We start from the raw sequence: 132078 nt of genomic DNA, 5'->3' as shown, positions 1-132078 counted from the left end.
AAATCAAGGAGACCCCCAGCTTTCTGCTTAGGAAACTGGATGAAAATGGAAAATAAGGAGACTTATGAACATAGAGATAATGAATTTGTTTGGACACTGAACTGCAGTGTCTGAGGTTGAGAGATCTTATGGATCTGGAGCACTTGAGAGAAACCTGAGCTTGAGTTTATAGATTCAGGAGTCATCAGTGGGTCGATAGTAATGAAAGATACTTGAGTGGTTTCAGAAAGCTTGCTTATAAAATGAGAGAGCTAGGAGAGGGTTTGTCTTATGAAGGAGGTGAGAGACTTAAGCAGGAAAGGATCTAGGATACAAAAATAACATTCCCTTTTTCTGAAACTAGTAGATGCATCCTTCTGATGTTCTGTCTATGTGTCGTTATGTAACAAACCACGCCAAAACTTAGTGATGTACAACAATAACCATTTTATTATACTCACAGATTCTGTGCCATAGCAATTTGGATAGGTACTTCAGGGAGAGGTTGACTGTGCTACATGATATCCAGAGTATTTTTTTTTTTTTACTCACCTGTCTAGGCTACAGCGACAAAGGCTGGGTACCACTGGAACTGTAGATTGGAGTACTTACAGTGACTGCTCCGTGTGGTTTGAATATCGTCACATCACAGTGGCTTCAAGGAAATCCTACCTACTTAACATGGCATCTCAGGGTTTCAATAGTGACGGTTCCACAAACAAGGCAGAAGCTACGTGGACTTTTATTATGTAGCCTCAGAAATCACATAGTGTTACTTCCACCTTACTTAGTCACAAACCTGCCCAGTTTATGGAATGCAGACCTACCTCCTAATGAGAGGAATATCAAAGAATTTGTAGCCGTAATTTAAAACTGCCACAATATGTCCTCTGTTTTATATCATGTATAAATTCCTTAGTATAATCTTCCAATTCAATAATTCTTTTCTAATTAACTAGATGGGGGAATCCATTCACAATGTCTATATATATCAAATCATCACAATGTACACTTTAAATATCTTACATTTTTGTCCATTATACCTCTAATAAAGCTGAAAAAAATAGATCGGTAGTCAGATGTCTTCTAATACTGCCCCCCTTCCTATCCTTACCCCACTCCTTGCCAAAGAAACCAGGCCAGATGCTTTTACAGGTAAGTTTTACCAAATTAATGGAACAGACAATCCCATCTTACATAAATTGTTCCAGACAATAGAAAATGAGTAAAGGCATCTTATTTTATGAGATTACTGTAATCTCGATACCAGAATAACACAAGAACTCCACAAAGAAAATTATAGATGAATCTCATTTTTTGCCCTCTGATATGAAAATCCTAAATAAATTATGAAATCAAATTCAGCACAGTATACAGTATCATACATCAAGCACCAATAAAGTTTACCTCAAATATAAAAATGGTCCTACAACTGAAAATCTATCTATAACCTACCTTATTACCAGATTAAGGAGCACACCCGTGTACTCATCTCTATGAATACAAATAAAAAAATCAAGAACCATAATTAAAAACAAAATCTTTTAGCTAACAAAGAATATTAATGTGATGAGGGGTATACAAAGAGACTATAACAAACATTACATTTAATTATGAGATTATAGAAGCATTCTCATTAGAGTCAAGAGCATGATGAGCCTGCTTGGAACCTCTACAATTAAACATGCTGCACCTTCTAGTCGTTGTATTTAGAGAAAAAAGGTATTCAGGAATTAGCAAAGAAGAGTACAAAGTATTTGCAGACAACATCGTTTTTATAATCTCCAAGAGGCTCTTCAAGAAAAAAAAAATGAGACTAAGTGTTGAGCAGTGTTGCTAAATCATGATCATTGTGAAAAGTCAGTAGCAATCCTAATATACCTAAGTAATCAGAGGTCTATACACGTATGTAATGGGGGCGGGAAAGACCCCATTTATAATCACAACAGAAATAACAATACGAGTATGCCTAGGAATAAATCCACCGAAAATGTGCAAGACCTTTATGGCTAAAATACCAAAGGGCAAAAAATAAAGAAAAGAAAAAAGATTGTCATAAAAAGTACATAATTCTAAATTCACAGAACAGAAAATCATTGCCATAAGGATTACGATTCTTCACAATTAAATGCAATTTCAATCAAAATCCCAACAGGATTTTTTGTGTGAAATTTGGCACACCAATTCTAAAGTTAATTATAAAGAGAAAAGGTCTAAGAAGAGCCAAGATACTTCTAAAGAACCAAGGAAGTGTGATTTATCCTCCCAGACAGGAAGATTCCTTACAGACTATAGTAATTAGAGAGTAGAGTGTTGCAATATGAAAAAGCAATAAAGTAGACACACGTGAATATGGGACCTTGACATATGATAGAGGAAACATTGCAAACCTAGCGAATTTGGGGGCTACTGATTTTCTGTATTGAAAAAATGAAATTAGATCCCTATCGCCACTCTATGACAGCAGTTCTTAACATTGTTGGTCTCAGACTCCTTTACACTCTTAAAAATTGGAGATCCCACAGAGTTTTGTTTATGTAGGTTATAGCTATTAATATGTACCATATTGTATAGTTGTGAATGTTTGAGTCCCCCCTAAATGCACGTGTTGAAATCCTAACCCTCAAAGGTGATGACATTAGAAGGTGGGGCCTTTGGGAGGTGATTAGGCCATGAGGGTGGAACCTTCATGAATGAGATCAGTGTTCTCATAAAAGAGACCTTACAGCCTCCGGAACTATGAGCAATACATTTCTGCTGTTTACGTGTAAGTTAGTCAGAGTGATGACATCATCACAGATTATGTAGCCTCTGGAATATTCCACTGCTCCTAAAAGCATGAGAGTGAAAAAAAGCAAATAATGTCTTAGAATTATGACAAAAATAGATTTGACCTTGCAAACCTCCTGCGAGAGTGTTGGGACTCTTAGTTATTCCCAAACTACAGTCTGAGAACCACTGCTATAAATTAAACTCCAGATGAATTAAAGATCTAAACCTGGAACAAAATAAAACCTTTATAACTATTAAAGAAATGATAGGTGTACGCATGTATGATCACAGGGGAAGGAAGGATTATTTAAAGGTGACATCAAATGCACAAATTATAGAGGGAAAACATAATACATTTGCACCCTGCAAATTTAGTAATTCTGTTTCATAAAATATCCCATAAATAATATTTAAAGGAAAGAAAGCTACTGTCTGGGAGAAGGTAATTGTAAAATATCAAACAAAGGATTAATATTAAGGCAATATAAATTACTGTTATAAATAAGAGAAAGACGACCTAATAGAAAAATAGGTTTACAAAAATACACTCAACCTCCCTAGCAATCAGAAATGTAAATTTAAAGCATCCATCAGGTTGGGGAAAAAATTCTAAATCTGGTAATACCAAGTGTTGGCCATTAGCTATATGAAAGTGAGAAATCTTACCTATGCTGGCGAAAGTGCAAACTGGTACAAACAACCATTAGGAGAGCAATTTGGAAATACTTTGTCCAGTTGAAAACGCACACATTCTATGATCCAGAAACTCCACCTCTAGATACATAATTCAGAAGAAATGTTGAAAAATGCATAAAGAAACATTTATTCATTTATTGAATAAATATTTATCAAGTTCCTACCTGAACCATAATAGGACTATGGGAATAAAAGGTGAACAAGACTGTTCTCATGAAACAGAGACAGATTTATGGATATATGTGTATATGTACAATATACATATGTGTACATATATATACACTTTCTACTACATATTTATATCTATATACTATATATCTATACTATAACATATATCTATATAATTGGACAAATATATTTGGGTAAATATATTAGTTCTCAGTTCAGGGAGTGACAGGTATCTTGGAGAAAAGTTTAGCAAGGTAAAGAGATGGCAGCTGGAGGTGCTATTTTTTTTTCGGTGGGATGGACAGGAAAGACCTCCCTGAGAAGGTGAGTTTGAGGAGAGACTTAGAGAAATGAGGGAGCAAGCAAGATACGTGTTTTAAGTTCTGAGGAAAGTGCATTACTAGCAAGAAGATATAAAAAATGCAAATGTTTTCAGGCAAAAATGAGCTAGAAACATTGGAAGAAAGACAGGCTGTGAGGTAAAGTGGAGTTACTTAATAGCGTACAAGGGGTAGGAAGCCACTGAAGTAGTAGGGAAGAGATGCTGGTGGCTTGGATTGAAAGTGTTGAGAAGTGGTTGGATTCAGGATATAGAACAACTTGGTGTGAGGTCTGAGAGAAAAGGTTCAAGGACGACTTTGAAGTCTGGCCAAGCACCTAGGCCTGGTACCTGGTGACGCCATTTACTGACATTGGTAACTTAAGGAGTAGCGGAGGTGAATAGGGGTAGGAAAGGATAGTCATTACAATATTGTTCATATTAATAAAACGCTGGAAATGCGCCCAAAAATGAATGAATGAAGAGGGAACAGACAAACTATGGTATATTCATTCAATGAAATACTGGACAAAAGTTAAAATAACTACTTGACTTTATGTCAATACACGGATAAGTCAAAAGCATTCTGCAACATCAAACTGCAGCATATTCAGCATGACACTATTTGTAAACACTTTCAAAACAAATACCAGATTTTTGGGGCTAGAAATATATCACTTTTGTCTGTCATATACATATATAATATATAGCATTATCTATATGTTATATACGTTATGTTTTATATATTATGTTATATATCTTATGTTATAAATATATGTTATATATATGTTATGTATGTATGTTATATATATAATATATGTATGCTATGAGCCTCGTTATAATAGACCTTGCCTGTTATAGTCTGTCCTGTAAAATTGCTAGATTAATGTACCAATCAGGGATTTTCTTCTGATACTCCAATAATTAGTTCTGTTAAAAGTTCATGCCCTTTATCTAAGAAGTTTCTCCAAAGATTGTGTAATGTTGTGTGAGAAAAAAAAAACAGTTGTGTGAGATTAAAACAAATGGACAAAATATCAAGGTGTTAGTCCTTTATATGAATAACGCTGCTCACCTATCTTTCTTTCTCTGGTCAGAGGGTCTGAACTCATACAGAAAGACTCTTTTCTGTCTTACTTGAGCTAAGCAAGATAAGAAAACCATTGACTCGGAACTGGGTCAGCTGCCGTCCAATGTTTATCAGTCATCAAAGCAAATTTCTTCGGCTTAGAAATGTCATGCCTTTTAAATGTATTCTCTTCTCTTTTTCTTATTCGCTTTTCTCCTATACAAACCAGAAGGGCATTTGCTAATCATCCCATTTTCAAGCAAGTTTATATATCATAGTGTGTGTGTGTGCGTGTGTGTGTGTTTGTGTGTGTAGGTTTGTGTGACATTTCTCAACTTATTATTATTTTTTGACTTGCATATCTGATCACTTACCGGACAAATGCTTCATCCATAAATTATGCAAAAACATATATCCAGGCTGAGCACAAGATTTTAGAATCAAAAGTAAGAACTTTGGAGAGAAACTAAACATGAAAAAGAAGAGTGATCTTGGTCAGGGTGAAATCAAGATTCAGTGGTGAAGACCACATCCTGTTACCATGGAAATGATTGTACTGTCACGAATTTAGTGCTGTGACTTCATGGCGAGGAGGAACAGATGGCCTGGAAGAGAATAAAGACCTAGGGTTAGCACAGTTGTTTGGGGAACGAGCCATCCTAGATCTTTTTTAGGAGTAGGTAGGAACATAAATAATAGGCAAAAACTACTTCACTGCAGCTTTACAAAAGCCACTGAGGAAGAAAGAGCTTAGCCAGGGTAAAACCACAAAGCTCTTTTCCAATGAGAGAAAAACAAACATTATACTGTAGGAGGAAGCACAGGTAAGAATACGACATGGCTTCCAGTAAGTCCATATTCTAAAGCTGCCCTTCACCTTCACCAGCTTCTCACTTGACCCCTGTGGAAGTTAGTAATACCCAGAACCCTTAGGACCAGAGGTAAGGACCCACGTGCCACATTTTTTACGCTGTCCCATCTTAGGTATTTCTGGCTTCAGTGTTGGCTTAATGTCACCACCCTGTGTCATTTCCAAACAGCCTCAAGAACACAGGCTTGGATAGTTGGGCTGATGGGATTGGAGCCCGCTGTAGGGCTGTGTGTAGCCAACTCATTTTGCCTCTTGAGTGGCCACAGCCCAGACCCAATTCTCCAGCCACATTGGCGTCCGGAAACAAGTCTCCATTGATAGGACAATAAAACCAAAGCTTCCCCAGCAATTCAAAAATTGACCCAAAGCACTACTTTTTAGAAATGTCAGCCTGGTATCTTTCCATCATGATATTGTTCCTTTAAAGGGCAATGAAATTTCCCAAGCTTATAAAATGCCACTAAAGTCACTCATCCTTAGAAAGACACTTTTTTATTTGGAGTAGAAGCAACAAGAGATTTCTCAGCACATCACCCCCTGGGGATAATTATCAAATAAATTAACCAAGAGAAGCTAACAGCTGCTAGCAGCTAGTATGTGCCACCCTAAAAATTGTTTTTGTTTTGAAGTAACTTTACAGAAGAATTTCAAATATGGTACAGAGAGCTCATGGATAGTTTTTCTCCAGCTTCCCCTTACGTTAACATGTTATATAACCATGATACAATGATTGACACCGTGAAATTAACATTGGTACAATACCAGTAACTAAGCTACAGACTTCATTATGGAAGTGGTTTTTAGATTGGCTTTTGTGTGGTTTTTTTTTTTAATGCGCCCTGTATAGGAAAGAGTTAACATTGCAGGCTGATATCTTTAGAAGGGCCTGCTTGCAAGGTTGCCCCCTTAGCTGGCACCTGGGAACTTGGCTTGTGAAGCGTTCCCCACACCGATATGGAAAGTTCCCTACACTGGCAAGGTTGTTTTGCCCACGTGAAGCACTGATCACCTGCTTCCTTCTGAGATTCTGGGGTTTGGGGAATGCCTACATGACTAGCTCCCAATAAAAATCCTGAACTCTGAGTCTCAAATGGGCTTCCCTGAGAGAAACATTACATATGTGCCACTACGTTTTCACTTGTAGAAAAGGTAGCATACCTGGTGTTCCCATCCTAGGCTGGGAGGGAAAGTATACAAAGCCTACAGGGAGATTTCTCCAGACTCTGCCCAGTGTGTCTTTTCCCCTTATCGATGTGCTGTGTGACCTTATTGTATCATTGTAATAAATTTAAGGTATTATTGTAACTATATGCTGAGAGTCCCGTGAGTCCTAGCATAGCCCAGAACGTGTGAGTGGTCTCGGATATGCCCAAAACACGTCCTCTCCTCTATGTTTCAGCATTTCTTACTCTACGGCACTACAAGAAACTCCAGACATGTTTTAATTGTTCCAATCATCGACTCAGGCCATTTCTTAGGAAAAGGTGTGAGCAAGCTTTATTCTCCCCCCTCTGAATCCCATTGCCAAGATTGACGAATTAAATCTGACCTGGGCCATTCTCCTGTGAAAAGTACTTCCTTTTCTTTCCGTGTCCTGGATTTGCTGAAGAGCACAATGGCAAGAGAAGACAGAACAACGTGTCAGAACCAGCCACCAAACGGTTTCTTACCATCGTATTGTGAAATTGCCTCCTTTTAGGTAGTGTATTTAATTTTAATCCATATTATGGCTCCTGCACTTTCCCAGAGAGGCTGAGGGGACAAAAGACCCATCATTTCTAATAATGCAAAGTTTGATTACTTCAAAGTAGCCTTTCAGTGCCATTTATATGAGGACCTGAACCCCCATTACACATAAATGATACTTCCTCTACTGCAATGAATTTGCTCAAATCTTCTTGGAAACCACCTCAACTATCCTTTAGGTCCTAAAGGAAGATTTAAAACTTCCTTTCACTAAAACTGGACTGTGCTTACCTTCTGTCAGGAGGTCTTCCTTGTAAGAGACATGCCGTGAGGTGAAAGCATCATAAATCTAGAAGGAAGTTCAAAGACCAGCTGAGCCAGAGACCTTTCAGAGTCTCACCACTGAAGGCTAGGGAGGCCTCAGCAGAGGTGGGCAGGTGAGGGAGGAAACAGAGCAAAGGTGCCGGTGATCATAGGCAGTGCTTGCTGCTTTACCTACCCCACAGGGCACTGGAATGCCAACTGGTGGGACTCTGCCTGGCAGTCACTTCTGGAGAGGTTGGTGGGCTCAGCCGTTAGCTGGAAACGTCACTGGGCTGCAAAGTGGGCTGGCAGAGCAGTCTTTCTGTCCTCGTGAAGGCTAGTTATCATGTTTGAGAGCCCGAAGACCCTCCCTCACTTACTTCATCGCCTGTAATTGACAGAGGAAGGTGTGTACCGCCTTCCAGAAGTCTTCCTTTCAAAGGGCCACATGGGACCTTGTGATAGGACTGGGCCCCCGACTCCAACAGCCAGGGTTCGGTTCCTGCTCTGCCATGTGTCGTAGCTGAATGATCTTGGGAAAGTCATTTGACTCCCTGAACCTTTTCGCATTTGGAAAATTGTGATAACAATCCCTGCCAAGCTTCAACTCCCTCCACACACCCAGATTAAGAATAAAAAGTCGAAAAGAAAATAGAAGAAAAACCTGACTTTGAAGCCCACCTGACAGTTCCGCTTTCCTTCCTTCTTCTCTTAAAAATACATTTCCTGCACTGATAACGGAGAGTGAGAAGAGCTTCTATCCCGAGAGATGACAGGAGAAAAATGTGTGCCCTTTGCAGGCTGGTGGGTGTGTGCACAAGCCTAGTACAACATGAATCAAAAGCAGCCATAAAGTTGAGTCATATAAATGCATGCTCCCCACCTTTAGAAAAGATAACCTCAGAACTTCTAGAACTTGGGACCTCTAAGTGAATCTTTTCCCCTTCAGCTCAAATAGCTACATGGCCATCTGTCAGCTTTAAAACGGAGGGCGTGTTCACCAACTTGATTGTGGTCATCGTTTTACGATGTATTTGTATATCAAATCATGTTGTACACCTTAGATATAGACAGTTTTATTTATTGTGCTTCAATAAGGCTAGGGGAAAAGCCTGAGAGTGAATATTTATGGACTTGCAACGTTCTGTAGTGTCCCCTATACTTCTCTTTCTAGAATCCATCTACCAGTAATTTTTAAAATTCTACACAGACCGCATTTTCCTGGAAATGTCACTTTGCTGGAAATGACAGAGCCACAGCCACTCTCAGTTCTCAGACCTGCCTCTCCTTTGAGTCCCCTTTCGGTCCTCCTTCCGGACTGAGAGTTGCAGGCAGGTGAGCTACTCTCTTCTTTCTTCTTGCACAGTCTTTTCTACCCTGGATAGCTTGAAGCCCAGCTAACCCTAGAGGGACTGTCACCTGTATGTGCTGGACAGGGGCTAATCTGGGGAAAATGCCACCCGATCTGGCAAAAGTAGGGGAAGCTGTATAGTTTCCCTAAGTGTTTCCTCTTCCCCGCAATTCAGGGCCAGATGCATCTGTGTTTATCAGGGAGCCAGTCACCCAAGGGACAGAGGCGGGTCTTCCTTTCACCTGATACTGAAGTGTCCTCCAGGCAGAGGAAAGACATAGTAGAGCCAACTCCTTTGCTTCCCCAGGGGGCCTGCTTATCCATCTTTCCCTCTCCCAGGCCCCTTCTGAGCAGCTGTTTGTGGCCTGGGTGGAGACAGCAGGAGCCCTTGCCTCTCTGCTCCTTAAAGTTGGGTTGCCTGAGATGATAGGAACTGAGATCTGAGAGGGGGCTGTGTGGCAGGTGGACATGAGCACTGGGGGCCTCTGCACAGAAGTGACAACCGGAACACGCACACGGTGTCCTGTCTTTAACGTGACCTTAGAACCAAAACCAAGTCTCTCACTTTGCCCCAGTGCCTTTCTCTATGATGAATAATAAGAACTGAGCCAGACTTTTAAGGGCAAACAGGACTTTACTACAGTATGAAAGCATCAAGCCAAGATTATTTCCAAATGCCAAGTGGTACCCACCCCGTGTGGAGACGGGATCCGCTGTGCTCCTCAGCTGGACTGCCAGGCCACGCAGGTTCTGCCTCTCAGGATTCGTGGCTGAGGAAAAACAAAGAAAGGCACATCCTCCTCTTGAGAAAGGCCGACTCTTTATGCCTGGGCCCTACAGCCTTTGTGTTCAGATTTAAAATAGCATGCCTGTCATCCTTGGCGGTTAGAATTCTTCAGTTATCCCTTCTGTAAGTCAAAGTAATTTCTATAGCCAGCAGCCTGGAAAAGGACACTGGCATTTGGAATCAAGGTTCTGATCCAACCACTTACTAGCTGCAAGCTTGAGGAAGTCACTTAAACGTCCTGGGCCTTGTTTTCTTCCCTCATGAAAAATCCTTAATTTTTCACGAGGCCTGGAAATGCTTAGCTCCAGAATCATTTATTAAGGATCAAATCGAATAACATATATGAGAGCACCGTGGGCTTTCAATGGCTGTACTCATGCAAATAATTATTGGATCAAGTTCTTAATAATAATAATAGTAACTTACTATTAATTCCAACTCTGCTCTGCTGTTCCCTTGTAGAACCATAGGGTTCTCTGCTCACCTTTCTCTCTCTCTTTTCCTGGTAATCATCTATCATTTTGCTGGATTCATCCTTCCCACCATCTCCCTTCCCCAGCTCGTGCAACACACACAACCTATAATTCTTTCTGTAATTATTCTAATTCCTGTCAATCAGTTTCTTATTCACTGCATATTTACATTACCAAAATAACTGCATTTACATATAATTTGCTCTTGCCCGAACAAAAAGTGGGTGCAGCTAGATACAGCATTTAGGGAGGTGTGTCAGTTAGGTTTCAATTCAGGAAACAGAAACAAGTCTAGGTATTTCAAGCAGAAAGGGAATAAAAATGAGCGATCAAATGCTTAGAAAATTCACCGGAAGAGCTAAAGCAACTGAAGTGAGGGGCCACCAGTGGCCTCCAGAGCAGAGTCGAAGGGCACACCAGGACAGGTTTTCGCTGGGTAGGAAAGAGCATGTCCCATCTGATGACTAAAAGAAGTTTAGTACGGCCAGAGTAAAGGGAGTAGGGTGAGAGTGGGAAGCAATTAGGAACCAGATCATGAGGGGACTTGTAAGATTTTTTTTTTAAAGATTTTATTGGGGAAGGGGAACAGGACTTTATTGGGAAACAGTGTGTACTTCCAGGACTTTTTTCCAAATCAAGTTGTCCTTTCAATCTTAGTTGTGGAGGGTGCAGCTCAGCTCCAGGTCCAGTTGCCATTGCTAGTTGCAGGGGGTGCAGCCCACCATCCCTTGCGGGACTCGAGGAATTGAACCGGCAACCTTGTGGTTGAGAGCCCACTGGCCCATGTGGGAATGGAACCGGCAGCCTTCGGAGTTAGGAGCATGGAGCTCTAACTGCCTGAGCCACCGGGCCTGTCCGTAAGATTTTTTTAAGAATTTTAATTTTATTCTGAGAGCACTGGGAAGCCATTGAAGGATTCAAAGCTGGAATGATAAGATCTGATTTATATTTTAGGGGGGAAGAATCTCTTTGGCTGGAATATGGAAAATTCTCAATAATTAAAGATGGAGAAAAAGGTGACCTGGACTTGGGAAGTAGCAGAAGAATAAAGAAAAATGGAACAATTCCAGAGATATTTAGGAAATAATTGGCTGAAAAATAAGGTATCCCTTTAAAAAAAAAATTATCATCTTTCTTCCTTTGTCTGTCTTCATTCATTTCTTTTTTCACTATAATTAGAAAACAAATATCCTTTAACAAATATATCTTCATAGGTTAACAGATCAGTGCTATAATGGTGGCCTCTAGAAGCATATGCCTAATATTAATTATTTAACATAGTGGAGATATTAATATTGCAATTTAGAGCCATGTGGAAAAAAAGAGCAGTGGCTATATTTGGCTTTTGCTTTGGTGGGCCTAAAATTCTGCATTGTAGTTTAGGGGTCACCATTGGTTCCCTTGTTAGAATAATCTTTTGATTTGAGCTACTTCTCTAAGAGCCATCTTAGGGGTAATGAAAAGTACCATGCCACCACATCCTTACCATTCCACTTCTAATTCCTGGGCCTGTTTCTCATAATGTTTCCTTTTCGGGTGTGTTTGGGTAGAAAAGGGACAGTGCTCCCTTACAACCCGACTGAAGAGGTGGGCAGAGGCAGACCTATTTTTTTTGGCCCCTGGTGAGTGGACCAAGATAGTCACATGACTCAGCTGAGTTAATAGACTCCTCTGTCTACAGTTTGTACCCAGACATAGAAACCGAGATCAGTGGATGTCAGGTACTGGAGGACAGGTACAGAGGGTGCCAAAAATATGTATACACATTTTTAAGAAAGGAAAAAATTGTACTAAAATTGTCATACTCCATATATTCCGATAACAAAAAGTGAATACAAGTCACGTGTATACATTTTTTTGGCACCCCCGGTATAGGCTGTGCCATAATTTGGGCCATGAAAGTCCAAATCATTCTTATGGAGCAGGAAGCAAGAACATTTCAGAGAAGCTGGTATACAGAGAGAAGGGTGCTTCTGTTGCATGGCCCAGACAGTAGATCACGTGGAGGGAGGAGAAATAGAGGAAGGGAGAGGGGTGTGGAGAGAGGGAGAGAGGACAGAGGATGTGGATGGGTACGTGACCAGTGCAGGACGAAGTGGTCTTCCTGAGACTTCTGCTGTCATTCCTGGGGAAGACGTGCCCTCTTTCAGTGGGATTATGATCTGTAAGGAGAGTGTCATTTGAGGGACTGCCAGCAGCCATCTTGCTTTGATGTAGAGAACACCCATCTAAAAATAAGGCAATCACAAAGGAAACTAAACAGAGACGGGGAGAGAAAGAAATGGGGTCTTGATATTATTTGAACTCTTGGATACAGTTATGCCTAAAGCTAGATCTACCCTTAGGACTTCTGAAAAACAGCAACAACAAATACACACACACACACACACACACACACACACACATTTTCCCCCTGTATATATAATGATGTTTAGACACCTTAAAAAAACTTTCTGGTTGGGGAGAGACTGCCCTCCTGGGGTCAGCCAATTCTTAGAGCTAGCAAAAGGCCGAGCAAGTGACATACCCTTGATATGCAAATAAATCCAGGGCCAGACCTCCTCTATCTGGCCTATAAACTCTGGGAGGCATTATTCCTCTGCCCTGATCCTCCAAGGGCCAGGTCCCAGACAATTAAGAACCCAACCTTATAGACCAAGGCCTCCAAAATTATTCAAATTCGCCAGTCTTAACCTGTTTACCCGGCCCTGCCTTGCCTTGGCAGTGGAAGCCACATAAATGCCGTGACCGAAGCGCTCTCTTCACTCCAGTCTTCTGCCTCCTGACCACCCTGGTGCTCTTTCACATAGCCCTGCATGAAGTGGCACGCCTCCCATCTCTAGGACCTGTGAGGATGATAAACTGTGTTTTCCCGAGCCTCTGCTGGGTCTTCTTTTGTGGCCCCAGCTGCTGACCATGTCATAAAAGAACACAAAACAGCTTGCCAATCACATAGATCAGTCAGTTCTCTCTCTGGCTTACGCTAGTTTAAGTACCTGCTATGGATTTCTGAAATAGTCCTGAATAATACAAACGACTTATAAAATCTAAAAATGTACAGCTACCAACCTTGAGCCAACCTTGACTCCAGCTGAGCTAATAGACTCCTCTCTCTACAGTTTGTATCCAGACAGCAACAGAATGAATATGGGTTGTAAAGAGAACTTAGCAGGACCAACCAGTGCAAATTATTCTTATATTAATACCTCCATTTCCTCTGAAATTAGTTATGACTGGCAAGTTTTTAGAGTAGCTCAGCTGTACCCCTATTATTTTCTACATCTCATAAATTTGGGGAGTCAGGGGATTAAAATTCTAGGTTAGATTTGACTTAATCAAATTGGGAGGTATTGACGTAATGAAAAAAAAAATTGTATTTTAAGTTCCCTATCCTTTATTTAACACTCCCTTGAGCCAAATATGTTTTCCTTTTGGGTGACAGAGATATTCTCTGTCAAAGGAAGGAGGCAGAGATATGCTCAGGTGTCATTTCAGGGAATACTTTTACTTGTTATCAGTTATAATTCTAAGTCTGTTAGAACTGATTTTTCTCTTCTTTCTGCTCTTGGGAAAATGTGATAAGTAATGAGCCCTTCGGTCTCAAGATGAATGTAATGATTGGTACACACCCACCCGCCAACATCCGAAAGAAGACAGCAGGAATAAAGCAGCTCAAATCTGCATTAGCTGAAGAAATTTGTTATTTTTAATGGTATACCGTGCTTCTCGGTTATAAAGATCTGTGTCCTGTTTTCCTTTCACTGTGGTGCCAGCCGTATTGCCATGTTTATAACTGATAACCAGGTTTTAAATTTGGAAAACATCTTTCATTTGTGAAATGTGATTTGAATAATTCGAGAAATTATAAATCTCAGAGAGATTTGGGGCATTTAGAGCTGAAGGAAGGGGGACCTGGATCTAGGGACATTTTTCACTCTGTAGATGTAAAAATATTTATTTGTGGGAAGAGGGGGAGAGTACTGCCAATCATTTTAGATGGATCCCTAAAGATGTGTATTTTGAAAAGAAGTGGAGAAAGCAGAAGAGAAAGAACTAGGCAAATATAGAGAACTGCAGTGAATCCCAAAGAGTCATGGTTTTCTCAGAATAATATTTTTACCAAGAGAACATAACATACTCAATATCTGACTTAATCCCAGGAACTAAGGGAAATACATCTATGTTTGTACCTTTTTGCTCTTCCTATAAACAATGATCCTTAATATTTTTTGGAACCCTGCTTTATAAACATGGGATAGTTTCACCCTGATTCGTGATACAAATAGATGATGAATCTGGACTAGGTAAATAGTGAGATATGTGAGCATACATACCCACTACTGCTAGACTTCACATGTGCACATTTCAAATCAGACCCAGGGGGCACTTCAGCCCGCCCATCAGAACTGTTCTGGGGTAAATGGTCTGCATGGAGCCACGTAGAAACTGAACTGGCTGGAGCAGATTGCAAGATTTAGGCTGTGGAAGAACAACTCTGGTTCTGTTTCAGCCTAAACCAATTACCCAGCTGTTGGAAAGTTGAAATATTGGACCAAATTATATTACCTAAGTTAAAATAAGCACTCCTGAGAATAGCTCACTATATATTTTAGGGTAAATGTATTATGCAAGACTTGACATACCTATTTCTATGTCTTATGAATCAGGCTTAGAATCCTAACCAAAAATAAATTTCTTGTTAGTATGTTTTTGGCTGTTTGTTTTCATTTGTTAACATATACACTATTGGCACATCCCAAAGCCATTATTTGCTAAGATTGGAACTTCCAGAAACATTCTTGACAAAGTCATCAATAGAACCATCTAAACACTTAAAAAACAAACAAACATGTTTTGTATGTAACAACAGTGGGGTTTGACCTAAAGCTGACAACATGTGTTAAAAAAAAGTCATTTACTCACAGATGATCTGATTTGATCCATATAGCACACCTATAAGTGCCTGGGCACATAATATAATATCTCCAGTTGGCAACATACAGGCTTAGCCATAAGTGACTTGCCCAAAGCCATACAATTAGCAAGCAACACATTCCTTCACTTCCTTCTGCTCTGTTCAGATATCTCCTTATCAGAGGGGCCATCCTTGAGCACTTTAAATACAGGAGGATTTCCCTTTCCTTTTCTTCTTACCCTGCTTTCTTTCTCATTACGGTTACCTATTACCGTTAGGTTTATTCATTTTCTTTCACGGCCTGTTTTGTTTTCCCCTTTATCATATGAGCTGTATTAAAGCAGGGACTTTGTTTTATGCACAGCCCCTAAATCAAGTGCCTGCCACATGACAGGCCTCTATAAATATTTATTGCTTAACTATAATTATGTTAATTGCCTAGCTAGGTCAGAGTTTCATACCCAAGTCAGCCTTCCTTCAATCTCTGGCTCTTTCTACCCCATTCATCTGCATCCCATGTCAAAGAAGATGCAAACCCATTATCAATATACATCAATTCTTGGAACTCTTGTATTTAAACTAGAAATTTTAGAGTTGACTTGTTATTCATCCTAATTTAACAAATATTTACTGCACACCTACTATGTGCTTTTGGATAAGAAGCAATGACGAACCCACTAATATAGGGTAGCAATTTACCCAAGAATCTTGAAGTCCAGGAAATTTGTCCTTGTGGATCTCTATGTTCAGAATTATCATGTACACCTAAAACTAATACAACATTATATGTCAATTAAAACTCAATTTTTTAAAAGGCCATTGGAAACAAAAAGAATTATTAGGTCTATCTAGTGTGTCAGAATAGAACACTTGGTCATCCCGCAAACGTTTCCCCACCTTTCTTAATCTCAGTCCACTCATTTGCTTAAGCTAAATTTCTAGACATTTCCCTACATTTCTATTTTCCCCGTCCTCCAAATCCAGTCCATCTGCAAAGACCGCAAACTCTATTTACAAAACTTATTCTGAGACTATGGGCTTCTCATCAACTTCACCACTGGAAATTCTAGTCCAGGGAGCGCTCCACTTACCTTGGCTACCAGCAGAATTTCCTACATGCTTTACTTTGCCTTCCCATTTTCCACCTAGCAGCCAGATAAGTGTAAATTACTTAGCATTCCCCTGCTTAAAAACTTCAGTGAATTCCTTTTTTATTCCTCTGTAAATTATTCCATTTAGAAAACATCCAAACCCTACCCTCGCCTACGAGCACTACTTGGTTCAATCCTGATCACAGGTGCAATCTTCTCTCTTCGGATTTCCCCCTTTATTCATATACTCTACTCACACTGGCCTTCTTTCATTTCTATGAGTACAATAAACCCTTCCCTGTCCCAAAATATTTGTACCAGCAACTCCTTGCCATTTCCGTCTCAGTTTAAATTTTGCCTCCCAGAGAGGCCTTCTCTAACTATGCGATTTGAAGTGGTCCCCTTCCCTACTGCTCATCCTTTGTTATGTCAGAGAGTCAACTGCATTTAAGTATCGTGCTTTGCACAACTGCCATCTAATATTTGTGTTCTGTTTGTTTGTTGTCTGTCTCCTTCTGGTAGAATGTAAACTCACTGAAGACAGGACTTTGCTTTCTCAGCCGGTTTATAACAGAGTCTAACATGGTAAGCACTCAAGAAACCCTCCAATGGGCAAATCTTTGTCTCACCTTTGATAGCTTATGGAAGATCACAACCTTTTTCTAATACACTTTTAGTAAGTGTCCCATCCATGTTCTCCCAATCTGATAGCATTGCTTCGGTCCTCAAAAAGGACCAATATCAATATACCAGGGGAAGGATGGAGGTTTCCTTTATTTCTTGGCAACCACTAGGTCAAGATCTGGACTCAGTTCAGTAGTTCAATATCATCAGATAAGGGGGAAAAGAAAGGGAGAAATGAATACTCCTGTAACGAACAATTGTCGTTTCTCACTTAATCTGAGGAAGAGAGAAAAAAACAGGTCCTAAGATCAAACACTCCTGGAGTTGGAAATGTTAGAGAAAGTAGATGTGGACGGGGGAAAAAATGTTAGAATGAGGGTGGAAAACTAAATCAGAAAGAGGGAAGCGACAGAACTCACATCATTCTGTAAGTACTTATGGTTCTCGACTTGGGTACCACGTTTTGTCTTGTAGATAAAAACTAAGAAAGAGAGCTTGATGGAGTGAGGCGGCGGTGAGATGAAGGAAGGGTGGGGGACGAGGACGAGAGACGAAAAAGAAGCTAGAAAGAAAAGAGAAGGACCGAGCCGAGCACCACAAAAGCAGCCTCGGATCTTGCCGGAGCTCCAAGCGTTAAGGGGAGGCGGGGAGTGACGCGCTTTGCGTCTGGAGCGGCTTCTTGGAGTCCACAGCACTCAGCCCAGGAGGCTCGCCTTCCTTTCTCTCTCAGACACACCAGAAACAAAAAGAGGGGCGATCCCTGCACCAGCGCGAGGGACCCACCCGCACAATGACCGAGACCACCAAGACCCACGTTATCTTGCTTGCCTGCGGCAGCTTCAATCCTATCACCAAAGGGCACATTCAGATGTTCGGTGAGTCCTCCCGCCCACCCTCGGAGCTGCTTCCGCCTCTATCCTTTCCCCGGCACCTGTGTTTTCCAGGGCGATTGCACTGGAAGGCGTGTGGCCCATAGGAGGGGGGCTCTGCCTGATCCCGCTGGTGGGAGGTCAGCCCCTCTATTCCGGGCTCCCGGGAGAGCACGCAGATTGCGCTTTCGAGGCGTCAGTAGCTCGGGCCAGAGCCGGCTCGCTGGGGGCTAAGACGTGGGGGAGGGGCAGGGCGGGAGGGGAGTGTTGGTTTAGGCGGGGTGGGAGGTCGAGGTTCGAGAAGTGGGGTGCGGCTGTGCGGTGGTTCGGCTACTTGGCTGAGGAGGATCGGGATGGGGCAGAGGCTGGGGCGCAGAGAAGGGAGAGGAGGGGGTCGGACATAACGTGCTGTTTGTTTAGGATGGCGGAAAGCTCGAAGGAGTTAAATGATGTATATGCATCGGAGACACAAACACACACACACACAAACACACCGGTAACTGGGCTGGAGCTTCAAGGAGATTAATTTAGGTTTCGGCGGATGGTTGGGGCGGTCAAGGGGCGAAATGTTTGAAGGTGGTGGACCGTGTTTTGCCCACGGGAGGTGGACGGCTAAATGAATGGGGTGGGGGTGGGGGGCGGTTAGCCGGCTGGGGCTTGGCTGCCGGAGCCTGCTGCCCCGGAAAGGGGGGGGGGGGCGGGGCGACCGCTGCGGGCGGCCCTCCGCGAGCCGCTGTTGTTGGACCGGGACCCAAGTTGGCTAGGCTCTGCCCTGGGCGATGGTACCCGGGAGGCTTGCGGCGGTCCAGTGTCTGTACGAGTGTGCGTGTGCGCGCTCGCGCGTGCGCGCGATTTGGGGCGGTGGGAAAGCGCATCATCCAGCCGTTTGTTTCTTGGAGGCTTTAGGGCTTGGAGAGAGGGAGCCAGAGGGGACACCTGGCTGCTGGTTTGGGGTTTAGCAGAGGCAAGGGAAAGGTGATCCGTATCAGTCGGATATCTTGGGCCACTGCCGGGTAAACGACGCGGCTTTGCTGTTGCTCCGGTAGGACCCAGAGGCGCGGGGGCGTGCGCGTTTAGATCCTGAGGGAGGGACGCGGAGGTCACTTTGGAAGCAGGATTGAGGAGAGGTTAGAAGTTGGGGGAGCTTTTTTCAGGCCCTGAGGGAAACGAGAAGAGGAACGCGAACGGGCTGCGGAGGGGTGAGGTACGGTGGGAGGCCCTGGACCCGGCAGGCCCGCAAGTCGCTATCCAGAGGCGGCGGTGCTGAAACGCAGTGTGTGCCGGAGCTGGCTGCAGGCACACGTGTTTATCCGGAGCCTGAGGATTGCTGAGCCCTCCCATGGCTCTTTAACGAAAGCCACATCATATGGGCAAAGACTGGGAGAGGTATTTTGCACTAAAGATAATCCTCTTTTAAACCTACAAGGTGCGTTGAACCGGGCCCGTTTATTAAAAAACCTCATGAAAAGAACATAGGATTACTTTGGGCAGAGGGCCTATCAGGTAGGCACAATTATAGTATCCAAGGACGGAGACTGAGAGGTAGCCGTCCCTTCCTCGCCATCCCTTCAGCTTTTAAAGGTGCTTTATTAGGAGCTAATGCCAATTTACCTGTTAAATAAAGACCTTTGATGAAGCATCATGGTAGACCATGGTAGAGCATCTCGTCAGTCTTCTAAGGGAGTATCCGTGCCTTGGGAACACTGCTTTCACTTTCTTTTGATTCTGGTGTCTTCAGCCATGTCCTTTTGTTCTCTGTCCATCTTTCCTCCAGAGATTTTATGTTGATGCACTGTATTCCTTTCTGTTGCCCAGGCAGGGATGGACTTTCCTCTGGAACTCCTTGGCTCCAGGAATCTTGAGTGAGCCAGCAGGCACTCCTCCTTTCTTTCTGGGGCTAAGGATATAGTTAGTTAATTCTGCTTGCTTTGGATTGAATTGCAAGAGAGATAGCTTTAGTTTGAAAACAAAGTATTCTGCCTTGCAGCTGAAGAGAGTTTGGTAACAGAGAAAAAGGCTTTTGTTAAGTCAATGCCCACCTGCCAATTCTCCATGAGTTTAGAGGCTAGACTGTGAAAATAGGCATGGATTACAGCAGGGGGTTTAGACATAGAGTAGGTGAAAGGAGACTTTTGACTATAGTGACTTTCGACTAATCGTCCCTACAGTAATGACTGTTTTCGTGTTGTTGGAACTGAGGAAGAACAGAGAATATCTGTCAATAAAGGCTTTGGCGTGTCCATTCATCACCTGTAATCCACAGAACATGAGAAGATATGGTATACTCACTGTGGTTTTCAGGTGCTTATACCCTAATGAAGTATTTAGCACACATACATGTGAAAAGGAAATAAGAACACAAAATACATATTAAACTATTTTTTTATACAATATCTAATAGGAATCTTTGAGCTCATGATAAATATTGTAATTTATTTTTGTAGTTTCTGGTTTATAAAGGCTTCTCATATATATCATGTCACATTCCTAATAACAAGCTTACAAGAAAGACATCATTACCTCCATTTTAAAAATGGGAAACTGATGTTCAGAGCCTGAGGAACTTTCTTAAGTGGTTTAAATGACATGGAGAGTGGGTGGCAGACTTGGGACGTGAACTCCATACTCCTGATTCCACTTGCAGAGACCTTTGCCCTGTACCAAAGGCAGGAACCAGTGTTCACTGATCTTCTAACTGCATAATTCCATGAACTTTATTTCCTTCAAACGTATACCAACACAGATTAGAAGTAAATTGGCCATCAACTAAATGAGATTCCTAAATATGCATTTCCTTAAGAGCTCTTTCTCATCAGTAAGACAACAGTTATCTATGAGTTATTTTCTTCTTCTAAATGGCTTTTAACATTTTCTCCCTGGCAATACAGAAATAATTAATGCAATAAAGTTGTAGACCTTTCTTTAAGGCACCTGAAATTTGTAATAGAAAAAAAAATGTAAAGACCTAAACAGAACTTTGAAGTTTCAGACACTTTTAGTATTGAAACACAGTTGCTTACCAAAAAAAAAAAAAAAGTGAAAGACTATAAACAAAAAGAGAGGTGGCGTGCAGAACTAAAAACTCACTATCTCTGTAAAATAGTACTGATATAGTTCTCAATATTTGTAAAATATTTTAAAATGAGCTTTTCCCTTTGCTCTGAAAGGGAAGTTGATATTATTCCTATTTGTAGCTATAGAAACATATAGGAAAACACAATGTGTAGAGATACTCGACACCTATATACTTAACTATAACTAAAATGTTTTCAGGGATTAATCTAAGGTCTTGGCAACGTAAACCCATAAACTAGCAATGTTTTATTTCATGAGCCTACCTTGTAACATAAGAAGACTATGTGATGGTAGAAGTTATTTTTTTTTAACATGTCAGTGTTTTTATTAAGTATGAAGAGATTATATTTCAGTATAACTATTTGTATTTATATTGCTATATTTGTCAATAAATCTGCCACTGGGAAATCAGATAGCAAGTTAAATAGAAAAGCAAGAAAGGACTGATCAGGTTAGTTTTGCCATGAAAAAAAAAATGAATTGAGGGACTTGATCAGAGCAGAAATGTGTCCTGTTTTTCAATGATTGCAAAATAACTAGATTTTCCAGTTTTTCTATTTCAAAATATTTTTGCTTTGAACAGTTGAATCTTTTGAAAAGAGATATGATCTGATTCTGTTCCTCTTTAAGGATAATGAAGAGTGTTCTCCTTGCTGTGGAATTGGAAATGTAGCCCCTATTGCTACAACTAGAAATCAGCAGAAAAATGAATTTGAGTTGCTACAAATAGAGAGAGAACTGTCAGAAATTGAGGAACTTTAATATGCTTGAAATGCCTATTTAAAAAACATGTCTTTGCGCCATAGTAGTTGTTAAACAAACAAACAAACAAACAAACAAACAAACAAACAAACAAATAAATGTATAGAATCTTGTCCAGGTAGAGGAATCGACCATGCACAGGCCTGGGGTGGTGAGATGGAGCCAGGACATAGTAGAACTAAAGAAATTTCAGGATTGTTCAAGGAGGAAGGGAATGAGCGAGAAAACTAGAGAGGTGGGTGGAAATCTGACCAACTATGAAGGCTTGTAAGTCATGCTAAAGAATTTAGCTTTTATCAAAATTAGATAATCTCTCCATCTCCTGTTAGGCAATAGTTGTGAAAATAGCCTATACATGAAAGAGAATGAAAACCCAATATTGAAAGTGTTTCTTTAAAAATATTCAAGTCTAAATTTTATGCTATCTCTAAAATATTCAAGTCTAAATTTTATGCTATCTCTAAAATATTCAAGTCTAAATTTTATGGTGCTCTTGGCTGCCAATACAGTGTTCTGTATATAGTGGTTGCTTAATCAATACTTAATGGTACTGTGAAATATATACTTTCTAGTAGAATTCTCATTCATTTTTAAAGAATTTTCAAATCATCCTGAATTGCTCAAAAAGATCCTAAGGGCACAAAGGAATGCATTAAATATTCTTTTCAACACTATTTTTTAAAATAAAACAAACAATACTCAACACACAAAATTTTGGTAAAACAAAGACATTTAAAATAATTCTTTAGGACTTATTCTATCAGACTAATAATTCTATCAGACTAAGAGGTGAGATATAGGAATTCATTTTATAGAGAATTGCATAACTTCATTTATTCATATATTCTGTATCGCAATATATGTAAATGCAGCAGCAGTTTACAAGGACAGAAGTTTTCCATTGCCAGAAGTTTTCCACTTATAATCATTCAATTGCACACGGAATGCCTTTGCTGTTTTAGGATACAGTTTGGCAGATAGCCTCAGAAACATTCTAGCCCAAAAAGGTGTTAAGCGGCTTACATGGTGTGACTAAGGCCTGATATTGGGCTCCCTCCTCCTTTTGTGTTGTACAATATCTCCATGATCTGTGAACTCTGCAGCAAAGGCAAATGCTATAAACCAGGGGTGTCCAAACTTTTTTCAACGTTTTTCACCAAGGGCCATATGAAGTAAAATACACAAACAGCCGGGCCACTCCACTCGAGGTGAAGTACGTATTGCCTCACCTGGTTTATTTAAGTAAACTAAATATATTTTTGGAATTTGCTGTGGGCCAGTTAACAATGGATCCGGGGCCGCAGTTGGCCCGCGGGCCGCAGTTTGGACACCCCTGGTATAAACACTACCAGCACCATCCTCTGCCCCATTATCCTTTTAATAATGAAGCTAACTTTATTTGAGCTTCTTTAAACTACTGTCACTCAACTGTTTTCCATGAAATCGATTGCAAAATTGTCTTTAGATCTGGACAAGTGAGCAAACCAGGAAAATTCTTGTAATTCTGGGGACACGGGGGGATAAGGGGAGGAGGTAGAAAAGGAGCAAGACCCAGAGGCTAACCCTTTTTTCCTGCATCATCTTGCCTCCACATGGTAGCCATGCTGCTACACCTGGACCTCATTTAATATTTGCCAGACAGAAGGAGGATCAGTGAAGTATAGCCCCTAGATACGAGTAAATACTTATACAGTGTTTCTCTTGTTCCAGTCTCTTAGGTCAAAAACCTTGGACATTAGCGTGATCTTTTTTTTTTCTGTGCATATCCCATCTATGTCAGCAGATATTTTTGGATCTCTCTATCTTCAAAATATAACTAGGACCAACCACTTTTCTTCATCAACAACTCTGGTGAGAGCCATTGGTGTCTTTCACCCGAATTATTGCAATAGCCTCTTAACTGATTTCCTCGCTTCTACCGTTGGCCCCAGTACTCAAACCTCAACAAAACAGCCAAAGCAATCCTTTTAAAATGGAAGCCAGACCTGCGTCAGATCGTTTTGCAACTTTGCTCATAATCCTCCAGTTGATCTCTAACTTATTCAGAATCATTATAATGACTTACAAGGCCTCCAAGATCTGCCGTCTTTCCCCCTCAGCTCCCTCCTTATCCAAACACACCTCATTCTTAGCCAACCTCAATGACCTCCTTGCTTTGGCCTTAGAATCTTTGTACTAAATGCTCCCTCTGCCGGGAATGCCCTTCCCCGGTATGTCCCCATGTCCACTTCATTCTCTTTCTCAAAGTCTTTGCCCAAATCTAACTTTCTCATTGTCCACTTAGTAGGTTCTATTCCCCAATCACATAATTTTAAATCATAACTCAAACACCCGTTTCCCCTTGTCCTGCTCTACTTACATCTTTCTCCCTACCTCTTATCACCTTTTAGCAAAGCTTATTATTTCCTTATATGTCATGTTTATTGTTTAATTGTGTGTCTCCCCAGCTGGAATGTGAGCTCTTCAGGGACAGGGATCTTTGGTTACTCTGCTCACTAATGTATCTCTCAGGCTCCCAGAACAGTGCCTGGCACGTAGTTGGTGCTCAGTAAATGTCTGTTGAATGAGTGAACGAATGAAATGTTAGAATTAACCTACCACCTTTACCTCAAGTCTGTATTCTTTCTGCAGCGAGAAGGGTAGTCACGAGTGGACTCATGGCCACTGATTCATTAAACAAATGTTTATGGAGTTGTGCACGTGCTTCAGGTACCATGCTAGGCCTCGGGGATATGAAAATTAAAGACACCGCTCCCCCCTTCCCTCCCCCGCCTCAGGGAGAACATCTTCCATAGAGGAGATAAACTAGCTGGCAGTGCAACTTGTAAGTGCTGTTAAAGAGGTGAGAATGAGGTAAAGCAGCCTGGAGGAGGACACTATCACTCTAGACAGGGTGGGAGGCCCATCAGGGCAGGTTTCAGTGAGAGTGAACTTGAAAGTAGAAGCTGCACCATGGACCTGATGGATAATGATACCCTGGGCTGAAAACAGGATGTGTGGAAAGGCCCCAAAGAGCGCAGCACACTCGGGGATCTCCAAGGAGCTTGCTAGATGACTGGAGTGTGTGGGGACAGGGAAGGGCAAGAGATGAGAGAGCCAGAACACAGGTAGGGGTGGCGCGGGATTGCCAAATTGTTCAGACTTTCCCAGCACTGTTAGTGAGCCGCTGAAGGGCCCTGAGCAGAGAAGCACATTTCAGGTATAAGCTTGCCTCCCAAATGGCCATGTTCCCTTTATTGGGGATCTGCCACTGTGATTTTATCGAAACATTTTAAAGCTATTATTTCTGTGTCACTCTTTGAAATAAGGAGGGCTTTTCCTCCCCATTCCCCCCCGATTTAATGTATTAATTAACTAATTAATTTATATTTTCTGAAATAGAAACATTGTACATTGTTCAAGCCATAGCTACTGAAGGAATAAATAGGTGAAAAAAGTATACGCATCCAAACAATCAATCAAACAAACAACCACTTCTCCACTGGGACGTTGCTTTCACTGAGGTACTAAATGTACCCCTTCTTTCCTTCAGTGGGATGGCCCTTCATTGTTCAGGTATTCTCAGATTTAGGAAACTCCATGCACCCTAACTGGATCGTCCACGATTTTGTAGATTTGGAGTCATGTGCCTCCTCTCTTATTCCGCCAGCTTTGTTGTCTGAGGAGTAAGGACCATCGAGATCCTTTCCTTCGACATTTGTTTTCAGCTGTAATCCTTTCAGGAACAAGTATCTTTCTTCTCTTGCTATAAGGCTATGGGTTTCTATGACTTTGAAATTTATTAATATTATATCATTTTAAAGCCTCAGATAAATGACATTCCAGTGGGGGGTTGGGTTTTCCAATGCTTTATTCTTCAACATTTTTCTAACCCTTCATCTAGGTTCCTACAGAGAGGTAAAATCCTCTTTCCATGGAGCCCTGAGATGAAACTACATCAATGATGGTTCACAGTTCCTTTGAAATATTTATGTGCTGATAAGCATTTAGTAGTGTGTGGATCTTCACATGAACTATAAGGTCTTTAAAATAAGGCAAAATTTTTAAAACTTAGAGACTCTTACCCGTTATAAATTAAAATTAAGACAATCACATATTGTACATATAAACTTAAGCCATAGTTGCTTCATTTGCCATGAACCAATCTTACTAGGCACAATTTAAAAATTATTTACTCGTTATGCCCCCGAGAATCAAAGTTGATAGATGACGTATGATCTTCTCATGTTGTGTATCGTGTTGATGGGTAAATATCCCCGTTTTTCCTATTGCTTTATTATTTCTCTACGTATGGAAATTAATAAACTAAATGGCTGTTGATTTGGGAATATACTTAGTCCCCTTTAGCCTTTGTTTTCTCATCTGTAAATAGGGTGATTGATTTAACCCAGGGGTCAGCAAACGACAGCCTCGTGGCAAAACGTGGCTTGCAAGCTAAGAATGACTTTTGCATCTTTAAATGGTTGAAAAACATGTAAAAGAAGAAGAAATATTTTGTGACACATGAAAATTTTATAAAATTCAAATTTCGGTATTCATAAATACAGTTTTATTGGCACACAGCCACACTCATTCATATGTGTATCATCTGTGGCTATTTTCACGTTACGACAGCGGAATTGAGCACTTGCGACAGCAACCATACGGAATGCAGAGCCTGAAATATTTACTATCTGCACTTTTAGAGAAAAGGTTTGCCTATCCCTGGTCTCACTGACCTCTCGGGGTTGGAATGGGGAGTGAATCTAAAAGGTTCTAAAAATATACAGTGCAGTTGAAGGCCATTACCCAAAGGAACTCTTTAATGAACAATTTTTCAGTCTAAACTAAATCTCTAAAAAGACTCATTTAAGCAGTAAATGTAGTTCCAATTTCGTCATTGTAATTTTTCCGGCTGACTGAGTAAATGGCCGTGTTCACAGTGGGGATGATTTTCTGGCGTTTGGTTTACACTGGACACAGATTCGCCCCTCTGGCTAATGTTGGATGTTTTCTTCTCAGAACATCCTTTTCCTGAATCACAGCTACCTCCTCCTTTAAATGTAATATTTTACATACCTTATACTTGAGGATTTTAAAAAAAAATAATGAACACGTCAGTTGTATCAGGCTTTTTACAGTCTGCTCTTGCAATCACATCTCGTTTTCCTGCAGCATCTCACCTCCTTCTGAACTCTAATAGCACTGGGTTTGTCCCTCTCTTCTAGCACTTAGCACATTGAGCTGTGGGTTGTAGCTATTATTGTCCACGTTTCACATTCTCTATCAGATGTAGGCCCTTGTCAGGGTCACATGGCTTTCCGTACCTTCTAGAGTGCCTGCGTCGTACTCTAGGCTCATGGAAAATACTATCAATAGTTAACAAATGAATGAATGATTGAGCTGCTAGGAATATCCAGAGTCTCCCAGTTGAGGCAGAGTGGTTGATCAGCAATCAGACAAGAATGTGGGAACCAGGAAGTACTAGAAAACAGATTTAAGTGTGACAGAGTCAGAAAACAGGACAAATAGCAGGAACTCGGGAACCTCAAAACTGAGATGATTGTCGCCTTGAGATAAGAAAGCTCAGGCGTCCTAGAGTGGAATTCTCTCCCTGAGGATAGCCTTCCTGGATATCCACAGTGGGGACCTGCCTGTCACGTTTGGGAACTAATAAGTCTGTGTCTTGGCAGGAGGGAAAAATGTGGGGTCAAGGTGAATTGTGAAACTGTCCATTGGATGCTTCAGTCAGACGCGTGGTACATCTAGGAATGGTTTCTCAGTGAGGATGGCAGAGGAGTTAAGTTTTATTTTTATTTACAGTTTGAAAAAGGTTTGATGTACATGGCACCTGGCAAAGGGAAGCTTTGTGCATTATTTGCTCTGCTTCAGAGAAACAAAAATGAATAAAAAAACCCTTGCTTTGTTCATTTCTAGTTTTCATCATCAGAAATCACAGGATCTTCATTTAGGGCCTTTTCAAAAAATCATGCAGATGCTCATCCAGTCCTGAAATCCTCTGTAAAACATCATCACAAGGATTTGTCCAAACGCTGCTTGAGGTCATCCAGGCCCAGGGAGTGCACTCTTTTCCAAAGCAGCCAAATAGCCCTTGGTTCAATTTTACTTTTTTCCAGATTGTTCCTTCTAGTGGACTGACGTTGGCCTCGACACGACTTCCATGTGTTGGCCTCAGTCCTTCTCCCTGAGATTCACGGAGCAGGTCTAATCTGTCTTCTGCTTGTGAGACTTTCCAATAGCTGAAGACAGCTGCTCTCTCCTCCTCACCGGTCTTCTCTTGAGGCTTCACAAGCCCCAGTTCCCTCAGCTGGACATCCATTCCTGTTTCTGCTCTTCAAGATATCCTGGCTCACCTTCCTTGAACAGATCTTGATTGCTTATATCCCTCCCTAAAGGTTATACCCAGTTCATGATGCGGCATTCCGATGTGGCCTGCTCTGTGCTGTCTTATGTATTATTGAACTGAGCTTACCGGGTCTCTCTTTATTTGTGGCACTGTCTCTCTCTCTTTCTAACTGAATCAGGTAAGACAAGCTGCGGCTACCTGCCTGCTAAAATGCCCCGACATTCTGAAGAATCAATCAATTTGGTAGAAGCTACCAAACTGGTCCTGTTTATTTAAAAATCCGGCTGGTAAAAAACAAACAAGCAAACAAACAAAAAACTGGTATATCATCAAGATGTGGTATCCTGTGGAGCTTTGCAATTGGTACACATGCTTAGTTATGTGAGATGATGTCACCCACACGTGGGAGTGGCATGCCGCCTTTAGAAGAAGAAAGAACCCTTGCAGGTTCCCAGGTAAGGCTGAGATGAGAAGTCTCTGAATTCTTGAATGATCAAGTTTCTTGATATTTCACTGCAGGGACTTTTACTTTTAAATGGATTCTGTTGAGCACTCCAAATAACTCTTGTCCATGTTTCAAAGTCCTGTTTTGGGGACTGATCTCTGAGCTTTCTTCCTATCTTGTCTTGCTAGCTCCTCCCCTCGTGTTTATGCCATTGGCACCGCCCTCTTCCCAGGACTCCCACCAGAGTGGCTCAAGTGCTCTTGTGCCCTGTAATGGTGCCTTTGTCCCAACAGAAGTGAGCCGTGTCACATTTAAATTGGGCAGGCAGAATCTTTTTAAAAAACCAAATAACAAAAAAGTCATTTTTCTTATGGAAATTTCCTAACATGCAAAAGTAAGCAGAATGATAGAAGGAACACCAATGTATCTGTCACTCAATCTTGCTTCACTGATACCCCTATCCACTGCCCCACTCCTGCCCTATATTCTTTTGAAGCAAATCCCAGACATCCTATTGTTTCAAGGTGAGATCCTTTCAGCTAGCACATAATTGCTTCTCTGTCTATATGACTTCCGTTTACAGACTGAATCTTTCTCCTCCCCGTATTACGTTGGTTTGCTTGACAGTATGAGTTGCAGGCCGAGCTGGTATGGGGACAAAGTCTCATTTCCGTCTTTGAGCAGACATAATAATGCCTCCATCCCGGTCAATAGCGGGTGACACTAGCGTGGCATTGCCTTTAAAGCGAGGGATTGATGGCCTTCCCCATCTTTCTCACATCATGTGGGGCCCCTGCACAAGGAACTCGCACTGGACACAAGGGGCCATTCTTCCACAACATGCAACATTCAGCTCTTTATCCCTTATCATTCAAAGCCATGCATGTCTGTTAGGAGATGTTTCTACCTCAATGGTTCCCAGCCTGGGGGCTCTGAACCACCAGGGCTTCTCACAAATCAGAGTAGGTCTGAAAACTGCTTCTAGTATTTCTAAGCGTATTCACTCACCCTCAAGAAGACACAGGGGAAGTGTCAAGTTTCCGGGCTTTTGCTTATATTATCGTCAGTTTGGTGAGGTGAGCTCATACCGATCAGAAGTCAGTTCTTGATAAACAAACAAACAAACAGAAAAAAGGAATTTTTTTCTTCCATTTCTTCAAAGGGGAGGAAAATAAACCAATTCTGTTTGGTGACAAGGTTGGCTCCTGGGGTAGCATTTGAGTTCTGGGCTTCTGTTTGGCCTGACTTTAACCTCTGTGGAAAATTAAAATAAAATCCTTCTTGTTGGGCCCCTTAATCCTTCCCTTGTACTGTTTTAAATCAACTTTTCAAAGTGTATTGTCATGCAGTTCTGTGATCATTTGCATTTAAATGTAGTGAATAAAGAGCTCCCTGCTGCACCGTTTGAGGAATGGATAAACCCACTCTCCCAGTTTGCCCAGCCAATCCTATTGCTCTGAATATTCATAAAAAACAGGCTTGAATGACTTCTCCATATGGAATTTGCTCTTCCCAGCTGCACTTGTTTCATTGAGATTGGTTTTTGGAGGTTTCCTACAGTGGATGGGAAGGAATGGTGGGGAGCTGGCAAGGACCGTCTCGTGTGTGGGGCCTCCCATCATGGCCCCTGGGGTGCTTTCATGCTGTCTTCCTGGCACTGGTCCCCTTCACTTACTCCTACCTCCCACTCAATACAACCCGTAACAATTTACAAGGCACATTCCTTTTAAATGCGTATTGGTTTATTTCCATCTATTGTGATTAAACATTTTTTCGTTTGTTGTTTTTAAAGAAATGCATAAAGGCATTGTGTTGGCAAAGGCTGGGAAAGAGAAAAGGTGTAAGAAATAATGTTGCTTATCAGGAATCCTTGAATTGTAGGGCAGTAGCTTTAGGGGTAAAGTCTGAACTTTAGAAATTAAAGGGATTGGGAAGAAAAATGAAACCTAACTTGTCAATTGGGTGATCTCTCAGCTTCCTTTCCCTTTCCACAAGCTTTAACTAGCCGCAGAGGGCATCTGCCCAAATGCCTTTGTGGGAACTGAAACCACTTACAGACACTTCCTGACTCCGAGTGGGGAGCAACAGCGGCCTGACATCCCTGACACGATGGGATTTTTCTAGCCTGTGTTGTGACCGACTCTGATCATCCTCTCTAATAAATGTGTTAGTTAAAAACTAACACATGAGCTAACATTTATTGAGCACTTACTTTGTGCCAGGTACCGTTTTAAGTGCTTTCCTCGCCTTGCCTCATTTAATCTGACAACAATCCTTTTATCATTCCCATTCAGCTAGTGATCAGAGAGGTTAGGTAACTTGTGTTAAGCCACACAGCAAGTGCCCATTGGGCAGGCATGTAGATCCACGTGCTCTGACTCTGGAGGTCACTGTTTCGAGATGCTGCCTCGCTCATTGGTTGAGGGTAAAGGGACCTTCAGCACTTGGTTAAGGGCTGTGGATTTGTGTGCAGAGAGGCTTACACTGCTCTGGGGATTCTGCCCAAGGCAGCCAAATGTGGAAGGGCCAGAGGACTCTGCAGATCACCAGAGAGACCTGTGGACAAGTCCAGAGGACAGAGAGAGGAGCAACAAGAAGAGCTCAGCTCAGAAGCAGGAGCCACTGGGGAACAGGAGGAGATTGGGAGCAAATCCAGATAACTCCTGGGTGTTGGCCAAACCGAGCGAAGTAGCCACACTCCCCTGTTTGCTAATTTAAAGGAACAGGGTCAGAGTAACGGATAGAAATGTAAAATTCCCGCCCTTCTTTTGCACTGTAGTTGGCACTAGTGTCTACAGATAATTATTTAGTAACCTCCCTCCCCCACACACATTGTAAAATAAGTATAATAATCCCTACCTTGTTGGGCTGTTGTGAGCATTAAATGAAAGAATGTGACTATATTGTAACACCACCTCCTTTGCCTGCCTGGCTCTCACCTTGGGCCCCAATGCCTCATTGCACCCCCTGAAAAATCACAGATCAGTCCCTAAGTCTAAGTGTGATGCCAATTTTACTAAATAATATCTGAAGAGATAGCAGGGGTGAGAGTGTAAATCACCAACAATTTCTAAAATGTCCCATTCAACATCTAGGGAAAGGAAATGTCGTTCTTGCCCTTATGGTAGCAGGTTTTTCTCTCTTCTTCTAGCAACTGCCTCCCATGTCCCCATACCCTTCTGGGAAAATGATCTGTCAGCTCCTCCCTGCCTAACTTCCTCCCTCTGCTGCTCCTCCATCACCTTTCCCACTTCTTTAAATCCCTTGGCTGGCCTTCTCCACTCAACAAGCAAAAGCCACCACTGGTAGTCAGATTCCATCCAGCTGTAGTTCTCCAAGTATGTCCCAGCTACATGGATAAAGAGCATGGCCCTCCCTGTCACATACGGTGTTCTTAGCAAACTCACTGGCCTTCAGTATGTGATGGATAAATGGGGGTAATAGTAGCTGTTGCCAGTGTCTGTCCCGTGATAACTTGAGGTCTGTTTCCAGTTAGTGGAGGATTTGGGAGATGGCTGAAAGGCAAAGGCAAAGCAGGGTGGCTGATTGCCATCTAGAGGTGTTGTGATTGGGCTGGCATCTCAGAGAGACCGGGGGACATGGGGATGTTACCCAGAGCGGTGGCCTCGTATCCAAGACTGTTTGCTCTTTTCCTTTCCGTAATTGCGGGTAGGTTAACTGTCAGTGAGACTAAAATGACCAGTGAAGACCTCCTACCCATTCACGGGACAGAGCACCTCGTTTAGATGTGGGCCCTTGGAAGGTCCTGAGGGTAAGGCTGGAATAGGCTGTGCCCCGAATCTCCCTGCAGAAGAGTCAGCTTTTGCTGCTGCTGGAAGGACCTAGGGCCAGCAGTCAGGTGACTGCTCAATCTCTGTGAGAGCTGGCAAGAGAACCATGATTTGGGGCCAGATTTTTGCGCCTGTCCTCACCCCGTTGCACTGGAACACACGGTGACTTAGGGTAGAGAGAGGCGCCACAGAATGGAAAATAATTAGATTTGCAGTAGGAAGAAGAGACTTCAGAGGTCATTCAGTCACTTATTGGATACTTTTCGTGGCAGGGAGCTCATTTCCAGTCTGTTTCATTGCTGGACAGCTTCCTTTGTTAGAAAGCTCTACTGTCATGAACAAAACCTGTGTTCTTGTAACTTTGACTCTTTGTCCTAGTGCTACCTTCTGGAAATGTCAACCAGGCTCTGTTTTATTGAGCTTTACCATCACCCCCATCCCCTAGCATCTAAATTGGGAAGCTTGAACGTCTTTGTTATCCAAACGCATAATAATACATTTTGGACTATCTCCACCCAAAGTTTGAAGCACTGTCCACCCCCCTTGCCAGAGGAAGGATTGGTGCGTAACATGTGAATAAGTTATTACTAGGCATCTCTAACATAGTTCTTCTGCTCTGGTCTCCATCGATCTCTATCCATCCTACTTCATAGCACTATTACCCCCTGACCTATTTAGAGGGTATTTATTTGATTATTGACATCGCTTCTCTAAGAGCATAGACGCCGTGGGAGCATAATCTTGTACTGGTCTCTGCTCTCCTGTACTGTACCCCCAGTGTTTAGAACAATGCTGGAACATAAGAAGTACTTGATTAGTATTTATTGAATAAATTATGAGCCAAATTAGGATAGCGAAGGTCCCAGATCCCTTGTACTCATCTGAGTACTCCAGAGAAAGACACGTTGTTTCTTCGAAGGCAGACTGGTACGCCAGCAGTAGTTCTAATCCTGGAGTCAGGGGACTTGAGTTCGTCAGTTTTGTGCTCATTGTCTAGGTGACACGCAAGCTGGATATTTAACTGCTCTGGGGCTTATCTTTCTCATCTACAAAATAGGATTGACACTCTCTGCCTTGTTCAATTTCAGAGTTGTCTTGAGGATGAAATAAGACTATGTGGGAGAAAGAATTCTATAAACCGGAAAGCACTATATACATATATGAGTTATTACTGTTGTTATTATTATGAAGATGACGATGATTGAGGTTATATGATCTTGATATAGCAAAAGCACATTTAGCCTGAGAAAGAATTCATCTTCCACTTGGGTTGAATTAATTTCTGGGGCAGCTAGGGCTCATGTGATTTTTCAGAGATGCTCTTTATGAGTTTGTTTACCAACCACCACCACCACCACCAATACTTATTTAAGTGCCCACTGTGTGCAGGCATTAGTCCAGTAGCTGGAGGTCCATCAGAGAACAAAACAGACAAAAATCCCTGCCTTCATGGCATTTACAGTCTGGTGGAAGCAGAAAGACAAAATAAATAAATAAATAAATAAATAAATAAAAATATAATAATAATGTAGTATGTCAGGGTTATAAGTGCCAAGAAGTACAACAAAGGGGAAAAAAATGCAGGATAGAGGAACAGGGAGGACCAGAGGTGGGGTTGCAATTTTAAAGGGCAGTTAGGGGAGATCGCGCTAGATGGTGACACTTGAGCCAAGACTTCAAGGAGATGAAGGATTTAGCCAGGTGGATGCTGGGAAGACGGCATTCAGGTAGAGGGAGCAGCAAGTGCGAAGGCCCTAAGGTGAGTACTTCCCTCAAATGCCCAAGAAAAAAGCAAGTAAACCAGTGAGTATGGAAGAGAGGGGGTGGGAGGTAAGGTTAGAGAAATCACGATGGCCAGATTGTGTAGCGTCGTATAAGACATTGTCAGAACTTTGGCTTTTCCCACAAGGGAGAAGGGGAGCCATTTGAAGGTCCGGAAGAGAAGTGTTACATGACCTGATGACTTCCATTGACTTATTCTGACTGCAGTGGGGAGAACAGACCATCGGGGCTGAGAACAGAGTGGGAAACCAGTTAAGAAATTACTGCATGCCGTCTAGAGGAGAAGTGATGCTAGTTTGGACCAGGGAGGTAGAGGTGAGAAGAAGTGAAATAATTCTATTTATATTTTGTAGGAAGTGCCAATAGGATTTGTTAATGATGTGTTTTGGTGAGAAAGATAAAGGAATGAAGGATGAGCCAGGGTTTGGGGCCTGAGCCATTGGGAGAATGGAATTGCCATTTACTGAGGTGGGGTGCCTGTGGAAGAGCAGGTTAGGGAGGGAATGTCAGGCGCTCAGTCTTGGACATGTTACTTCTTCGAGGATGATTAGACATTCCAGTGGAGATGTTGAGTAAGCATATACCAGCGTGAGCCAAAAATAAAAATAAATAAATAACTCGGGAGTCCGCATAGAATTGGTATGTAAAGCCAGAGAAGGGCTGGGAATACAAAGGGAGGGAGTGTTGATAGAGCAGAGGACTAGGACTGAGTCCTGTGACACTGCAGGGGTTAGGGCTGGGGGTTGGGGAAGAGGCAGCGACCTTGACTGTGCAAGCACAGCCGGTGAGGCTGAAGAAGATCAGGAGAGTGGTGATGCCCTGGAAGCAAGGGAGGTTGGTGCTTCAGTGGGGTGAGATCAACCACGTCAGACGTTGCTGAGAGGTCCACTGACAGGAGCTCAGAGAACAAACTGATTGTTGGTGTCTCAAAGCCAAGGCCATTTGAAGACTTTGACCAAAGCAGATTTGCTGGAGAGTTGGGAGCAGGAACTGGACGGGAGGGAACATAAGGAAAGAAGAGCGTGACTGCAGAGAGCAAATTTATATGCCCTTCTGAAAAGCGTCGCTCTAAAAGGGAACAGAGAAAGAGGGCATCGCTGTAAAGGGACATGTGTCAAGAGAAGGTCTTTCTTGTTCATTTTTTTTTAAGAAAGGAGAAATAATGTCGTGGTTGTGTATTGAGGAGAATCATCTACATTTAATGGATACGAAAAATGAATAGTGCAGGCAAGAGGAGAGAAACCTTGGAAGAACGCCCTTGAGCAGCTGTGGATAGGTGAGAGGGATTGGATCCAGGTAAAATAGGAGTTGGCTTTGCTGGGGACCACTGAAAATTCATCTGTCGTGGAGGAGAAAGTAGAGAATATGGAGTCACATGCAGCTAGGCTAGACCTGGTGGTGGAAGCGTGGTAGAAATTCTCTTCGAAGAGTTTCTGTTCTCTCAGTAGAGTGGGGAGGAAGGTGAGAGTGAAGATGGGGCAGGAGGTGCTGGGGTTGGAAGAGAGACGAGAGATACTTCAAGGAACAGGGACAGAAGGTAATTGATGTGGTGGTGAAGGTATTTTCTCTAAGGGCTTTGGCATCGAACTTCTTTAGTGCTGATCCATGCTGCAAAATATCAGACGTCCCTATGCCTCCTTCAGGATTTCTTGGTTAGGCTTTTATCCATTTTTGAGGCATCCGCTTCGAAATTAAAACTCACTTGTGCATCACTCAAATGATTGCAGGTTGTGGGAGCTCTCAGAACTGTCATGCTCTTTTCAAAAACTGACTTCATAAAAAAAGTAGAAAGAAAAAATGTTACGCTGACCCAAGCTGACCTTCAGATTGCTCCAAACTTATGCAGCGTCACATGGTCTAATTTCTCCTACCCATCATTAGTCAGGAAGTCAACTCTGGCCTCAGCAAGGAATTATTTCTTTTGTTTTGGATAAATGTGCTATCCTTTACTTTTCTCCTTGCCAAAATGACTTCAGTTTATCTGGCCAGGCGTTCCTAGCCTGCGTTATTTTATCTTTTTTAAAAACTCCAAGTGCTGCCTCAAATCCCTACCTTTTAGACAGCAGCCGAGAGTCTTCAATTTTGGTTTTCAGTGTAATTTATATAACTACCATTCAAATCAAGCGGCTAACAAATATTTGTGAGGCAATTATGCCATGTCAGCCTGGAATCGTAATGTACAATGACAGCTCTTCCATACATGGCAGCCACAATATGCCAATGAAGGCAGAATGCGGTGCCTGCCAGCCTCAGCCACCTCACGGTAAGGAAACCGAGGACTGAGGGATTGGGGTGAGAAGATGACCTTGGCATGTGCTGTTTTCTCACTGTAAACACCAAAGCATATTCATTGAGATCTGCACGTCTCGCTTTCAGTGCTGGCTGGTACCATGGGCATTTCTGAGTAGCTCTTTTCACAGTAATGTACGTGCAGCTCCTGCTGTTCAGTCACCTCTGATTTATAAGGAACACGCACACACAAAGCAGTGATGTTCCCCCACCTTCTCTCGCCACCAGTGCCCACAGGAACTGCCCTGTACAGTTAACGCCTTTTGAGTTCCTGGGACCATAGAAACAATGCTCTACATGGTGACGAGTTTCACTTGCATTATTTTGTAAAACCTCCCCTTCTCTTTGGTTCCTGGGTCCTTTTGGGTAGGTGAGAGTTTACTTCAAGGACAAAAGAAAGAAGTATCATTTTCTTTAATACCTGCGCTGCACCAGGTGCTTTTGTCTATTTTGTCCCTTTTAATTCTTCCAAGAGCCCTGTACAGCCAGTTTTATCCCCATTTTACAAGATGAGAAAACCAAAGTGGAGAAGAGGTTTTGTAACTGTAAAATGGAAAAACTTGGATTCATATTCAAGTCTTTGAATGTGATGGAACAAAATAAAGACATTTGTAAAAGAGAAGCGTCATTTTTAATTCCCTTGCTTCCTTCTAAGGAGAATGGATCCCAAGGGGCACGTCCTTTGCTAAATAGGGACCATAGGTGTAAGGAGGTAAACTGGGGACCCTACATTGCTCAGGGGCCAAGGGGGGAATGCTTAGAGATCCAGGAGGCAGAACAGGCGGGACCTGCAATGCCGGAGGCGGGCAGCATGGGAGGGGAGATGGATGACCAGCTGGTAGGCCAGGAGCTTGCTGTGGACAGAGCTGCCCAGTGGAGATCCGGGAGGAGCGAGACGCTGTGCTCTGTGTGAGGTCGCCTCTCTCCATATCCCAACCCCCTCCAGCAAAACCCTTTCTTTCCCTCGCGCTTCATGACCTGTGCCTGCTTTGAGGGTAATGCAATGGTATTGATACCCTAACTCAGGGTTTGTTGTCAAGAAGAAAGCCTGCCTACAAGGCTCTGCTAAGCATTTTCAAAGTCCATTCTTTTTCAGACATTCACTTCATGAATATTTACTGACTCCTTTCTCGGTGCCAGGCATTGTTCTAGGATGCCAGAAATGCAGTGATAAACAAGAACGAAGCCTGTGCGCATATGTAGCTTCTATACTAGTTGGGGGAGAGAAGCAATTAAAAAACAACAACAACAACAACAAAAAACGAGAACATTCCATAAAGAAAAAAAGACAACAGAAATTTTTTTTTTTAAAGGGTGTTTTTCCAGGACCCATCAGCTCCAAGTCAAGTAGTTGTTTCAATCTAGTTGTGGAGGGCGCAGCTCACAGTGGCCCATGTGGGGATCGAACCGGCAACCTTGTTGTTAAGTTGGTTAGCTCTAACCTACTGAGCTAACTGGCCACCCCAGAGAATTATTTTTAAAGTGTGAGATAGAAATCTTCCTAAAATATCTTTAATGTGTGTCTGCTTTATTAAAAAAAGAGCCAAGTGAGGTGAGGATTAATGGTTTATAACATTTGACTAATTACCATGTGCAAAGTCCGGTTCTAGATGCTGTAGTAAGTGAATTGAACATGGATCCTCAAGGAGCATCTGGTGAATAGGGGTGATGAGACAGGTTTATTAGTAATTTGAAAAGTGATGAGGTACCTAGAATGGTCTGAACCTTCCAATGCAGTTGGCAGGAGTGTATTTCTTTAGGATCCTACAATTGGTCCAGAGTGGAGAGAAAGCCCTAGATGGATTCTGCCCTGTGTGCTCACTTTACTCTCTGCCGACCTAATGTTTGGGCTTTGCTTCTCCCAGCTAAACATGGGTGCCTCCATGTTGCCGGGTTTACCAACCTATCTTCCTGCTCACAGTGGGTCTCTTTTTTCTGGTAGAAAAGCATAATGGTTAAGTGCCTGGTTTCTCAGCTCTGTTGCTTATCCCTTGGGCCACCTTGGGTAAGTTACTTAAATTGGGCTGTAGTTTCCTTATCTGCAAACTGTGGATAACATTGTATCTGCTTCATGGGGCTCTGGTGAAGATCAAATAAATTAATGTGTGCAAAGTAATTAGAAGAATGCCTGGCACACAGCAAATTTTTAGTCAGTCAGCTGTTATTGTGGTCTTATCTAAGTGTTTTATTATTATTATTATTATTATTATTAATTATTTGGACTGACCTCACCCACTTGCAAGACCACCCCTGCTGAGAATGTAGGCCACCAGTGCTGAGCCCTTAGCACTTTGGATTTGGGATTACAGAAGAGTCCTACTTTTACTTGAGACACGGAACAACAATACAGTGTATTTGAGATGGACTTTAGAAGTGAGAAAGATGGAGACATTTGGAAATGGCCGTGAACGGGAGGGGAAAGCCTTTCTAGTCAGAGAGAACACCATGAGCAAAAGAACAGAAGCTGGCATTTAGGGCCAGCACTGAAATACTGGGTGATGTGATCTGCCTGCACATTGAACACATGAGGTTAAGACCAAGAGTTGGGTGTGGAAACATGTAGGTAGTTGACAAATGGTGGAGGTACGTGAATGTTAAGATCATTGCTGTTAAACTTTACTCTGTAGGCAAACGGGGAACTATTGTGGATTTTTAGGGTTCCAGATTTGTTCTCTGCTATAATATATGTGTATAGGTATAAGGGCTGTTTACTCCAATGATAAATGATCCAACGCTATTGTAATTTTTGAGTTAACCAATTTTTTTTACTAGTTGTATCTACCTATTACATGTTCCACAGGGATTGGTCAAGAAAACCTAAACGCGTGCATTATCTATAGTATATATTCCAAATCAAGGGTATTCCATATTTTCTCAATAAGAAGATATAAAAAATAGGGGTTTCCCATCATAGATACATATAAACTTTTAGGGCTCTAGATGACATTTAAAATAACATTTAATTCATGTATATATTTACTCTTGAAGATTTAAAGTTACGTACTCTATTAAATAGTATATTTATAAATATTGCTTTTCTTCATGCACATCTCATCAGTTTTGTTCAAACTCATCACAGGCATTTCAACAGTAATATCTTTTTTTATCATTGTGAAAGTGCATTTTTGAGTCATCCAATAGTTTTCAAGAGCACGATGTGTGCACATTTGCCTAAGTTGTTTCATATAAAACCCTTTTTGCATCTGTGTAGAATAAAATCTCATCCTAAGCTACAAGCGTCCATTTGCATAACATAAGCACATTTTTGATTTTTCATTTTTCCTACAGCTAGCTGTTCCTCATCTCCACAAATGACTACATACTGATGGCTATTTTTTGACTGTTAAAGAATTCTTAACTTTGTGAAAAACATTGACGCACTAATATTAAGTGAAAAAAGGCAGATACAGAATTATATACATATAGTATGGCCTCAACTATGAAGAAGCAATATTCAAAACAATTATATTTCTTTTAAAAAGTGATCTTTAAAAAGCTTGTATACAATAGCCAACGCTTGCTATTGTAAGGTTATATCTCAGGAATAATTATTACACTTGTGTAAATTTCTTTATCTTGCTTTTTACCGATTTCATCAGATGTTTTCTGTAAGCACCAAAACTTCGCATAGATTGCAATTGTTTTAGGTGAATAACTCCCCCTGATAGTATATTGCTGTTTTAAATAAAGTGTTTGAAAGGGCACCTCAAAACATTTTAGAGACTTTGTAAGGATTCATTCATAGGATAACCCTCTCTTTCCTGAGGGATATTTTTGGATACCTTAGTTTGGACATTTTGGGCCTCTTTTTTCCCATTGACAATATCTGGTTTTGTCATTCCTTTGCTTGCACCCTGGATTTTTTTCTAGGTAAGTATAATTGTTGCTTAAAAGATAGTCCTTTAGGTAATATAATGCTGTAGCACAGTTAGACAAACAAAAAGGAACACAAAACATTTTAATTCCTGACTTCAGTGTTCCCAGTGGGTATCAGGAATGCCTTTTGGTCCTCAGAGCTTCCCTGACATAATGGCTCAATGCTATCCCTCCATGCTCTCAGCATGCACGACTTGACCCCTGGGGCCCTTGTGGGTTGGCCTCATACACACCCATGTACTCGTCTGGCTCTCTAAGGAGGCACAAGGTATCTGGAGGGAAGAGACTGTGTCTTGTTCACTGACTCAGTCCCTGCCCCAATGCCCGAAGGAATGCATGAACAAATACACGCCACACATTATCCCGTGATAAGGGATCATTCCACTATCTTAGAAAGTTGGTACAGATTTCAAATGATGCCATATGCAGACTTGAATGTTTGTTGATTCTAACTGTGTACACACATTCAGATAGTTCCCATCTGCTGCCTAAATGTATGGGTGGCCAAATCTCACACAAGAGGTGATGAAAGGAGGACAGGCAGTGCCTGCAGCTAAAATGTGGAAGCTTTTCTGAAAAAACATCCAGGCTCGGTCTGTTTGTTCATGTGGCATGACTTTGGGGTTTTGTGAAATTGCCAGGCGACACCCCTGTCTTCGCATATCCATGTGCAAGGTCGGCACATCTGTGGACTGGTAACCTGCTTTGAGTTTGTTTCATCTCCACCAGACCTTCACCCACCTCTGTCCAAGGTTGTCTTCCATAGGGGTATTGTTAGATTTGGATAGCTGGTGAATGATTTTCCAGGCATTCTTGGCATCTGTGGGTTGTAGGCCATTGCTTCAGCCAACCTCAACCACCGTCAATAACTCAGTTTCTATATACACAAGCACACTATGCATGCACATACATACTTATGGGCACTGATGTTCACAATATTTTTGTTGCGTTTGTTCCATATCTGCAGTGGTCTTGGTCACAGTTTATAATATAACCTCCTGCCCAGTATTCTGCTCAGTCATGCCTGGTGAGTGACATGGCATCACTGCAGACATTAACTTCAATGCCTTCCTTCATATTTGTGTTATTCTCTCAGCCAGGAATATCAGTGCCTCTGGCCGCAAGGCAGGGAGAGACACGCATGCTCTGAGTGGGAAATTATCACAGGATCCAGAGCAACCAACTTTAAGGCATAATGACAGAGCCTGGTTTGAATCTTGCCTCTGCCATTTACCAGCTATGTGATCTGGAGCAAGACTTGTTATCTCTGTGCCTTAATTCTCTCATCTGCTAAATGGGTATATAATTGTTCCTACTCATAGGAAATCTGTAAGGAGTAATGAGTTAAAACATGGATGTGCTTAGAATAGTACCTCACGCAGAGTAGCTCTTATTTTACGTGTTAATTATTATCATTTTAGTTATTTATTTTATTTATTTTCTATTGAGGTGTAATGTGGCTATTATTATTATATATGCAACTGGCTCTGATTAACTGGAAAAGAACTGACTGCCACGACCAGCCCTGATTGGGGTATGCTTCCCCACTCCACTCTCTGGCCCCCATCCTCATCCCTGAAAAGTAGGGCTTAGTTTTGGGTTGGTAACATACTTTCTCTGATTGGAGAGGTTGGGAGAGGAAGACCTGGATTCTGTCAATCATCTGCCCAGAACAGGAATCCCTTTTGTTATCTATTTAGTCAATCCCTCTTACTCATCCTCACAACTAATTCTTTGCCTCTTCCTAGAGATTTCCTATCCCAGGGAATCCCATTTCATCTCTCTCATTCCAGGTCCTCATCCCTTTCTTGGACCATTGAAGAAATCTCCCTATCTTCCTAGAACAAATATCATTCTGTTTCTTCTCTGCTGAAAAACCATCGATGGCTCCCTATCGATGGCTCCCTTCTCACAATCATGTAAGAAGACACCATTTGGCTTTTGGAACCTCCTACAACATGGCTAGAGGTGCATTTCTCCATACTTCTTTCCTGATCACCTTCTACTCCAGCCAAACCAAACCAGTACCCATATAGCTCTTGCTTTATTCCTTACTCATGATATGAGAATTTACTTTTAGTTCCTTTCATGTTAATATCATTTGGTGAGTGCCCACTTTGAGCAAGGAGTTTCTTTTCAGATGCTGTGGGAGATAAAAGGGTACAGTAGACAAGAGTTCTCCCCTTAAGTGGTTTATAATTACTATGTACACAGGTTTTTATAAGACTAAGCAGAGTGTGATGGGTGACCTAACTATGAGTACGGAGTGCCATGGGAACAGAGGGGAAAGTGTTCATGTACCCGTTTACTCATAAATACTTTGAGTGGCTGTTTTATTCTGGACTTAGAGCGGAGGGGGGAGAATAAGCATGGGCTTTGCTTTTGATGGCTGGTAGTAAAGAGATAACACTACCAAGGTGTAAAGAATAACAGGCATGTGGAAAGAGCATGGTGGTCAAGGAGCTCCGAGAAGGGAACAGCTATGTGTTCTGGGGAATGGGGGAGCAGCAGGGGGTCAGAGAAGCAATTAATGCGAACTTGGGGACATCTGGGGAAGTTTCATAGAGAAAGTGGCCCTGGAGTTGTCCCTGAGGCTGGGTAGAACTCGAATATGTGGATGTGGAGGAGGGGAATTTGCCACCAAGGAATAGCCTGGGCGAAAGCATGGAGGAGGGAGAGTACAGGTCAGGATCAGGAAATATACAATGGTCCAGTGAAAGTGGGTGTAGGGTGTACGGATTGGAGGGATTGGGGAGCAGAAGACTGAAGAGGCTGGCCAGAATCCGCTTGTGCTGGCACAGAGCAGGTGCTTGATCAATATTTGTCCAATGATTGGATACGTAAGTGGCAGCATCAGACGTGGGTTGTTGTTATTTTGTTTATTTATTTTGGCAACTAATGGTGAAGAATTCTGAACAGGGAGGTGGTGTGATCAGAGTGTGATGGGAGCTCTGAGGAGGACGGATGAGAGGCAAGGCTGCCCATGGGCGGGGACATCAATTAGGAGACTGCGCTGATTGTCCTAAATGGCTTCCCTGCTCCCTCTCCTGGAAAGCCCGATTCTCGGCCTCTGTGAAAAACCAGGCTGGAATGCTTCCCTCTTTAGAAATTGTGGGTCAGCAAATGTCAGCACTCGAGTTAAATGCAGGGTGTGTTTAAACACACACTGGGAACATCAACAGGCATCCTATTTTTAGGGAGGAGACGAAGGTCTCTTGATTGCATTCGTATCAAGGATAGCCTAGCTCCCAGGAAAGATCTAGGGAGGTAACACACATAGCATGACTGTCAGCTCTGAAGATTGGAAGATTATTGAAGCTGCTAAAAGTCTGGGGCTTGATGAGTCTGGTTCATCTTCCTGGAGGGAAGATGGAAAGCCATCTGACATTCCTCTTTTAGCACCCTTCATCTACTCAGATTTACATCAATAAACAATGAAATCACAGGATCCAGATTAAATAAGTCTATTTTCCTTGCATGTGGTACAACACAGTTTGAAAAAAAAAAAAATCAAACGCCCTGATAGCAAAGTGAATGCAGATTAAAGGCTGGAGAAATCCATCAGCATTTATGTTGCTTTCTTCTCCCCTTTAAATTAAATGAACACCATTTTCTGATGCTCAGATGTGATCACAGCCCCTTCTGGAATGACTGAGGATGACTCTAGCCTAGTTTAAGCAGATGATCCCCCACAAGTGAGGTGGCAGAGGCTCTTCTGGGGGCGGGGCGGGGGGGGGGGGCGGGTAGGAGATGCTGAGGCTGTAGCCTCCGGATGGCAGACTGTGAGATGTAGAATTGCCCAAGTGAGGTTGCCTCGAGCCAGGGGAGTGCAAACAGACCTGGGGAATCCATCTTTCCTGTTGATGAACCCATCGTGTGCGCTTTGTAAATTTTGTTAATGCTTCTTGTTAAAACTCTTAAATGCTACTATGGCTTACTGATTGAGCTTAGGGTGAGACAGAAGTGGTTCAGATCCTAATCCCTAGATGTGTGACCTTGGGAAGGGCTTCTTAAGCTCTCTGCACTACAGTGCACCCCTGTAATTTGGGGACCATAACGCCCAACACCTGGAGTATTAAATAAGGATTTCGTGATATAATATAGGAAATGTGTTTAGCAAAATGGCACATAGCGAGCACTTCAGAAAAGGTAGTTCTTCCTTATTACTAATAAACAGTAAAGTCCAACTACCTTAAAGGAGGAAGCGGAGGCCCTAGAGTAGGCACAGACCCTTATTCTGGACACTTACTCTTGGTGACTCTGGAATTTCACGGCTCTTCAGAAGCTTTCCCCACAGTAGTTATTGCAGGAGAGGCCACAGGGGGTTAGATATGGGGCTGCCCCCCACCGGTCAGTCCCGGTTATATCTCTGCTCATTCTCTCTTCACTGGGACCCTGGAAGGAGGAGAGGGGAGAAGAATCGGATGGTGCATTAGCCCCTCCTTGAATGTACAGTTTCAGGAAGTTTGCCCCATGCCCCAGGTGGTGGCTGAAAGCATTAATCAAACACCACCCCCCCTTTGCTCTTTTTTTTTTTTTTAAATGGGGGAATCCACCCTGAAATATTTGCTCAAGCAGTTTGCTCTTCCTAAGTAAAAAAACGCTCAGTGGGCACTGTGATCAGCCCCACGCACTCACTCACTCACTGATTCAGCGGGTATCTATCCTGTGTGCCCAGCACACTGGGAGGCTCTGGGGAGAGAGACACACGGAGCCCTGCAGGAGCTGTCCAGCCTGCCTGCTGGCCTGGGGACAGACGTTCAGGCTGGGATGTGGTGTCTTACAGCATCAGTATTACTGGGGGCCCACCCGCGTCCCGTCGCTCTCATTTTCCTGCCAATACTTGAGATGCAAGAGGCAGCGCCTATTTTTCCAGGGCATTTTATTTCATTCCCCCTGGATTAACAAGTCCCGACCACTCCTTCCCCGCCCCCATACCTCTTTCTTTTCCTCCTCCTTCCCTCCCCAGCCCACTTGGTAGCTCCAGTAGCCAAGGCCTGGCTGGGCTCCAGCGTGTTCATGGAGGTTGTTCAGATGTCTTTCCGAGGAAGGGTGAAGTGGAGAAGGAAGAGGGACAGGAACTCACAAATGATTGAATTTCTGCTGTTGTCAGGCGCCGTGCCTGATGGTTTTACAAATTCATTTCATTTAACCCTTATTCTCAGCATACCTGGAAGGTAGATAATATCACTCCCACGTGAATGAAGAAGAAATGGAAGTTTAGAAAAGGTCAGACAAATTATCCAAGAACAGACATGGAGTACATCATAAAACTGCACCTGGAACCTAGGTATGAGTGTGTCTAGATCCAAAAGTCAGATTCTTGCCATTATAGCCCGTGTGTGTGTGTGTGTGTGTGTGTGTGTGTGTGTGGCGCAGGTACAGAAGGATACACGAGGAAAGGATAAATTGAGCAGCGCAGATCATCCCAGCGTCTCCTCCACCCCGAGGACCTGAAGAGCACCTTGCCAGTCTTCTGCTTCTGGGCTTCAACAGATGAGGCATTTGGGTAATGAGGTGTCTCTGGCTGCTGCCCCAGAGGGACCTCTGTTCTCTTCCATATGGCCTAGACTCCAGAGCCAGACTGCCCAAGTTCTAATCCCAGCTCATCTATGGGCTCGCTGTGTTATGTTGGGCAAGTTTCTCGAACTGTCTGTGCTTCCGTTTCCTCTTGTGTAAAGGGGATACCAGTAAGAATGCTGTCCTCATTTCTAGAGCAGTCAACTTCATGGAGACAGAAGGCATGGTGGTTGCCAGGGGCTGAAGGAAATGGTTTGTGTACGGGCAGAGTGTCAGTTTGGGAAGATGCAAAAGTTCTGGAGATGGCTAGTGGTAATTATTGTGCAACAATGTAATGACACAGAACTTAATGACACAGGAAAAAATGGATACAATGGTGAGCTTGACATCACGTATATTTTACCTCAACAATAAAAGAAAGAGTACCTTCCTGAAGGCGTTGGGGGAGAGGCTTCAGTGAGGTAATGCATAGTAAATGCCCCAGAAACGGGAGCTCTTCCATGCTCCTGCCCTCGCCTTTTCCAGGAAGGTCCTGGAAGCCAGGGCAGAGCTTTGTAGCATGTGCCTGTCGCCTAGCCCAGGGATGCTGTGAAAAGGAGTCCCAGTGGGTGTCTGGAGCAGTTCCCTGTGTGGTCGGGCAGCTGTCAGGACAGGGGCTGGTGACAGCATTTTAATGGAAGCGCTCGCGCTGCCCACATCCAGCCCCAGGTTATAAATGGAACACTGTTGGCTAAATTGCCCCTTTTTGCACAGACTCACACTCCCTGAGTTGCTGGCTCTGACGTGCGGCTGAATTTGGTGGTTAAGCCAGAACAAGAGCATTATGAACCCATGGAGGAAAACATCCAATTAAATGGCATCAACACAGTATGTCTGCGAAGAAAATGGTTTTTAATGTTTTCACGGGCCCTGCCCACAAATACAGAGGGTGCCAAAAGAAAAATGTATACACATTTTAAGAGATGTTATCTTAAAATGTGTATACATTTTTTGGCACTTTTAGGCACCCCCGGTATATTTATGGACTGTCGATAGAGGGGGGGCAGAATGCAAAGGGATTCGAGTTCACATCAGAGGACGGCAAGTGGCGTGTTATAGAACAGAGGACAGAAAGCAGACACACACAGCAGATTGCCCGTGTATCATGCTGGATCTGGGGACAGGAGTTCTTCAGATTTCCTGCACCTAATACTACTCTCCCAACACCCCAAATCAGTTCAGATCAGTAACATTTATGGTGTGGCGTATAGAGCTCAGCAGGTTGCAGACAACCTCATCTGGGGCACGGAGAGGTCAGGAGAACAGGCTTCCCTATCTTTGTTCCCACCTCCAAGAACCCTTAGTCCACTGAGGCCGCGACGCTCCCCCAGTTCCGAACCCCGCAGAGCCTGCACTCTGCAGGACAGCTCCCCGTGGCCCTTCTAGCTCAGGGCTCTAAGACTTAACCATATATTCTAGCATGTCCCAAGCTCTCTGTGGTGAAAGACCAGGACTTTGTTTTTTTTTTAATTATTTTCAGGGAAATATGGTAAGTTATGTGCAGAATCTTTTTACTGAGTTATGTGATCAAAAACATTTGAAGGCTACTGCCCTTGACTACTCGTGTGAAAGCTATTGATATCCTTCTTTGAGACCATCTCTTATCTTGCATTGGGCTCTTATTATTTAAGATTTAACATATTTATGACTGTCCTAAAATGATAAATTCTTTGAGGGCAGAAACTGTGCTTTATTTACATCTATTTGTTAAGCTTCGAAAAGCATGGATGGGATGCCAGGTACTGTGCTAGGGTATGAGAATATAAAGACGACTGGGAATTAATCTTCTTTCTCTCTGGTGAACAAGCCTAACTTGAGGACAGAGATTTGCAAATGAATAATTGTTTTTAGTGCAACGTATACAATCAAGTAAGATGTGTAAGTACCAAACTTAGGCATAAAGAGTGCTTAGCTCCATTGGGGGTGGTTCTCAGGTACCATCCAGAGGATCTGATACCTGAGAAGAAGATATTGAGGGATGACCGCGCCTTGCGTGGCTGAGAGGAGGACATAGGATAATTTGGGTTATATTAGCATGCAAAAAGGCATACTAGAGTTCTTCACACCCACTAGGAGGGCTATTTAAAAACAAAACAAACAGAAAATACCAAGGGTTGGTGAGACATGGAGAAATTGAAATCCTTCTGCCCTGTTGGTGGGAATGTAAAATGGCGTAGCCGCTGTGGAAAGTGGTAGGGCAGTTCCTCAAAAATTAAACAAAGATTTACCATATGATTCAACACTTACAATTTGGGGTTTATACCCAAAGGAATTGAAAGCAGGAATTCAGAAAGATATTTCTACACCCACATTCATAGAAGCATCATTCACAACAGCCAAAAGATGGAAGCAACCAAAGTGCCCATTCATGGATAAATGGATCAACAAAATGTGGTGCATACATACAATGGAATATTACTCAGCCTTAAAAAAAAGGAAATTCGGACACATGCTACAACATAAATGAACCTTGAAGACATTGTGCCGAGTGGAATAAGCCAGTCACGAAAGGACAAATATTGTAGGACTCCACTTACATAAGGTACCTACGGTAGTCAAAATTATGTAGATAGAAAAAAGAATGGGGTTACCAGGGGCTGGGGGTAGAAAGGAACGAGGAGTTATTTTTTAATGGGTACACTGTTTCAGTCGGGGAAAACTGAAAAAATTCTGGAGGTAAATGGAAGTGATGGCTACACAACAATGTGACTGTATTTAGTGCCACTGAACTGTACACTTAAAAATGGTTAAAATGGTAAACCTATGTCTCAAGTGCATTTCTTTTCCACGTGGATAATGATAATACTTTTGATAAAGCTACAATTTTTGATTACTATGTGCTATTTGAAGGCATGGACTTATTCATCTTGGAATCTCCAAGCTAGCAGAGTGCTTACCTTGCTGCCTCATAGTAAAATAATGAATAATTATTCTAATGCTTATATAATGTGTACTATGTACCAGGCACTGTTCTAAGCACTTGACATGTAATCGCTCACTTCATTCTAACAATTACCCTATGAATTAGATACCATTATTCCTTTTACAAGTGAAAAACTGAGGCACAGAGCGGTGAAGTGACTTGTCCAAGGTTCACAGCTTATAGAAACTCCGTGTTGAAGGAAACCATGAATGGGAGAGTTAATGTATGAGGCCAGAGAGATGGGCTGGGTTGTATAACGATAATTTGTGGCATGTGTGTAGTCAGTAAGTGGGGAGCCATTTCTTGGGTTTCTTTCTACGGGGACCCTAATTGTTTGTTTTGGCAACTGTAGTTTGACCCAGGGCGTAGCGGTGCGTCAGAGAATAAGAATCGGATACACATGAACAAAAGAAATACAGGGATAAAACATTCTTGGTGGAGAGGGAAAGGAAGACAGCCAGGCCAAGGTGTTATTTCCGTTGGAGATGTGAGTCAGAGTGGTTTATCTGCAGTCTGTTCCTGCGCAGTGAGGTTGGCATCCGGCCTTGTCCAGCCCTGGCTACACCTCGTCGTGACCAGTATCCCTCCAGGAAGCCACATACGTGGGATGTCCTGCCGTCTCTCTGGGCTGCTGGCTACCTGTCATCGTCCCATATTTTAAAAACCCATTCTTGATGCCCACAGCTCCTCTCCCACATTGGAGCCTCCTACCACACACTCTTGGTTGCTCGTTTCCTAAACTAGAGAAATGATGCTCCCTGGACCTGTTTGCTGTCTTTCTGAATTCTTAGTCCTCCCGAGCTGTCTCTCTCTTTCCACAGGGCTCTGCGTTACCGTTCTGTGGTTCTGCCCCCACTATTGACCAAAAAGAATAAAGGCGATGAAAAGGGTCCTTCTTCCTCTTTCACTGCCCTCTATTACCAAATAAACATTAAGACACCTTCGTTTTCCCTGATATTTGTGTTTTCTTCCTTCCTCGCAGCTAAAAATAAACACATGAGTCAACGGCACCCTCTGATTCCTGGGCTGTCAGAGCTATAAGGGATCTTCAACCTCCACATTTTAAATATGAGCAAACGGAAATCTAGAGGTCGAGGATCCCGTTGGTGGGGACAGATGGGACCCCAGGTCAGGTTCTGGGGGACATGGGAGTTAGAAGTCCTCTTTGCCTAAATTTCTTCCTGCAGCGTCTACTTATATGTAACAAAATTAAACTGTAAAGTTATTTTAATTCTTTCCTGTGATTTCTCCTTGTAGTCTTCTATTTCAAAAACTAATTTTTTAAAATAGCTCCTATTCCATTGCTTCTCTGCTAGTTCCCTTCTCTGAAGTGTGTTTGACATAGGAAAATGAAGGCATGTATATGTTTCTCTCTTCCCGTCTAGTGATTGCCTACAAATGGAGCGGTTGCCCATAGGATACCTGAGGAAAAGTGAAACTTCAGTGGCTGCGATTCCTGTAGGTCTTACCTCGTGTGCTCCGATGGTGAAAATCACCTTAGGGCAATCAGTGCAATAGGATGTTATCTGTAAATATTTCTTTACATGCTCATCTTATCTAACACATTATGAGCTCTTTGAAGGGCCAGATTGTGTCATATTCCCCTTTCTCTTGCCAGCCCGTGGCACAATGTCTTGCACGTAGCACATGGTCAATACATGATTGCAGGATTAATGAGTGAGTAGAACTATAAGACTGGCCATTCATTCAGGGCTTATACTCCCCTAATAAGGAAGACTCGTTAGAGGAAATGGCCTTTGAGCTGAGCTTTAACAGAAAGACAGCACATGAGAGCAGGAGGAGAAGGCTGTTTTTATGCACATGGAATCACCCAAAGAGAGGCTTGGAGCTGGAGACTAAAATTACTAGGTCACCCATCAGGAAATTAAACAGCCTATCTATCTATTCATTAGAGAAAGAACAAACGACAGGCCTTGTGCGTTACCAGACTGTTAATAAGCAAGTGCCTGACTTGCTCATAGGGAAAGCCAGACTGTGAACCCAACCCTCTCAAGTCACCCATTCTTAGTCTTGCTCTTCAAAATCGTGACCATTGTGCCGGGTCCTGGTGCGGGAATGGGGGGTTACAATCCCTCTTTTATCACTGTCTCTGTCCTCCTACTTCTCGGGCTGTTGAGATGGTTTATTTTTGCTCAGATGATCTCATGCAGAGATCTGCAGGACCATGTCAACCCTCAGCCCAAAGTGTACAGTTTGTTGTGTACACTTTGTTGTACACAAAGTGTATAGTCAATCAGAGATACAGCCCGTCATTTTAGAATACAACAGTACAATAAAGGTGACCTTAGTGCTAGGATCCACTAATGCCACTTTCATTGATTCATTTATTTAAAAAATATTTATCAAGCATCTAGAGTGTGTCAGGTACTTTGCTAATAGTGTTAGAATTGATCACATTTATTCCCTCATAGACACCTTATACAGTATTCGTCTCCCCATTTTACAGATGAGAAAACTGAAGCTCACAGAGGTTGAGAAAACGGCCCAAAGTCACTTAGCCAGTGAGTGGTAGAGACGGAATTTGTCCCCAAATTTGGCTGACTCCAGAGCCAAGGGTCGGGGGGTTGGTTTGGAGAGTCAAAAACAAACAGAAACAAGCAGAATGAGGCTGGCCAGGTGGGGACAGTGTGAGGACGGGGAGTATGAGTACGGTGGTGGAATGAGGTCCAGCTCAAACCCTGGAGTCAAATGTCTGGTTTGAACATTGCCTCTGCTGTCTCATGGGAATAGTGTACAGATTTAGTAAGTTACACATGCAAAAATGCTTACCACAGTGTGTGCCCCATAGTGTACTCTCATGCGGAGTGTTAATTATTACTGTTGTCTCTTCTGCACACACTGAGGTTAGGGACAACCAGTAAATCCCTAAAAGGGTAGAAAAGCCTCTCAGATTTGCGGTTGAAACAATGGTTATCTCTGGGGCGTGGGATTGAGAGAAGGGAGAATAAAGAAAGAGGAAGGATGTTTTCACTCTCTCTTATTTTGGTGTTGGAATTTTTTACAATCAGACCTTACTTTATAAAATAAAACACGACTGATAACGTTTCCACCAATAAAAGGACACTTGTACTTGGGGAAAGAACAAAACCAAACCTGGGACGTCTATGTTTATTTTAATTCTCAGGAAACTCAAAAAGTCAGTTTTCTGCATGCAACCCACAGGCCAGAGACTATACAGTAAGGGGCACAGTGCCAATTCTGCAGGTTCACTTACCTTGCTCCTTCAGCCTGTTTTCCATTATGGGCACATTTGCTGTAATTTGATCTTGATAGATGACCTGGCAGGAGTTTCTAGACCTCGGTCCTGCAGGGGGCACCTCTCAGCATCCTCCCTGCCTGGTGCTCCCTAAATGGGTGATATTTACAGGAGGCTATAAGCAGGGCCTTTCTCTAGGAGACTAGAGGTGGGTGGGGAGAGTTGTACATGTGGGAGTCGGAGAGTTTCAATTATGGTCAGGACCTAGGGCTCAGGAGAGGAAGGGAGAGGAAGAGGCGAGCAGACAACATCCTTCTAGATGTGAAAAGACAAGCTGTCTCCACCATCTCACCCTAGGGAGTGAAGCTTAGCTGTGCATCTTCCGTCTCACCCAGCCTCAAATTCTCTGTGTCAGCTCTACAAGGCTGTTTTTCCTTGGCTGAGATTTAGCTTACTCATCTATGAAATGGTCTTCATATTTCCTCTGTTCCAAGGACTTGGGAGCTCTAGCTAGCTTTGGCCTGAAATGTTTCATATAGGCTTCTGGGAGCAAAGTATGAAATAAAGACAAGGTACAGTTGAGGGACTCACTAGGTTTAGAGGAACCCAAAGTGTGTGAAGACACTTCCATTCACATTTAGACTTAACGTTTCACCAGAAAAGAGTCCAAAGTCAGCAAAATTTGAGTATTTTACAGTTAACTTTATATAAGGCTCAGGCATGGCTGCTAGGATTTTGTAAGCAAAATCTCTTGTCACTATCTTGCCGGCCTCTCTACAGGAAGAATAACTAGAAAGTTTTTATGTCCAGGCTAAAGTTCCAAGATCAAATGCTTTCCCGTGCTTCTTGCTTTTAAACCACACGTGTATCACACCTCAATTAGACTCTGTCTCACACATCTCTCCATGTCCTCTCCCACTGCTGAGCAAGATTTTGGCAAGGGGGCAGGAAGGAGGCAGCGTGGAGAGTCAGGTTCCCACCAGCCTTGAGCCAGCTTCATCTCACATCTCCCTTACAAATGACACAGATGCCCTCTGTCCTCTTTTTCCCTCTGCTTGGAAAAAGATTTACCCAAGGTCAGAGCAGCCTCACATAGAGGAAGGGTAGAGTTCACATGGCTCAAGACATAAACCGATGCGTAAAATGAAGGGACAAAGACAACTGGCATCTATCTGCCTTTCAGGGTTTTCCTTCTGTTCGTATCCCCCAGCATTCAGATATTACTAGATGGGCTGGGGTGTCATTCCAGCTACAGACAAATCTGATCACTCACCTACCACTATGTTTTCTTCTCTTTTCTATCTGTGGGGTAGGAGATGGGGAACAGAGCGTTTAAGTTCTTCGTCTCCTATGGCAGCACTATATGGGTTATGAAGATGTTCTTATTTACCAGCATAATCTGTTGGTAAGTGTGGCATTGAGAAGGCATGAAGGAACCTGGGACATGCCCTACCTCCAATTCCAAAAGGTAGGGATACTTTTGTAAATGTGATACAATTATTAAAGTTAACATAATAAAATCAACTGTAGGATGAAAGCAGTTTCATGTGTTCTGTAATTGGTAATAAAAGACACAACTTTTTAAAAAACAAATAAAAAAATCAAGATAGAAAATTTTAGAAGTATATTTGAACAACCCAGCAAACAACGACACTTTAATTGTCCCATCTCTGTCCAGCTGTTTTCTGCCGGCCTACTCGCACAAACTTTGTTCTTATTAACTTGCATTGTGTTATGACGCACACACATCCCAAATCTCCTTCAGTCATGTTCTGACCTGCCCCTATGATAATCAAGCCCTTTGAGCTCCTCCCCTCCACCCCCAACCCTTCGGTATTTCATTTATGCTACAGCAATAAATCTTGTTTTGATTATGTGATGCTTCCCTTCAGAAAGAACAAAGTGGAACCTTTTAAAGAGAAGTCAAATGATAAAATGGAAGGAATCAGAAAATCTTATAATGGGAAAGGACCTCCACAATCACTTCATCTAACCCCCTTCTTTTACAATTGAGGAAACTGAAGACTAAGAGGTTAAGTCATTTGCCCAAGGTTGCATGGCGATAGTGGCAGAGACACCAGAGGCCACATGTCCTGACTCCCCTTCCCCTACATCATCAGGATGCTGCTGCCTTTGGATCTTTCATGCAGTTTAGCCCCAGTGAATTTGGAGTAGTTTGGCAGGGAGCACATGCCAGCTTTATTTAGTGTGTGCCCAGCACCTTTCAATTTGCTGCCATCCAGAAAGGAGGAGAGGAATGTGAGAAGGCAGAAAAAGGGGAAAGCTGCACACTCTTGGCATACTGGAAGATTCTAGAAATATTTTATACCCATCATGTTTAGGAAAAACTGAAATTGTCAAACCAAGGGATGAGACAGAAAGTGATGAGGTAGGTCTCCCGACAGTTCTCCTTGGTAGCTGCTGCCGCCCTCCCTATTCTGGCTTGATCTCCAGTTCTTTGTTCTCAGACTGGACACTGAGCTCAAGGTGTTACAGAATATGTCTGCCACTTTTTCACCTTTGCTTGAGCCTTCCCTCTTTCCTCCGCACCCTTCAAAGCCAAGCTCAGAAAATCATATTCTTTATGAGAGCTCCTCTGCAATATTCTGTTGGATTTGATGTCTCTCTCCCTAAACCACCCAAGCACTTGGCCATGGCACCTGGGTTCCATGGCACCATGGCCATAGGTTATTAGTGCACTTTTTCTGCTCCCCACCAATGTCCTCCATACTCTGCTCCCTTGTCCCCTCCGTAATCATCCCATATAATCCATTATAAGCTTTTTGAGGGCAGGTGTGTGTCTTCTTCATTTTTATATTACCCATAGCATACGGCACAGACCCAGACCACTGCCGGCATGAAACTTGAATAGAATACTGGCTGTGAATTATAACAGTAGACCTGATTCTGTTAGTGAAATGTTGCTTGGTTTTAGAGGCTTGTGTTCAGACATATCCAGATTTATCTAGAAAGCTCCTCCTTCCAACTGCCGTAAATAGTCCCTGGCAGCCTGAAGGAATTTTAGCACCCTCTAGAGGTGAGCATTTCTCACCTCCTTGCTTGTTAACTCTTGCTTGTTTATATACGGTGAACCTACAGAGTTCATAACCAGTTGGCTCAGGTCCATGGTTTATCCAGCTGGTTCTTGTTTCCCACATGATGTTAGTGGAGCCCATGGTCTAATGAGATTCAGGTCTGAGTGCAAGTTTAAACAAAAGATTTGAGATTCAGGACAAATGTGCATGAGGATAGTGCTATATTTTGGCACTTTGTAACTTACCAGGTACACTCTAAACTATACACCTGGCTGGGTGGTTTCCTGGCAGCCCGGGGCCCTTCCTAGCATTGCTGATTGGAAAGCCTCCAGCCAAGGAGCTATTTAGATGCACCCGACAGGCTGGCTGCTCATGGAAGTGGCTCTAAAAGTCGATGGCTTGCTCTGACTGATGAGGAACACGGTATAGCATCGTGGTTAGGAACGAGGAGTGTTTGGACAGAACTAGGTTCAAGTCCTGGCTCCACCCCTGCTGAAGGAGTGATGTAAGAGGCTTAATCTCTTCAAGGCTCATTTAGAAACATTTATAAAATGGAGTAATTGCCCACTTCCCGGCATTGTCTCGAGCGTTATATGGAATTGTGCATCTCTCAATGGTGTCAGACACATAGTAAAAGCTCAGTACATGCCAGCTGCTGTGAGTTGACGACTCCTGTGTGCTGAGTAACAGACACTCAGCCCCTTGGGCAGCAGTTCTCTATTGGTTCTGGCTTTTAAACAGGAAGTGCTGCTCTCAGGAGACCAAGCCGAGCCCGCTGTACCCTCCGTGGAGCTCTCAGATTTCCAAAAGAAGGATTTAAAAAGTAGAGAGAATAACGGTACAACTCTGGTTGTCAAAGCCTTTGCTCAAGTGCCTCGGGCTGGGAGACGGGCAGCAGACACTGAGTCTGCGGCAGGGGCTCCATGGGTTAGAACAACAGCATGGCCAGTACAGGCCCAGAAACATGCTGTGAGCAGACTCTGGGCTGGGACCCAGTTGAGAGTTAGCCATCAGCGTCTGAGCAACAGATCCAGCTCCAGGAGCCCAGGCCAAGGGCTGAATTTCTCATCTCCCAACCAACGCATGTGATGCATATCTATTCATTCAGTCACTCGACAAAATGTTCTTAAGTGCCTGCTCTGTGACCGGCACTGAGCTCATGGAGTTTTCATTAAGTGGGGAAGACAGATGTCAACCAGTTTGTCACAGGAATAACAATATAGCACCAGTTCTCAAACCTTAGTGTGTAATAGAACCGCCCCCCGCCCCAGGGTTTGTGAAAACACAGACTGGGGGCTCACACTCCATTTCTGATTTGACAGGTCTGGACTGGGGCCCAACCATGTGCGTTCCTAATGAGTTTCCAGGTGCGGCCGGTGCTGCTGGCCTAGGAACCACACTGGGGGAACCACTGACATATAATAACAAAATGATAGGTTCTCTGGGTGGAAATTTAGGGAGTTCTGGCAGAGGATAACAGAGGGTCCTAACTCAGATTGGAAGAGTCTTAGAAGTCCTCTCTGAGGAAATCGCATTTCAACTGAAATCTGAAGCTGAACAGGCAGGAAAGAGTGGGGGAAATCACGGGGTGGGGCTGTGGCGAGGAAGGGAACGTGGGGAGTCGGAGAAAGGAGGCCAGTGTGGCTGCAGCGTGGGGGGTGGTGGGAGAGCCGTTCAGGCCAAGTCGAAGGTACAGGGGCCACACAAACCATGAGGACCTTGTCCCAGAAGGGTTGTGGGTTACATGCTCAGTACAGTGGGAGGTCTTTGCTGAGCAGGAAAATGACATTTCTGATTTACAGCTTTGAATTTTAAGTTATTGCCGCTGGGTCATGCCGGGTGTCATGCGGGGAGTCAGCTCCCGCTCCCCGCACAAGAACGCAGGACATGGTGAGGCCAAAAAGGAACACCCACGGAGCCATAGGTAGGGGAGTCATACATAGTCTTGCTGGTGGCTGGGTTGGAGACATAGGAAGCAGGAGTCACCCGATTCGCACCCTGCCGTCCTCTTCTCTGCCTACCAACCCCGCTTGCTAACTGCAACCCGCTGTGTTAACTGCAATCCCCGCTTGCTAGCTTAGCCACGGCAGTTATATCAGTGGCGAATGGCTAATCGGTAACAGCTGACGGCCAACTAGTCACAGCTGATGGCCATCTACTACCCGAGCCAGCCCCTTTCCACGTGAGGCCGAGAGCCTGGAAATTGCTCTCTGGGACTCTGTCCCCACACATTATGTGAAGGATGGAGTGGACAGAAGCAAAAATGGTAGTGGGGGAGTGGTTTGGAAGATTATACAGAAGTCCAGGCAAAAATGGTGGCTTGGACGTGGATGGTGCCTTTAGTGATTGAGAGTAGTAGGTAAATATGGCATATTGTTTGGAGGTAAAATTGATACAATCTGGTCATGGATTGGATGTGAGAGAGAGAGGAGTTAAGTATGGTTACAGGTAAGTAGGATAGATCTGATGGTCTTCCTGAGAAAGTGATGAAAATTTTGTGTCCACATCCACTGACAGTCTTTATTGAACCTAACCCCTCATCCTTCTTTCCCTTTCCCCTCTCATCTGTTTGTCATCAAGCCAGTCTACACCCATCTTTGGGCTAGTTAAGCTATTTGCTGGGACAGTAATAGGCTACCTGAAGATGAGGTCCAAGCTCTGGCAGTTCTGATCATCAAGGATTGTGGGCGTGAGTTTCCAATGTGATAAACATGATGGGGGAGAAAGGATCATCCATTTATACAGACACTGTCCCCCTTTCAAACTTTATCTATTAAACTGTTAAAACATTCATCAGAGAAAGCTTAATATTGCCATCCTTATTTCACTGCGGCAACACTGAACCATGGAGAAAAATGCCTTCCTTTCTACCGAAGAGGGAATGAAGTCGCTTACAGACTGATGGTTTGGGGCTTCTGGGCATCTCACTGGGGCCTCTCTCTTGCTCAAGCAAGTAGAAGTAGGTCACGAGCTGCAATTAGGGACGAGAACAGGATGTTCCCAGCTGGAGGTTTGAATACCAGTGAGTCAAAGTGGAGGTTCCCGTGGCAATGGTAAGGCCACCTCTTTTTTGAGTCCAGAAACCTAGCAATATGGGAGTGAGTCAGCTGCTGCTTTGAAAACTTGTTGTATTTCTTCACTTTCATGTATTAGATTGGAAAGACCTGTGATGAGTTTGTTCCCGGGCATTTGATAGAGATTCAGATGGTTTCCCTCGTGGCGTTGTGGTCTTAGGATAGAAACCTGGCAGCATCGCCCTGTAATGTGTCTGTCTCCTTTTCCACTGCACCATCCCCAGCGAAAGATGGACTTCAGACTCCAGTGGAATAAGATTTTCTATTAGCTTCAAAGTCTTTCTCAGGGCATTACCAAATTTTCCAATTTTTCTGATTTTGAAAAATATTAATAAGAGAAGGATGAATCAGAAAGATCCAGTTGATGGCGGCCGGATGGCTCAGTTGGTTAGAGCGCGAGTTCTGAACAACAAGGTTGTGCAAGTTCAATCCCCGCATGGGATGGTGAGCTGTGCCCCCCACAACTAAGACTGAAGGACAACAACTTGACTTGGATCTGATGGGTCCTGGAAAAACACACTGTTCCCTGATATTCCCCAATAAAAAAATTAGATTAAAAAAACAATCCGGCTGATTGTTTCTGAAAGATCTCTGAGATCTTCTTCTGTCTCTTTTGGAGGTTGTGCCTCGGAGGTCATGCCCAGGAAAAGATGGCTAGGACCTCCTCCCTAAGCCCCCTCTTCCTGTCCCGTGGCTCATCTATGGCTCATCTGGTCAGATTGCATACCCAGGCCATGCAGGCACCCTCGTGCTGCATCTGAGGATGAGTCAGAGAATTCTTGAATCACAGAATGTCAGAGCTGGGAAGTGCTTCAGTCAGTCGGAGAGGGCTGGGCACAGCTGCCTGAGACAGAGTTCATCCAGGGGAGGTCGCTCATAGTGAGTGCGAGATCTTGGTGTGGTCACCGCGTTCCTGGGACCAACAGTTTTCCAGGTCCCTGTTTCTTAGATTGGCTCACAATACTAGCTTTGCAATAAATCGACATATAAACTCAAATGTCCATCTAGGCATTTTACAATGCGAGACAGATTCTATTTCAGTGACTGGACTTCTCACGTCTCTGATCCAGTGTCAGAGTATTTGGAGATAGACTTGGTCGTCAGAGGCTTACTTAGCAATCAGAGCTTCAGAGCAAAGGGAAGAGGATGACTTTGAATGACTTTATCTGTGATAGAAACCCCTGATGAGCTATCCCTGCTCAGCAACAGACACTTTGGGGTTACAGCAGAACGTCCATATGACCCTGCGCTAGCTGTTCTCTTCCCAGGGGAGTCCTGGGAAAGTAAGTACTGATAAGTTCCACTCCTTTCTTATGTGGGGTCCACTCGGACCACATCCCTGTTGGTGACTCATTATATTTCATTGGATTTCAACTGATGCTAATATATCATTTATGTCCTGATGCTAATATATCATTTGCAGTTATGTCCACTCAAATCATACCCTGGTCACCTTGTCTCCTGATTTATTGACGTTCTCTTAGGATGGGTTGATTGTTGACAGTATTCCTTTCCAAAGGTATTCAATTTTTATATTTTGACAGGGAGCCCACTTGAGTCTCCTCCAGGACTGTAGAAAGACCAGCAGCTTTCCCAATTCAACACTTTAGAACACGAATTCCCAATGCCATATTCCTAGCCCACCTTGGCTTAACCTGTCAATAGTGGGGAGCTCACCACCCTCCATGGGCTCAATTCTTTCAACCAAGACCTAGGCTGAAAGAGATGAACCAACCAGAAGCTATTATCAATGTCTTTGTGTCTAGCACCTGCCCCGTGGACAGGTGCTTTTTTTCCCCTCAAGGTGCCAGAGAGGACACAAGAGTGAGTGATTGGGAATGGCTGGCCTGCTTCCAAAGTTCTACAGACAAGGAGTGTTCAGACCTTCACAGACTTGGCAGTTTGTGTCCTCAGCATTCCTGTAACTTGTTCATTCACCTGGAACTATTCCTGTCCATCCAGGGCTCTGAGTGTTTGCTATCTTGATGGAAAAAGCTGAGCCCTGTGGCCCATACGAAGAGTTGTCAGGACAAGGTTGGGCCCATCATGGAGGGAATAGCCTGATACTAGGGCCCCGTGAGACTTGTCAGAGTGTCTGAAAATCCCACGTGCCTTTGGACCCTGCTTTTAGTTGTAGCGTTGTCTCCAGAAGGGTCCTATGATCATGCAAAGCATTTTACATAAAATCAGTAACAGATGAAAATATAAGTGGCTGAGCAAAGAGCAAGACCCCAAGAAAATGGGAGCCAGGTGCTGGAGCACTGATCTGGCGTATGGGGCATTGTTCTAAAGGACAGAATGGACATTTTGGGTGATGACAGGTTGGCTGCTAACGGTGATAGGACATGACTCCCAGGGACCAACCCCCAGCCCTCAAAACAAGGGTTCATGGGGAGATTTCATTGCCATTTCTTGCTTACACAGTTCTGGCACTGGAACTGGGGCATTTTCCATCCAATTTCATCTTGAACTCAGTGAGTTAGCTTATGGTTCAAATCCCAGCTGTACCACTTAATAGCTTTGTGATCTTAGGTAAGGTACTTAATTTCTCTGAGCCTTCATTCACTCAGGTGTAAAAAACAAAAAAAGAGAAAGAAAGAAAGAAAGAAAATAATACCTACCCAGAAGGACTGTTAAGAAAGATTAAGTGAAATTACATGTAATGTGTGGCACGTGGTAGACACGCCGTAAGTGGACATAATTATTTCTTCTTTCATTTCTTGTAGCAGCTCCCTTTAATGTGTCCATTAAGAATACTTCTACTCCATTCCCGAGACTCTTATATAGATGTAAAATCATTCACTCACATATTTCAGGAGCTGAATTGTGATCGAGCCTAATAACGAAAGTGAATTTTGACAAATTAGCATTGGCCCTTGAAAGTCAGACGTGTACATTCCATACGAAAGATAACTTACATACTCGTACTTTGAGTTATAGAATTGTGGTAGTTAAAGAAGGGTCCCATTCCTTCTTTCTGCCTTCCTTCCCTCTTTTTCTTTGTTCCCCTTATCATCAAAACCTTCAACCTGCAGGGTATCTTTGAATGGACTTATCTCAGTTTTCCTTCCTAACTTGACCAAGGCTGATGAGTTCCCCGATCTCTTGGTGAGTGGCAATGGGGACCCCCTTGTCACCCTGGGTGTCTAGGTCATAGCTCTTGTGAGGGAGCGGGAAAGAAGGGGACTCTGACTACCATGTGATTCAATTTAATGATTCCTACCACTTTCCACCCTTGATAGCTATCAGCCGTGGAAGGTGAGCTCCACGTGGGACCGTGTGCATCTCATACACCTTTATGCATTCAGTGTTTGCACGGTGCCTGGTGCACACTAGGGATTCAGTCTATGTAGGTGGAATGAATGCACAATGTATAGATTGTGGCCTGGCAGGGCAGGGTCACACGGCAGGTCTGGGAAAGAGCCAAGGTCAAGAGCTTCTGCCAGCCCCAGCAAGGGAACCTACTTTAGACGGACATGTGCATCTTCCAGCAAGGTCAGCATGGGGATGTTTTCTGTGTCTTCGTCCCTAGAAGGGTAAGTCTCCCAGTTCTCCCTCCCAGGCTCCCAGTCTGCAAGGCCAAGATACATGTCCAACAGGAAATCAGTATTCGATGTTACCTTCTTTCCCCAGCATTTATATTTGCAGCTTTGAAAATCTCATGTCCTCTTCACATCACCCAGATAGGAAATGTCTCCTTTGACTTTGACTCTGGGCCCAGGCCACCCACTGCTGCAGTGGATTTTAGCCATATTATTTAATGCTTTTCTGAGTGCCAACAGCACACTTAACACTGGACACGTGTAAAGACCCTGCTCTCACCTGCCCTACCCAGAGGTTTGCCCAGTAAGTTAAACAGACAATAAAATGCAGACTTCAAATGTCAGGGGAGAAGGCATTTGAAATTCTCAGCGGGCACTGGAAAGAGAATGCTTTGAAAGTTTTTTCATTTCTTCCTCTTCCCGCGCCTTCAGCATCCAAGCTGCCTGACAGTTGTCCTGCCCCTCCTTGGTCTGTATCACCATTTCAGGAGGACCAGTCCATTTGTGAGCAGGCAAGGAGTTTGAGATGTTGGCTGGCTGTACGTGTGGACAGTTCCTCCCAAGCTCTCCAGGCTTCCTGAAGGAGCAGAGGCACCGAAACTTGGCAATGAACATTTCAAGCCTGCTTTTGATTCTCCCATGCAGAATTGTGTCATTAAGATGATGGTTCAGGGTTGCAAACTAGCAGAGCTCTGTCCTTTGGGGGAAACATACCCGCGTGACAGGTTTCACTTGGGCTATTTCTGAACACCAAAAACCAGTGCCCAGGACAGTAAGTCACGAAGCAGGTGTGCCAGGCCCTGTAGGTCTGGAGCCACCTGGCAGGAGTTTCATGGGGAATGCGCTCATTGCCTTCCTTGCTGTTTGCAGAGGGTGCAGGTGGGGCAGCACGAGGCCATGCTGTGTTCACATCCGTGTTCCTTTCTCCTGGCAGGGACCCAACCTGTGTCACAGGCTCTCTTAAGCATGACACGAGGAGAAACGGCAGTGACTTCCAAGGATTCGCTTCTTGATCTTCTGCTGAGACTGTCACTTGAGGACTAGGATAGGGAAACAACGTTAGCAAGGATGGTGAAGGAAGGTCACTCTGGACAGAGAACAGCTACACTAAGACCTGCATGAGGAGAACGTTGTGGTTGTTGAATGGGTATTTGTCGAAGGAATGAATGACCAAAGGAATGAATGCATGAATATGAGTAGCAATGGGGAAGGAGAAGAGGGGACAACTATCAGAGACTCAGAAAGAAGAATGGACAGGACTTGGTGATCAGATACAGGAATTGAGAGAGAGGGAGGCATCCAGGATGGCTAGCCTCCGTGGCCGCAGGGTGATGTCCACTGAATCAGCAAGGGAGTGAGGAGCAGACCTGCAGGAAACAGATTTTAAGTTACACTTTGGATGTGGAGTTAACAGAGTTGGGTTCAAGTTCTAGCTCAGCTGTCCATGAAGTCACTCAGCATGACCTTGGGGAGGTCACTTAGCCCATCAGAACTTCAGTTTCCTCATCTGTAAAATGAGGACGAGGCTTGCCTTAGCTCACAGCTTATCATCAGGATCTAATAACACAGGTGGAGGCTTTGTGAACTACATACAGCCTACCCCAGGTATAGGACATTATTCTAATAACCACCACCCCTCTTAGTATAAATCCAGGTTGTTGGGTGGGGCTTCCGAGTCACCACCATTTAGTTCCCCCGCCATTAGGGCACTTGCTGGGTGCTGTCATTAAACCAACAACCTGGCAGACCATCCTTGGGTTGTGCTTCCTCAGCCCAGCTTGGCAGGCCTGGGAGGACAAATACCTTCCAGCACCCAGGCAGGTATCTTCAAACATACGTCAAGCAGGTATTTAGAAGAATTTCCCAGTCTGACTGTCCACGAGAAGCAGCTAAGCAGAGGAAAGAGCGTCAGGATCGAAACGGCCATCGGTACCAACCACTTCACCTCCTGGGTACAAGCAGCTGTGTGTCCTTGAGGCTGTGGCCTCCGCGGGAACCAGTGGGAGAAGCTGGGTTTGCTAGCACAGCTGTTTGCTCTTCAGCACTTTGGTCCCCTGCAGGCAGTCAGCACCCAGGAAGGGAGATGCCAGAAAGTCTGAGACTCTAGCCTGAGGCCCCTTGCAAGGCTGGTTGGCAGTGGACCATACGGCCGGTGCTGGGACCAGGCTGTCTGCTCACTGTCATCATTCTAACCAGTCCACTGGCTCTGAGGATGGTTACAGGGACATTATTCTTTCATGTGTTTGTGTTTCCGGATCCTGATCCTTAATAGCAGTAATGGCCCCACCTCCCAGGACGTGCTTGTGTGTTTCAGGCTTTAATAAATGTTTCCAAACCTCCCCACCTTCAGAAGACAAGCCCCTTCGGGGTCTCTTACTGGGCCACCTAGAAGGCAGAGATGGGGTGCTCCCTCAAAAGGAGCTTCATTTTACGGGTGTACTTGATACCGCCCCCTCCACCCCGCCCCGCCCCCAATTGCCAGGACAGTTACCAAAAATGCACTGTATAAAGACTAGACAGTCCACGTCAAGTGCTTAGAACAGTGCCTGGCACACAGTAAGTGTTCAATGAACATTCACCGTTTCTCACATTAACCCTATACAGAAGTATTGTTATTACCCCAACTTTAAGTGGGGGGAAATTGGAGCTCAAAGAAGAAACATCTCTTCGCAGGAAACTTCAGCTGGTGAATGATGGCCTCAGGATTTGAATCCAGGAATCCTCCGAGGCTGCGTCTCCTACCACACAGGAGCTGTTAACTTTAAACCCTTTCCAAAAATGCTGACAGGGACTAAAGCAGTGCTGTCCTCCAGGGGACTTCAATCCCTGAAATCTGAGGAACCAGAGCTGCTGTGCTTGCCCATCATGGGACGTTTGTCCCTAGGGAAGCGCTTGTGGAGGGACTGGGGGAGGGGCAAACGGCAGGACCCTGCGAACTCAGCCAACAGTGAAATAGAGGATCTCCGTTCTGATCCCCTCAAGCATTTCCTCCTTCCTTTCCAGTCCTGTCCTCCCCATCCCAAATCTTGTTCTGGGACAGTGCAAGGCAGTCTCCAAAAGGTTGCCTGTCCAAATCCCCCAATGGGGGGCTTCTCGCCCTTTCCCAAGCCCACAACCTCCTGTAGCAGTCAGCTGCAGCCCTCCCTCCCGGGCTCCTGAAGCCAGATGCTAATTCCTAAGTCACTAGGAAACAACAGACTGCCCTCTGAGGTCAGCTGAGGAGTCTAGAAGGGCACTGAGGAGACCTGAGTTCTAGTTTCAGCTTTTCCATTTACCAACTTGGACAACAGTAATAGCAAACATTCATCTAGGGGTGACACAACAGCGTCTCAAACCGGGTTTCATTTAATTCTCATAAGACCGTGTGAGTAATCAGGACAGCGTCTCCTGCTTCCCTTTTACAGAAGAGAACCTAGGGTTCAAGATTTTACCTCTAATAAGTGAAAACCAGAACACAAACCCAAGATTCTTGTCGAAATTCCAATGTTATTTCCACATTGTCATTTCTCTCTCTCTCTGTCTCTCTGTTTCTCAAGCTTATGCGCACATGTGTACACACACACACACACACACACACACACACACACACGAAGGAACATCAATTTTTCATATATAAAGTGAGTGTGTTTGGAATAAATAACCTCTGGGGTCCCTGGTAGCTCTCAGCTAGAATGGAGTCTTTCTGTTTTCCGCTGCCCCCTTATTCATCCGAAGAGCTCAGTTTTGATACCTGCACCAGGTCTATGCCCACTCGTCTGTCCACATCCTGTAACATTTCCATTTTAATATTTCATGGAATATGCTTCCTTCGGGGAGGGGACCTATTTGAAATCCATAATAAGAAAACCACCTGTGTATTCCTTAGATTGTACCAGCAAATAAAGAAACAGCCCTACAAGTGTGTGCACACTCCAGTAGCCCCATTACTTGGGAATTAAACATCTGAGCACAGCGCCAGCTCTCTCTATAAAGAAGGCTGGTTTGCGACATCTAGTATCATCTACAAGGCATTTAGACCTTTGGAAAACAGCAGTGTTAGTGCAAATGGATAGTGTATTGATGGCTCAAGGTAGCTACGTGATTAAGAATTTAAAAATGGAGCAGGAAATGATTGTTGCCAACAGAGAGGAGCTTCAGCTGAATCCTTGGTCCATTACTCTTAAGGAATAATTATAATAGCCCGCAAACTGAAGGCAATTCTCCATTATAGATGCTTCTCAAACATGTGGTAATTTTTGCTACAGACAGGAGGTGGTTAAGATTACTGGTAGTAGGAAAACCTAGATTCAAGACTTTATCCTTTAGTAAATTGCTTAGTCTGTTTATGCCTTAGGTTTTTGTTTATAAAATCTATAATAACAGTAACACAGTAATATATCAAATCATGATGTGAGGATTTTAAAATTTAAAAAAACATGAATTGGTATTTTTCCCCTCATTTTCTCCCCCTCATTGTGGAGATTTTTTTTTTGGTTTGTTGTTTGTCTCTCTCCTCTAGAATGAAAGCTCCAAGAGGGCAGGGGTGTTGAAATGTCTTCTTCTAGTGCTATTACTGTGTTTCTAGCACCTAGAATAGTATCATGTACAAATAGGCACATTAAATTCCTAATGAATGAATGAATGAATTGAATGAATGAGTGAATGAGTGAATGAATGAATGAATAATTGTTTCTTTGTTATAGCATTTTATCCTTATTTTACAGATGCAAGATCTTATATCTCGCCAAGGATATTATAATATCTTTGAAATTTTTTTCTATGTTCTGCATTTCCCTGTTTTTCTGAGTTCCCTTTTCCCTATTTGTTTATTTTGAATTTCCTCCTTTATATTGGATGCTGTCTTCAAATGACTGGTGATCCTTGGCTGTTCATTTGTAAGCTGGGCCTTGTTGAGTATTGATGGAGTTTGTTGACTAGTAGGTTTCACTGACCGAAAGAATGGTCCCACCAACGTCTATCCAGATTTTCTCTGAGCCACTCTGTTTCCCCAAAGAGGGGTCCCAATCTTCTGCTTGAGGAACATAAACTCTACTTGTGTTTCTAGGAGCCTCATGGAAAAGAGGGCCTCACTGTTTAGCACAGAGATTTTCATTTAATCCCCTCTGCTCTTCACTTTCTGGTTTCTCAGATTCTAGAACTTCTTAGGATTATTTGCTCCCGAGAATACCACTCCCATTTCCTGCCAGGGGAGAAGAGGGACAACAAACCCTAGGACAGGAGGAGGCCAAGGGATGTGTGGGCGGGTCTAATGGCCTTCTTTTCCCCTTGTTATTTTTAACTGAAGTATAATCGACATGTGAAATGATATTAGTTTCAGATGTACAACATAATAATTTGATGTAGTATATATTGTGAAATGATCTGCACAAAACGTCTATTAACATCCATCAACGCACATAGTTACACGTTTTTCCTTGTGATGAGAATTTTGAAGACCTGTCTTCACAACTTTCAAATATACAAATAAATTAACTACAGCCACCATGCTGTACGTGACATCCCAGGACTGACTTTCTAACTGGAGCTTTGTACCTTTTGACCACCTTCACCCATAACAGCCCTTTCTACTGATTTTCACCCATTCTGTGTTCGGCTACACACTTTCTACGGTAATGGTACCTTAGTCCTGAGTCATTCTTAGGTTCGTTGGTACAAATTAGCTTTAGGCATTTACCTTTTGACTTTCTCCACTCTGCCATGTGATTTACCACGCATGACGTGTATTTTCTACCTTCCAAAAATGTGTAGGCGTCTTTTGTTTGGTGTTATCATCCCTCCCATTTTCTATGTCCTTAATGTTTTTCCATTTTCATTCCCTTAATGCTATTTTACTGGGAGTTCAAGAGAATGGAAATAAATGCATGTATTCAGTCTGCCGTGTGTCACAGAAGTTTGGTGTAAAGATTAAGTGAAAAGTGGTGGGGACGATGACTCATGTTAATAGTTGCCCTGTTTAATCCGGTACCTCTGGCTTGATTCCTAACCTCGTCCGGTAGGCTCAGATTTGACCGTGATGCTACTCTAGTACGCTGCCGTGCTTGTGCTGGGTAAAAACCAACAACCTGAAGTTCACTGCGCTGATTTAGGAAGCCATTCAAGTCTGTTGCCAGGGACTACAGTTGGGAGTAAAGGAAATCACATACACAAAGGGAGTAATTTCTGACTAGGCTTCAGCTCTTCCCAGAAGGGAGTTTCATAGAGTTCAGACACTTGCTGTGGAGATCTCTGCCTCCTACTCTCTTTGTAAACCTCTTCACCTCCTATGAAAACCCTGTGCATGATGCATAGGCCAGCTTCTTATAGTGTTGCGTTATTTATGCAACAAACAGGGATGCGTGTCTATCATGTGCCAGGTACTGTCGGGGATAGGGACTAACAAAATAAATGACACGTGCTCCTGATTTCTGAAAGCCTACACTGTAGATGGATAAACATAAAAATGAGTAAAATGAAACAAATGACAGTATGTAGGGAAATCTACAAAAAAAGAGGTATACACAAGAAATGGGCAGAGGCTCTGAAGGCCCAGAAACCAGCAGGGAGTGTGGGAGGGCAGGGTGCCCAGACCTGGGGGAGGTTGGGAATTTTCCATGGTGAGTTTGGATCCCCAGAGAAATGGTTAGGTCTGAGGATACTGTGGAATTTCTTTCTGGTCCGCAATAATTTAAAAGTGATTTTTGGGGGGGTGGTCCTCCTGGGCTTAGCTAGCCTGTTGTCATTCAGGCTCAAAGGCAGGCACAGGTCTTTTTGACGGTTTAGAATCTCTTCCCCCCATGGAGCCTCTGGTGCGGGGCTGGCTGGTAACAGTAACTGATTGCACCTCACGTCCATCCCACATGTTTACCCGGATCCCAAACCTCTTTTTAAGTCTCATCTCCATTGCAGTTGCCCTCAGTTTCCCCTCCCTTCGGTTCTGGTCTACACGACTAAGTGATTTAATTTATTCAGCATTTTGTGCTTTTGACATTGAGTATCCTGCCTCTGATAATTTAACTCTGCGGTGCCTCCTGGGTTATTGTGTCCCCAAAAGACAGTCAGGTAAGATCCAGTTGTCCGAAGAAAGGAAATCCCACGTTGGTGAGATCAGAAAACATAGGAAAGAGTAGGCTTATCTTTGTGAATCTGGGCCCTGCACACAAACTCTAGAAAAGGCCCACTGGCCCTTGGTGGTAGAATAAATAGTTCTCTAACAGAAAGCTGGACCTCCTGGCTGGGGGGCCTGTGTGAGGACACTGGTGGGTTCCAAAGGGAGGGGTGTGCTGCTGGCAGGCCAGGCGGGTTGCCTGGATGAGTGGGGGGCAAATTATATTTCCCTAGGGAGGAGGATCCCTAAATCACTATCTGTGTGGATCTGGCTCTCTGGAGGGCTCAGGCCTGAGGCTGCAGCAGGAGGGCCCAACAGAGAGAGCAGGGAGCCCTCCAGAAAGGAAGGGAGTTCAAAAAGAAAGCCGGGTGGCTTTTCATTATGGAGAAGGTGTTTACATTCCAGGCTCGACTGATCCCCATGGCCCACCCCTAGGCCAATCCTGCCACTGCTCCTTTCTGCACTATCTCCTTTCCTTTCATCTTGTCCATCCAGCAGGGACCCCTGCCAGCAACTCACCTCTGGCTTCCCTCTCTTTTCCTTCATGCTTCCCAGCCAGCCCTCCTTTTCTTCAAGTCTCCAGCTGTGAGCAGTAAAAACAGGCTCTACCAGCCCCACACCCAGTCCCCTCTCCTGGTTTCCATGCATGTTTTATGACTGCAGCTGTGATTGACATCTGCCCTCTTTCCAGTGAAGTGCTCAGTGGCCCCTGCAATTTCCCCTGCCTCTGTCCTTTCACTGGAAATCCTGTGAGGGGTTCAGGTTGGAGGGGACCCCAGCTGAGTCTCAAGCTGCATCTCTGCCTGAAAAATCCAGCCTGGACCTTGAATAAGCCTGGGGAAGTGAGAGGGAGGGAGGGAAAGGGGAGAGGAAGTAGAGAGGAGGGTGGAAGAAGGGGGAGGGGAGCTCAGAAGAAGGAAATGGAGAAGGTTCTTTCCCTATTTCTGGTGAGAGCTTAGGATCATTTAGATACAGATTGGGAGCTCTGAGTCCTGAGGAGGTGAAACCTTTCTCGGGGGGATTATATCTGGCCTCTGAGAGGACATTAAAAGGGGAGGGACTGCCAACTGGAATTGAATCCACCTCACTGTTTTTGTTTGAATTAACCCTTAAAGATGCAGGTTGGCAAATAAAAAAACAAAACAAAAAAACACCACACATTTTGAGGTTAATACGAAACTCCTCATTTATTTAGTAAGTTCCTTTTGTGACCTACCTCTGCATTTTTAGAGCTCGTGGCAGGTTGTCTCAGACTTCTGCTCACAGCCTCTGCCAGCAGGAGCCTCTGAAACCCTTTTCTCCCTCTGGGCCCTGCTTTGGGAAGTGGAGGTAATTAGCCAATCAGCCTGTGGCCCTACTGCCACCACCAGTGGTCTCAAGAGCACCACTAGCTAAGGCTTAGAAAGAACATGGAGAGTTTCCTGGAAGAGTGTGGGTGAGAAAGGCCGTGGGCAATCTGGGGGAAGCAGCCCCAGCTACAGCACCCAACATCTGTCCTACCCTCCTTTCCCGGGGTCCCCGCCTGGCTGCTTTTGTGACACAGCCCCGCAGCCTGGTGTTGAGGAATTCTGTCCACCTGATGTCCAGGATGGCTCCACCTGCAGACTCCACCAAACACCCGGTCTTCAGAGGCTGCTTGATTTTATTGAACCAACATACATATAGAGCGTACTACACGCCAGGCACTGTTCAAAATGCTTTACCCACAGTAACTACAATAATGCTATAACAATCCTATGCAGTAAATACTGCTTTTACCTTCATTTTACGGATACGGCGGCTGAGACCTAAAGCTGTTAGGTAGCTGGCCTGAGCCCCCTGCAGCTGGGTGCTGGCAGAGCTGGGATTTGAACGTGGGCACTGTGGCTCCAGCTCCATGCTCTTAGTCACAGGTTAAGAGCTGCGTCTCATGATGGCTCCCTTTGTCTCCCTGCTGGATGCCCAGCCTCCCTGCTCTGGGAGGGAAGAGGAGTGGTCATAGAGTGAGTAGAGCACAGCCCTGGAGATCAATAAACCTGTTTCTGATCTGGGTTTTGCCACTATCTGGCCCAGTGATTCTGCAACCCACTCAAGGTCTCTGAGCCCCAGTTCCACACCTTTCAGAAGAAGGAGTGGATTAGGTGGCTTCTTCCCCACTCTCACACTGGATGAATGCAAGGCCTCCACGAGCACTTAGACATGCTTGGGTCAAGCCAGCCCTGCAGCCCCCTGGACCTCACCCTGACGATTACCAGAAGAAGATGGAGGCAGGCTGAACACACCCAGCAAAGAGGCAATGGGTGGGCAGCCTCCTTTGGAAAGGTGGACAGCTTACTGTGGCTCTGACTGTGTCCCCCCATGAGGAAAGCAGTAAGAGCCTGAAGAATGTTCTGCATAGGGAGATTGTAATCCACGGTGATCCGCCTCCTCATGCTCAAGTTCCTGGTTATGATCCCCATGGCGGGTCAGTGAGAAACTGCCAAATGCAATTCCTGCCCAGCCAAAGGCAAACCCAGGTAGGTCTCCTGCCCTCAGCAGGCGGTGACAGATAGAGTCCAGCTACTCCTTAATGACTTGGAGACATACACACTTTAATTGGATTTAAATGGACCGTTTTAGCTCATTAAGAGTCAGGATCCGAGAATTTGAAATGGTAGTGTCCCATTTCCTCAACGTTAAGATGCGATCTTTCCATGTTGAACATTTCTGAAATTGGAATAAGTCATACAAACAACAATATTTATTTTTAATGTAGTATTTCTCCCCTAACACACACACACACACACACACACACACACACACACACACACACAGGCATTATTAAAATTAGTGGTGCATGTTAGAATCAAAAAAACATAATAGTATGAGTGTTGTTTTAGTCTATGTTGGGGGTAGGGAGAGAAATTACTTCAGCAAGAAGAGGGATTATATTATAATAATCATGAAACTCTGTGGGTAGGAATGGGCCTCAAGGAGTCTAGAAACCCAAATTTGGAATTCTGTGGGGAATCCTTGAAGTATTTTCATCTCTCATCTTTGTCTCTTTCTGTGTATCTGTCTCATCGTGCATTCTTTCTGCTGACTCGCTAACTCTGCATCTCAAGATTCATAGCATAACATGGCTAACCATAGCCTCACAGAAGGACCAAATCTCTCTGCCTCCACGTTTGTCTCTTCCAATCCTAATATCAGGGGGTAAAATTCTTGGTCCAATCAACTGTGAATAGAGTGCAGAATAGGGTCACATTTTACAAGATGGCGGCCACCTTCCTGTCCTTGTGGGTTCTCTGGTCAGTATAAGGAGACACTGTAAATGGGCAGACATTCCATAAGATCTGCCTTACAGGAGGCAGAGGTTTACTACTGCAGAACGTCATTCCAATGGCACTAAGTGATGGAGTTGGGAAGGACAGTGGGCAGGGTACCTGGAGACAAGTCACCTAGACTAGAGCCAGAGGATTGCTCTGACAGCGAACCTGATGGTCAGATCAGCAGTGGCTGCTCTCACTCAGCCTGGGGCTGCCCAGGCCTTTCCCCTGACCTCCATGTCCCTCAGAAAGGACTATAGGACAGAGGGACCATTGCCAAAGAATGTCAGAGGAGTGGCAGGGAAGCAGAAAGGGTGAATCACAGAAGAGGACATCCCTAGAAAGTCTCATGAACCTGGAGATTAGCACCACAGAGGCTCTTTCCAAAATGTTCTCTGAGGGTCCAAATTTTGCTGATCTCAGCCTTAGATTATGTCCAAAGAAAGCATAGCCCCTCCATAGTCTCTGGAGGTGAGAAGGGGCGGGAAAGATGAGGGGGGAGGAAGCCAGGTGTCCTGGTCTATGGTGTTTGGCCCCTCACCTTTTTTAGGGACCTGCCAGCTCAGTCTGTTTGAGTAGCTGGAGTCCAGCACAGTGCTGTGTGGTCTTCAGTTCCCAGACCAGGTGATGAATCTCTCACATGACTCCTTCTGTCCTCTCTGGCCCTAAGCGCTGGCTGCAGCACCCTCCCTGCCTGCCCTGGAAGCTGTGTGGGCAGCTGACATTGATGAGCATCTGACCTAGAGATTTGGCAAGAGAGCTGCTTGCTAAGTTGGAGAGGATGTCAAGTGAGAAAGGGTAGGGTTCAGTGCCAGCTCCCCTGAAACCCAGGGGAACCAGGGAGCAGGCAGGGGCAGGGTGGAGCAGGGAGGGAGAGCAGTAGCCTCCCAGGGCAACAGAAGAAAACCAACAGCCAAAAGGACTATTTTTATTTCCAATTCTCCAGGCTCCACTCCCAGGAGGTCTGTTCGAGTGACTCACAAATGTCCTTGCTCACCGAGAAATCACCTTGTGTGCGGGCACAGAGAGCTCTGTGCTGCCAAATCAACATTTCTTCTCTTCTGCAACCATTCACCCCTACCACCCACTACATGGCAAACATTCACGGGAAATACTCATCTCTGTGTAGTGTGCACATTTCTGAATTGGGAGGAGTTGTGGGAACACAGACAGTAGGAGGTACTGGGGTACGTGAACTGTCCAGGTAACAAGGAGGATTGCATGCAAATATGGCCCATCTGGCTTGCTGGACTGGTGAGTCTTGTGCCAGCATATCTCCAGAATTTGCTTTGTGAACTGAGAGAAATTAGCTTACCAATTTCTGTCTCTTTTCCTAGTAAAGAAAAAAAGTACTGTGAACACTTCTGGGAAATGGTAACAGTGACAGTCAGCATAACCCTTTCTATCACGCCTGTGTGGTGTGATTGGAGGAGACTAATTCGATTCGTCTCCTTATCTTGGTCCTTTCCCAGTCCTCTTCCATCCACCGGGTCATCCAGCCCCTTTCTGAACCTCCAGAGCCAAGCCTCCAGCTAATCTGGTAATTCCTCCAATGTGTGTCTTGAATCCATCCTTCTCTTTCCATCTCCCCCATCAACCTTCACTTTGTCCATTGCAATATTGGTTCTCTAGCTTCTCAATACATTTTCCTCACTGCCCAGAGTGCTTCTCTTCAAATGTGAGATCCTGTCACTCCCTCTCTTCAAGCTCCTCAATGACTTCACCTTTCCCTTAGAGTTTATCTAACATGGTCTGTCGCCTGCTGAACCACTCCAGTGACACTGGACGCTTCGTGTTCTAGAACACACTGGAAAAGTCCTGCCCTAGAGTCTGCTCGTGCTGCTGTCTCCACTTGGAATGCTAAGCCTCTAAACCTCTACTCCTGGATCTTCCTCCTCATCTATGCCTCAAAGGAAAATTATTTTTTCCAATTTATCTTCCCTGATAACCATATCTAGGTAGTGCCATTCCCATTTCACATGTGCCCGATTCCTGCATTCTGTTCATTACCTTCATACCATTGTTCCCATTTGTGTGTGTGTGTGTGTGTGTGTGTGTGTGTGTGTTCTTCAAAAACAAATACCTGTCCTGTCTGTCTGTCTCCTCCAGATCCTAAGCTCCATAGGGGCATCTGTGCCTTTGGTCCAGCAGCACCCAGGCTGGGTACCCAGGATATAGCAGGTGCCTAGTAAATATGTATTCACTTTTTTTTGGAGCATCTCCTATGTATAAAGAATTATACTCTGTGCTGGGCAAATAGTAAGGAAATAAAACAGACAGCCCACATAGGGCTAATGGTCGTAACACATGATTTAACTATTATTTGAGTGTGAGAGGAGAAAAAGTGATGCTCTTTTAATATCCTGAGCACATTAAAATCGCATTTTAAAAAACAAAATAGTAACAACAGACTTATCTGTTTTGCTCCCCTGGGAAAATAATAGGACGCGAAGGGGGTTCTTATTTAAAGTAGCTCCAGCCCAAGTGTGATACCTCGGGCTTATTTAGCCATCTTCTCCAGAGGTTTCTGATGCGCTTTCCTCAAACCATCAAGCATTAAAGTAGCTGAAAGAAAAGCTTCGAGATTGCCCCGAGTCTCTTGAAGAACATGACACTTTTCATTCTTCCATTTTTCATGCAGATAAATGTATGTGTCTCTCCAGAGTATTTGTGCATTTTAGTCCTTTTACAAGGACTTGGCCGTTTTTGCATTTAATTGAAAGAGAGGGAATAAAATCTTTTAACCTACACTGAGGAAGAAATTGAATTTGGGATGAAGCTGCCTGGTGTGGGGGAAAGAGCGCTGACTGGGAGTTGGGAAGTGCAGGTACTGGGTCCCCGGGTCCAGTCCCACCACTAGTATCTGGCAAGTCAGATAGTCTCCCTGGGCCTCAGGTTTCTGACTTGGAGAATCAAGGGGCTGAACTAAGGTGGGCGTCCTTATCTGCTGGTGGCAGTAGCTCACCATGGATGATGGTGAAATGGAATCCCTTGGGCTGTAGCACCTAATCACATACTCTGTACCCAAAGAGATACCCTGGTGTGACTTTTGGTTTCTGGGTAACCTCAGGGACTGCCTGCTGAGACCACAGTCATTGAACCCACATTTACCCTGCATTAGACACCCTGCTGGGTGGGTTCTGGGGGTCCAGAAATTCATTCATTCAGCAAATATTGATCAACACCTACCACACACAGTGCCAGGAGCTAGACTGTCCTCACATAAGGGTGAGGACAGTCTAATCCCTGCCTTCAGGGAGTTTTAAGTCTAGTGTCTAACGGGGGAGACAGATGGGAAGCCAAAGGAAAGAAAGAAGTATAATGTCAAGTGCTAAGAGAATGGAAGCAAGGTGCAGAGATAGAGGATGACGTAAGGAAAACCATTTAGAAAGTGATCAGACACAGACCAAAATTCAGTGGTTACCAGACGTAAGGGGGGTGGTAGAAGAGGGCAAAGGGGTCAACTATATGGTGATGGAAGGAGAACTGACTCTGGGTGGTGAGCACACAATGCCATATACAGATGATGTATTACAGACACGTACACTTGAAACCTACATAATTTTACTAACCAATGTCACCCAATAAATTGAATTAAAAAAAAAAAAAAGAAAGTGGTCAGAGAAGGCTTCCTTGAGAAGGTAGCATCCTTTTGAAGGATCAACAAGGAAGAGGGATGATGAGAGCATGTCTAAAGGAAAGGGCTTAGTGTATTAGAGGAGCACAAAGAAAGCCAGAGTAGCTGCATTTAGGAAAACAGGCTTGAAATAAGGATAGTGAAGAAGGTAGAAGTCAGATCATGCAGGGCCTTCTGGGTCAAAATCAGGGGTTTGGATTTTATTTTAAGTAAGGGAAATAGTATGACTGGATTTCCATGTCACTGCTGTGAAATTTCCCACTTCAAACAGTCTCGTGTGCAAACACTTAATTTTGTTTATTTTCCTCTGACGAAACTCAGCTCATGAGAGGCCATTTCTCCTGTCAGCGCAGATGACATAGTTAGTTCTGGTGCTTTCTTTTGAGTACCCTCTCAGCAATTTCAGAATGCGTCCTCTCCTTTTCCTTCTCCATTGCTCCCTGGATTTGGTCAAAATTCCAAGGGGTGTATGTATCTTCCTAATGTTGAAGGAGGTGCATCTTCTGCTGGCATCTGCCGTTTTAAGGCCCTTTGCATCTGTTCTCTTGCCCTGGGCAACATGAAGTCATTTCTCTAGGTGAGCTAAGGGATCTCCCTTTCCAAGTTTGGCCCTCATCTCAGCTCTTACCACTGTGCTCCCTCTCCGGTTCCCAGTTTGCTCATCCACCCTGAAGCTTCCGACATTGGGTCCCCTTGCACACTTCATGACGATCCCCCATAAGGTCCCCACACTCTCAGTTCTCAGCTGACTTTTGTCCTACTTTGGCCAGGGGCATGTGGCAGATCCCTCCCTATCTTGTGAAAGCGAGGATGGTGGGATTGGGTGGGGGAGGGGAAGGTGGCAGGGGAGGTGGCATCTCAGGCTCTCTCTCTGCCCCAATCTGCTTATCTGCATCAGCAGTGCAGCCCTTGTTGGTGCCGGAGTGTCCCCTTCCCGAGCTGCAGAGAATAGTGAGGACAAGTTCTGCCGTCCTCGGATTTTCAAACTTTTCCAATTTAGGCTGCAGGCAACAGTAATAAGTAGGGGCAGCAGTAAGCCAGGCTCCAACCTCATGTTTAAATGTGCTCCCTTTCCAATCCCGTTCTCCTCTAGGCTCCATCCCCTAGCCATCCAGACAACAGGTAAGGGTCAGTCGGGAAAGAAACTGGTGGAATTTAGATGGATCAGACACGGGAGTTAAGGGAGAGGGAGGAACCAAGGACACCTCCTTGGTTTCCGGCTTCGGCAGCTATCCTAGGCAGTCCGGTTGTTGAGGCGAGGGGGTGGTACAGATTTGGGGATGGATATCAGGAATCCATATGTATCAAGTTTGAGCTGTCTGTGAGGGACGTCCAGGAAAGAGGTGTCAAGTGGGTGGTTAGATTTCTGAGCTCCGAGGAGAGGTCTGCAAGGTGATATAAATTTGGGAGATGTCAGCAGACAGATGGTATTTAAACTCTTGGGAATGGACCTTAAATAGTCTCAAATGTTCAGGTGGAGCTTAGGCTTTGCTGCGTGGTCCTGCCATGTTCACCCCGTGACTTGGGTAAGAGGAGCTCGGTCTCCAGATGGCTGCTCCAGGGGCCCTCAGGACCCAGATGGTGGCCTGTGAGCCCCTGGCAGCTGCTGCTGCCCACTCTGCAGACTCTGTTGGTCTGGTGACATGTGCGAGCTCCCAGCTGGGGATAGTGTTTGGGACAGGCCCAGCTTGTGAGGAGTCGGGGTAAGAGGCAGGAGCGATCTGGCGAGCTGGATGGGATGGGTGGAGGGGGATACTTCTAGATGAGCAAGCTGGATAGCTAGCTCTAAGTGACTGCAGTTATTCCCGGAGGCTCAAGCCTACAGGTGCGGCCAGGATAGTTAAGAAGTAGAACTCACGGCCCCCTGTGCTCAGGCCTCTGGAGGGCCTGGGACCATGCGCGTGAGCAGACTCTTCACTCAAGGTCTCACAGTCAGGGGATACTGTATTTCCTTTTTGTACCCCTTACAAATCCAGAAACCCACATAGTACAGTCTCAAGGGGTGTCATAGTCGGGAAACTGAGCTTAACATTCACTTAGAATTAAAAAGGAATTCCATCTTTACAGTCAAGGATGTTAAAGGCATTCACATACGTAGTCCCAGAAGCATTAATTTAACTCCTATTTCTTCTTCTATCCGTATCATTTACACACTGAGGCTGCAATGATAACAACATTCTCGAACCTGTCTCCATTTCTCCCCTAAATAACTCACTTCTACCCCAGCCTCCGAGGTCTTCTCTCTTCCTGTTTCTCTCTCTCTCTTTCAGCCCTTGATTATGTTTATGATTTGGCCTCTCTCCTAGGAGGAAAGAATGCATCCTTTTCAAATATGGGAAAAGAGGTTTATGGAAGTAGGTTGAAGTGAAAGGATTCTCTTTGGTGGGATGAAGGAATGGACTCTCCTGTCTCATCAGACACTTACAGGTCAAATTGCTTTTCCACGCTCTCCTTCAAACTTCCCAGCTACCCTGCATGCTACTTGCTCTTACGAATCCAATCTCAGAGAGGAGGAAACTAAGGCTCAGCTATGAAGTGACTTGCCCAAAGCTACACAGCTTAAACAAGGCACAGAGAGGAGTAGAACTGTTTGCCCGTGGGAAGATGGCTGACATGTGGGACGCACCAATGAAAAATCTCTCTCTCTCTCTCTCTCTCCTCTCTCCTTTGTCCCCACTGCTCATCAATGTCCCCTCATTCCCTTTCTGCAGAAGGACAGGGCAGTTCCACTCCTTGGTCAGGAAATAGGTGAGAGACAAGGAGCTGGGCCCTATCTGGCTCCTCTCTGCTTCTTTATCTGTAATAAAAGGAAGAGGTTAGAACTGATGACCTTGGATCGAATTCTGTGAATTTTGGGGTAACCCCCACGAAGCACGGTGGCCTGGTGACCCAGTCCTGACGTGGTGATATACTCAGAGAAACAATTCTCACATGGCCAAAAAGTAATTCACAACGACATGCATAATCTCCGCTAAAATCTCTTAAAGAACTCCAAGAGGGAGTTCTGCTCAAAATAGAGCAACACTTAAAAAAAAAAAATCTCTCTCACCATGTGCATTTTGAATACAACTACCTCTCAAATACTGTCGCCTCTCTCCACACTTCTAAAAACTCTCCCTAAGCCCAGAAGGTTCACATCTTTCTTGTATTCTCATCTCATTCTCAGGAATTATTTCTCTTCCAGTGATATCTCAAAGAGTTACTTTCCAGAGGAAAGCAATCTTCTTGGTCTGGTTTCCCTCAACTCTCTCTTTTCCCTTGACCCCAGTTTGGCAGAGAAGACGGCTATTCCAGAATTTCCCTCCAAAGGGAGAGAAGGGGAGAGGCAGTTGATAGAGATGGAGAAATGATTTTGCTATCCCGTTGGGATAAGTCCAGGAATATGGTCTCGATAGGCTGGGAAGTCTTTCACATCACATAGGCAGGGCAGATCATGGAAAACTCCCTCCTAAGGTCTTAGGGTGCACCTCACCTTAGCTGTGGGACCCCACAGCAGTAGAAGTGCCCCAATTGCTGACTCTGGTCAGATGGGGGAGAAATATACTGCTGGTCTCCCCACCGAGGACTCCCTTTGGGAACTACTGTCACCATACCAGGTGGAAGCAGGACACAGCACTGCCTTGCGTACAGAGGCGCTGCTGAGAAGGGAAGGATTGCCCTGAGATACTCTAGAAGTTTCCCATCCTGCTCTTGGTTCTCCTTCTGCTTCTAAGAGAGCTGGCTCAACCTCAAGGTGACCCTTGCATTTGCCCAACACTTTCACGTGTTATCTCCTATAAATGTTACAACACTTGGGCATGTAATCCTTGCACTGAAATGATCTGAATGGAAGCCTCTTTTTCCCCCTGCTGACATATAAACTCCTCCAGGGCGCCGGAGCAGGGCTTGGATTTATAAATTCTTGCATTCCTGGTACTCAGCACAATACACTGGCGCATAGTAGGTGCTTGGTGTTGGTGGAGTGGAAGTAAGCAGAGCACTTTTTTTCTTTTTTTAGGTGAGTCACCCAAAGTCCAGAGCCACCAATCAGTTTCAGGGCGAGTCAGGACCAGAGCTCATGGACTTGACATCTAGTTCAGTGGCGTGTGCACTGTGCAGTCTTGGGTAGTACCGTGGGAGGGTGTGCACACACCCGTGTCCCCAGTACACAGGCTTCTGAGTCCAGACCTGGGATGATCCCTGACTCTGCCACGTAGAAACAAGTCCTTAGCTTCTCATCCGGGAACCGTGCCTAATGAGACCACCCCAAGAGAGCTGATGCGATGATTAAAGAAATAGTAACCACGAAAGGTGATTTTAAAGGGCCTTAGCCCTCCCCTGTTGCCTGCCTCACGTCCTCAGACCTGTAGAAGCCCGCAGTTGGGGCTTGTTTGGTGTGTGTGTGTGTACAGGGCCTCCGGCTCACTGGGGCAGGGACGACTGAAGACACTTCCCAGGGAGAGGAGGCTTGTGCAGGGTTCTGCTGTCCCTCCCCTCCCTTCCCTCCTTAACCCTCAGAAATTCCTCCCCAATACCCTCTTTGGGGGATTTCCTTTCTCACGGAGGAGGATGAGATGACCTTGCTCTGGTTTCAGAATTCCAGAACGGACCAGGAATAAATCTTCCAGAGCTGTCCCGGCTTCTAAACACAGACTTCAACTTGGTTCCTCCTTGGCTGTGGGCCATGGCCTTGGCATCCCCTCCTCTCAAGTAAGGAGCCAGCTCCAGAGGCTCCAGTCTGAAGGGATCTTGACACCAGTGGCTGGAATTCCCATTTTAGAGTCACTCATTTGGGGAGACACCCGGGGGGCTATTGTTAAAATGTATGTGTTAGGCACAGATCAGGTAACATTTACAAAATACATACATGTCTCGTGATTAGTAATGTCAGGGTACTCAGTAATCACTAGCTGAGGACATGAGGGAGGCACTGGGGCCTGGAGCCTGGGGCATGCCACGGGCGCTGAATGACAGCTCCACATGCAGAGCACGGGCCCGGCAGGAATCGGGGCTGCTCGGAAGACCTCAGTTTCCACAAGTGGGAAGAAGGTGAATCAGATCAGGGGCGACTTCCAACACATTTTGCCTTGTATACAATATTCTCATGGAGAGGCCTGCTTTTATTCACTTATTCACTCACTCACTCACTCACTCACTCACTCACTCACTCAGTGTTTGGTGAGTATGAGTATTATCTAACATTCTCTGCTGTAGGTGGATAAGGCAACAAGCTGGGTGAGACACAGTTCTGCCCTCCAGAACACAACTAAAGTGTCGGCACTCCTGGACAGTCCACCAGGAACCCATGCCTGACCAGCGTGGAGGCCCAGGACGCCCAGGAGCCGGCCTGCTCTCAGCCTGGAGCCCCCGCAGCCTAGTAGAAAATCAGGGGCTGTTGTTTGGCTCGACACATGATCTTCACAGACATGAAAGAGAAAATGGGTCAGAAAGAATGTGTGTGAAATGAATCCGCGCTCTTCTCAAGCTGGGGGAGCCTGCAGGGGAGAGAGGGGCCAGCCCCTCTCCCCTTCCATCCCACAGAGCAGCCATTGATCTGAGGGAGACAGACCCCGGGTGACACAGACACTCAGCCCGAAACCCACTCGCTTCTCATTGTTCACATGGCTCTTCGTGACCTGCGTCAAAATGAATTCCAGATTCCAGAGTGGGAGGTCCCTGGGAACGCAAGCCTGTGGGGTCAGAGGGAACTCTGGGCCTATGATGTCACCACCGTTCTCCAGGAAAGCTGTCTCACTGCCCCAAGCACCCCAATCTGTAGATGATGTCAGGATGGGCAGAAACTGAGCCCAGGAAGAGAAATACAGGCTGACCCCTCCCCCAGAGTGAGTATTGTAGTTCAATAGTCGTTTAGGAGGAAAAACCTCTATGAGTCAAAGATCAAAGACTTTGGTTACTCTGAATTTGGTGGTTTGCTCAGTTCATGGGCTACTCTAATATTTTCAGAGCAACCTGGACATGATATCTTTAATTTGGATTGAATTAAACACATACCCACACACATAACACATTTTCTCTGCAGACTGTACCCTCTAAAGGAATGCTAGACTAATCACTACACGTTACCACACATGTGCGATGCGTGTTTGCGTTCACCAATGAGGAAATACTGTGTCGGTGGGGAATTTGGTGCTTATTCTTTATTTTGTTAAAATAGTTGAGCTATAAATGGACCCTTTTCAAAGCATGTACAAAAGTATTTTATATCTACCTGTGTGTCTTCCTGATTGTTTCAGAAGCAGGTACAGATGGCCTCACAATATGACGGGTAGTCCGGTGGATAGTCTTTTTTTTTTTTTCCCCATCACCAGTAGCAACTTTTTGTTGGAGTAAACCAATGTTCTAGATCACAAGAGAAAAAATAATTAGTTGGCTATTAAGATGAATTGTTATTTTTAAACTTCTGACCTAATTATTATTTAATATATAACATAATATATTATACTGGGTCTTATTTTAAGTTTTGCTCCAAAAGATGCATTAGAGCTGATTATCTGGCTAGGTCTTATTTTATCTTATTTTATTATCCGGCTAGGTCTTATTTTCGGGGAAACACGGTATGTGTAAAAAGATTAGTGCAGATCTGTGCACATCATGAGTGTTCACTGAGAATTACCGGAAGTCTAGCTGGTAAGGAGGGGCTGAGTACAGGGGGCGCAGAAAAGAGTAAACCACAGTCCTAATCTGGAGTTGCTCCAAAGAAAATGTGATCAAACCTAACACGGAGTTGTGGGAGGGAAGTAGCAATTCCCCCTCTGAAGGCCAGGGAAGGTGGCATGGTGAATCAGACTTTGAAGGGTTGACAGGAGTTACCAGCTGGGGAAGACATTTGAGGCAGAAAATAACACCGGGGTGAAGGCACCAGTGGGCGTGTTCCTAGTCCACAGTCACTGGGGAAAGGGGGCACGCTGGAGGGTGGCAGGAGGTGCAGGGTTCACTTTTAAAGGGCCGAGTATACTCTCCTCTGGAGCTTGGGCCTTCTCCTACAGAAATAGTTGTGGGAGGTTTGAAGACGCGTCAGAGGATGAATGGGTGCCTCTGCAACAGGCGGAAGGTTCCACGTGGGACACACGGAAGGCTGCTCTGACTCTCAGCTGCCAGAACCTGCCTCATAAACCTGAGCCCAAGGCTGTAGCTGGGCAAAACCCACCCTGTTCCCCATAGCTGCCCACCCTGCAGGTCTCCCGAGAGAAAACCCAGCTAAGGATGGAGCCAAACCACAGCTTTCGGCTCCCGGGCATCTCTACCAGCCTTCTCTCTTGGAGCTGCCCATTGGTTAACGACTATGTGCTGTTGTTGTTGGATTTTAAAAGGTATATTTCTCAAAAAAGAAATGCTTAAAAGTGGAAATATCTAGACGTCTTGTGAAAGTGCCAGGAACATGGGAAGTATATTTTACACATTAGTTTTCTTTCTCTGTACTAACCAAATACCCAGTGATCCATGCTGAGGGAAAGAAAGTACAGCTGGTTGACCCACCTGGTAGCCAGGCATCTCCCTCTCTTCACTGGTAATTACCCAAATCACTGCCTGTTGTTTGCAACCGCAGGCATGCTCAATTCTTTGCCGTTGTCCTACTTTAGAGCACAGGTACTTTCATAACCTAACAAGCAATGAGCTTTTGATCTTTTCTATTCTATAGTGCGCTCACGCGTGTAAATTTCTAAATTTGTCTTTGTTATTAGGTTGGTACACAAGTCATTGCGGTTTCAAAGGTTAAAATAATTGCAAAACCCGCAATTACTTTTGCACCAACCTAATACATTGAACAGAAGACTAATGTGTATGGAAGAAGGAGGAAGCCTGGCTGTGGAAAAAGAGAGAGAGAAATTAGGGAACTTTCCAATTCAATGCCAGTTCCACTAAGGACAGCTGTGGGATGAGCTCCATCGGGAAGGACAGTGGTTGGAGAAGTATTGGAGAATAATAATTCTGAGTGGTGACAAGAAAAGGAGAAGGGAAGAGAAAAGGAGATAATGGTAGCTAATACTGCAGCACTGTTGTTAGTGAGCATTGTGTCGTACGAGTAGTGTGCGTTCCTCCTGGCCATCCATAGTCTTATTTAGTGGCTTAGTTCGTTTCATCCTCACAGCAACCTATTGAAGAGATACCAGCATTGTCCCCATTTTGCAGATGAAGAAACGGAGGCTAAAGAAGGTATCCAAAGTCACACTGCTGGAAAGTATTAAAGCCAAGATTTGAACCCAGATACACCAGAAGATCCTTGGAAAGTCCTATTTTGCAGGCCCAGACTTTTAAGCCATTGGTCAAGTGTTCAGCCTTCCTTCAACTGAAGTAGGAGTTGCGTAATCAACTGTTACTAATTGGTGGTTTTTGTTGGGAAATACACCCTGAGGTATTTAGGAGCAAAGAGGCAGCTTACTATCGAATAACTTAAAAAGTAATACAAACATGAATATATCGAAAGCAAAAGTGACAAAGCAAATGTGGTAAGATATTAACAAATGGGGAATCTGGGTGAATGGTATATGGGAATCCTTTGTACTATTTCTGCAACTTATTTCTAAGTCTGAGGTTATTTAAAAATGACCAAAACCTGTGTTTAACATGCCAAGAAAAGATGACTGTCCTTTTGTACTTCATAGTATGTTTATAAACTGTTAAATTCCTTGTGGTTAAATTGGGTAGAACAGCCGGGTGTGTATGCGTGCGTGTGTGCATGCGTGTGTATGTACACGTATGCAGGGGCCAGAAGTGTGCGCTGTATTGCACAGCTATCTTACTCTGTTCTGAGCAGCAGGCCACTCCTTGTGTCTGCATGAAAAAAAGGAGTAACTGAAGTGTATTTCACGGCTGTTAATCATCAGGTTATAAAACAGACCCCTGACCTAAGAGGTAGGAGGCAGGTTGCTCCAGGTTGCTGGGCTGAGGACCAGCCTTTGTCCACTCCTGCCAAGATGGTGCAACGCGCTCCCTGCCATTTGAACTTGCAGGAGAAAAAAATTCTTTACCAGCTGAATGCCAAGACACCAGTGCAATTTGTTTTACCTGATTATTATGTTATTTTGCAGTCTAGAAAATAGGCTGCTGAAAAAAAAAGAAATCCTTTCACTGCTGCTTGTCTGAATTATTCCTTCATAGCTTTTCATCAAGAACCAATTAATTAATTAGGGTTTGCCAGGAGAATGGGTCTCCCTTGATCTTTGGCTAACAATTCCCTACATCACTCAGTCTGCTCCTTCTAAAAATCCTGTGCCCTCTCACTACTGTGCACAGATACTGTTCATTCTGTCAGCTCAGGGGGGGTTTGAAGCTTGTGTGATTCCCTAGAGTGAGATTCGGTTTGTAAAAGCAAAGGGAAGGGGGCAGATGGAAAAGGAAGAGGGCAAAGGAGCAGGAGCTCATCCCAGATCACTGTCCTTCACTCCAGGAGGGTCAGGGCTCGATGTGAAGACTCTTAGGGGGGGCAGGAATCTTGGGCTTAATCTCTTACAACCCTCCTAGACAGCTTGGAAATCCCTTTGTCATGCAGGGCATTTTGTCATAGAGATATTAGGTTGGTGCAAAAGTCATTGCGGTTTTTGCATTATTTTTAGCCTTTTAAACCGCAATGACTTTTGCACCAACCTAATATTTGACTTGGTCGCTTTTCCCAATAACAGTCCCTTGTGCTAAAAGGGGTGAAAAGGCAGAGACTCTGAAATCCCAACGCCCTTGGTTTTTCCTCTCTTGGGGCCATCATCCTTCCACCTGTGTTAGCATTATTCGTTTCCACTTTACCTTTCAGACAGAGGCCTTGTTTTATTTCTCTGGAATATGGTTTCTCAACCTTGGCACTCTTGACATAATTGGACCAGGTAATTCTTTGTTGTGGGGGCCGTCCTGTGCGTTGTGGGATATTTAGTAGTGTCCCTGGCTGCTACCAAGTAACAGCCTGTAGCATCCCTCTCCAACTGCGACAAGAAAAACTGTCTCCAGACACTGGGGAGCAAAATCAACCCCACTTGTGAACAACTGATTTAGAACTTACTTAGGAAGAGGGATCTTCTTGGAAAATCACTGGGGACAGGAGAGGGACCAGAGCAGGCTAGAGGCATTGATTTCAAGGGAGGAGAAATGGTTCTGATTTGATATCTGAGGCATTCGGGGTTCGCTGTATTCCTCCGGGTGCTAGTTCTGAAGCATTCGAACCATGTCGTTTTCTGCACTGGCTGTTCACACGAGGAGTTTTTGAAAGCAGTCTCGGCGTCAGGCCAGTATGGGGAGCTGACCTAGAAATACTGAGATCCAGATTGCCAGGCCAGCGTCTTTGAATAATTAGAAATATGGCATCTTAAGAATGTTTGGGAGAGTCCATCCGAGCCCCACCCAGGTTGACTGCAGCTTTACCTAATCCTGGCTGTCTCCGTCCCCTGTAATTAGAGCTGCCCTCTCTGTAGAAGGTCACGAAACTCATCTTTTACATTCCAAGAACAGAGCTGTCGACCGCCCAGGGTGAATTTCCGTGATTCTTCAGGTGTTCACCCTGTGCTTCCTGGAAAATGCTGAGAAGGTTCATCCAAAAGAAAATATTTGCTCCGCTTAAAATTAGGATGAGAAAATAAAGTCTTGTCTTCCAGGGAGCACTCTAATGCCAGCTAAAAAAGGAACAAAACTAGAGAACGTGTGTAAGCACACGCATCGTACACTTAAGAGCATGGAAATGTGGGACCTTTCCCCTTACTGAGGAATTTTGTACAGGTTTCCATCATTCCTGGGGTCTCCTTTCGACTCTTGGGTTTGGGGAAACAGTCCTACTGCCCATTTTATAAACTTACGGTATAATAGTAAATTGTTGAATAAACTGCCGTGTTCCGGGGAAATGATGTGAGCAGATCAGATACGGTCCTAAAACATAATCTGCATAATTAATCAGCCATAACAAATTTAATTCTACGATACTGTCACTCTCCACTTAATGTAGGCCTTTTTGCTTTTTAAAATAATGTCTCAAGTATCAAACACCTTGTAAGATGCAGACGAACACATATCCTCCAGAGGTCAAGGATTGGAAGGCCTGGCGATTAGTAGGTGCACGACTGTTGATTCTCACCTGGACTCAGGTATCGTCACTTAACTGGTCTCGCTGCCTCCACTCATGCGCTCCCACAATTCATTCTCCACCCAGCAGCCCAGTGAGCTTTCCAACACATAACTCCGATCATTCTCCTGCTTACAAGCCTCCCAGGGGCTTAGGATAAAAATCCCAGACTTCTTCCCTGCTCACAAGGTTCTTCCCTGCTGGTTTTCCTCAAATCCCCATGACTTCAGCACCAGCCTCGCTCTTCTGCCTTTGGGACTTCGTGCCAGCAGCTCCCTCTGAGCTGCCTCAGGCTTCCACCTGATCTTTGTGTGGCTGAGACCTTGTCATTCACTTCTCAGTCCCCATGTCACTTTCGCAAAGAAGCCAACCCACATCACCGAATCTCTACCCTATCTCCTTGTTTTATTTTTTTCACTGCTCCCATGATCACTATCTGAAATTATTTTGCACTCATGCAGTTTTATTCAAATGTCACCATACTGGAGTTAATTCTGTGTGTCGTTTCCACTACCCCCCACCCCGGCCCCCACCTAACAAAGTGTCTTGGAGATCTTCCCATGTCAGCCTGGATAGACTTACTTCGTTACTTTTAATGGCTGTGTAATACTTCCTTATAAGTAAGAATGTACCATAATTTGTCTAAACGCTTCCCTATTTATTATTTCTGACTTTTCCTATTACGGATAATGCTGAAGTGAAACATCATTTGAGCACATCTCTGTGCACATGTGCAAGTTTTTTCTGTAGGATAGATTCCTGGAAGTGGAATTGACAGGTCAAAGTTTGTGCCCATCTGTCATTTTGACAGATGCTGGCTGCCATATTGCTTTCCTCAAAGGCCTGATCAATTTATACTCCCACCCACACTGTGTTAGAGGACACACTTCCCCTCATCCTCTCTGACACTAGTTAGTATTATTTAAAAATAATTTTTTTTGGCTGGCCCGGTGGCTCAGGTGGTTGGAGCTCCATGCTCCTAACTCTGAAGGCTGCCGGTTCGATTCCCACATGGGCCAGTGGGCTCTCAACCACAAGGTTTGACAGTTCAACTCCTCGACTCCCGCAAGGGATGGTGGGTTGCGTCCCCTGCAACTAGCCATGGTCAACTGGACCTGGAGCTGAGCTGCGCCCTTCACAACTAAGATTGAAAGGACAACAACTTGACTTGGAAAAAAGTCCTGGAAGTACACACTGTTCCCCAATAAAGTCCTGTTCCCCTTCGCCAATAAAATCTAAAGAAAAAAAATTATTTTTTTTGCTTTGAGGGATATTCAACAATGGTATCTTATTTTCCATCACAGCCCAAAGGCCATTTTCAGATCGTTTCCTGCTGGTCTCCCCTGGAGTCATGCCTTCAGGTCAATTCCGGTTGAAGCTGTGAGCTCTGAGAGTTTCATAAGATAAATGAAACCTTTCAAAGCAGTTTTACCCATTGCAGCAGAAACCTCCTCTGTCCCGTGGCCAGCAGAACTCAGTCAATGACCTGGAGAGCAGTGGGCCAGCCTGACAGGCCAGTACGCCGCGGTCTCCCATCCATCATCCAATCACACCCTGGGAGTCAGCTAAAGCTCAAGTGCAGCACGGCGCCCACCCCCATCTTAGCTTCACAAAACCCTTTGTTTCATTTCAGTTAAGGACCAGAGGAGATCCAGGTCTGGTCATAGACACTCCGTCTCCAGTGATGGCTTCTCAGGCCGAGAGGGGCACATCTGCTATCTTTAAGTGAGGGCAGAACAAGAGAAGCAGCAAGCACCAAGAAAAATGTCTCACTTGACAGGCGTTGCAGGTCAAGAATAAGACTTCCTAGGCTTAACACTCCCATATTGTCAAGCTGCACACTTTTTAAAGAATTTTTGAATTTTTCTTCTCCTACCTTCACTTTTGCAGTAAGGAAAAAACACGGTTCTTCCCTTCTGTGAGTCTCTTCCCTATGTGTCTCCTTTACTCCTCATGCAAAACACACATACTCCTGGTCACCAAAGTGTGCAGGTTTATCCCACGACAAGCAATTCTCTGTGACACCAGCTGGGTATCCTGCAATTTAACTCAATTCTAACACTGTTTACGCAGAGATGGAATCAGATCCTCTGGGTTAAGGGTTCAGTCCCACAAGACTGCCCTCCCCCGCCACAACACACACACACTCACACACACACACACACACACACACACACACACACACTTCAGGCCCCAGTCACAAGCACAGGTGATAACCTGTGCTTCTGACCACCAGCTATAGATTGGCGGTTCCAAAGACTACCCCCTTAGGTTCCATGAATTTGCTGGAGTGACGCACACGACTCAGGAAAACACTTACTTACATTTATTTACCAGTTTACTAAAGGATATGATAAAAGATACAGAGCAATAGCTAGACGAAGAGACTCCTAGAGAGGGGTCTGGGAGCGTCCTGATCGTAGGAGCCTCAGTCCCTCTGGCGTTGGGGTGTGTCACCCTCCCAGTGCTGTGTGCATCAGCCCGGAAGCTCTCTGAAACCCTTACTATTGGGGTTTTTATGGAGGCTTCCTCATGTAGGCATGAGCAATGATAAACTCCATTTCCAGCCATCTCCCCTCTCTGGAGGACCAAGTGTGGAGGAGCTGAAAATAAAGGCCAAGCACCTAATCATGACCTGGTCTTCCTGGTGACCAGGCCCCATCCAGGAGCCACCCAGAGTCACCTCATCAGAACAAAAGACGTTCCTATTGTTCTTATGACTTAGAAATGTACAAGGGCTTCAGGAGCTCTGTGTCAGGACTGAGGGGCAAAACAGATTTATTATCTCCTAGTTTCAGAAGTGCTAAAATCAAGGTGTGTTCCTCCCGGAAGCTCTCAGGGAGATCTGCCCCTGGCCTTTTCCATCTTCCAGAGGCCATCTGCATTCCTCGTCTCGTGGCCCCCTCCTCCGTCTTCAGATCTCGCTCTGCTCCCGGTTGTCACGTCTACTCTGAGTCTCATCTTCCTGCTTTCCCTCTGTGGTTACACGGGACCCACCTGGATAATCCAGGATAATCTCCCCACCTCACTATCTTTAAGTCAAGAGACATCTTCAAAGTCCGTTTTGTGTAAAGGTAACATATGTTACCAGGGACTAAGACGTGAACATCTTTGGAGGGCTGTTATTCAGCCGGTCACAACCACCATCGCAGTTTGCTGGAGACTAAAACATCTTCCAGGTCATGGAAGTTTTAGCGCTAAAACTACGAAAGTTCCAAGCAAACCTGGACAGGCCCCCTTAGCAAGGGGGCCCTTGTTCTAGGAAGATATTTCTACTGACTTGTGGGGAAGTAGAGAGAGAAAATGAACACAAATAAGAAAGTTGTGAAGGAAACACTGTTTTTCCAATAACAAAAAGGAACCTTCTCTGCCTAATGTTCTCCCCTTGTTTTACTTGATAAAAGGCAAAGCTATTAACTGGATAAACTCGATTACTTCAAAGTCTGAATTGTTCCTAAATAAGAAACCTGTATGGAGAACTTGGATTCAAAATGGTTCATGGTTAAAAAACTGTGGAATAACAGACTTGTAGTTAAAAATAGAGCCTGATACCATGCAAATGACAGACTTGTCACCTTAATGTGAAGCCACAGTGGGTTTTCTACATCATGGATCCTCTTCGTATCTTTATTCCTTTTTCTTTACCTTCCATTCTACCTCCCATCCCTCCACCCCAATCTACCCACCCACCCAGTTATATTTAGTATTACAGTCTGTGGATTTCTAAAATAATTCTCTCATGTGTTTTTGAGTCTCACTGAAGGGAAACTAGTTCATGTCATATTATTACATGTTATATATTTAGCTTTCTATTTTTGAAGAAATAAATAGAAAAAATTCTTTTTCAACAATGGGTGAATTCCAAGAAGCTTGGAGCCTGGCTTGGAAAGGGTGGGGGACAGGAATCTGGGGAGCTTTTTCAGGGTTTGAATGGAGGCCAGACTTCCGGGGTGGCACATAGCGGCTGGGGCAGGAGAAGGGTTCATCCCTGCACGGTCTGTCAGTAGTGACAGTTGAGGAGGTGAGAGTCATAAATCATGTCCCAGCTGTGAAGACAAAAGGACTCGGATTCTCCCAAACTGGAGGCAGTGGAGCAAATCAGATCAGCAGTGGTGAGGAAGAGACTATGCTTCTCTGTGTGACGCGGTGACAGCCGGTTCAGGGTTGTAAGCAGAAGAGGCTGGAAAAGCCATATAAATGGATGAAAATTCAGGAACTAGAGGAAATTCAAGCATGCAAGGGGTTCTGGGAAGCATTTGTCACTGTCTCTGGTGAATTCAGACAGCCTGAGGGGCGTGCAGTGGGGGTGGGGGCAGCGCTGGGAGTTGACAGATGGTCAAGAGAACCGGACTGTGTGTCCAGGGGACTATCTCAAGGTTTGCAGGGCTTCCCTGTGCAAGAGTCTGCTCGGGGACCTCAGCCTAATCCCCACGTGCATCCAAAGCCAGCCCACCTCTTCTGCTGGTCAGCCACTGGCCACACAGACCGGGCACCCTGTCATCCCCTCGGGAAATGCAGCTCCTGTCACATGCCTGCCTGAGTCAGAGAGGCAGGGCTAAGAAGCTGTCTTTCACGGAAGAAAATAATTGTGCTGCCATAAGCTCAAGGGGCTTCGTATTTCATGCTTCTCTTCTAGTTACGGGTAAAGGGTCTGAAGGAAACGAGAGGCCATTGTGCTGGAGAATGCACATCCTCGCCCCCATTTTTGCTCAGGTGTGATGGCAAGCGTTCGTAGAGGGTTGGCTGGGGGCAGGGCAGGCGGCTTGAGGAAGAGCAAAGCTCAGTGCTCCCTGTGGAGAGTGAGTCCATACTGAGCCTGCATTTATTACAGGGGCCCTCAGCTCACTCAGCTAAGGATGTCTAACGAATGGCCCACTGGGCTCCTGTGGTCCCACCCCCAGATCAGCATCAGGGACAATGCTACCCTTCCATACTGAGTTCAGACGCAAGTCAGAATCTCACTTGAAAACAGGCTTACAGCTTACACTGGACAACTCAAAGAGAGAGGACCTGGAATGGTCGAGCAGATAGATGTCCAGTAATTAGATGTTTGCCCTGCCCTATAGATAGGTCATAAAAAATTATTTCTGGCAATCACTCTTATTATGGGCAAGGCCCCAATTAAAATTCTTTAAGAGAGAGGTAAAAGTTTCTCGTGAGTCTGCAGGGTCGATTGCCTTTAACTCAACCCACAAGCCATCCTAGCACACCTTGGGGAGGTCCTTTTTGAACCCCTTCGGTCTCTTCCTTTATTATCCAGTGCTTGATCTTTCTGAGACTTCTAATGTTTACAAATCCTGACCACTTTTATGTAATTCTCAAACAAGGAAAATTCAGGCAGCTCCAGCTGTGACTACAACGCAGAAGGGATGGTTTCTAACGGCAGCTGAAAAGGAAAAATTGAGTTAGTATGGATGCCCTGACCCCAGTGTTTCCTCCCTTAGCTCCCTGGAAGAGGAGAGGAGATGAAACACATCAGCTGGGTTCACTGAATAGCCTGGAGGCAGACGAGGCATATCTGTCTCACGAATTATTATTAGTGGACAAATAATCTGTGTTTTGTCCGTCTTGGCTGGTGGGTCCAGCCCAGGCTGTCAGGAAAGGAGATTTTCCTGGATCCACATGGACTGGAATGGGTTGTGAGACACAGTGGATCATCAAGGTACCGAGGGCAGGACACAGCAGTGCCACTGGCCACCCTGAGCTCCTCCTCTGGAAGCATCGGAGCAAGGAGGGTAGACCAAATGCAGGGCAGGTCTGAACTGAGTGTAAAATATTAGAATGATTTGGCTCTGCCCCTGAAAGAGAGGTGATGCACAAAAATAAACCACATCCGGGGAAGCCTGGCATGAAATTAAATTCCAGGGCTGCAGCTATAGCTCTGCCAGTGGGCTACTTGCCAATGTGCGGAAATGCCCTTGTCATGCAAAGTGGAAGTGGTGAGGGAGGAGAGCTGCTTCTGTGGGTATCCTAGCACTGCAGGGGCTGCCCCACCTGTCTTTAGTTCCTTGTTATTCAAAGTATAGTCTACAGACCTGCAGCGTTGGTCTGCTGTGGGAGCTTGTTAGAAATGCTGAATCTCAGGCAGGCCCAGGGGTAGGGTGAGGCCAAGGACGGCCTTCTCCAGTGCAAAATTTAAGGGGTCACTCCAATATTCGGTAATCAAGATAAGTAATATTTTTAAAAATCAAAATTAAGGTACAAATTCCACAATGAACCAAATATCGTCATTTTCGATGAAGACAGGATCTGACCCTGCATTCGAATATCCTGCCCCTCAGATATTTGGATTGCAAATATTTTCTCCCAGTCTGCACTTTGTTCTTTCACTCTCTTAACAGGGTCTTTCACAGAGTAAAAGTTTTAAATTTTGTCAAAGTCCAATTTATTGGTTTTTTTTTTTTCTTTTATGCGTCATGTTTTTGGTGTCATGTCTAAGAGTTCACCAAGAGTTCACCAGTCTTTGGGCCCAAAGATTTTCTCCCATGTTTGCATCTAAAAGTTGTACAGTTTTACATTTTACATAATTTAAATCTATGGTCTCTTGAATTCACTTCTGTATAGTGTATGAGATTTAGGTGAGGGTTTTTTTGGGGTTTTTTTGTCTATAGTTGCCTAGTGGCTCCAGCACCATTTGTTGAAAAGATTATCCTTCCTTCATTGGATTGTTTTTTGCATCTTTGTCAAAATTCAGTTGGCCATACTTGTGTGGGGTTATTTCTAGATTCTCTCTTCCATTTCATTGATTGATGTATTTATCTCTCTGCCAGTACCTCACAGTCTTGATTACTGTAGCTATATAATAAGGCTTGAAATTTGGATAGACCGATTTTCCCACTTTATTCTTTTTTCAGAAAGGTTTTAACTATTCTAGTTCCTTTACCTTTCCATGTAAATTTTAGAATTATTTTGTCTGTATTTACACCAAAAAATCTTGCTGGGATTTGGACAGGAAGTGCATTAAATTTATATACCTATTTGGGGAGAATTAATACCTTTACAATGTTGAGTCTTCTAATCCATAAACATGGTACGTCTCTACATTTATTTAGGTCTTCTTTGATTTCTGTCATCAGCATTTTGTTGTTTTTAGCATACAAGTTCAGTATGTATTTTATTATAATCATACCTAAGTATTTCCACTTTTTGAGTGGTTATAAGTGGTCTTGTATTTTTTTATTTCAATTTCTTCATGTTTGTTGCTGGCATATAGAAATACAATTAATTTTCTTATGTTTACCTTATATCTTATGACCTTACCAAACTCACTTATTCTAAGGATTTCCTTAGATGTCTTGGGATTTCTAGGTAGACTGTCATGCCATGTGACAGTAGAGACAGTTTTTTCCCCCTTTTTGATCTCTGTGTCTGTTATTTCCTTTTCTTGTTTTACTGAGCCAGCTAGAACTTTGAGTCCTATGTTGAATACCTGTGGTGAGTGAAAACACATGTCCTCGCCTTCTTCCTGATCTTAGGAAGAAAGCATTTAGCCTTTTGCAATAAAGAATGATGTTTGCTGTAGGTTTTCATGGATGTCCTTTGTCATGTTAAGGAAGTTCCCTTCTATTCCTAGCTTTCTGAGTTTTTACTGTGGGGAAGGAAGAAATTTCTTCTACCCTTCTAGATTCTGGGCCCCAAACTCAGACCTTGCCCTGTGTGTCTCTTCATCTGGCTGTTGATTCATCTCCTTAACATCCCTTGTAATAAATCAGTAATCTAGTAACTAAATGCGTTTCTTGGATTCTGTGAGCTGCTCTGGCAAATTAATTGAACCCAAGGAGGAGGTCGTGGGAACCATGGAACTCCACAACACAAAGAGTCAATCTTAATGGAAACTATGGCTTATCGTTAATAACAATGTGTCAGCATATGAGCTCATGAAGTATAACAAATATGCCACATTCATGCAAGATTTGATGTAGAGGAAGTGGTGTGTGTGTGAGGGGGACAATGAGAACGGGAGGGGCTGAGTATACAGAACTCTATGTACTATCTGCTCAATTATTTTAGAAATCTAAAATTGTGCTAAACAATAAAGTCGGTTAATTATTTCTTTTTAAACTTTCATTTATTTTTAAGTGTGTTTTTCCAGGACCCATCAGCTCCAAGTCAAATAGTTGTTTCAATCTAGTTGCGGAGGGCTTAGCTCACAGTGGGCCATGCGGGGATCGAACCGGCAACCTTGTTGTTAAGAGCATTGCGCTCCAACCAACTGAGCTAACCGGATGCCCAAAGTCTGTTAATTATTGAAAAAAACGAAGAGATTTCACATTAAAAGTAAAACCAACTGTGATGAGAATTATTTTTAAGTTTTAAGAGAGCGAGTAGCAAGGCCATCCTAGGCCCTTATTTATAAACTACACAGCCCGCCTTGCTACGAATCCCATGTTCGCTTACAGAATCCCTCACCTATAAAATATATCCAGGCCTCCCTTCCTCAGAAGAACAAGCTCAGGCCCTGTTGGATTTCTACAATGACCCCCCTTGGAACTAAGAGGACCACAATTTTTATCCACCTTCTTAGGTTGCTGAATTTTTTCATGAAAATGAAGTTGGGTATGTCTGGTAAATTTCAAAAAAAAAAAAGCAGCATCACAAATTCCTTCCTAAGGAAAAAAGCCTTTTCTCTCTCTGAACTTTTCTCAACCAACTGTAATGACGGTTTTTTCGTCTGATGTTAATTCTCTCTAATTACGTAGAAGGCCCTTTAAATTTGTTTCGGTGGTTTTTCTCTTCTGAGTAATGAAATGAGGCAATCAGCCTACCTTTCATAACATAAAAAGGCTGCTGCTTCTTTTCTTTTTTTATTTGTAATTACTCCTGCACTTTGGAATTTCTGCAAGTGATCACGGGGGTAATTCCAGTCTGTTGCTCTTCTAGGGAGAGACTTGTTTTAAACCCCTCTAAACCACTGGCTCATCCAGCACAGGACCTTTAAAACTGGATCAGTCCCCTCGAGTTCTAAATCCTTTTGCTCTGGGGGCTGCAATCTGGTTCCACAACCTCTTGAATCACCAACTTTGAATGGTTGCTTTCGAAAGTTGGCACTTTCTATTTAAATGGCAAGAAAGATGGGAAACAAGCCTTCCAGGGCTGAATGTATTGATTTCAATGATCACCTTTAATCCACACCTTTCCTGTTTACAATGTGCGGTTTTCTTCTCTCCATTAGAAAGAGCCAGAGACTATCTGCACAAAACTGGAAGGTTCATTGTGATTGGCGGGATCGTCTCTCCCGTCCATGACTCTTACGGAAAACAGGTGGGTTCCTCTTTTGCCCCTCTCCTCCCTCGCCTCCCCTTCCTGACCTGATGGCTTCTCTGGTATCAAATTGCCCCACTGCCATTTCTGCCAAAATTCCTGGAAATGCAAAATGCCTGGGAACAGGTGTGCTGCTTCCCGTCTCTGGACCACAGTCTGACCTGAGCAACTGGGTGTTGGGCTACAGCTGGAAGGAGGAACAGCAGCCCACAACCAGGCAACCGCTCACAGTGCCAGGCTCAGTCCAGACTCATTCAAAGAGGAGCAGGCCCCCCTGCTGAAGGCCAAGTGTGACTTGGCACGGATGTCCAATTAGTGGCTGTTTAACGGGCTAGGCAAGTCCTTCCTGGGATTTTAGGAGAAAAAAAAGGCTTCTAGCTTTTATACTCTGATTTAAAATTCATTTCCCTGCCCCTCCCTCCCTGCCACATGTCCCAGAAAAGCGAGGACATGCATCTCCCAGGCATTCCCCTTCCTCCCCCAGAAACAACTTGGTGGGCTCCGGAGGAGGTCACCTAGGCCGCTAGATTGAGCCGTGAGACAAGGCAGCATCTGCCAGGTTGAGCCTCATCTCCGTGCTGGGCACACTGGCTGCTCCGTTGCGAGAGGCTACTCCACACACCCTTCATTGTTTTCCTTTCCCCTCTGCCCCTCCATGCCTGTCGGTGTGGCAGATGGACAAGTAAAGGGGTCACACCCTCATTCCCTGTCACCACTGAGAAATGGCTGCACTTCTGTAGTGGGCTGACTTGGGATGGTGTCTTGGGGAGGCTGTGGAGAGCAGGTGGACGTCTCAACGGTTGCTTCGTTGCTTCCCAGGGCCTTGTGTCCAGTCGGCATCGTCTCATCATGTGTCAGCTGGCCGTCCAGAACTCCGATTGGATCAGGTAGGGCTGGCCTGATGCCGCCAGAGGCAGGTGGCCTTGGGACTCACTGGGTGTGGCTGGAGAAGAAGGATGGGTGCCAGCAGCAGTTTGGATCCTGTAGGTATGAGGAGGCTAGAGGCGATCTGAGCCCTGTTCACTAGCAAAATTAAGCTGAGTAGATGTACAAAGCAAATTGGCTTCATTCAAAGATTCATGAATTGGGCAGCATCCCATCTAGCATATAGGATGGAGCTCCAAGGAGCTGTACAAAATGGAAGGCTTTTCTAGGCAGAAGGGGAGGCAAGAAGGCATTGTTCAGGCTTAGGTAACTTCCCTCTGGCGAATGGGAGGAGTCTGTCAGGCTGGTTACCTCACTAGAGCTGACCAGGAAATTCCAGACCGACTGGTTAAAATTACACTGCTGGGAGAGGCTGAACGGCAGTTAGCTTAGGTATTAGGTCTTGGTTCAGAGATGTGGGCCTAGCACAAGTTACTTCATTTTGTGTCTGTTATCTTTTTTTTTTTAACAGCCCCACACAGGCCATAGTTAATAGACCTTCCGGGGTGGCCCAACTGATAACATTATTTTTTAACCAAGCTACGGGGCCCATGAAACGACCAAGGGAGCTCTCGGTGTTTCTGAATGCTCCAGCACCTTTGCATCCAGGAGTATTCTTGGAGCTTCCAAACATTGGGTTTGCGGTGAGGCATGTCCAGAAAATCCAGAATGCCTTTCTACTTTTATCTCCACTCACTTCCATGATCTCTCAGTGCCTTTCAGGACATGTTCCCTGGACTTGGCTGTTTTCCAGTCCTGAACTCAGGGTCCCGAGAGGGGTGTGGAGGGTGAGCGCTCACTGCCTTGTGCTCTGACACGCCTCTAAAATGGCAGGTGCCATTAGCCACTCAGCTTGCAGTGTAATCAAAGCAAGCTTCCCCTGGTTAGGCTCCCCGAAGTTCCTACAGTTATAATTTGCATGCGTTGATGACGTTTTTTACAAAATAATAGCACATCATTTGTACTGTAATTTTCCCCCACGGAAAAATAAGAAGCGCCTAGAGGTTTCCATGAAAGGAGGACAGTGAAGGAACGCTGATGACCTTCGAATGAGGGATGCAGAGAGTTAGCGGCCAGGAGATGGGGTGGGCGGAAATGAGAGCAGTGAACGGAGGCGACAATGGTAATTACACAGTGATCCTTGCCAGTTGTGTGCAGTGATCTGTGTGAGAAGCACATGCCCCCGGCAGACTTTCTCATCCCCTCAAGATGTAGATTAGGTAGCGAGACAGCAGCTTTTTCGCAGCGGAGAAACAGGCCCAACGAAGTCAAGGGGCTTGAGAGTGAACAGCCCCGGTGTGGTGAAGTCAGGAATAGAAATGAGGCCTCTTAGTGTTGGGATCCATGATCTCCCGGGGAAAATGGGGTCCAGTGGGGAAAATACTGCGCAGGAGGCTGTTACTGCTTGGATGTGCTGAGGAGATTCTGAACTCATTCCCTCGTTCATTGAACACATATTTACTGAGCACTTACTGCCTACCTTGCACGGCTCTAGGCACTTGGAAAATCAGACTTCTGTACAGATATCACGGTGGAGGCTCAGAGCTAGCTCTAGAGATGGAGGCTAGGCACGGGCAGGGCCTCTGGAAATGGGGGAGCCTGTTTGGCCAGGTCAGGTATCTGCACATTTCAGGGGAGGGGTGGTCAGGGATCTGGGGGAGCCAGGCGCAGGACAGGCTGACTTTCTAAGGGTTTCCAGTTAGTGAGATCCCATCTCTGGGAACCTTAGGTGTGTGTGCATGGCGGGAAGTGGGCAGGGAATGCTTAACTGCTAAGAAAATGTTGAGAAATATCCCAATTTAGCAGCTCATTAAGTTTGCAATTAAGGCTGAGAGCTGCATCAGTCTGGGCTGGATCCTGGCTCACTTCACATCCTCATGTGCAGGAGGGTTTGGCCAGCCTAGGTGTCTGTGCCTTCCAGTCTGACTGCCGTGCCCACCCCTGCCTGCAAGACACCCCTCTGGGCAGGAGGGCAGACAGGGACAGATTCCTGAGCTCAGGTAACTACAGCCACCATTAGATGAGGGCCTGGCTCTCACAAGCCTATAAGTTCCAGAGGAGAATTCCTATTTTGCAGGTAAGAATCAGAGCAAGACACCGTAATAAGCACTTTACATATAACGGTCATTGAGCCCTTCTGATAACCCTACAAGAGAGTCACTGCTGTTATTCCCATTTTACAGATGGGGAAAATAAGCACCAAAGGATCACATAACTTTCCCAAGGCCCCTCAGTGGCACGTTCTGGGGCTGGGGTTAAACGTGGGCAGACTGGTATCAGCAGCTCTGCATGTAAGCCCATGTCATACACCTTTCCTTATACAGAGGGGAAACTGAGGCTCAGGAAGGTGTTGCAAGCCCATGTTTTATCTGATTTGAGATCTAAGTACATGGTATGACCAGGTCTGCTAAGCTCCCTGAGCATGGTCTTTGGAGTACATGGTCTTTGGAGGGAACCAATAAGGAAAGCATGTGAGAATGGAAACAAAGGAAATGCTCTTTCCAATTCTGTCAGGGTGGACCCCTGGGAGTGCTATCAGGACACCTGGCAGACAACCTGCAGTGTGTTGGAACACCATCGGGACCTCATGAAGGTGAGCTGGGCCATGCTGAGGGGTGGGTGGGCCACAGAAGCCAGGCAGGCTGAGGAAAGGGAGCTGCCGGTCCCCTGACCTGCTGCAGTTTCCGGTTTCTCGCCAGCTGTGGGGGAGACCAGCATGAAGGAGGGCGGTGAATCAGGAACCCAGAGCAGCACCAGGGGCTGCTCCTGTCTTGCGCCTCCTGCTGGATCTCACCTGGGGCAGTTTTCATCTTCTGGCGGCAAGTTCATGGTGGGAAGAGGGAGACCACAGGCGGAAGACTTTAGAAAGTGAGGCGAGAAGGAGACCAGGCAAAGAAAGCAGAAGGGAGGGGCTCTGGGAGGAGGTACAAGCAGCCAGGTCCTCCTGCCCCACCTGTTTGGGACCCAACGGTGCCTTCACTCCAGCACAGGATGCTGTGCTGAGGACGTGAAACCTGCCATCACTGTACCGTCATCCCCACTCATTTCTCCTCCCACGAGTCTCACAGTGTTCTAGTCCGTTGCATGAGTGAGTAAAAGGAAGCACAGAGAGGTGAGCCGATGTATCTGAGGACACACAGCAACTGCTTAGTGAACACAGAGGAGAACCCGGAGCTTGCGGCCGGACTGCCGTGACTGAAGAGCTGGTTGCCAGGTTAGATCGGGTTCCACACCAGCCAGTGCAGACAGCACCCTTCACAGATCAATCCCACCCCATCGACTCCCATGGTGACAGGAGGAAAAGCAGTGCAAACCCTTGCAAGATCCCCAACCGACCAAGACCGGATGCAATCAATCCTGCTCTCCTCCAACCCTGAGGAGGGGCCCTCCCAGCCCCAGGCAACAACCAAATGGCATGTTCTAACACCGGGAGTGCCTCCATCCCAGCCGTGTTTTCTGTCCCGGGGTCTGTCAGGATCTTCTCCGTGGGGAGCTGTCGGCAGCCCCTGATCACCCCATACCCCAGCAGCCGTGCAGCCATGCTTTGTTCTAAAAGATGCGGAGCCTTAGTGCTCCAGACCATCCAGGGGGTGGAGCACCAGAGAAGTCGGCGGACTGGCCGGCTGTGGCTTCATCTGTTAAGTTTTTCCCTCGTGGAACAGAAGAAAATACAGCTCCCTTCTCTCCACTTTCAGGACCCTTTACATACATCCTGAGTCTTTTCTCGTCCCTCTGAAAGGGCTGTGACGTAGGGTGGCACCCCCGTGCTGGTCTCCACAACAGCAGTCATAAGACATCCCATCTTACTAAGGATGTATCAGTCAGGTTAGGCCAACGTACGCAGTGGTAACAAACATCCCTAAAACCTCAGTGGCTTCGCACAAGTTTATTTCTCACACTACATGCCAGCTGGGGGGGTCATCTGGGGACCTGTGCTCCTTCTAGTCACACAGGAGCCTCAGGCGCCATGACAGAAGGGAGGAACCAGGGATCCTGTAGGCATGCCTGAGCCCTGGCTGTACCAGCTGTAAAGCCTGTATACCATTTTGCTGTCTAAATGCCCGGGCTTCCCGAACCCTCCCTCTGTTGCTCATGGCCAGAGGCATGAGTCTGAGCCAAAGAAGCTTGGCCGGGAGCCCCAGCTGTTGCAGCGATGGGCACAGATGGGCAGAGAATATAGGTCACCACGGGCCCCCTGCCTTGGAGCAGAAGCTTTCAGCAGCTTCCTAATAACTCTCCTCCTCCCCAGTCTTAGCATCAGGCCCGTGTTCCTGGCATGGAGAGTAGACCTTTTGGAGAGATAAGCATGGGGCTGAAGACGTGACTCAAGGCTATGTACTGAACGTGAGAGCCCACGGAGCGCTGATAAGGGCCGAGAGCGGCATGCAGCCCGTTCTCTTCTTCTGCGGCACAGAACAAGTCGAAAGGGACTAACTAACGATGCATGCAGCAAGAGGAAGAGATTCCTGCGCTACCAGACCAGTTATTAAGTGAGAGTGTGGCATTTTCTTTCCCGGAGGTGACATAAAACTAGAAAAGAGGCAGACTGTCCCTTCCATTCCATCAGCCACAGCTGGACAGAAGGTCCCACTAGCAGGCTGAGATGCCCCCGGTGGTACCCGATCTCAGCTGACTCCCAGATGTGACCCCTCCTGTCAGGATTATTAGCACAAATGACAGATTACCCCAAAGGCAAAAGCCTGTCCTTCCAGGGCTCAAGACTGACCTGGCGCTCTACTTGCAGCGTGGCTTACGGGAGAGGTGCCTTCAGAGGGTCACCCAGCCCAGGGGTTTGGGGGTCGTCTGGCCGCAGGACCCAGAAAGCATGGTGGGTGGGGGTGGGATACTGGCTTTCAGGGAAGGGACCTTGAATTAGCATTGCCTCTAGTGAAGGTGAATAGATTAGAAATTCATCCTTTGTTTGTTACCCAATAGTTACTGTGCCCTCACTGCAGGCAAGGGAGGTTGCTTCTGTGACGAATGCTGCCTTATCTGCTCTTTTCTGCAGCGCTGGAGAGAGGCAGCGGGCCAGATAACACAGGACAATGGTTAATACACGCAGAATTTTTATTGGGCGCTGGAATGTGTCTTCACACTGGCGAGGAGTGCCCAGAACCCCGCCTACCCTGCTGCAACACAAACACCCTGCTCGGCCTGGCACTATTCTCTGGCTTGGCCCTGCCATTGGCAACTGTGGCCTGGAGAGGCGGCAGGTGGTGATCATGCCTGGTGTTTGTATGACCTTTTCCAAGCCTACACAGCTCTTTTGCAGGCATGACCTAATTTGAGCCCCATGAAGCAGGCAGGGAAGGCAGGTATGCACGTTAAACGGAAGGTTACAACATCAGCTGCTGTGTACGAAGGTCCTGCCACGTGCCAGACACTCTATAGGCACTTTGCATATGCTCACTCGTGTAATCCTACGACGATCCAGAAAGGCAGCTATGTTGCCTCTCTACGCCAGGTTCAAGAGAAATTAAGTAATGATCCAAAGTCACACAGCCAGAGGGGACAGAGCGCAAACTGAAACCTTGGTCTGTGTGCAATGCCATATCCCATGCTTTACCCACTGAGCTATCCTGCCTCCTGCCAGCGCAGGGTGGCACGCAGTGCAGCTGTGTCCAGAACCCACCCCCAGTGTTCTCCCTTGGCCCCAGGGGGCCTCACCATAATGGACAGCAGATGAGAATTGGAAAATGACTGGGACACGTTTTTCATAAATTTCTTGGCTAATGACACTGACTCTGCACTTCTCGCTTTCCCTAGCGAGTGACTGGCTGCATCCTCTCCAATGTCAACACACCCTCCATGACGCCTGTGATCGGACAACCCCAAAATGAGACCCCCCAGCCCATTTACCAGAACAACAACGTGCCCACCAAGCCTACTGCAGGTAGGGGGACATTGATACAGAGCAGTGGTTCTCAAACTTCAGAATCACCTGGAAGGCTTGTTAAAATCCCGACTGCTAGGCGCCACCCCAGAGTTTGATTCAGTAGGTCTGGGAGAGAGAGGAGAATTTGCATTTTTAACAAGGTGATGCTGACGCTCTTTGAGAAGCCTTAATATATAGCATCAGAGAGAAATAGTCACAATCAGAGACAGAGACAGAGACAGAGGGTGATGGTGTGCATTCTTCTTCTGCATTTAAATGGAAATATAATTGCCTTAACTGGGAATTATAAGCACACAAGGGAGCATTTTTCTGTGTCTCTTCCAAGGGCGTTGAGGATCTTGCCCAAGGTCACACAGTGAGGAAGTAGCAGGGCCAGGAGTCTGCGTCCAGAATCCCACACTCTTAGCCACCTCTTCAGTGACACAGAGCAGGGGGTCCCCAACACTTACCCAACACCTAGTACTCTATGCCCGCTCGGTGCTTTACAGGGGTCCTCATTCAATGCAGTGCTTCTGTGATAGAGATATTAGGTTCCCATTTACACGAGATTCAGAGAAGGTAAGTGATTTGCCTAAGGCCACACAGCTGAAAAGTAAAAGAGCCAGGGTTCATATTCAGAACTGTCTGGTTCCAAGGTCCATTTTCCTGCTAATATTTTATTTCAGTCCAATTGCAAGAGACAGATCCTGGTGTTACTTTTCAAGCCTAGAGACCATAAGCTATTATGTCATTAGTCTGTTATAATACAGGATAATTCATAAGGAAGAGCCAGAATTTCATAGTTTGCATACAGCTGCATGTGGGGGTTTCAGAAAAATGTTCTGGATTAGAGGCTAGAGAGATTATTGAAAACCAGATCCCTCTCAGCCAAAGCAGGGTGTCTGATTATTCTAAAGACCATCTGCATGGGAAGGAATGCTTTAGCCGGGCAGAAATTATTCCAAATGAATTTGTTGCATCAGGCCGCATCTCCTTAGATCTGGGTATTAGTATTCAGTGATGAGTAAATGCGCTTGATATTGAAAAATGAAAAAACAAACAGCTTACATGGCTTTGAAGAACAGAATATAATCCAGCTGACGTTATGCAGACATAGCTGCATAATACACATTTGAGAAAATGGAAGAAAATAAATGATATACCAAGTATGTCAGTGGTGGTTATCTCCAGGTAGGATTAGGGGTGCTTTTCTATTTTCCTCTTTATATGTTTTCCTCTTCTACATTTTCCAATTTTTCAACCACGTAACAAACATGACAAGATAATGAAATCCAGTCTGGCTCAGAATGCTTGTGCCTGGGACTGTGAATGAGAAGAAGGAACTTTCGCTGTCATATTTCTGTTCTTTCTCTCCACCCTCCTTCTGCTGCCCACTACCCCCCCCCACCCCCTCCATTGCACCCCTGTTGTTGACAGTGGCCCAATGCCAGGCTGACACGAGTGTAAGTTGTGAGTGGTTCTCTCCCTCTGTCCCTGTCTGTCTTGCTTTCTCCCATAGCCAAGATCTTGGGGAAGGTGGGAGAAAGCCTAAGCCGGATCTGCTGCGTCCGCCCGCCCGTGGAGCGCTTCACCTTTGTGGGTAAGGGAGTAAGGACCTTTGTTCCCAGTCCTGCCTCTTTTCTTTCCACCCTCCCTCCCCCTGTACCTGATGGTCATCCCACAGCAGGTGAACAGGAATGTCACTAAGCCTGCAGTGCCAGTGCTGAGCTATTATGGGAGCCCAGAGGGCACCACCAGCCTGGCCCAGGGCTGCCTGGGAGACGTCACTCGGTGATGGGCCCATTTCCCACCCCCCACAGAATGTGTCTACCTGCCTACAGGTTTTCAGGAGACCCAGTCCCCTCCCTCAGGTCCTTCCAGCTCCAGCAATGTCTGTACTCCTGCTGATAGACTAAGAAATGCACGTTCTTTCCTAATTCCCCGGTTTTTGGCTGCACCCTCAAGGGCTCAGTGTGGATGAGACTGTCCTAGTCCCTGGGGCTCTTTCAGAGTCCTCAAATTCATCACTGCAGACGAGCTGGAGGTCTAGAGCTCATTCTTTCCATTTTTGGGGACTGACTTCTGCCATTTCGGAGATTTCCAACTTCAGGCATCTTGAGAAGGACCTAAGAGGGGCGGATGAGGAGGAAGGGAGGCAGGGGACAAAGGTGGCATCTCTGTGGCCTTGTGCAGGCCACGCATCCTCATGCAGGCATTGCACACTCCGGAGCACACCTCAGAGGCTCTTTCACATCTTCCTCGGACTCTTGCTGCAGTCCGCCACGTGAAAAATCTCAGTATGCTTGGTTTTGCTCGTTCTTTCAACCAGGTAACCGCTAAGGAGAAAGGGCCACCTCCTTGGGACTCAAAGCTGTCTCCTTAGGTTTGGAGGACGCTGCTCTTGTGGCCAGCCTCCCTCCAATACAGAAAGAAACAGAAGGCGCTCAGCATGAGCATGTGTGTGTGATCGGCCCTGGCTCTCCAACGAGCCTGCCTAATTCTGACAGTCCCAGAAATGTGACGTCCACCCTGAAGCCTAAGGAGAGCCAGGCTTTCCCCCTGTAGGCTGGACTGTGCTGTGCATTCTCTCTACTCAGGTGCCCTCTGTGCAGGGCGGCAAGCGCACCCCGACTCCCACCAGCCCCACCCCATCCTATACTCCTTCCAAGGAGTCCCAGTTGGGCTGCGTGTAGGGTACCAGGAAGTCGGGGCCCTAATGCTTCTGTGTTCCCTCTTTCCTCCCTAGATGAGAATGCCAACCTGGGCACGGTTATGCGGTACGAGGAGATAGGTGAGTGCGGCTGGCAAAGCAGGGCATTGCGGCCACCTGCCTCTACCACGGGCTAAGTGGGGGAAGGGAGAGGCTTGAAAACCTTGGGTCATGTTTGCCACAGGGTCTCCTCTCAGAAGAATGACTGCTCCCCAGCGAAGACCAAAGTCTCAGTAGTCCCCCTTTTACACTTTCTAACTGGAGGCATGCCAGTTCCCAGGAGATAGGCCTGGATCCTTTGGCAATTTTCCCTTCAGAGCCTCCTCTCCCTTATTCCAAAGACATGGAACTTGAGCTTCAGAACCAGCCAGAGAGACCCTTCTTTTGCCCACCACAATGCGCAGGAGGCAGAAGACCCTCCCTGCCTCACCCACTCTTCACCCCCCCACACCTTTCCCTCCCCCCGGGCCCCAGGCCTTCCTGATCGGAGGATTTGCTCGCTTGGAGACAGGACAAGGAGCAGAGAGGGAGCTGAAAGCCACCTCCACAACCTCTTTGCAGCCTTGGGCAGAGGCTAAGGCATCCATGGCCCAGGGCCTCGTAGGCCCAAGGCCAGAGCAGGTGGGGGCAGTTACATGGAGCTTTCAGATGGGAAAGAGCTGACCTACCTGAGGAAGGCAGCTAAGTGCTGGGTAACTCTAGGCAGCAAACCAGAAAACCGAAATCTTTCCAAGGTTCCAGAGGGCATGATAGACACAAGTGGGAGACACAAGTGTCTGAAGCTAGAGAAAGAGCAGACTGAGTCCAGAATGTACCTGGAGTTGGCACAGGTACCAGGTGACAAGGAGGGTCAGTGACAGGCCCTGGATCTCTAGGGTGAAAGGCAGCAGACATGCTCAATCTGCAATGTCCAACTGCAGTGGCACTGCAGGCCTCCCCTTCCTGGTATTTCTCTGTCTAGGGCTGGAGGTTATCACATTAAAAACAAAACTAATGAGTACTCAAAACTCCTCCCTTTCTAATTGTTTCACTGTATTTTGATATCCTTTATTTACCAGCACATCACTGAGAGCCATAAAAAGCGGCCCCTGGTTTTCTCATTGCTCCTGAAAGCAGGCAGGCGCGGTTCAGGTTCCACAGCCCTACACACGGAAAAGGGAAGGATGGGAGCAAAAGCCCTCCCTGCACTTCCCCGAGGTTCCACACCTGGCCAGGAACTACCTTGTTGACCAGCCGAGCTCAGAGCAGTCTTCAGACTTTTAACTGTAGCACAATGCATATTCCTCTCCTTCCTTGTTCCAGAAGGAATTTACTGTGGCCAACCTTCAGCCGTGACCTTGTTTACCTTCCCAGCACCCAGGGCCATCCCTGCCATAGGGAGTTCCCCCTCCTACAGAGAGGTAGTGCCAGTGGGTGTTTGCACAGGGCACTACTGTGGGCCCATAACTCCCATAGTTATTTCACTGCAGCCTTGGGCGGGGCAGGGCTAATGTTAGTCCCATCTTACTGACGCTTCTTTCAGAGAAAGGAAAGCTGGGTGGCCACAGCTGTCAGGATGGATCAATGGCCTGGCCTGGCACAGGTGGTGGCTGCTGCCTCTGTGCACAGTGGGAGCTGGAAAAGGCCGCAGGGCCTGGGCTTCACATAGCACAGATTCCTGGGTGGGGAGGGTGGCAGAAGAGCACTGATTCTGGCTGCTGGCTCTGGATCCCTGGATAGGATGAACTGGGGAAGGAGGAGGTGGGATGCAGAGGAGGTGGGAGAGAGCTGCCCTGCTTCCAGACCTCTGTGCTGTGAGGTCCTCTGGCTCACACGTGGTCTCTTTTTGCAATCCCCTTGCACACTTCACGAGAAGGAATAAGCCATTATTCTCCTAGCTCAGTTAGCATCTAGGCTTCATTTGCATGTTCTTAACCAACTGACTGCACCTGGGCTGGTGGGGGTGGGGAATAGCTGCCCCAGACCCAAGGCTTTGCGGGCTGGAAAGGTCGGCTTTAGGCTCATGTAATAAAGCAGGAGAAATGACTGCTGCCCTCCAGTGGCCACACGTGGGATCACAAGCCCTGCTAGAACCTCTGGTCTGTGACAAATGATCTGCTCAGATCCTGCAAGAAAAAGTGGAGACCACACTCTTTAACTTTCTGTGCGGGGCTTAAAAAAACAAACAAAGAAAACATTACACACGAATGGGAAAAGGGTCTCAGACTGGGAAACAGTAAAGAAGCTCATTTTCATGGCTGTAGAGCCGTTTCCCAACTGGACTATGGATGTTTGGGAATGGATGATTCTGTGTTGTGGCGCCTGCCGTGCGTTGCAGAGTGGTGGGCAGCATTGCTGCCCTCAAGCGCACCCCTCGCCCCCGTCTTCACAACCAGAAATGTCTGCAGACACTGCCAAGGTCTGGAGACAAAAGAGCCCCCAGTTGAGAACCCCTGACGGCGGGGAGCTGAGGGCCAGCACCTCCTCTGGACACGGCCGCCTCATGGAGCTTTTAGGTGAAACGAGTTTCAGGGCCTCAGCCTTCCAACAGAGAACTGACCTGGAACTCTGAGTAGCTCCAAGTGGGGCAGAGGAACGTCGGATCCCAGGAATGAGCCTGGTCCGGCTCCTCTCAGCCATGCCAAGGCTGGTTCACGTCCACCCGTGGGGAGGTGGGCCGGTAAATGGTAATCCTGTGGCATAACATGGAGGCAGGAGGCACCACTGACCAGGGCAGCCCTCCCCCAGGGACCCCATGCTATAAGAGCAAAGGCCATGGCAGCCAGCCCAGCCGGCCCCGAAGGCTCTTACACAGTCTGCCTGCATGGCCTCTGTGGTCAGCTTCTCCGTTGTTCACTTATTGAATATGTCCTGAGCACCTACTGTGTGCAGGTCACTCTGCCAGGCCCTGGGGATGTAAAGATACCTTAAGGTCCCTGGGCATCAACAGATCAGTAGGCTAGTACGACATAGGGGAGAGAGGAGAGGAGAGGAGGCAGGAATATTTAGGAGTTCAGACCCAGTGTCCCATGGGGCTCCCCGAAGATAGTCTGCCCAAGTGGAACGATGAGTCTGTCGTCAGCCCAGCAGCCTTCCCCTGAGCCATCTGGAGACTCCGGCAGCCGGGACAAGCTCACCATCTGAAAAAGTCCTTGTCAGGGCCCTGGTCTAGCTATGGGGGCCGAGGCAGGCAGAGCTGGCGGCCAGCTCGTCCTCAGGGTCCTGGGTGGGGCCGTCTCACTGTTTCAGACAGGACACCCACAGCCACGGCCTCTTGACAGAGGGCCTGGGATGGCTGGGAACTAAGCACACCACCCTGACTCACAGCCCTGCTAGAGGTCTCTCCCCTGTGGTTCCAAGAATCCCAGATTCTCTTTTCCCCATTGCTCAGTTTTAATGAGCGAGTCAGTCTGCTGCCTGTTTTAAACCACGATGGGCCTCACTGGGATAATTCAGAGTGGGCTTAATGAGGAAAGAAAAACAACTGACAAGCAGGAAGTGTGCCTGGGAGTCAGAGGGGGGATGCTCAGAGTTTCTTGTCAGGCCCTTGACTGAGGGCAGTGGCCATGGAACGGGAGGACATTTGATGAACTCAGCTACTACCTGGTTACACTCAGTGTCCCCCCACTCCCCATCACGGGAGCAGTTCCCAGGTAAGGCGCAACAGCAGACAAGCCAAACTGCACTGACATTTGAGTTTGATATGGAGAAAAAAAGAGAGGGGCTCTTAGACCTTAGACAAGGCACATAGATGGCTCAGGCTCTGTTGGGGTGGCCAACCATCCTGGTTTAACACAGAAAGACCCGTGTCCCCAGGAACCGCACTGTACTGGGTGAACCAAGACTCTCCCTGAATAAGTAATTCCTCCCCTAGGGGACAAGGGGTGAAAAGAGCCTGAAGGAGAGGTGAGCAAAGCTTTCTGCGTTGCACAGTATACGGGGCAGGGGTGCCTGGAAGATGGCACTGGAGCCCCAAGGCTGGGGACTGCTGTGTGTATCGGGGAGGAAGGCTGAGTTGCTCACTCCTTGTGCAAACTTTGTCCCCCTCCTCAGAGCTGCGGATCTTGCTGCTGTGTGGCAGTGACCTGCTGGAGTCCTTCTGCATCCCAGGGCTCTGGAACGAGGCAGATGTGAGTAGCAAGGTTACAACTCCTCGTGCAGCTGGCATGGGGAAGGATGGGAGGGGCTCTTGATTTTGGCCTTTGGTCTTCGCTCTCCCCACAGCCTCCCTCCCTAGCCTGAGTTCCCTGCCACCCGTGAGCTCTCAGGAGGACAGTCCATTCACATCTCTAGGGAAGAAAGTTCTCGCCTACCCTAGGCTTTACCTCCTACCCCATTTTCACACTCACTCTTCGTCATGCTTGCTCCTGTAAAGCCTGTGGGAAAAAAGCAATCTGAGTCAGAATACCTTCTCCTAGTAGTGCCTGGGGGTGGTGTGTTTGCTCCCACTCGTGCTGGTGGCAGGAGGTGGGGGAGGGAGGGATAAAAAAAAATCTGTGCCCTTTTGAATGATTGTGTTTTGCTTTCCTTTGATTCCCTTTGAAGAGGTAGTAAATACCATCCTAGAATCCCCTCAACAGGAGAATGGGGGCAAGAGGGGAGAAGTTAATGGCAAAAAGTCCGTAGGATCATTCTGGCAATTGACTTGGGATAGAGGGAACCATGAAGTTCAACTTGCACGACTCAGAAGCTTAGTGGATGTCTTTTGTTCCTCTATTTGACTGAGATGGTCTTATGCCAGCTAATTCATAAGCTACTCACCCTTCATACACAAATTCCTTCTTGTTCTTTCATTAATTCATTTACCTACTAGCCAGGATTAATGCTGGTTCCCAATCCTATAGTCCTATGGAAGCTAGAGTCTCAGAGCAGTAATTCCAGACCTATGTAGTGCTTTTTTAAAATTATTATTATTAGCTTTCTGTGGACTCTGTGCAAATCACTCAACAACTCTGGGCCTCAGGTTTTTTGTTTTTTAACCTATAAAATCTATAGAATATTACCTGTAGCAGCCTGAGATTTTAAAGATATATACAATATAGTCCCTGCCCCTAAGTATTAGGTGGCAAGATGTATGCATATGAAATTTTTTCATGTACATATAGGGAGAGAGAGAGAGAGAGAGAGAGAGAGAGAGAGAGAGAGAGAGAGAGAGAGAGAGAGATCCTTTAGGATCAGACTCAAGATTCCAGTTCTAGTACAATACACCTCATGACAATATATTCTGAGCATCAGTTTTTCCCACCTCTAAAATGGGTATAATAATGGTACCTACCTCCTAGGATTTTGGGAGAATTAAGTGGATTGTCTATGTAAAGTGCCTAGCCCTGCACCTGACACACAGTTACATACGATTTACCTGAACAGACACAGAGATGTACACATAGATATTCCAGGTGAAGGGCATACATGCTAACATGCTGTGGGGTAACCAAGAGGGGAGGGATAGTCTCAGGGAAGCAAATTACACTGTGTTGTCCTTTCATCTCCAGCCCTGAACGATTTCCTGCAGGTGACATTCTAAATCCCCTTTCAGTTCTGGATTAGGTGGCTTAATTAACTTTTACTTTCCACTCTACTTCACAAGGTGCCATGAAATTAAAAGGTAATGCAGGAAAAGTTCAGTACAAGATCTCAGCAAAGCTCTTTCAAGAACCCAGGCAAATCCGGGCGATTGCCTGGGGCCCCTTCCCATGGGGAGACCCGGGCAGTGGGGGGCGGGGGGTGGAATTAAGTCAGCAGCAGGGAAAGTCTAGGGCCCCCTCTCAAGGGCAGACCCAGGCTTTTTGGAGCCTGAAATGTACACAGTTGGGGCCCTTTGTTCCTCCCGGTTAGATTGTTGACTGTCGTCCTCTGAATTCTCTCCAAAATGGCTGCCCTTGATGTTGTCAGATCTGACACTTGAAAACTAGAAAAAAGAGGCCCAGGCCTCTTTTCTTCCAGTTGGTCCCTGGTGCTAAAATGACGTGTTGGTGAAGCCAAAAAAACCTGAGAAACCAATAGCTGTTGATTGACGGGGAATGTGCCAGTGGAGGCGACATGAGGCCCTTATCTACACAACTGTGTTCTCACTTGGTCAATCCGGAGATCCAGGGCACCCAGCCTGGCTGCACCCAGAGGGCACAACAGCTCAGGCCAGCGGGGCCCCCCCCTCCTGGCCAGGGTGGTGAGGATTCCAGTCCACAGCACAGGCAGCAGGGGATTGGGGTGGGCAGACACTCAGAGCTTGCTCCGGAGTGCTTTCTAGAGCTTAGAGCTCTACCTCCCAGCACCCACTCGGCCAAATACCCAGCCCCTTGATTCAATCCACAGCCAATCTGTGAGGTCCTTAAAATCATGGCGTCTGAAGCAGAGGCAAAATAAAATAAATAAAATAAAATAAAATAATAAAATATTCAAGGAGCCGTTTCCTTATATAATGAGTGTGACTCTCAGTCCACAACACAGGTGTGCCAGGAACATCCCGTTTAATGTATTTAAACCAAATTAAAATCCAACACCAATCTGTACCCCACAGGGCTGATAAGAAGCTAACCTAAGTCATGACCAACCAGCAGAACCTGCGAGACAGGCTCTTGTGGGCCCTGAGCACGAGCGTCGATTCACGCGGGTCCCCACAGACACTTCTGTTCGGGCCTTCGTGGTCCCTTGAAGTTGGTGGCCCTCTGCTTCGCGCCCACCTGGGGCCAGGACTCCTAGCTGAGTCTGGAAGCCCCCCCACCTATGATCACCAGGCCCCATTGCTTTCTGAGGTTTTGACCCTAGAGTGATGTCTGGGAGGGACGGGGGAGTGGGTCTCACAGATCCCTAGCTTCTTTCTAGTATTGGGATGGAGGGAGACAGCAAAAGCTCTTCTTTTTATAATATTCTGGTGGTGTCTTCCCTATTTTCTCTCCCCTCCTTGGGACATCTAGTGAAATCTCTTTACTGAGATTAAAGCCATTGATTTCAAAACATTCTGTTGTCTGCCCTGTAAATGCCTCCCATAAAGGGTCTAGTTCTCTGCTAGAAATAGGGTTGGGGTTGGACAAAGGGCAATGTAGGGAGCAGGAAACTAGTTAGTAACTCAGTGAATTAATTAGCCCATGTCTAGAAAAGGAAGGTCTTTCTTCTAAGACTGGGTATAGGCTGAGCCCTGCTTATTCTACTAGAATGTTCTGCCGTCTGGGACTTGCCTGGAACTTCACTTCCTAACCAGGACGTTACCATGTATCAGGCATGTGAGAGACTTGCTTCCACCCCAGGTTTCCATTCATTCATTCAGCTCTTGTCAGAACACACTTCTCCTTGTTACCTGGTGTCCTAGGTGATACTTGTTGGCCAAGACCTCTGCTCGGGGGCTGAGCTCGAAGCCCTGAGTCTGCCCATGACTGAGGGCAGGAGAGCAAAGCTTCTTGGAAAAGTCCTAGGTCCTGGCTTTGTGTTCCAGCCTCCCATGTCTTCTCCAGGATTCTCAGAACAAGGCAGGAGAGAAGCCACTAGTTCAAACACGTCACAGGAGAAGTGGAAGCCCCTCTGCCCTTCTGTAAAGAAAGCTCAAGGGAAGTGTGGAGCAGTCCTGCCCCCACCCAGGCTGGGAAGCAGCTGACACAGTCTGTTCTACAGAAGGACTACCAGGGCCTCTTTTGGTCACAAACTCTCTGAGTCTGTCATGCGGGAATTCAACTCCCGCTCCCAGCACAACAACACAGGATATGGTGAGGCCGGAAAGGAACACCACCGGAGCCATGGATGGGGGTTTCATATCACTATATTCTCGATAGTGGCTGGTCGAGACACAAAAGCAAACATCTGCCAGTACCCCAACAGGGAGTCTTCCTGCACCCGAGTCTCTCTGGCGGCTGGCGAGACACACAAAGCAGGAACTACACAATCCGCAATCCGCCGATTTGCTAACCCCACTTGCTAGCCGCAGTCTGCCATCCGCTTCTCTGCCCACCAACCAACCAACCCCTTGCTGACAGCAATCCGTGCTTGCTAGCTCAGCCACAGCAGTTATATTAGTGGCCAATGACCAACTGGTTACAGCTGACGGCCATCTACTACCCGAGCCAGGACCTTTCCATGTGAGGCCGAGAGCCTGGAAACTGCTCTCTGGGACTCTGTCCCCACAGAGTCACTCTTGCTCTTTCTTTTGCTTTGGATTCCTGAACCAATGCTCTTCATCCCGACATCTAATGACACAACTAAAGGGACAACCCCACCCCCACCCAAGCACATCCCATGGGCATTTCCTATTAGGCACAAAGATCCATTAACCCACAGAGAATTCTGACCTTCTCTGACCAGTGACACGTCCCTTCCCCTGACAGCAGCTGCTGGAAAATTCCATATGCATTCATCAAGTTTCTCTCCCTAGAACACAAAAGAGCTGCTTGTGTGTTCTGGCAGTTGGCATTTTCATTCTTGATTTCTGAGAGAAACCAAGATTCAGGTTCTTGGAGATCAGGATTCTTGAGTCCAGATTCAGACTAACCTTGGAGATAGGACCCAGTCCTCCTAGCCTGTCCCATTCCTGGACTTTTTATTAGAGAACTGGCCTCCCCCCAGGAGACCTGATCTTTGCTGTGTGGCTTCCTGACACCAGCACCAAAGCAGGTGTCCAGTCCTGGACCAAGGTCTGCGGGAAATCCAGGCCAAGGGCGAAAGGGTCCACCTCAGACAGATTTGAGCAGGAAACTTTTATACTCACTCCCCTCCCCCAGACAAAACCTGTTGTCTGAGGACCTTATACTGCCAGCTGCTTTGTCTGTCATATTATAATGGAAGGCAGTCTGGCAAATTAATCCTGATTCAAGTGTTCTTTCCTTCCATCAATCTTGCAACTAATATTTACTGAATGCCCAGTATGAACACAAGCACGTTATTTGCCCTTGAAGCACTTGCAGTCTAAAAATAGCTTACTTTTTGTGATATTCCTTATAGTTCATGAAATACAACATGTAAAAACTTTAGAAGAATTTCTAAACCTAGTATGCACTCGAGAAATGTTGGCTGTGATTCATTCATTGGTTTTAAAATATTTATTGAGTAGCTACCATGTGCCAGACACCCGTTCTCAGGAACAGAGAAAACAAAATAGATCAAATCCGCGCCTGTGTGCACTTTCCTTTCTATTGGGGAGACAGGCCATAAACACTTGCATTGTTTCTCACTTGACCCCGAGAACATGAATCTCTATTCCCATTTACAGGTTTGGAAACCAGGGCTCACATGAATTGTGACTTGTCCAAGAGCACATTGCTATTGAATAGCAGAGCAGGACTTTGCATACATCTTCAGATCCCTCACCTAGATAAGACAGACAAGTGAGAGAAATGACATGTAATTCATAGCAGGCAGCACTTGAACTGGGCTTTGAATGATGGGTAGGATTGGTTTAAGTGGGTGGAAAGAGAAGGGCTTTTGGGGTTGAGAGAAGGCTGTGAAAGATCAAGTGGTGAAAACAAGACCTTTTGGGGGAGATTGTTCTGGCGGGTTGAAATCAAAGGTTTATCTTGGTCTTTATTTGGGAAGCTTTTGACTTTTGTAGCAAGCTGGCAAAATCATGAAGTTTAATGATTAAATACATTAGCCGCGCTCAAATGGTATTTGCATTTTAAATAAGCAAGGGCCAATATTTAACCTAAAGGTGGAAGCTTAGGCACCAGAGATGGACCAATAAACCAAGTGATTTCTCTTGTTTTCTTTTTCTTGTACTTCTCAAAGCTCAGCGTTCTAAAGGCTGGCTCTAATTGGCTGTATCCTACATATTTCCAGCCAACCAGCCATGGGCTGCTTCTCCATCCACCAGCGATGGGAAAACAACCAAAGAAAATAAACAGAGGAAAAGCCTGGGGCACTGGCCACTCCAGAAGAAATCCCAGGGCTCCAGGACAAATGGAGCAAAGACAAACATTTAGTTTTTCAGGCTCAGATGGTTTTTATCAGACAGGCCAGCCCCAGCCAGGAAGCCCGATGGACACTTGCTCCCCGGGGGATTAGGCCCCCTCCCCGCTCCCATAAGCCCAGTGCTGAATTTACAGGCTCCAGGGAAGTAGGCTCAGCGGCTACCATGGGAGATTCTGGTTCTCATGTGAAAGGCACGGTTGGCTTGGTTTTCAGGCTGTTGACATGAGTCTGGAATCCCCTGCCTTCCCACACTCCCCCAGTCAAATTGGAAATGGGAGTGGGGATGATTTTCTCTGGGAAATCCCTCTAAAGCATCATTCATTTATTTGCACTAAGAGAGACATCCTGGAAATGCACCCACCTTCTCGACTCCGACCGCACTGGCTTCTCACCAGAAGGGAGCAGGGGTCAGAACCGAGATGGATGACTCTTTATTGAAATGGGAGGGGCATGTTTCGGAAACCCCCCCACCTACCGCGTGGCTTCTGCCGGCTGCGCTCTCCCTGCGTCTTTTTTAACCCCACTCAGAAGTATACAAAATTACGTACTCCAGGGGGCGATGTGGAGTAACGGACCGAGGACAGCCCATCATAGCCTGGAGAAAATAGAACAGTGTTTTCAACCCCAAAAAGTTTCAAGTCACTAAAATGTGAGGCTTAAAAATGGATCTAGAAGAGATGTCATGTGGCAGAAAGAGCTCTGAAAGCAGACCAGAGTAGGTTCAAATTCACTTCCTAGCTGTGCAACGTGGACTAAATCTCACTGAGTCTGGGTTTCCCCATCTATGAAATGAGCACTGAGGCACGTATCTCAGAGGATAGTTGTCATAAGGAGTAAGTGGGATAAGAAATAAAGCTCCTAGCACTTGCCTGGGGCATAGCAGGTGCCTTCATAAATGTTTCTTCCCCTCCTTATTAATAGTCCCATGTCCACCCCCAAATCTCCTTGTAGGGACAGAGCCAGGAGAGCAGTTTCCAGGCTCTCGGTCTCACGTAGAAAGGTGCTGGCTCGGGTAGTAGATGGCCATCAGCTGTAACCAGTTAGCCATTGGCCACTGATATACCTGCCGTGGCTACGCAGGCAGGTAGGTTGGTTTGTTGGTTGGTAGAGAAGTGGACGGCGGATTGCGCATCATATGGATCCTGCTCCCTGTGTTTCCAACCCAGGCACCAGCGAGAGTATAGTGGTATAACTCCTCTATCTATGGCTCCGTGGGTGTTCCGTTTTGGCCTCACCATATCCTGCGTTCTGGTGCGGGGAGTGGGAGCTGAGTCCCTGCGTGACACTCCTCATCCGGAGAAGAGACATAAGTGGGCCCAAGTCACCCAAGTACCTTGAGAAGACAGCACTGTTTGGGGGAGACGGTCAGGATTCTGAACCCTGGTCTCAGAATGATCCTACAGAGGGTCTTACCAGTTAGGCTTGCCAGGGAAAGTCAATGTAAATTGGATTCTGTTGCTAATGGAAACCAAGCCCTCTGTTTACAACACTCTAATGGCTTCTCTTTGCCATTGGAATCAAACCCTATCTTTATCACGATCTGGTCCTTGTTGACTTCTCCCACCTCTCTGAGCCCGGGTTCCACCCGGTTTCCTTCTGTGAGTAGTTTTTGCTACCTCAGGGCCTTTGCACTAGCTGTGGCATCACCGGGGATGCTCTTCCCCTGGGGATCCCTAGATCTGGCCCCTTCTTGTCATTTATGGTTCAGCTTAAAAGTCATTTCGTTTTAATATTGAAGGGGTTCAGAACAGGCCTCCCTAAGATGTGCTACTTTGGCATGTGGATTATTTTGAGGTTAAGGCAATCAAGATCCTGTGGGCTAACGAGAAACTTTTACCTCTCCCTTAAAGAACTTAAACTTGGAGCCTTGCCCATAATAAGAGTTATTACCAGAAATAACGTTTTGTGGCCTATCTTTAGGGCAGGGCAAACATCTCGTTACTGAACATCTGCTCTTCTTATCCTACGAATGACTTTCCTCCCCTCTGAAGTCTTACCCCATCCTTAACACAGAATGCCATATATACCTCATTTTCCTCTTCTGTCTCTGAACGTCTCATGCATGTTCAGTTCTCGTATGTACATATATAATCAAATTTGGTTATTTTCTCTTGTTAATCTGTCTCATGTAGATTTAATTATCAGACGAGCCAAAAGAACCTAGAAGGACAGGAAAATTTCTTCCTCTCCCATGATATTCAATATTGTATTTAGCCTCACCTGATGTTTTCTCAGGTATATATGTATGTGTTTATGATCTCTTCCTATCAGGAGGTAAGCACACTAGTCTGTGAGCACACTAAACAGTACCGGTCTTTTTCGGCACCACCAAGATGGTGCCCAGTTTGCTGTATGCATTCAATAAAAGTTTGTTGAATGACAAAATGAAAAGGTATCTGGGAGCAGCTTGGTTGGAGGGGGTTCATCCCATAAGATAGTCTGCCTGCACCATGCGATGTGGATAATGTCTTATGGGTAAACTTTTGCCAGTTACCCATTAGACATGAGCCACTAGAAGATATTAGCGCCTTAAAAGTAACCTGGCCTTATCCGTCATAGCAATGCAGTTGAGATAATTAATCGTTTGCGTGAGGTCTCCCACTGGTTAGTGATTGATTCAGGAGTTGAAGCCATATCTGTCTTTCTCAGCCCTCTGCCCCTGGCGCCCAGGAAGGTGCCAGGCTGAGACCACAGGGCGTCGTCCCACCTAAACCATCCCTGAACTCCAGCAGGGCAGGTCTTGAACTTCAGCCTCGTGGAGGGATGAAGATAACTGTACAATCCCTCCAAGAGATTTTCCACCTGGGTCTCCCCCAAGGCCAGCTTGCCTCCTGCTTCAACATGTCTCATATCCTTGCCTCAGATTCCCTGCATTTGGAGAAGCAGAGACTGCCCACTCCCACTTCCGCTCCCCATTTCCACCCTGCCTCCCCTGGGGAGCCTTTAAACAGAAAATGAAAAGATGCCTGTGAGCAGGAAGGTGAAGCAGGATGAATGTCACAGACCCGCACCCCTCAGACAGGACACAGGCCGGAGCTAAAGTGACGGGCCACTGTATCCTGTGAGAGGAGATGTACCCCGATCCTGCCTGCTGAGGTGTGCTGGTAGGAGGTCACATTAGCACCAACGGGAAAGGGACCTGCCAATCAGGACAGTGCTGCTGTGTTAACCACTCACCCACCTCCCCACATCCAAGACAAGACCTACAGAGAAGTCTTCATGAAGATGCAAGAGGTGTTGGACCCCTCCTGATGGAACAAGAGCTCCGGCCCAGGGGCCTGGGCACACCTCTGCCGGCATCACGGGCAGGGGGAGCCTGAGCGACCCTCTGGTTCCTGGGGCCCAATGTCTGCCCTAAGCACCCCCACTCCTTAGGGCACAGGGCACATGTCCTGAGATGCTCCTCCCATGAGTATCTCATCCCAAACTAAGCGGGACTATTAGCAGCTTTAGGCAATTGCCTATGTGATTTAGAACAACAATTTCCCAAAGGTGGGTGCATAGCAGAAGGTTAAGAAGCTTGTAGAGAGGCTCCAGCCCACTAGGGACATGCCCTGTTCATATCCCTGGGCTGAGGTCTGGGCGAATCTGTGTTGGCTGTAATTGTTTTCAAAGCTCCCCAGGTGATTCCGCTGACCAATCAGATAAAGTCTGGGAACTTGCAAAAGAAAGATCACCCTTGCTTGTCACAGGGGCCTGAAAGTCTGTCTATAGAGTCACTTCCTTGGGTCTCCCAGAGCTCCATTAAGCATGATGGGCTTTCCTTCGTATCCTGAGACAGGGAGAGTTTATCAGCGAATGCGTCCATCAGGGAAACATGGTGGGATGTGCCAGGTCCTTTCCACCTGGGGACACATCAGCGAACAAAACACAAAACTCCCTGCCCTCATGGAGGTTACCTTTCGACATGGTGTTAGATGGAGTTAAGTCCTCGGGAAGAATATGAAGCACAGAAGCGGGGAGAGACAGGGAGGGCGTGGGAGTGTGTGGGTCTGTGTGCAACGGGACACAAGTTGAAAGCACATGGCCAGAGAAGGTCTCACCGAGAAGGTGACATTTCAGTGAAGGGTTTCGAGCCAAGGAACAACATAATCGACTTCTATTTTAACTTTATCAGTCTGGCTATTGTGACCAGACTGAAAAAGGCAAGAGAAAAACAAGGAGACCAGATCCATCTAAGTGAGAGACGATGGAGGTGAATTAGTTCTCTGTTGCTGCAAACTGAATGCTAAAAACCACACAAAGTTATTCTCTTCCACTTCTGGAGGACAGCAGTCCACCAAGGGTTTCACTGGGCCCAAACCAAGCTGTTGGCAAGGCCGTGTTCCCTCCAGAGGCTCGAGGGGAGTGTGCTCTCCCGCCTTTGCCAGCTTCTAGAGCTGCATGTGTTGCATTCTTTGGCTCGTGGCCTCTTCTTCCATTTTCAAGGCCAACAGTGTCTCTCTCCTCTGTCTTCATGTCATCTTCTCCCTCCTGTGTTAAATCTCCCTCTGGCTCCCTCTTCTAAGGATACTTGTTATTGAATTAGGGCCCACCTGGCTTATTCAGGATACTTTCCAGATCCTCAGTTTCTTTTGCTATATAAGGTTACATTCGTAGGTTCCAAGGATTAGGACCTGGATATCTTTGGGGTGCCATTATCTAACTTATCAAAGGAGGCTTGGACCAGGATAGAAATGATAATAGTGAAAAATGAGCAGATTCTTGGATTTGTTTTGAAGACAGAGTCAATTGAATTACCTTATAGATTGAACGTGGGGTGTGAGAGAAAATGAATCAAGGAACATGCCAAGGCTTTGGCCTGATTGTAAGAAGAGTTTCCATTTACTGAAATGAAAGACTATAGGAAAAATGTTTGGGGGGGGATTGATGTCAGAGAGTTCAGGGGTTCGTGGATATATGAAGTTTGAGATGCCCTATCCAAATGGACATGCTGTAAAGGCCACTGGATAGAGGAGTCTGAGCTCAGGAGAGAAGTCTATGCTGGAGGTTATCAATTTGGGAGCCTCCAGGGCGTCTTTAAAGCTTTGAAATCAAATGAAATTATTAAGGGTGTAAATATAGATAGAAAACAAAGAGGTCCAAGGACTGAGGCATGGAGGACTCCAATGATTCAAGGTTAAGGAAATGAGGAAGAACCAGCACAGAGAGACCAAAAAAAAGAAAGAAAAAATGAGCAGCTGATGAGGTAGGAGGTCCACCAGGAGAGGGTGGCGTCCTGGAGGCCAGGTGAAAATAGGAGGCGGAATTGGGGGTGGAGGTGGAAAGGACCGCTAAGCCCCTCGAGGGAGGTGTGTACCTATGGGACCCAAGGCACACCTCACCAACTGTCATGCAAGAACTGGTCCCAAGAACACAGGACATGGTGAGACCAAAAAGGAACACCCACGGAGCCATTGATACGGGAGTCCTACCACTACATTCTCGCGGGTGGCTGGGTTGGAGATACAAAAGCAAATATCCGCTTGTACCCCAACAAGGGGCCTTCCTGCACCCCAGTCTCACTGGCGGCCAGGCGAGACACAAAGCAGGACCCACACGATTTGCAATCCGCCACCTGGTTTGCTAACCCCACTTGCTAGCCGCAATCCGCCATCTGCTTCTCTGCCAACCAACGCACAACCCCTTGCTGACAGCAATCCGCGCTTGCTAGTTCAGCCACGGCAGTTATATCAGTGGCCAGTGGCTAACTGGTTACAGCTGATGGCCAACTAGTCACAGCTGATGGCCATCCACTACCCGAGCCAGCACCTTTCCACGTGAGGCCGAAAGCCTGGAAACTGCTCTCTGGGGCTCTGTGCCCACCCCAACTCTAGCAGTCGGCACCTCCCCCACCCCAAAACACACACCCACACAGACACCCTCCAGCACGAAAATTAAGCCTGCACCCTAGGAGAAAAGGTCTACAAGCCTCTGGCCCACACTCCTGCAGCGATGTCTCTAGGATGTGGGAAAGCTGTGTCTTATCTTTTAGACCCCATCTCCCTGGCCCCACCTGTGACTCCCCAAGGGGCACGTCTGTCACCTGCTTCTGGCAAAGGAAAACATCTCAAGCAGCAAGGTCTCCATCTGCTTGCCACCCTCTGAGACCCCTGGCACTGTTATCAACTGGGTGCTCAGATCATTAGTTCCTGAGTGGAAAGCCCCAGTGGCACTCATGTCACCCATAGGGCGATTCTCCCCAGGGGGCCTGACTGCCATTCGGAGCCATTGTCTTCATGCTTTAAACTAGAATAGAATGCTCTCTTTAAATAACCCTATTATTTCCTGCATCATATACGAAACATCCATCACATTCTCAGAGTCAAATTGCAGGCAGTGTCTGCATTACACAGTCTACACCAGATATCTTGAAATGTCTACGTTGCCAGGCAGTTGCGGAATCTCCACATATATTTACCACCTCTTCCCTCCCTTTCTTCTCTTTTTCCCTTCTCTTTTCTCTTTCCCAACCCTCCCAGTTCCCCTGGAGCTTTAACTCTACTCAGATCACTGGTTCTCAAGCTTGGCTGCATATTGTAGTCACCTGGGGAATGAAAAAAAACCTATGCCTGGGTCCCCTTCCCAGAGATTCTGATTTAATCGATTTTAGGTGTGAGCTGGGCTTTGGAATTTAAAAGCTCCTGAGGTGATTCTAATTCACAGCCAAGTGTGAGAACCAGTGTCTTAGGAGACCTGAGTAGTGAACCCCAGGGCAGTATTCTAAAAGACACAGCTGGAGGAGATAGATCTATCTCCATCTCCCTGCCCTGCCTCTCCCTAACATTCCTGGTTTATAGGACAAACACTCGGTGCCAGTTTACCCAACTGAGCACCACCGCTTGATGCAGCAGCATGTTGTGTGATACCCTGAATCTTCCACATGCATGATCCAGGGGAAGTCCTGGTGTACTCTACATACCTTTGACTTCCCTCCTAGGACACCTTCAGCCAACTTTTTATTTTAGCAACATCGGAGCTCCAGTTGCAACTCCAGCTCCAGTTGTAAGCAATGGGACAAGTAGGGTAAAGTGGATGGAAACACCCCCAGGGCACACACGTGCGCGCGCGCACACGCACGCACACATGCTCGCACATGCACGCACACAAACATAATCACGGAATCAAACTTAAAAGTGGAATTCTGCTGGTACAGAAATCCTCCGATAGAGAAGTAGCGTCCATAGTGTCCATAATGTCTGTTTGTGTCACTGGTTTGGAGAATTATGAGGAAAAACCGGGGTCCCTTGCCACCAGAGCTGGTCTTGCTCAATGGGCTACACTGCTTAGGAGCAGCCTGCCCCCTCCCCCACTGCTCTCCCCATCTGGGATCCTTAATTGGCAAGATCTAAACAGTAATATGCCCAGGCTAGATCCAAGTCTATTAAGTGCCATTGCTTTCAGGCTCTTTGAAAAATAAAAATTGGCATGAGTTTCCAGAAAGCAGCTTGGTAATATGTCTCAAGAGCTTGAAATATGTCCAGTTCATATCCTTTCATCTAATTAGTTTTACTTCCTATCCTAAGGAAATAATCAGAGATGTGGTACAAGATTTATGTACAAAGCTCTTCAACAAAGTGTTACGTTTAACTGCAAAAAATCAGAAGTCACTGTACACTGTCTATAAATACAAGATTGGTTTAATATATCATGCTATAACAGTACAGTCAGACAATGAAATACATTGTTAAAACTTTATATTTTTAAATAACTTTTATGATGTGAGAAAATGCTCACAATATAATGCTAAAATGGGGGTGGGGAAATGCAGGTAAAATGATTCGTTTTTCAGTTTAACCCAAGTATGGCTATGTACACTTATTTGTGGAGAGGAAAACCCTGGTCAGAAATATACTGCGGTTATATTAGTGGTTATCTGGATGGCCTGGTGGTCATCGATTTCTTTTTCTGAGTTTCCCAAGCTTGCACTGTCTATAATCAGAAAAAATAAAACTGTTATTTTTTTTTTGAAATGAAAAGGTATCATCTCTCATTGTGGCAGCAAGCTTCTATCAGAGACTGATCTCAGAAGTGACCTTATGATACTCTCCCTCCTGTCACTGCCTCTGCTCCCACTGATACAGCCGAGCCCTTCCCGCCCTGCTGCCCCCGAACCCACAGCAGCTTGGACGAGGATGAGCAGGGGAGCCTTCCAGCCCCTCTCAGTCGTCCAGCTGGGGGCTGGGGTTTGCTTGCTGGGCAGTGGGATCTGTGTCTCCCACGAGGCTGTCGACCAGTAAGGACGGTGTGTCATTATTCGCCATCCTCTCAGCACTGTGGGCTCAACAGGAGCCTCAGGAATGAGAGAGTTCTTGCACAGACATGCAGGAGCACACTTATCCATTTTGCCTCGAGGTACTTATTAAGCGTCTCTTGTGTGCCAGGCAAAGTTCTCCCTCGTGCCCCTGACACTGTTAAGGGTTGTTACTTGAAGGAGCTGACTGATGGGGCTGAAAAGGCAAGTTTAGGACTAAAGCTGGGGTTCCACGTGGAAGGTAGCTCCACCCTGCTAAGCAGTTGCTGGGTAGGAGTTTGGAGTCATGATCTCACAAAAGGCCCTCTCTCTCTCTCTCTCTCTCTCTCTCTCTCTCTCTCTCTCTCTCTCTCTCGCCTTCAGATGGAGGTGATTGTTGGGGACTTTGGGATCGTGGTGGTACCCCGGGATGCAGCTGACACAGACCGAATCATGAATCACTCCTCAATACTACGCAAATACAGAGTGAGTTCTCCATGTCCCTGCTGGCGTAGCTCTGTGACGTGGCCCTTCTCGGCGAGGCCCGGGGGCTGCAGGAGTGAGGACACACAAGGAGGTCAGTGTGAGGGCCAGGCAGCCCACTCTCTCTGTTCTCTCCCCAGAACAACATCATGGTGGTGAAGGATGACATCAACCATCCCATGTCCATTGTCAGCTCAACCAAAAGCAGGTACGTTGGACTCACCGTGTGAGTAGAGAACGGGAAGGAGCCAGACCAAGGCTAGAGCAAAAGTGTGCAGAAACCAAAGGGAACCCCTGGAGCCCTTTCATACCTGTTGGTGCTTTCCCTTCACAGACCCCCAGGGCTTGTGAGAAGGGCCTCAGGGAAAGCATCTTCTTTCCTATCAGGCGTCTGTAGGAAGGAAAGGAAGTGGTCCATCCTAAGAAGCCCAGTGAGACTCATTTTCAGGAGACCATGGTGTAGAGCAACACAAAGGAATGAAATGAGAATAGCTAACACATTAAAATACATACTGTGTGCTTGGGCTCTTCTAAGTGCTTTTCACGACGCCTTTAATCCTTTCCGTAACTCAGATATTACCCTCATTTTACAGAAGAGAAAACTGAACAACAGACGGGCTTAAATTACTTGCCCAAAGTCCCTCAGCTAGAAAGTGGCAGAGCCAGGATGAAATGGAGTCCCCAGGATACGGCAAGAGGGCACTTCCTGATAGGGATGCCATTTACTTCACCTCAGCAAAGGCTGGTGATGGGGTCTTGAGTAAACCCTTTCCCTGAAAGAGAGTGGGCAGGCCAGTCCTGCTTGGCTTCAGGGACTGATGTCTATCTGATTCCTGCCTCTTCTCATCCAGGCTGGCCCTGCAGCATGGGGACGGCCATGTCGTGGACTACCTGTCCCAGCCGGTCATCGACTACATTCTCAAGAGCCAGCTGTACATCAACGCCTCGGGCTAGCAGCCACACAGCCTCTGCTCCACTCTCCCATCGTCCTCTGCCAACACTCCGGCCCCTCCAGTCTCTGTCAGTCCCCCTGTTTCTCTCCTGCCTCTCTGTTCTCCATCTCCTCATCTTGACTGTTCTCCCCTTCGCTGACTCAACCCCCCACAGTGTGGGGGATCTGCAGAGAACCACAGCATACCCTCTTCCACAGTCATCTTTGGACAAACTTTCCTCTAGGCTCTGGGTTGGGGGTGGGTGAGGGAATAGGGGTGGGAGTTGGGGGAAGTGCAGTCCTTGGAGATGTGCTGGTGTCCATCTCCCAGCATGCTCTAGAGAGCGGCTCTGGTGCCCATCCTCCCAGCATGCTCTGGGGAGGCGGCTCTGGCTCTCGCCTTCCCAGCATGCCCTTTACCACAAAGGGCTATTTTTCTTTCTTTCTCTTCTGTTTTTTCTCTTTTTGTTTTGTTTTGTTTTTTTATTGTTGTTGTTCACTCCTCATAGAACTTGGATGAACTCCGTGTCCGTGATTCTTTATGTTTGTAGTCTCCATGCATTCCTGTGGAATTATTTCCCTTTGATAGAATAACGTAACCAGCATCAGCACTCAGTACGTGCGCGAGGGCCACACCCAGTAATGAAGGTCAAGCCACCTCCGCTTTCCCGACACCCTCTACACCCCTACCTACTCACCCTCTGCCCCCCACACAGCAGTAGCACCAGTCTGGGGTCAGGAGCGAGACTTTCGAGTTCTGAAACCTGGGAGGCAAGTCTGGAAATCGTAGGGTTTCTTAGAAGACTCTGGGTCCATTTCCTTAGTTTTGAAAGACCATTTTCCTGAGACTCTGGGCCTGTGCTCACGCAGAGCCAGTCCATCCCCATTTCCTGGTGGCATCTGAACAGTTACTTATTTGAGTTGGGATTGATGGCAGAGTGCAGGTTTCCTGCCAGCCCAGTTATTTCCAAGGATCCTTCAGATTACCATCCAAGCCGTGGGAGGCCACACTTAGCCCCATTTCCGCCTCTGAGAAGAGTCACATATGCAAGGCCAAATCCTCATAATGCAGCCATTTCTGAGATAAAACATGCTCGGAATTCACTCATCCCTAGAGCCCTCTGCTAATTGCAATTATTTATTGCCCGTTTGTCTGGGAAATGTCTCTGTCATAATGTAAGTCCAGATGACCTATGAGAAAGCAATTTATTGCCCTGATGGGAATTGATGACTCTCACCCACTCCAACTGTAACACAGGTGGTGCCTGAGGTCAATTCCTCCTTGAGAAGCAGTGCCTCGGCCTTGTTTCTGGGGTTGGTCTTACCTCCTGCCTTGCTCAGCCACCACTGCTACCGTTTGAGGAAATCTGCCCAGTAGGGGAGTGGGTTCACAGCACAGAGCTCAGAGGGGCATCAAGAGCCACTGAACTGTTTCACTCCTTCTCTCCCTAATTTCCCACCTTCCTCTGCCGTCCCTGGAAACGGTATTGACAGACCCTTCTAGTTGTTCAGGCCTCATGCATGTGCTGCTGGAGAGCCAACAGGAAATAATGTTCTTGTGCTCTGTGTCTCTCATCCAGTCTCTGGCTCTTGGGTTTCCGGTTGTCTTTGAGGAATGGTTCCTGAGCAGCAGGATAATTTTATCAAAATCTAGTACCAGCTATGGTCCAGGAGGGATCGGGTGAGATCTGTCACCAGGGACAACGGTCTTCTCCACACACTTCACATCTGCAATATTGATAGCATTTAGGGAAAGGAACAGGATTCAACAGAAGAGTGTGGTAGAGTAGCATCCAGGAGGGCGTTATACTTCTTGGGTTAAAGAAATAATCTCCAGAGGAAGGAGGGAAGAAATAATCTTCAGTGTTTGGCTAAGGAGCATGGAATCATAAATGAAAAGAATTTGAAAGATTAGTTGATCTAACGTTCTCCTTTAAAAAGATGAGGCAGCAGAGATCCACTGAATTAAATGGCTGATCCAAGGTCAGACAGCAAGGATAGGGTCTGGTAAAAAGATATTCTTTCCCTGACCAGGTCATCACACCACCTGGCCTCTGCCCCTCCAGTTCCCATAAAACTGACCAAGTGGTTTCTACGCTTCTCAGTCTTTACCTGGCATCTTTCTCTTAAATATGTCTGACCCAGGTACTCCCTCTATATGTCTTTGTATGTGCCAGTCCTGGGGGAGAAAGTGATGGTGAGGAAGGCCAAGCTAAGTTTCCCTTAGAAATCAAGAAATCTCAGCAGCTTGGAGGAAATCCCAGAAAGGGACCCTGTGAATCCAAGAAAGGATTGCTTTGTGGAGGGCTGAGAAAGACCCAGAATGCTCAAGATGACATTAGTGCTGGAGAGAGACAGACAGAAGAGCCTTTGTCTGGGCAAAACAGTTGTAAGTCAGCAAATGAAACAAAGGGAAACAGGGAGCTGCGTTCCGTGCGGGACAGGGCTTTCTCAAGAGTATGGAGTTCCTGGATAGAGCTTATTATGAGGCTCCCTATGAGCAGATCCGAGACAGACAAGGTGTCTTTAGTGTCTTTGGTCCACTCTGTTACTCTGCTGGACTCTGGTCAAATGCCATTGAGTCCACAACCCATGAGAGGGAACCGGGCTGGCTCTATGTGCTGTGTGGGGGCAGGAAGGCCCGCAGAAAGGGAGAGAAGATGACCCAAGGAGAAGAACAGGGGCAATGGAAGTAGATTTCTAGGAATGAAAAGGGGCAGGTCCTCTCTTGGTGGATCACAGGGACCGTGTTACAATAGTTTTCCTTTAATACGAGGAAAAGTGAATCCCCTTTTGGGTAGAATTGTCTGTTCCCCACCCTGCCCCATGGAGGTCAAAGGCCCTCTCTCAGTCCAGGGCAGGACATTGTGCTGCGACCCAGTCAAGGTCAACACCAGAAAGATGATGCAGTTTGACGTAGTGCCCCAGATGCCAACAGGCTGACCGCTAGGCCCTGACTTCCCTCCTTCCTACCAAGGCCAACCCAAGGCTGGCATGGCTCAGAGATTATGAGAAAGGCATGGCCTGGCGTGACTGAGTCAAGAGGGGTCTGGAGCCACATTTTTCTGCCTTCCAGAAAAAGTGTCCCTCCTATTTTTCTGGAAGTGGCTGATATGAATAAGAAGAGTCAGGAGGGCAATGCTTTGTATCAAGGACCGGCTCCTCAAGGAATGCCCCTCTGGGAGGGAGGCGGTCTGGTTGCTAGCTGTACCTCATTCTCCACCCCCCCATGCCCACCCCAGGCAGCCTCTGGGTCCTTGCTTTCACTTACCTTGAATGTACATGGGAACAGGGGAGGGAAGTCTCTTACTGAAGTGCCTGAAACCCAGAGCTCGAGCTGCTTGAGACACTGCTCTTCCTGTCTCAGATTGGCCTACCTTTCCCCAGCATTATCTAGTCTCATGCTCTAGCTTCTCAAAAAGAATAAAAGAACTTGCTGTTCTCATTAAGTAGAAAGCGAGACTCAGTCATCAATCTACAGCAAAAGGCAGAGAATTACAGGGAGAAACGACTTGTGTTTAACAGCCTAAATCTATTCTCCCAAACTACACACACACACACACACACACACACACACACTTTAGGGGACGAAGAGAGAGAAGCATGTTCTATTTTATTCATCAAAAGAGTAATGCAAAAATAAACTGGTGGAATATGAAAAGCTCACAATCTCTCCCAAGACTATACTGCAGGAAGACAGACAGAGGAGATGAGAAGGATGGAAACGGACCAATTTTGTAGCTCATCCAATTAGGACACCTTAGGAATAGCATTGTGGTAGTGATGAAGATGCTGTCAAATTCATCCAGTCTGCACCTTCCTATAGCTTCTCAGTAAACTCAACTCTTCACATGGTTTCTTTGTTGTGCAAATTTGGAGTGTCCTATTAGCTTGCTCTGGTTCATTAAGAATGAGTTACACTCTTTGCCTCCTTCAGTCCCAGGGCCCAGAACTCAAGGATTGGCATGGGGAGGGGGAAGCTTTCTTTGAATCCCTTTTTGGTCACTGAATCTGCCATGTTAAGAGGAAGATTTGCTTTATGGAAACCAACTCAATAAAAACTGCATTCAAGTTGCGACACCATTTCACAGTGAAATATTTTGAGTAAAATTTTCTTGCTTCGAGTAGTCACGGACAAAAGTTTTATCAACAAAATGTTTCAATTATGTTAATAAATAAGACAATGCTACCAGAGTCTCGTATTTTGGTCTAGAATCTTCTCTGCTATTGTAGAATGAATCACTTTTTCTTCATAGTCTTATTTGACAGGAGCCAACAGTCATAAAAAATGTTCTTAGAGCAGGAGATTTTCTGCCTGATTCAGCTGATGGGACATGTGTAATAGGAAAGTATATACAACCACACCCAAGGATCGTAAACAAGGAAGAATAATTAGTGATTTTGTTAATTGTGCCTAAACTTTCTCAGTTAATGAAAAATCAAATCTTAGATCCCACCGAGTCTGCATAGTCTGGTCTTGGTTAGCTTTGGCTCCTTCATGAAATTAGTTCTTTATGAAATAAAAATATATTTCTTAAAAGTAAAAACTCAAATAACTTACTTTTGGGTAAAAGATCTTAAGATAGAAATTGTTCAACTCACACTTTGTTTTGGCAATGTAAAAAAGCAGAAAAAAAAAGAATAATTTGTGAATTGTTCAATCCTGCCATGACTCTTAGTTCTTATTTCATTTTTAGTTGTGACATACGTTACATTTTGGTTTACATCTAGATGGTGATCGTCATTAGCTAATATCAGTCATGATTCAGAAGGTGACATAGCAATTTCCTGTGAGGCCAGCTCATTGAAGGCTTAGCTACTTGTTAGATGTGTTGTTGTTTTTAAATCATTTTAGTTCTTAGTATTTTTGTTTTTTTAAGATTGAGATTAGTTGGCTTCATGTATATCCAGGTGGGTTTGGGGGCACAGGTTCATGATGCTTGACATGTCTTATAAATTGATGACTTGTGCTTATGTTTGCCATTTTGGTCAAAAAGCTAAACACAATTTTTTTCTCTGTCCTGAAAGTACATAACGATGAGGCCTTGTTTAAAATAAGGTTTAAACACTGGTTTCATATGCTAACTTTCACTAACTTATAAAATATATATACTACCTATGAATTAGCATACATGGACACACACCTTTCTTCCCTTATGACCCATAAGTAAGCTTCAGGTCTTGGAAATTCCTAGGAAGTTCTGTGCAGCCTACAGTATAAAGAAAGCAAAGAAAAATATCTAATCTCTGCTTTCCAGGTGGGAAAACTGAACCACAGCAAGAATCCATAACATTCCCATGACTATGCAAAACATTAAAAGAAGACACGATAAACATATCACGCTGGTCCTTGAGACTTGTTCCAAACATTGGACATTACTGAGTATCTTCTTACCCTGTTCTCCAGCCTCCCAAGAGCACTGAAAGGAAACCACATCCTGGAATAAGATCAGAAATACATCTGTTAAGAAATTAGTTTATGGGCAGTTTCGTCTCTACCCCCATCTCCAAACAGAAATCCCCAGGAGTCAAAGTGGATAATGATGTGTGTAATCACCTAACAGTGGTGGCACAATTAATCAGAAACCTCTCAGAGAAGAAGTATAAGAAAGCTTTCACTACAAATTATAAATCCTGACGAGAAATCAGAAGGAAAGCTCCTCTAATGTGGCAGGGTGAGGTTAAGACTAGTAACAGAGGCTAAGTCCTGGGTAGGCTATCTCTAAGCCACGTGCCCCTTTTCTCTTCTTAGGGACAACTTGTCAGAACCTCAGAAATGAAGGAATCATTTCTACACCAAGGGAGTCACCTGAGTCACTTTTCCATTCCCCATCTCTTCTCAGAGATCATCTCCCATTCAGCAGGGAAAACATTCTATAAATTGAACACTCTATCCCACGAAGGAACACTTTTATGATTGCAGGTACCTTGGTTATTAACTAACGGGGTCCCTCACTGAGTTCCCCAGAATATGTGCTGCCTAACTGTATGCTCAGTGGACACAGATACCATGTTTCCCCGAAAATAAGACCTAGCCGGACCATCAGCTCTAATGCATCTTTTGGAGCAAAAATTAATATAAGACCCAGTCTTATTTTAATGTAATATAAGACTGAGTCTATATAATATAATATAATATAATATAATATAATTTAATATAATATAATACAACATAATACAATTATAACACCCAGTCTTACATAATATAAGACTGGGTCTTATATTAATTTTTGCTCCAAAAGATGCATTAGAGCTGATGGTCCGGCTAGGTCTTATTTTCGGGGGAAATTGTAGCCAAGCACTAACGATGTATTCTTTTTCCCTTTCATAGTATAGAATTGTCACTGACAAGTGGCTTCCTTCCAAGGGACCACACTTCTCAGACCCCTTGCAAGTTAGATGTGGTCATAATACCGGGTTCTAGACCATGGAACATGAGAGAATAATGTACAGCCCCTCCCAGGCCGGGCCCACAGAAACCCTCCAGGCAGCTTCCTCTTGCATATCTTTGTCCCTTTCCACCACCTGGAATGGAGATGACTGCCAGGGTAAACTTAAAAGTCACATGTTGTAAATGGCAGGGTCTCCGAATGACTACGTGGAGGGCCACCCTGCCAGCTTTCTCCCCATCTAGCATGGCATAGGAGCCAGAAAAAAAAGTCTATTGTGTTTGAGTTATGCACGTTTTTAGGTCTACATGATATCGTAGTTAATCAAATCAAACACAAAATTTTCTGGGCACAGTTGTTAATTATAGCAAGAGACTTGCAGAATATGTGATTGAGTATGTCAAGACAGGATTACAAATTCACTTCCACAGAAGGTAAAGCAAAGTGATCGTCCTGTCAGAAGTTGGGGGGGGGGGGTCAATGTGAACAGAGGCAGAATACTTTCCTCAGCCACTTGGGTAGCTAGCCAGTTCAGGATCTTAATCTATTAACTTTCAATTTATTAAAAGGCATGGATGATGTGCCACAGACTATTGATTTTTACCTTTATTTTATAGCTAATGGAAAAAAGACCCACCTCCCCCAAAATTATTATAACCCCTAGGCTGCTCAGGTTGTTTCAGAAATA

At 45.6% G+C, this 132078-nt stretch overlaps 1 protein-coding gene across 1 annotated transcript; it reads left to right on the top strand.

The window, feature by feature from the left end:
- Positions 1-17637: 17637 nt before the first annotated feature.
- Positions 17638-125531, top strand: NMNAT2 (nicotinamide nucleotide adenylyltransferase 2). The gene is made up of 11 exons (XM_033093762.1): positions 17638-17979; positions 95908-95996; positions 96816-96883; positions 99435-99513; positions 102687-102813; positions 104315-104395; positions 105542-105586; positions 109538-109614; positions 123972-124073; positions 124211-124278; positions 124922-125531. The coding sequence occupies exons 1-11, from the start codon at positions 17895-17897 to the stop codon at positions 125022-125024; spliced, it is 924 nt and encodes a 307-aa protein (XP_032949653.1). The 5' UTR covers positions 17638-17894; the 3' UTR covers positions 125025-125531.
- Positions 125532-132078: the final 6547 nt, after the last annotated feature.

This window comes from Rhinolophus ferrumequinum, chromosome 22 (assembly GCF_004115265.2).
Source record: "Rhinolophus ferrumequinum isolate MPI-CBG mRhiFer1 chromosome 22, mRhiFer1_v1.p, whole genome shotgun sequence".
Lineage (NCBI taxonomy): Eukaryota > Metazoa > Chordata > Mammalia > Chiroptera > Rhinolophidae > Rhinolophus > Rhinolophus ferrumequinum.
This window is presented reverse-complemented; position numbering and strand designations above follow the sequence as displayed.

Coding starts and splice junctions, on each gene's coding strand:
- NMNAT2 (XM_033093762.1), top strand. CDS start 17,895: ATGACCGAGACCACCAAGACCCACGTTATCTTGCTTGCCTGCGGCAGC. Junction 17,980..95,907: donor AGGGCACATTCAGATGTTCG/GTGAGTCCTCCC, acceptor TCTCTCCATTAG/AAAGAGCCAGAGACTATCTG. Junction 105,587..109,537: donor TATGCGGTACGAGGAGATAG/GTGAGTGCGGCT, acceptor CCCCCTCCTCAG/AGCTGCGGATCTTGCTGCTG.